We start from the raw sequence: 132,944 nt of genomic DNA on the forward strand, positions 1-132,944 counted from the left end.
GATTAAGAGAAGCCCAAGTTGTAAGCCCTTGAAGTTTCTGGTCATGCTGACCTCAGCATGTGCTGGTTGGATGCTTGGTCATGGTGAGCTAGGTATGAGCTATCATTTCTGGTTGGAAGCTTGGTCATGGTGACATGAAGATGAGCTAGGGCTGCTGGTGGGATTTAGTGGTGAAGTGCATCAACCAATTCAAGATTTTCTAATACAAGTGCATCACCCATTTCAGATTTTCTAATACAAGTGCATCAACCATTTCAGATTTTATAATTCAAGTGTTGTATGCATTAGTCTTATTGAATTCTGATTTTCACTTCCCCTAGGCCTATAAATAGGGAAGTTCTCTAAGCTTGTAAGAACACCCCAAGGGGGGGAGCTCTCAAGCACTTCTCTAGAGCTCCCTTCCCTTTTCTCCCTCAAATTCTCTTAGTTTCCCTTTGTAGTTCTCAATTGTTGTAATGAGATCATTCTACTAAATTTTCTTTCTTCTAAATTCTCAAACACTTCTCCCATCCTTCATCAAATTCTCTAAACTACTCAAACACTTTCTCCTCCCTTCTCCAAATTTCCCAAACACATTTCCCTTCTCTTCCAAACATCTCCATGTCTCAAACACTTCACAAACACCTTTCTTTCCGTTCCAAAGTTCTCAAACATTCTCCAATTTTCCAAACACTTTCTCTTCCAAAATCCACAAAGTTCCCAAACACCACTTTCCTTACTCTTCCAATATTCTCTTCTTCAAGTCTCCATGTTCTTCAAACACTTCTCCACATTCCTTCATCAAATTCTCCAAATTTCTCAAACACATCTCTCTTCTCTTCTTCTAATCCTCAAAGCTCTCAAACACTTTCTTCTCCCTTCTCTTCTTCTAAATTCTCCAAACACTTCTCTATTCTCCTTCAAAGTTCTCCATGCTCTCAAACATGTCCCAAACACTTTCTCTTCCAAATTCCCAATGTTCTCAAACCTTCTCTTCCAAAATCCTCCAAGTTTCCAAACACTTTCTTCATCAAATTCTCCAAACACTTTCTCAAACAATTCTCTACTTCTACTTTCTTCTCCAAAAAGCCTCCATGTCCTTAACCACTTTTCCCAAACACTTCTCCTTTCTTCCTCAAATGCTCTCTTTAATGTTCTCCAAGTTGTAATTTATTTTTCTTAATGTACATTCTTTCTTCTTGTTTTGTTTCTTTTGTTTTCATTTATGTTTTGTAGGAAAACTGAGTTGGATCATTCAATCACCAATCCCTGTGGAATCGACCTCGCACTTACATATGCTAAACTACCAACGGCTCGTGCACTTGCGAGTATCACAAGTTGAGGATGCAACTGAATCCACTTTGGTGCAGCTGTATCTACGCAACACCCACTACCACCCCAGCCAGATCCCATCCGCCCTCTTTCTCTCTCTCTAACCGGATACAACATTAGGCACAAAGAGAAAATTCCTGTGCTGGATTGAATTCATTCTCTGTTTTCAAATTATTATTATTTTTGTTTTTGAATTTGCAGACATAGAAGCAGATAATTTATTTTTTGAAATAGGCGGGTTCGAGTTGATGGGGTGTTGGGAAGGATGGGGCGAATTCAATTTTGTAGTTGTTGGGCTATCGGCGATGAAGCTGGTAGGATGGGGATGAAACAGGCCAGAACTGAAGAAAAAAAGAAAAGAAAAGGGGAGACCAAACCCTATCGCCCTCCATCTCTCTGCCTCTCTCTTAGGGTTTCAGATTCTTAGTTTCATTGACGCGGAGGAGGGTCGTCGGCGGAGGGAGGACAACATGGTGGAGATCAGGAAGAACCGCAGAGAAGAAAGCCTCCAGAAGAAACGTCGCGAGGGCCTTGAACCTCCGCAATTGTCCTCTAATCTTCACTCCTCCGGCCTAGAGAAGAAGGTAACCTAATGTTTGATTGAGGTTCCGATTGACTGGCCTTAGCTCCTATATCTCCATTTCCCATTCTAGGTGATTGGGGGTTCAGCCTAAGAGAGAGGCAGAGAGATGGAGGGCGATAGGGTTCGGCCTCTCCTTTTCTTTTCTTTTTTTCTTCAGTTTTGTAGTTTTAACAATTTAATTATTTTAAACTAAAAAAAAATTAAATTTTAATTGAACAGTGAGTCACGTGCCTAACATGTGACATTTAGACAGAAAATTGGATGAAATTGCATGAAAACTAACGGCGGGGGTGAAATTGGCGATTAAATTTAATATGAAGGCTAAATTGGCTGAAAAAAAAATTCAGGGTGGACATTTCGACAAGCCAAATAGTCCAGGGGGTTTTAGGCTTAGTTTGGGGTTGCTTAACTTTTAAAAGAAGCAGCTTATTTTTTAAGTTTTGAATGAAAAAGTGTTTGGTAAATCAAGATAAGGCTGCTTTTTTTCAAAATTGCTGTGACTCACAGCAGATTTCAGAAGCAGCTCAAGAGGTGCTTCTCAAAACTGCTGCGGATGGAAGCATGCATGAGCAATTAATGAAACATTCAAAATACCTATAATACCCCCATTCATTTTAGCAAATGACATATGTTATCCTCACTTTCTATTCTACGTTAAGGTACTGCAACTCGATTCTTCTTCTTTTCTTTGGCAACTCGACTTCTGTCTGCAACTCGATTCATCTTCTTCCCCTCCGACCAAAAAAAAAACCCAGCCCCTAGCTCTCCACTCCAGCCACAAAAATTCAAACCACATCTTAAAAAAAACTCAACCCCAGCCCCCCAGTCTGTGATATCCACTCCAACCACAAAAGATCCAAACCCCAAATATATCTTCAAACATCTGTATGCTAATTGTGGAGGACCAAAATCGATAGCAACACTAGCATCTACCCTCCTTCATCAATGATTTTCACAAAAAATAGATTCTTGAACCCATCAACAATTCGTTGACCTTCTCTTGGAAACCAAAATCAAGGGAAAGTTGAAACTCAAATCAAAACCACAGGAAAACAAAATTTTCATTTGGATTTGATTTCCTTCTTGTTGTTTTCTTTGATGACAACACAGTTTTTATTTGGGTTTGGGTTGAGTTTTTGGTTCTTAAAATTCTTGATCTGGGTTTTTTCTCTTGGTGTTTTGGGGCAATGGAGAGAGAGAGAGATACAGGTGGGTACCGTGGGATGGGGTTTTTTTAGGATTGGGGAATCAGTGGGGTAAAACCAATTATTGCATATTTGATTCCTTATCAACCAATGATAGGATTGCAGAGATCTGGAAGAAAAAAAAAGTGGGGGGGGGGGGCGGGCTGTGAAGGAAGAAGAAAGGAGAAAGGAGAGAAGAGGGAGAGGAAAAAAAAAATTGGGGCCCGTGAAGGAAGAAGAAAAGAGAAAGGAGAGAGGGAGAGAGAAAAAAAAAAAAAAAAGGAAATGGGGCCTGAGAAGGAAGAAGAAAGGAAGAAACAAAAAGGAGAAAAATTATACATTTTTTATTTCTTATGGTAATTTTAGGTTTTGAAAAAAATTTCATCATGCCCTTTATTGTCATTATACACTCTCACAGCACTTCTATAAAAAAGTTTACCAAACACTATGACACTGCTTTTTATACTCACAGCACTTTTAAAAATCTAGATTACCAAACACTTTGCTGCTTCACTTCACAGCTGTTTATTTTCACAGCACAGCAGAAGCAGTTTTTTTTAAAAGCACAGCAATACCAAACTAAGCCTTAGACCCTTTACCCTTTTGGAAATTACACAAATAAGCTCATTGTTTTTTAAGGAAATATCATAACCTCATTAACATCACTTTCGTACTACTTACCTTCCAGTTACATTTACTATTATCTATTTTCTACAGTGCTACCTGTGTGGCCAAAGCCGACGTTCAAATGGCCGCCATAGATGTAGCCAAAGGCAGAACTATGTAAAAGAATTATTAGGGTTTCCTATTTTTGATGATCCAAATCATTTATTTTTTAAGTCTACATTCATAGATTATTCTTACAAAAAATTAGACAAATCGAAAACCGTTTAAACATCCAATTGTGTCCTACAAAATTAATAAAGATAGTGCTTTAAAAAAGTACTAAAATTTCAATAATTCAATTGAGTGGTCAAATAATATTGGATCCAAGTGATTTTTTGTAGAGATGATCTTTGATTGAATATCTACAACAACAACAAAAAAAGACGGTTTGAATTAGTAAAATACAATATGGAGTGAGCTCTGCAAGAATGTCCCTTAAATAATATTTAAGGGATCCCTCAATATATATATATATATTCCTGGTTATGGCCAAATCCCACCTCGAGCACAATTTTTTTTTTATTTTTTAACAGTACAGATATTTGAGTACCTTCTTCGCTTTTACAGGTAGGGAAGCAATATTTTTCTAGTAATAGTCATGTTAATTGGAGTGTCTATTTCCAATATTAGTATTTTTACCATTTAAGTGGACCGAAAGGTCACACAATGAGATACAATATAGTATATAAATAGATTTATTTTAACAAATGATCATTGAGATTCACGAAATTATCACATTTGATTATTTATATATATTTTTTGTGACATAGTATAGGTTCTTAAGGTTCCTCCCGATTCATTAAATTAGTCCTTATCATAAAGTTCTGTTAATAATTTTGTTAAATTGTTGACATGTCACGTCACGTATATATATATATTATTATTTCAAAATTATTAAAAACTGAAAAATCATTAGAAAACAAAAAATAAATAAATAAAACAAATCTGGGTATGTAAAGCACGTGGCGGAGTAAGATGCTCTAATATTTTATATATATTCAATTTAAGATCACTTTGTAATAACGGGGATATAGAAGTACAAGTACACCTTTTGACCATAGGGTAAAGTGAAGTAGCAACTTTTGACCCTAGAACAAAAGGAAAATGCGTGCATGCTTTATTGTTATTATAATTATTTTTTTAAAATTTTGTATCATTGTTGCTCACAAACTCACAAGACAAGGCAATAAGAAAAGAAGATGAACAAAAAGAATACTTTGGATTCAAATCGTAGTGCTCACAAGCAATTTTATATCATTTTCTTAAGACTCACATTCCGAAGGAGAAAAAGAAAAGGTGTATACGACTCACATAATCTATCTTAAAGAAAGTTTAAGACCTGTGACTCAAAACATACTGAAGAGCCAAATGTGGATTGAATTAAACAAAACACAGACTCTCGTCTTTAAAGATATTCTCTATAAGAATACAATAGAGCAAAAAAGAAAAGAAAAGGAGCTTTTAATCAATGACTAGAGACTGGAAAAACGATGACATTATCCAGGACAGGTCCACACATATGACCAAAGTCATGAAGCTTTGTATGATAGTAGGCACTGTAAAATGTTATTCTTGTTCTGGGTGAAGTTGCTTGGAACTCGAAGCTTGCAGTTTTGAACCCACCTTTGCCTTGAGACATATAAGGAACTTTTAGGGTTTCCTTACCGGCAAAGGCTTCGACCATCATCGATCCGTGGCAAGCGTTCTTCGCGTCTCCAATGGTGAAGGTAAGGTTGTAGAATTTGTTTGGAATGGTTCTGATAATTTGGGCAATTGCACTTTCTCTCCCTGCAACCAGTTCAATGGCTGCAAGTCCCCCAGGAACTGAGAAGTGCTTCTTGTCAATGTATTTCACAGGCTTCAGGGATTCAATGATCCATCCAGGCAATGGTGAGATTTGGTCTTTTGCCTTGGGAGGGAGGAGGATTCCAGTTGAGAAGTTTTTGAACACATGAGGACCACTTTCAAACCCACCATTTTTCACTAGAGTGCCTGCATATTAGAGAGATTGATAGCATTAGAGGAATTATATTTTTTTGGATCAAGTAATGCTACATGTACTAAAATAGATCTCTAACTCATGTGACAACATTTCTTGGCTTAAATTTGAGAACCCCTTTTCCTTTTCTTTTTTTTGTTGTTGTTGTGATTCTAGTATTATAAATTTCGGATCACGACAAATTTTTGTATGCGACTGTAGCACCGTACTATATAGTATTATTAATTCATGTGTTAGAACATATTTAAGTGACAGTATATATATATATATGGATGTAATATTAATAATTATACTAGCCTCTCTGCATGCGCTTCCGCGACTGCTAGAGGCTTTTTGAAAAAAATAATAAATTTATTTTAGAATTAAAAAAGATAATGGGTAGTTGTTTTCCATAAAAATATAATCCATTATCCGATTTTTCTTTTAATTTTAATTTTTTTAAATATGAAAAAGTGTGAATTTACCATATTATCCTCATTTAATTAATAATTTCAATTTTTAATGTTTGCATTAACCAAGGTATTTTTTGGTATTTTGAATGTTTCACCATTCTCTGTCTTTTGCTTTATATATATAGATATAATAATATAAATAAATTGATAACACAACGTAACGGGTTAATTAACAAGTGACCATACCAATGCATATCAAGTAACATATCATGTGATTTCTTAACCGGATTGAAAATGTGGGGTATCTTTAATAGTTTTCTTTTGAGTTTTTTTGTTCCCGACACAACTGTTCATCATATTTAAACCCAGTGAAATGCAGACTAACAAGAGAAACAAAATATCACAAACCACCCAAATTAAGCAACATAAACTAAGAGCACCAAAGGTCATCATAAAGAAAAAAAATCATACCTCTTATATACTTGAGAGGAAGTATCTCTTTGATTGCAATAGCATCCAATAGGGGCCCACAAGTGGGGTCCTCCTGAACCCCACTGTTGTGGAATGTCACCTTAACAACCTTGGAAGTAGCCCTAAAAGCCCAAGCATAAGTGTCTCCTCCATCACTGCTATACAGGGTTTGAAGGGAGAGGTTAGCAGACTGGCCAGGTATTGAAATCCTAAGCACCTCATCTTGGGCACAAGTCCTTGTAGCACCAAAGGTTAGTGAGTAGACTGAACCTTGGGTAACAACCACATCCTGAGAAATGGAGGCCTCATTGCCAAGCCTAACTGCATGGACCCCACGTGGCACAGGGAAGAAGAAGCCACCTGGCTGAGGCCCACCTTTGATGTACTCCACCAAGCCGCTGATCTCCCATTTTGGGAGTGAGTACTTCCCAATGATCACTGTTTTCTTCAAGTTTGAAGGCTTGGGTGCTTCTTCAAAGTGCCCATTTGGGAGTTCCCCTGAAAACAGAGATGAAATTTATGAGATTTGAACTCACGACCTCCTCCGATAAAACGGAGACCGAAAATCACAAGACCAAAGGCTAGTTGGTAAACATATATCAGTTTAGAATCTGAAAACATTTTGCCAAGGCAACATTTCGCATAGCATTTCAAAGTTGAAACCCACATAATCTTAAATGCTAAGAACGCTTCCTATAATTAAAGATTGTAAAATAAAAAGACATAGGAAATGTGTGCAAAAATAAGCAAAACGAAACAAATGTTTACCATCAAGAGGTGCAGCAGCAGCCGCGGCAGCAGAAGCATAACCAGCGCACAGAGAGAAAAAGGTGAGGAAGCAAAGCAAGAGAGAAAAAGGCGCCATATTGTTCTGCAGTGGAAGGAGGAGCTAGAAAGACCCTTATATATAAAAACAAAGCGAGCAGCCCCAAGTGGGAAATTAAAAATGCAAGTCCCTGTAACTATACATATTATTTAATTTCGAGCCTTATTTAATTATGATTTAATTTAAAGTTGGAAAACATATGGAAAATAAGATAAGCAAACAGCCTATCCCATGTTAACAGGGGCACCAAATTAGCCGCGAGATGCGTCTTTTTGTCTATGATTTTTTCCATCTTACTTTGACACAACTAATTAGTCTGTTGGTATTTGTCTTTGTTCCGTTGAAGAAGTTTAATTTCGAAATTGATATATATTTATACTTAATTTGTTGTAATAAGTATAAATGTGTATTAGTCCGTTCTAGAAAGTCCTGTAAAAAAATCTTCTTTTTCAACAGGGTTCTCAATGTGCGTAGGTCTTTTCCTGTTGGAGGAGCCCACATGATATTTTATTGGTTGCCGTGATTTGCTCCTTTTGGAAAATGGAAAAATGAGTCAATTGGACCGTTTGGCAATTCCAAGATTATTGTTTATGCAATAGAGCCGGATGATCTGCCACATGTTGTTGTGACTGAAAAGGAAGGATCGCCTTAGATTTGAATTTAGATTTGATGAAGTTTAAGTCTTGTGCACGGAAGATGTACATGTTTTGTACTGAATTTGACTTTGATCTAAAGGCCATGTGCTAAGCTTTACTGTCCCCCTTGAACTTGAAGAAATTGGGATTGGATAAAATTGAGAGAGTAAAAAGCAAAGGATAAAAATAAAGTGGGGATTGGAGATCCATGATTTTTCATCAAAGTAAACTTAAAAAGGAATTGTCTTGTTACTTCTCACTTTCTTTTGGTTGGAATTAAGATAATTCCTTTTGGACTAATTTGTGGACTACTCAGTACACCCTAATCGTGGTTGTTGAGTTTTTAGATGAAATAGGGCATGTTTGTTTACTAGGAATGGGGAGAAGTCATGAATTGGGGCTATCAAGAAATGCTGTGAAAATTTTGCCTCTTGTGATTGGTAGTGGATCCCTCGCAAGGGCAATGGGGCTGCTAACGCCATTGCGGCTATCACTAGACGGAAGAATTGCAACAAGGTCTGGCTTAACAGACCCCCTTCTTCCCTTGTGTTTGTTCTACAATCTGATGGTCTACCTTGCCCTCCATGCTAGTTGCTCTTTATGGTTGGAGGCTGACATGTAAGACATCGATACGTCTTGACTCATTAAGTATGGTCTTATGATCGTACTAAGGTTTTAGAATTTGATATTGATCAAGAGTTTATAATCAATCTAATCTGCTACTCTTATAAGAATAAGTATTTAAAAGTAAATCACTAGAGTTAGAAGATGCATAAATGGCCAACTTTTGTCCCTATTGCATTGCTCTTGGTAGATGCTAGTAAAGTAATGCATGCTTGGACAATTGAGTGCAAACATACATCGTCTGTACCCCACTTGAAATGGGTTGGTAACATTACAATGTTCGAAATCTTCCTTGCTAACTTTAACCAAGTTAGGTATTCCTTCTTTATTGTTGAAATCTACAAAGAAAACAATCATTCTAAAGATTAATTAATTACAAAAACCCAAATGGGATTTTGAATGGTACAAACAGTGAATATGTAAAAAATGCTTCAAGTGGAGGTGGTAGGGTTCATGGTTTGCTTTAGGGTTCAAGTTATGTTGGGTTTGTGGTATTTGTTTGGACTTACAGTTAATTATGGTGATGTGGGCTAATAGTTTTAGTGCGGCTTTTGCCCGCTTTAGTTTTGTTTTTAACTTATTAGTTTGTTGCCCTTTTGGAGTTGATGCTTTAGATGTCATGTTGATGTCTTTGGTTATACTCTTGAAGTTTATCTAATGAAGTAAATTTCTCTTTGATAAAATATATATATTAATCAACCAAAAAAGGCATAAAGTATTCTAAACATTCTGTATATAATAAAGAAAATGAAAGATTAAGAAAGTATGATTTTTTTTTTTTTGGTCGAAAATTAAGAAAGTATGATGAATTGATTAGACGGATCAAACATTCCTTTCTTCAGTAATAACAAAGCTAATTTGTTTGCTTAGAGCTAGGGAAGTTCACCTAGTATATCCGAAACAAAAAATTTATGTTGTGAAGCCCAACGAGAATAAATGTCCCAAGAAAAGAAAGTGTCTGGAAGTACATTCCAACCGAAGTCACCTCCTACTGCATATACCGTAGGTTCTAGATAGGCAACATTACCACTAGTATAAAAAGTATCAACATTTCCGTAGGTTCTAGTATAGGCAACATTATGTTGAAAATTTACAATGCCAGATCTCAAACTCAGGACCAATTGAGTGGAGACAAAACTCCTTACCACTACACTAATAGGGCACCCGCATTTAAAATTCTGGTAATTAAGTGAGGTTTCCTAACGTGTTTGTAGGATACCACTTTAACAATTTAGTGGATGCATGAACTTCCATTTCACTTAGATTAGTATATTTCATGCAATTTTGGCTTTTAGGATGATTCAAGGTATATTTACTTTTGTTGTCCCTCGCCCCACCTAAAAAGATACAATTTTATAATAGTTTACAAGTCAATAGCCCAAGTTGCGATGTAATGTCTAGAAAACCCCAACATTCAAGAGTGGTCAAGCCCATGTTAGGAACGGCCCAATGACCAATGACTTTAGTCTTTAAAATTGTTTTTAATATAACTAATATTAAGGGAGAAGGAATCCAAACTAGGAACTGAAATGCAGGCGTAAATGCTCTTTTTTTTAAGGACCTTTCTTATCTAGAGGGTTGATAATATACTCAACTTATACACACTACACAGATGCTAGGATTCGAACCCAGAACCTTGCATAGGAGAGCAATTGTTCCAAATCAGTACATATGGGTCATTTACTAGGGGTAAATGCTCTTAACCAATAAAGAATATCATCAGTACATCATTAAAATCTTTATTGGATTATTTAGGGCATTATTCTTTCTTTTTGTCAAAGGATAAGAATTTTATTAAAGGCGAATAGAAACTTAAATAACCAACTAGGTGCAAGCAAATTCTATCTATGAAGACCTCAATGTCAGGTAATAACTGAGGCAACTGTGTGTGTCGCTCCATTTGGATGATCATAGAGGCTAGACATACTAAAAAAATTGACATGTAAAGGGGTAGCATTGTTTTGTTATTCCCAACCAATAACATAATGACACATGAAAAAATTATACTACGTATCATTACTGTAACAACTCATACCTTAATTAATATTTAATTAATAATTTAATAGAGGAAAAGACAATTATACCCTTAGAATATTTTATTAGGTTTTTTAAGTTGACTTTTTGACAAGGAAGGAATTTTGGAAATCCACTTGTACTGTTGCGTAGAGCACGACAAAACAAGTCCGTAGACACGTAGTGGACTCAAATCGGACTTGTAACGAAGAAATTACGAGCAAAATACGTAAAAAAGGCATAATTGAAATTTTGGAAAAAGTCAGATTTTTTTTTAAAACCAGACTTCTTCTCTCTCTCCTCACTCTCTCTCTCTCCCCCGACTGTGCTCCAGCCGACCACCACCACGCACGCCGGACAGGCCAAGAATGAACCGGCGCCACCTCCCCCAGCCGTCCGACGCCTTCCCCGACCGTCAGCAGCACGGGTCTCGCCGGAAAACCATGGTTTTCGGCCAGATTTTCTCCGAATTTCCAAACCCTCGTTCTCCTTCCTCCGGCCACCAAATCGGACGAATTAGGTATGGTTTTTCGACTGATTTTCATGTTCTAGCTGATGGTTGGGTAGGTTTTGAAAGATTTTGAGGTTTGATAGGTTAATTGTTGAGTTGAAATTCTGCCGACTTTGAGAGCTCAGTTCCAGCCGTTTCCGGCCACTTTTTGGCCATAGTCCAAGAACAAAAGTGGTTCCAAATAGGGTGTATTACCTAGGATAGGAGTTTGGGCCGACGATTTGGAGAAAATCCGGCCACCGGAAATTGTTAGGCACACCCCACGCGCGGCCGGCGCGTGGGCCAGTTTACAGGAGCCACTCTTGGTCCTAGAATGATGCTCGTGTCCTCACGAGCGCGTAGGATTTCGCGGATCTCAATTTGGATAACGTTTGAACCCCGAACGGATCTCGCATAGTGTGTGATTTCCGGGTTCAATACGTTCAGACCATTGGACTGTAGTCAAACTGGAGTATGTTGTTCTAGTTAATTTCAGGATCGTGTAAGATTTGACGGATCGTAAATCGGAATCCTGGATGCTCCGAAAAGGCCAACCCTAGGGTTAGTATTACGGGAAATCGTTCGTCCGTCTGATCGTGCGATCGTGAACAATCCGACCGTCCGATCGAGACCAAACTTTCAGGACATGTGTCCTAGGCTTGTCAGAACCTCTAGGAATGATCAGATCGAAATTCTAAGGTCGTGGACCCCACTGGGTCCCGAGTTGACTTTTGGGGACTTTATCGCTTTTGAGTCCCGAGTTATTTCTAAGTCGTGCCCTTTGAGAGGAAAGTTAATATGGGCATAGGAATGACCTTTAAAGTGATGCACACACTTTTAGGAGCCGGGGGTCAGAGTTTTTAATTTAATATTATATTACTGAGCAGAGTTTTTAATAAAATATTATGATGGTTATACAGGCACCTGGGCACCAGTTGACCCGCAGGAGGGACCTTCAAAAGGTCCAGCTAGCTCAGAGCACCTGTGAGTGGACTGTTTGTTTTATAAATGTTTTATGCATTTTAATTTCATTATTTGATCTTAAATAAGTTTTACTGAATACAGCTTTCCTAGCATGACTTGATAGATTTAAATCTTTCTGTTTATTTATTTGCTGCCTAATGGAACATTTAAAAAGGGATTTGGAAAGTCAGAACTGAGGTATTATCAGATTAAATGGCAGCAGGATTTAAGGAATAGTTTTATAAGTAGTTTTATAAACTTTGATCTTTTTCAGAATTATATATATATGTATATACATTTATTTTTAAGCCACCATAGGTACCCAAGGTTGCCTTTAGTAGAATAAATGTTGCCTCGGAAATAAAGTTGCCTTCGGTATTATTGATGTCGACGGACATCCAGTTGCCTTCGGGTAGGTCAGCATGCTTGACACAGCCCCACGAGTCTCGGGGACGCTCGAACCGTGTGGTGCTAGGATTGCAGATCAAGCCGACCAAGTGACCCTGAATTCTGCCAGGATTGCGGATCAGGCCGACCAAGTGTCCCCTGAATTCTGCTAGGATTGCGGCTCGGGTGACCTTGTGTTTCCCGAGGTCTGCTAGGACGTGTCACTCCGGTGGCACAAGGATGGAATTGACGGATTATAAGGAATTGACGAAAACTAAAGGAATTGACGGAATTATAAATGGGTACACCTAGGTGGTAGATTAAAAGTTGAGTTCAATGCTTTCAATGATTTAATGTTTGGTCAAGTATGTGATTGATTATATATATGAATGTAGTGATTCCAGTACGCGTATTTATATAAGAAATGAGTTAGTTTTATAACAGTTTTTACAGTGGGGTTAGTATGTTCTTATGCTATTTTTCTAAACTTTGTTTTTTGTCAACTCACCCTTTTAATGTTTTGCGCCCCCAGGCAGTAAGCGTGCATAGTAAGCCACCACCGGGCCGAGTCCATCATCCGCCACCTTCCTTGACAAAGTAGGACCTTGTTTAATTAATTTATACTTGTAACATAATCTGTGTAGAGCTCTGATATTGCCCTAGAACACTTGTCTAACTGTTAGTATGTAAATTTTTGTATGCTGGCAGTTGGTGTATATTCTTATACATGTTTGACAGGTGTAATCTTGGGATTGGTCTAATTGTAGGGGAGACTATGCTGAGTTTTTTTCGTCAAAAGTCAAACCTCAGTTTTAGTTGAAATTTGACTAGAAGGGCAATTAGGTCTTTTGTGCTCGGCACTTGCCAGGTGTCGGACATGCACAGGGTTCGGCTCGGATTCCAAAGTGGAATTTGGGTTGGGTCCTGTCAATTACGTTATTGGTCGGGATATTAAAAATTGCTATCCCTATTATATTAGAGTTATTCTCTCCTAAACATACAGTTAAAACCATCAAACAGATCTCGGAGGCCATTTAATATTTATAACAAAAAAAAAATTTGGTCGGAATATCTATAACAAATTTAAGCCCTGCGTAGAATTAGTTTTTTATTTTATTTTATATATTTATTTTAATATTCCAAGTTTTATTTTATATATTTATCCAGTTACTATCAGCATGCATGCCTAGCTGTATATGGTCTTGTATATCAAATAATTTGATTTTTTTTTTCAATAAAACTAATATCTGCACATCATGCAAAAACCCGCAAATCCTGGGGTTTTTTTTTATCTTCAAATTTATCTATGTCCGAAAAAAAACAAAAATATGAAATCCAAATCCTTGTCCAAAAGGAGATGCTATAGCTAGTATGGGTTAGGGTTTCCAAGAAACTCTCTCTTGATCAAAAGGAAATTATGAAGTAGCTAGCTGTCATATATATCCGATAGACATTACAAAGTTAAACACATGCACACTTAAATTAATTTCACAAATTAAACAGTGTTCAACACGAAGAAGGACTATGAAATCAGACTAATTACATGAATAATTTCCTAGACCGGAGGAGATTAGGAGTTGTCTCTTCTCCAATAGTACTATATATGTAGAGAGGCAGTGTCTTAATTCCAAATTAATTAATCATAATCAACAAACTTGAAAGCGACTTTAGGAGCCTGAGATATGGCTAGTACTAGTAACCCTGCTGCTAACAAAGGCAAGGCTCCAGCCTTGTATGGTGATGATGTTGATAATGATCGTCGTCATCGTGATATGGTGACGAAGATGATGATGATGAGGGAAGAGCGTGCTTCCATGGGGATTCCACCGGGGTGGAGGTTTTGTCCTACTGATGAAGAGTTGATTGTGTTTTACTTGACAAACAGAACTTGGAATAACAGTAGAATCATTCATCTTGATATCTATGACTTCACCCCAATGCAGCTTGCAGGTTTATTTCTCTCTCCCTCTCTCTCTCCCTCATCATTTTCTTTAATTAATTGTTAATTTTTCCACAAATTTTTTTTATAAAAAAATTTGAATGACATGTACATATCTTCATAAAAAAAGTGTCAATACAAACTCTATTTTGTGAACGCAAATACCCGTGTCCCTTGTTTTAGTAGTGTCGAAACTCCGAAAAGTATTTAAACGTATTTCCAATTTTTCATAATCTTATTTTTATAGTATAGTTATACTGATTTACGCATGTACTTTTTTTTTTTTTTTTTTTTTGGGTTGACATGCAGAATATTTTGAAATACCAGAAGACCCTGTGATGTTCTTCTACACCACAAGGAAACGGAAGTACAAAAATGGCAAACGTCCCAGCCGTACAGCTAATATTGGATATTGGAAAGCAACTGGTGCGGATACACCGATCACAGAAATTGATGGCTCAACTGGGTTTAAGAAATCATTGGTCTTTTATCTAGGACAACAAAAACAAGGAAAAAAGACCGATTGGATGATGCACGAATACACACTTAAAAAAGAAGAGGTATGTACAATAATTTATTTTCTTCTTATATATTCCTTTAATTATATTCGTCATTTACGTCTTCTTTAAATTTAGAATAATGCTACTCTTACCACAATCATATACCATTTTATGTGGCAGATGAGGTGGACAGCCACATCAATTAAATTTATTGAGTGCTGCTAAACGAACCCTAAAATTAACTGAGTACACCCTATGAGCTAAGTACACCCTAATGTTTAAATTAAAATGTAAAATTAACTAAGTACACCCTATTTAACTACCAAAAATACCCATGGTATACCCTCTTTAATTTTTAATCTTTTAAAGTATTTAAAATAAAAAATTACAGTAAAATAATAATAAAATAATATTTTGACAAAAAAACTCTCTCTCTCCTGCTTCTTCTTCTTCTTTTCTCTCTCTCATGTGCGACCACCACCACCTGGAATTGCAGTTCTCCACCACGACCACCATATGTTTTTTGGAAACATCTGAATTGGGATTGGGATTAGATTGTTGCATTTGAGAATTGGGTTTTAATGAGTTGCCATCGGAGTTGAAGTAGAAATGGTGACTAGGGTTGTTAAGGGGGGTGGCGTAGAGAATAGGATCTCAGGGGAGTTGAGATCTGCTGTCTCCTCATGTCCTTTATCTAAAATTTTGACACGTCTCTCCACCTTTAACAATACACAAACACTGTTAACTCGTATGGAAAATAATGTAAAATATCAATAGGCATTTTGAACGCTTCCTCTCCCTCAACCATGGCAGTCTCAGACTCTCCTAACCTCCAACCTTGCAGCGGAGAACTCTTTGGGTGTGGGTTTCCAATATTTCAGCATGAATTGGTTTGTGTTATTGATTGTTTAAGTTTTATGCATAAAAAAATCAACTTGGATCAATACACTTCTCATGGATTCCGTGTTGTTTGTTAAAAATTAAGTCAATTTGTTGGAAGGCATGGATTCAAAACAATAAATACCAATATTATTTTATCTTTTTGGTCATTTTATATTAGGGTAAATTAGTAATTCAATAAATAGTTTAGTAGTAAAGTGTACTCAGTTAATTTTAGGGTTCGTTTAGCAGCACTCAATTTATTTAACATTTTCTTCTCTTTTATGATTTATCAACACTTAAAAATCACCGATAATTAAAATTTCTTTATTAAAATACACTTCATTTGATTTCATTAATGTGGCATATGATATGAACATGCCACATCATGTGGTACATAAAAGTGGGATAAAAATGTGGTAAGTGTAGCATTAACTCATTTAATGAATCCGACACTACGCTATTAATTACAAGACTCGTGTGAGATTAACAAGGTATTATTTGCCTTTTACTTTTGTGCAGTTTGAGGCTTGCGTTCTATGCAAGGTATACGAAACCTCGAGGGGCAAGAACAGCAAGCAAAATACAAGAAATGAAGCGAAAATAGTTTCTAATGATGTTGGAGAACATGGGACAAATCCATCAACCACGAGATCACAAGCTGAAGAAGATCAAGCCCTCCGATTTCTTCCTCTACCGCCGCCACCTCCGAATATTTACGGTGGCAGCTCTTCTTCTTCTTCTTCTTCTTCCAACCTTGCTGGACAATACGACGTTCACATGACTAATCACAGTGATCATGCATTAAACAATGTATCATTCCCACAATGTACTTGGGCTAGCAATGGTTTGGGAGCTCATCCAGAGGTGACAACCTTAGCTCCAATGGCGCATGCACAACTAGAACCTTCAATTCCATTGCTTTACAGCATGAATATTTATGATCAAGATGGTTATCTAATCAATGAAAGTGCAGAATATTATCAGTCCACTGCTCCATATGGTTTTGAAGCTCAATCTCTGCCAATGTACAACAATGTGTCACAACCTAACAACAGTGGCTATGGCATGGCTCCAACGGACACAACGGAGGAGGAAGAGGAAGTGTACTTGCTTGACGAGCCTCTACCAGACTTCGGTTTCCCGATCGATGACAACGCTGAATGTGTTCCTTTCGGCATGCCAGTTGAATCTGCAAAGCCACTCAACTCTGTGTCTCCCACTGACCCCGTAACGCAGAGCACAAACCCTGGCGGGAATAGTACCACTACTCCAATAGATGGTCATTAGATTGCTTAACATTTTTTTCTTCTCTAATTAGTTTTTGTTGGTTTTGGAGACATCCATTTGAATTTGCGTCAAATATTTGATAAGCTAAGCTGTATATCTGAATTCACATTCCAATACGCTTCATGGTCAACAATTTTCTACAATTAATATGCTCATTTGGTCACACCAATTAACGTTTAACAATCAGAGACTTCCAACCACATCAAAGCGTACTTATAATCTTTTAGAGACGGTATGGATAAAATAATTTAGAGAAATAAAAGAAAAAGTTTATTCATTCCCATTGCGCACATAGCATTGATTTTACCCCCTTTTTTTTTTTTTTTTTTTGACAAAGCGAGTATCTAATGTATCGGAGGAGATCGAAATCGGGTGAAAGGGTCACACAATATCTTGGCCAATTGGTCTACTGTCTCCAGTTTTACCTTTTAATTAAACGTATGAAAATTGGTGTTTGTTTCAATTTTTTTTTTTTTTTTTTATCAATATGTTTTCGGTCCAATGTGGCTTTTGATTGATATATTAATTCATCCATTAATCCATCTCTAATTGATTTTTATCACAAACTAATCAATTAATTAATTAAAGGGACCGTTGTTGCTTTTGGTGGTGTTGTTGATAGGCTTGATTGAATCGTGGTCAAATTTATGGAGAGCTAGTGCTGCAGCGTTATGTAAGCCCCTCCTTAAAAACTTAAATCCCTCCTTTTTCTACGGAGGCCTCGCTCGCTCCCTCGCTCTCTTCGCCTTCCCACGCAAGCCAACCAACCAACCAACCAACGTGCTCTCCTCTCTCGGATCCCCTTTGCAGTTTAGACTCTTTCTCTTCTCTCTTTGGTCCCTCCTCTCTCTCTCTCTCTCTCTCTCTCTCTCTCTCTCTCTCTCTCTCTCTCTCAACTCTAAGATCTAATGAGTTTCCAACGTTTTTCATGGTGATATACTAAATATTGTTGTTCTGTCTGGCGTTGTTTTTTATCTACGCTGCTTCTATTCTGATTGATTAAGTATGGACGAGAGAACCGAAGACGATGACCGGGACGCATTGGCAGGGCTAAGCTCTGCCCCTCCGCCCCGAAAATCCCACTCATTGAGCCAGCAGCTGCGTGCATCCTCCGCGCAAAAGCGCCACCACCAAATGCGCAAGCACAGCCTCGACGACGTCCACGTTGTCCCTAAGAACATCCATAACAACAATGCAGACTACTACGACTCTTCCGACGACGATTTCTTCCCCTACTCGACCTCCTCCGCTAATACCACCACGAGTGTGAACATGAATGTTGGTGTTGGCCCTGATCAAGAGTTGTACGCCGCGGGCTCTCACTCGCAGAGACTTGACCAAAGCCTCTGCATGGAGGGTGAGGGTGGCCATGGTGATTTAGATCATCATGACGGCAGCAGGGAAAGCCAGCCGCTGTCAGAATTCATCGGCAGTGGAGGCGGCGCTGGAATCTTCAAGGTTCCAACTCGGGCCTCCGTGCATCCTGGCCGTCCGCCCTGCTTGGAGCTGAGACCGCACCCGTTGAGGGAGACCCAAGTGGGGAGGTTCCTCAGGACCATTGCCTGCACAGACACCCAGCTGTGGGCCGGGCAGGAGGGTGGGGTGAGGGTGTGGAATTTGAAGGACGTGTTTGAACCGGGGTGCGGCCTTGGCGGCAGAGTGCTGAGGGGTGATGAGGACGCTGCCCCTTACTATGAATCCTCCAACTCCTCTCCTACCCTCTGCCTCATGGTTGATTCCGGGACTCGGTTGATTTGGACTGGCCATAAGGATGGCAAGATCAGGTCTTGGAAGATGGATCAGCCTTTGGATTCTTCTACTCCTTTTAAGGAAGGTCTTTCATGGCAGGCCCACCGCGCTCCGGTTCTTGCCATGGTTTTCACTTCTTACGGTCAGTCAGCCACTCACTACTTACTCACTCTAGTACTGGTACTGTGCTTGTATGTTGTTTGGTGTTTTACTTTTTAATTAATAGGTTAAATATGAAAATTACTAATAGGGATTTTATTACAAAACGTTCCTGAGGTTAACGAACTAGTTTATTCAAGATAGAGAAGAATTCTTTCTTTGTGTAATAACACAACTTCTCACTCTTTCCAATGTGATAGTTAATTAACCTCTGATATCATGTATGTTTCTTTGATGCAGGTGATATGTGGTCAGGTTCTGAGGGTGGTGTTATTAAGATCTGGCCATGGGAATCCATTGAAAAATCTCTCTCTCTTAAACCAGAGGAAAGACATATGGCAGCTTTACTGGTGGAGAGGTCATGCATTGACCTCAGGAGCCAAGTTACCGTCAATGGTGTTTGTAGTATATCTTCTCAAGATGTAAAGTGTTTGGTATCGGATAATTTTAGAGCTAAAGTTTGGTGTGCTGGGTCTATGTCCTTCTCTTTGTGGTTAGTTTTCAATTCAAGACCTTGTCTTGGTAAAATATTTCTCTAAGTATAATTTGCATTTGAATTTTATTCTAAAATATGTTTTATTTGTCAGGGATGCTCGTACAAGAGAGCTTGTGAAAGTCTTTAATATAGATGGTCAGACTGAGAATCGAGTTGATATGTCATCAGTGCAGCAAGATCAAGCAGTAGAAGATGAGATGAAGGTAAAATTTGTTTCCACATCAAAAAAGGAAAAATCCGGGGGCTTTTTGCAACGGTCGCGTAATGCTATAATGGGAGCTGCAGATGCTGTTCGTCGAGTTGCAACCAGAGGGGCAGGGGCATTTGTAGAAGATGCCAAGAAGATAGAGGCACTCGTGCTAACCGCAGATGGCATGATATGGAGTGGATGCACAAATGGTTTACTGGTGCAGTGGGATGGAAATGGAAACCGTGTGCAAGATTTTAATCACCATCCTTGTAGCGTCCAATGCTTTTGCACTTTGGGGACACAAATATATGTAGGCTATGTGAGTGGCATGATGCAGGTATTGGATCTTGAGGGAAATCTAATTGCAGGATGGATTGCACACAGCAGTCCTGTGATCAAATTAGCAGCTGGAACTGGTTCTGTTTTTAGCTTGGCCACTCATGGTGGCATACGTGGGTGGAACATCAAATCTCCAGGACCTGCGGACAACTTGGTACGTTCAGAATTAGCTGCGAAAGAACATGTATATACCAGAACAGACAATGTTAGAATTTTAATTGGCACATGGAATGTTGGTCAAGGAAGAGCATCTCAGGATTCTTTAAAGTCATGGTTGGGTTCTGTTGTGCCAGATGTTGGCATTGTAGTTGTTGGGTTGCAAGAAGTAGAAATGGGTGCAGGCTTTCTTGCAATGTCTGCAGCAAAAGAAACTGTAAGATCATATGACTTCCTTTATTGATCATGCTGTGTACTGCTTGATTATGGGAGCTCTGTTGATGGTGTGGATTTATTTATTTATTGTTTTTTTCCCTTTGTAGGTAGGGCTTGAAGGGAGCTCTGTTGGGCACTGGTGGCTTGATAATATAGGAAAGGCCCTAGAAGAAGGAAGAACTTTTGAACGTATGGGTTCTAGGCAGTTGGCAGGCTTGCTCATATCTCTTTGGTAAGCGGTTATGATCAAAATACATTTTAGGAACAAGCCTGCAATTCATATTTCTTTCCTTTTATCAGTGAGGCATCTTAATTCTTTTTATTTTTGGCTTATGAGCTGAGCTGATAATTCTGATTTAGGGTAAGAAAGAATCTCAGGACACATGTTGGAGATATTGATGCTGGAGCAGTTCCATGCGGCTTTGGTCGTGCGATTGGGAATAAGGTTTGTATTTCTCCATTCACAGTTTTATGTTACAGAACAAAATGAAAATGCAGTCAGTTTGATGATCGTCTCTGCTCAATTTCTTAGTAGTACGGCGGGCTTCTTATTCTTTTAAAAAATGGTTCTGGTGTCTTATGCAGGGAGGTGTTGGTTTGAGAATCAGAGTGTATGATCGTATAATGTGCTTTGTGAACTGTCACTTGGCTGCACATTTAGAAGCTGTGAATCGCCGTAATGCTGATTTCGATCACATTTATCGAAATATGGTCTTCAACCGGTCATCTCTAATTAACAATGCAGCTGGTATGCTACCATACCTGTTTTTGTCTTGCTCTCTTGCCTTGTCTACCTATTTATTTTGGCTGCTTTATTCTTCTGGCTTGCCATGGGTCCTCTCTCTTGCAGCTGGTGTCGCAACTTCTGTTAACATGACTCGGCCAACAAATGTATGTACTACTTGTTCTATTTCGACACTTTACATAACATTAATTTAATTTCATCTTTATTAGCTCAGACTAAGAGTTAAAACAAAACGTTGGTGATTTATTTAGGCTTCAGGCAGCGGCGGCAGCAGCAGCAGCAGCAGCAGCAGCAGCAGCAGCAGCAGCTCTGAGGAAGCAGCAAGGCCTGAATTAGCTGAAGCAGATATGGTTGTTTTTCTGGGTGATTTCAACTATCGACTTTTTGGTATTTCTTATGATGAAGCAAGGGACTTTGTTTCGCAAAGATGCTTTGATTGGCTCAGAGAAAAAGATCAGCTTAGAGCAGAGATGAAAGCTGGGAAAGTTTTCCAAGGGATGCGTGAGGCACTCATTCGATTCCCGCCAACATACAAGTTTGAGAGGCACCAAGCAGGTTTAGGAGGTATTTATTTCATAAAACACACTTCAACTCAATTTCTGCATTAACATATCAGCTCTTGGCTTCTCTTATCTTACACGAGTAAAATAAATAAATATATCCTTGTCCCCAGGATATGATTCTGGTGAGAAGAAACGAATTCCTGCCTGGTGTGATCGAATAATATACCGCGACAATCGATCATCTCCAGTTTCAGAGTGTGGTTTAGAGTGTCCTATAGTCTCATCAATTTTACAGTATGTCTTCTTCTTCTCCGGGGATTGTATTTTATTTTCCTTGTTTCAATTGTACTTAAGTTTGGTCCAAATTTCAAATAGGTATGATGCATGCATGGATGTGACTGACAGTGATCACAAACCTGTCCGGTGTAAATTGTCTTTACAAATTGCCCATGTTGATAGATCAGTAAGGAGAAAAGAGTTTGGGGAAGTCATAAAATCCAATGAGAAAATCAGGTCTATGCTTGGAGAATTAAACTATGTTCCAGAAACTACTGTCAACACCAACACCATAATTCTTCAAAATCAGGACACATCCATTTTGCGTATCACCAATAAATGTGTGAAGGACATGGCCGTGTTTAGAATAATTTGTGAAGGGCAGTCCACCGTGAAGGAGGACGGCGATGAGCTTGACTATCGCGCAAGAGGAGCCAACGGACTTCCCCGATGGCTTGAGGTAGGTATCAAACAATTTCTGCCTAATTATTTAACTTTTTTTCTTGTTGTTGATGTTGTTGTTTTGAAAAAACAAAACCAAAAATAGGTTACACCAGCAGCTGGGATGATAAAACCTGAACAGAGTGTGGAGGTGTCAGTTCATCATGAAGAGTTTCATACCTTAGAAGAATTCGTTGATGGCATCCCTCAAAACTGGTGGTGTGAAGACACCCGAGACAAGGAAGTGATTTTAATAGTGAATGTGGAAGGGAGTTGCTCAGCCCAAACATTTAGTCATCGAGTCAGAGTGAGGCATTGCTTCTCCTCGGCCAAGACAATCCGCATTGTCTCAAAGTCCAACAGCTCCAGAAAAGGGCAAGCAAGTCCAGTTCACAGGCAATCTAACAATTCAAGCAGTGAAGCGAAACAAACTTGAAAAATCCTTGAAACGAACTAGTATCAGTTACTGATAGTAAGTATGAGGCAGGCAGTTATAGATGCGTGATCGGCTGGTAGGAGTGCAGAGGGAGGGATTTAGGAACAGGTTTTATATATTGAGCATCAGAAGCAGCAGCATCATGTCCATGTCCTCTCTCTAATATTAGGTTAAGTTTTACATCAAAGCTTGCTTTCTAATCAAACAAGTAGTTTCTGGGTGGGTAAAGGTAAGCTATGCTTGTTTGTTGGAGGCTGTAAGGAAGGAAACGTGACAAAGAATCTTTCTTGTGTTGTCTACTTTTATTTCTGATTAGTAGGTCATAAACTAGTAATGACTGATTATATTGTATTAGATTAATCAAAACCCTATCCTCACTGTATAGAAAATAAGTCTAAATGCTCTCTCTCTCTCTCTCTCTCTATCTCTGAACTACGTTCCCACCTCAAATCCAACCAAATGTCATGCAAGCAAAACAAAAGAGAGGAACAAAACCATGTGAAAAAGAGCAGTAGATTTCGTTCATTAATACTTGCACATAAACACATTAAACATTATCTATATCGTAGTCAAATACTTGAATAATAAAATTATTGATCCCGGCCCGACCCAAAGCCCATGTCCATATTCAAACAGGCCGGGCCAAGCTCGTGCCGTGCCCGTACTCGTGCTCGTGCCATACTCGGGCCCAAGAACCAACCGATTTAATTTGAATTTTTTTTACTTGATTTTTTTTCCACTAGATAATTCAAATTATAAACATTAAAAATATAATTAGAGGCAAGAAATTATGAACTATTTGAAAACATTAATCAATCAAACATCCAAACAATATGAAGGGGCGGAGGGCAAAAAGTGTCCAACTCCACAAACGGGACGGGCCGGCCCAGCACGGCACGAGTCCAGCCTGTTTAAATGAGACACGACACGGCACGAGCACGAATATTAATGGGCTGTGCTCGGCACGGCACGAAAACTTGGGCCGGGCTAGGATCAAAAAATAGGTTCAATGGACCGGGCCGGCCCATGACCCGACATGGGCCGGGCTTGGCCCGAGCCCGCTTCAAGCACGGCCCATTTAACATTTTTTTTTCTTCTCAAAAAGTCAAAATGCAAAAATTTGACATTTAATGTCATTGTTTATATGTTTTTTTTTTTAAAATCATAAACATATATTTGATGTCTTTCATTTTAGGGAAATTAATTGGGTCCTTAGTTAATTAAACATATCAACTACAAATTAATTAAACAACATTGGACTTGATATCTAATCAATACATATGACATATACACTTCTCTTATAATCAAAGCAAAACATTTCTTCACATATAAAATAATAAGTTGTGTAAAGATGAAAAGTTCAAGTGGACTTTGTGGAGTTGGACACTTTTTTGCCCTCTGCCCCTTCATATTGTTTGGATGTTTGATTGATTAATGTTTTCAAATAGTTCATAATTTCTTGCCTCTAATTATATTTTTAATGTTTATAATTTGAATTATCTAGTGGGAAAAAAATCAAGTGAAAAAAATTCAAATTAAATAGGTTGGTTCTTGGGCCCGAGTATGGCACGAGCACGAGCACGGGCACGGCACAAGCCCGGCCCGGCCCGTTTGAATACGGACATGGGCTTTGGGCCGGGCTGGGATCAATGATTTTATTAAATGGGCCGGCACGGCACGGCCCGATAAATTAAATGGGCCGGCCCGGCACGACACGAAAATATTAAAAGCACGAGTTTAAATGGGATGGGCCGGCCCGGCATGGCCCATTTGACACCTCTAGCCACCACTGTGGTATCTGCTTTCGACTTCTTCAGCCTTTCTCCCAAGCCCAGCCCGACTTCCCTTCCCTCCAAAAAAAACCCCAAAGTTTCTAATTCTCACCCCAAATTCCTCCTTAAACCCTAACTGCAACCACCACCTGCTGCCGCGTGATCCGTCAACGAATTGCTCTCAGCCTCGCTAGACTCACACAACGTCGACTGCTGGCTGCCAGTGCCGAGGTACTAGTCTTTTTTATCTCTCAAATTCTTTCTGTAAATTATAGTTATTTGAATCTGGTAGTAAGCTAGAGGCCTCCTGCTAATTAAAACACCAAAACGCAAAGAAAACCAAGAAAAAAGAATCACGAAGTCATACACAAAATCATGAAACTATAGAATACAGAACCAACTAAGGCATACAAAATATACCGAGTTTTTGTACTGTGTTGAACAACCATAGAACACCACAGGAAAAACAAAAACAAAAAACAAAAAAGAAGAGAGCAAAGTGGTAGTGTGATGAAAACCTCTGTTGCACCGATACGCCATAATTTTGGGGTATGCGCGTATCCGATACAGCCCTGATACATACCGTATCCGTATCGGTGCAACTTAGGTCATGAACTACCAAAAGAAAAAGGAAAAAGCTGATAAGCATCAAGCATGAAGTTTTAGTGGTGGGTCAATTTGACAAATATTTGCTGGATTATTAGAAAACTCAATTTGTGCGGTTTTCTTACTTGGGTTGGGTTTGGGTTTTGTTTCCATTGTATGTTTATTTCAGCAAGTTAAAGTCTACTACATTTGCAATCTACTGTAACAATTAATAGAAATAGAGAACATTCAACATACTGACACCCTGCAGGATGTAATGAGTGCCCATTTATTGGCCTTTTTCTTGCTCTTTTAGTTCATTAAGGACCTTCAATACTTTCCATTGAATTCAACTCATTAATAAAGCAATGCTTAGTTCTGACAGAGTTGTCCAGAAACTGGTTGTTGGGAAAAATCAATCATCTTAGCTCTGTACCGTTCATAGTTTTTAGTTGGGAATAAAATTTTAGAAATGTCACCTGACTCATACACCATTTTCAATTGGTCACTAAATAAGATTTCAGAAAAAAAGAAAAAAAAAGAAAAGAAAAGAAGAGATCCGACCACCAATCCACCGCCACAATGACATTTTTTTGCCGGAGTTAACGTCAGGTAACAGATTAAGGATTTTGGAAGATTAGGATGACATCTTCCATAAATTTTTCCAAAGATTTAACATCTGGTGTTTAAGTTCATGTCACACTTCTAAAATTTTCCTTTTTTAGTTTTGGGTATATATATTCAAACTTATATATTTGATTTTCAAGCATTATTTGGAGGATACTTATCGTGGACTGTCCAATTAGATTTTTTTTTTTCCTTTTAATTATCGATCCTTATTCTAGCTTTGAACATCAAAACTTTCTAATTCCCAATTGTTAGTGTAAATAATATTTTTTCTATAGAAATAATTGGTTTTTGTCCGTTTTCTTTTGGGGTGTCTTGCAGACTAAAGCATAGGTGGGAGGATATTTGTGCATTTCGAGTGTTTCCTTACAAGTGCCATACAACATTGCAACTATTTGAACTTGGTGATGATTACATTCAAGAACAGATAAGAAAACCTCCAGCTCAGACAATTTGCTCTGTGAGTTTCTCGAAATAAGCTGTGTTTACAATCCATTTGCGTATTCCATTAAATCTACTGGAAGCTAAAAACAAAGATCTGTTTGATCACTTAGTGTTCCTTTTTTTTCCCCTTTTGGCTTCAAATTCCATATTTCAAAGATGGCATGTATGAGTTTCTCATTACTGAATTGAGGAAGTTGAGTAAGAACAGTTGGTGATAGAAGAGTTAAGTATGTACTACATGCTTGAGTGTCTTAAGTACTGAAATGAGGATGTAGAGAATGACAGCTTGCGAGAGTAGAATTTAATAGGAATATGTATGTTAATGAAGTTAGTAGTAGACTCCACTTTTAGCAGTAATATTTGACAATTTCTATTTTTTTCAGTTTTTGCTAGCGTTGGTTTTTGTTGGTGACATTTAGCTTATATGTTTGCAGTCTGAGACAGGATGGTTTTCATATAACATGCTTGAAAACTTGAAAGATTGTGTTAAAGTGAGGTTCCTATCTGTATTCCCAGAACCTGGTGCGGAGCCCTTGCTAAAAGCTGCTACTGAAAGCTTCAAAAAGTCCAAGAAGTTGTGTAATAATGACAAATTAATGCGTGATGAAGTGGTACACCCACAGGCCAAAGCAGGTATAAAAATAAAACCACATTTGTCGACTCTCCAGTTCTTTTAATAGTTTTTTTCTCTTAATATATAATTAAAAGTGTGTTTTTTAGCTTTGTTTTCTAGTTTTGTTTAACATCATTCGACTCTAAGGAGTCTGATTTTTCTATCTGTATTTCGTAAGGAGGGTTGCTTATCCTTCTTTTTATCAATACAATGTTTCTAATTATAAAAAAAAGTGTGTTTCATATGAACTTTCAAAGCACTTATCCACTTCAAATAAGACACTTCTAGAGTGTTTCTTTTCTAGTAAGGTTGAGCTACAATGACTTCTCCTAAAATACCCCTAAATGCATGGAATTGTACTTAACAGAAAGCCACCCTCAAATCTGTTCATCCATGCTTCTTTTCTAGCATCCTGCACATTTTTCTTACCGTAGTTTTTTGGGTCAGGACTACTAATTTATCTTTTCTCTTGTCACACCAAAGATCTTGCTTGTTCAAAAGACTTGTTCTCTGATCTGTTTTTTGATTTTTCGTGGCATGTTCCAAATGATTTTAATGGTCTGACGTAGGATTTGATTACTTATTTGTGTACTCATATTTCATTGCTTTGATTGGCACAGCTATTTGCAACACTTATTTATTTTTTCACTGGAAACATTATAACATCTTTTTGCGATAATAAAAACAGGACATGCTTTTTTTGTCTGATTATTGGAAACGAACTTGAAGGTATTTATTAACTACGTTTATCTACAACTTATAGGATATGAAGATGTTGAGGAAGAGGAGAAAGATGAAATTGGAGTTAATAATGGTGAAGAGGCATTAGATACAGATGATGGACTTGATGTGGTACTTAATTAATTTCTCTTCAACCGGTTATCTATTGGACCACTGTTTTTCTCTATTTTTGGTTTCATGACATTTACTTTTACAGTAAATTATGAGACCTGCCTCCTTTTGTTGACTTATATCATGTTTACTTGTTCGTAGGCTGAGGATGGTGAAATTTCTCTGCAGTCACATGGTGAAATTTTTTTGGGACTTCTTTACCCATCTTTTGCGGCAATGCAGTGAATCAGCAATGGCTGTTAGTTGAATGTAGAATAATTAAGCATTCATGTGATTTTTTGTTTTTGTTTTTGGCAATGATATTCCCTTATTTTACTAAAAGTAAAGCAAAATAAACTTAGTCTTGTGAAGAGAGAATTTTGTGACCAATTAATGCTTTCAATTGAAGTGTTCTAAGCTCAGCAAATTCTTGTGGATTTCCTATATGTTTCTTAGATCTTGACATGGAGAATATCTCAAGAACCCATTTACAGGAGCTTTTTGGTAGTTTTCCATCTCCTGAAGCAGGGGGTGATAGAATACAAGCTGCATATACGAGTGATGAAGAATACCAGATTTATGAGCAAGATAGTGATGACAACTTCCCTGATGAAAATGATTGCTAACATGACATCTCTAAGGTTTGTTCTCTCCTTTTCTCATTCTGAGTTTTCACGCATTCTTTAATTTTTTTGCCATTGTGGAGATATCTTTCATGTGAATAATACATACTTGAAACTAGTCGGTATTGATATAAGTGCTCTCTCTCTCTCTAGACAGAATAAGTTTGCTACTACGGATTTCATGTCTTCCATCTTGATACTGCAGGTTGTGCAATATGAATATCATTTCACATGTACAACAAGTTTTATGCTTTGCGTTTCATGACAGTAAGTTGTTCATGCAAACTTGTCAAGAGGCCTTGCCTGCTATAACATGAAAGCTACACTAACTACCGATTATTGGTGTTTGACCATTAATATAACGCACAACTTCAGATTCATTTTCTAGCCTGGACAAGATGATAAGTCGAACTGATTCGTGCATCTTCAAAAGTGTGGTCCTCGACACAATATGGTTTTGGATCTCAATATCTGCCAATGTACAACAATGATAATGGAGAATCTGTACTTGCTTGATGAGCTTCTGCCAGTCTTCGATTTCTTGTTCGACGATATCGGTGAAGGTGTTTCTTTTGGCATGGCAGTTGGATATGCAAAACCACTCAACTCTGTTCCTCCCATTGGCCATTTAACGCAGAGCTGAAACCCTGGCGGGAAAAGCACTACTACTGCAACTGTTGGTCATTAGATTGTTTAAGATTTTCTTTTTATTCGCTTAAGATCATGTGGTAATGATCGCTTGTGCTTAGATTTGCTGGGACAAATTTATCTGTAGTACTGTTTTTCTAGTAAGTTAATTATGTTTATTCTCTTTCTATACTTTGAAGTTTCTTTAAAATTCCCCCTCCTCCTATGGCACCCAGGTTCGAAATGCCAAGGGGTTTCTTTCCTCCAATGTAACCCAAAAAAAAAAAAAACAAAGGTAAATCTACAAACTGTTTCTCATTCTTTTAAAACTGAAAACATGATTGGTAACAAATTTTATTTTGAAAAAAATTTGATAGTGCTTTCAGTTTTCATTTTCATATTTTTCGCGCTTCTTTATCATTCACTTTACATCACCACAGATGCATTACACTTCAGTTATCAAAACTTGATATTGGGGACTCTCGACTTAAATTCTGCTTGACTTGGACCCACACATTTGTACATGACAATTTTTTTTTTTGAAGGAAGAAAGATGACGTGGAAACACGAGAAACTGAAACATCTGTGTACCATACAACGCCTACAGTAGACGAAAAATAAAAAGAGACAAACCAAGTCGTCTTCATCGTTCAACTTTGATGAATAAGGCTGTGTATAAAGTTACTATTTTTATCATACATACTAATTTTGTAAGAAATAGCGCAAATTTTAAAGAAACTACAAAGTATAAAAAGAGAATAAACATAATTAACTTACCAGAAAAACAGTATTACAGATAAATTTGTCCCAGCAAATCTAAGCACAAGCGATCATTACCACAAGATCTAAAGGTATAAAAAGAAAATCTTAAACAATCTAATGACCAACAGTTGCAGTAGTAGTGCTTTTCCCCCCAGGATTTCAGCTCTGCGTTAAATGGTCAATGGGAGGCACAGAGTTGAGTGGTTTTGCATATCCAACTGCCATGCCAAAAGAAACACCTTCACCGATATCATCGAACAATAAATCAAAGACTGGCAGAAGCTCATCAAGCAAGTACAGATTCTCCATTATCATTGTTGTACATTGGCAGGTATTGAGATCCAAAACCACATTGAGTCGAGGACCACATTATGCACGAATCAGTTCGACTTATCATCTTGTCCAGGCTAGAAAATGAATCTGAAGTTGTGCTTTATATTGATGGTCGTCAAACACCAATAATTGGTAGTTAGTGTAGCTTTCATGTTATAGCAGGCAAGGCCTCTTGAGAAGTTTGCATGAGCAACTTACTGTCATGAAACGCAAAGCATAAAACTTGTTGCACATGTGAAATGATATTCATATTGCACAACCTGCAGTTTCAAGATGGAAGACATGAAATCCGTAGTAGCAAACTTATTCTGTCTAGAGAGAGAGAGAGAGCACTTATATCAAGACCGACTAGTTTCAAGTATGTATTATTCACATGAAAGATATCTCCACAATGGCAAAAAATTAAAGAATGCGCGAAAACTCAGAATGAGAAAAGGAGAGAACAAACCTTAGAGATGTCATGTTAGCAATCATTTTCATCAGGGAAGTTGTCATCACTATCTTGCTCATAAATCTGGTATTCTTCATCACTCGTATATGCAGCTTGTATTCTATCACCCCCTGCTTCAGGAGATGGAAAACTGCCAAACAGCTCCTGTAAATGGGTTCTTGAGATATTCTCCATGTTAAGATCTGAGAAACATATAGGAAATCCACAAGAATTTGCAGAGCTTAGAACACTTCAATTGAAAGCATTAATTGGTCACAAAATTCTCTCTTCACAAGACTAAGTTTATTTTGCTTTACTTTTAGTAAAATAAGGGAATATCATTGCCAAAAACAAAAACAAAAAATCACATGAATGCTTAATTATTCTACATTCAACTAACAGCCATTGCTGATTCACTGCATTGCCGCAAAGGATGGGTAAAGAAGTCCCAAAAAAAAATTCACTTTTTGATTCAAATCACGCACAAAGAATAAATATACACTGGATTGTTATGGTATAAGGATACATGAATGTGACTGCAGAGAAATTTCACCATCCTCAGCCTACGAACAAGTAAACATGATATAAGTCAACAAAAGGAGGCAGGTCTCATAATTTACTGTAAAAGTAAATGTCATGAAACCAAAAATAGAGAAAAACAGTGATCCAATAGATAACTGGTTGAAGAGAAATTAAGTACCACATCAAGTCCATCATCTGTATCTAATGCCTCTTCACCATTATTAACTCCAATTTCATCTTTCTCCTCTTCCTCAACATTGTTGGGTTCCTCAACATCTTCATATCCTATAAGTTGTAGATAAACGTAGTTAATAAATACCTCCAAGTTCGTTTCCAATAATCAGACAAAAAAAACATGTCCTGTTTTTATTATCGCAAAAAGATGTTATAATGTTTCCAGTGAAAAAAATAAATAAGTGTTGCAAATAGCTGTGCCAATCAAAGCAATGAAATATGAGTACACAAATAAGTAATCAAATCCTACGTCAGACCATTAAAATCATTTGGAACATACCACGAAAAATCAAAAAACAGATCAGAGAACAAGTCTTTTGAACAAGCAAGATCTTTTGTGTGACAAGAGAAAAGATAAATTAGTAGTCCTGACCCAAAAAACTACAGTAAGAAAAATGTGCAGGATGCTAGAAAAGAAGCATGGCTGAACAGATTTGAAGGTGGCTTTCTGTTAAGTACAATTCCATGCATTTAGGGGTATTTTAGGAGAAGTCATTGTAGCTCAACCTTACTAGAAAAGAAACACTCTAGAAGTGTCTTGTTTGAAGTGGATAAGTGCTTTGAAAGTTCATAAGAAACACACTTTTTTTTATAATTAGAAACATTGTATTGATAAAAAGAAGGATAAGCAACCCTCCTTACGAAATACAGACAGAAAAAATCACTCCTTAGAGTCGAATGATGTTAAACAAAACTAGAAAACAAAACTAAAAAACACACTTTTAATTATATATTAAGAGAAAAAAACTATTAAAAGAACTGGAGAGTCGACAAATGTGGTTTTATTTTTATACCTGCTTTGGCCTGTGGGTGTACCACTTCATCACGCATTAATTTGTCATTACTACACAACTTCTTGGACTTTTTGAAGCTTTCAGTAGCAGCTTTTAGCAAGGGCTCCGCACCAGGTTCTGGGAATACAGATAGGAACCTCACTTTAACACAATCTTTCAAGTTTTCAAGCATGTTATATGAAAACCATCCTGTCTCAGACTGCAAACATATAAGCTAAATGTCACCAACCAAAACCAACGCTAGCAAAAACTGAAAAAAATAGAAATTGTCAAATATTAGTACCGCTAAAAGTACAGTCTACTACTAACTTCATTAACATACATATTCCTATTAAATTCTACTCTTGCAATCTATCATTCTCTACATCCTCATTTCAGTACTTAAGACACTCAAGCATGTAGTACATACTTAACTTTTCTATCACCAACTGTTCTTACTCAACTTCCTCAATTCAGTAATGAGAAATTCATACATGCCATCTTTGACATATGGAATTTGAAGCCAAAAGGGAAAAAAAAAGGAACACTAAGTGTTTTTAGCTTCCAGTAGATTTAATGGAATACGCAAACGGATTGTAAACACAGCTTATTTCGAGAAACTCACAGAGCAAATTGTCTGAGCTGGAGGTTTTCTTATCTGTTCTTGAATGTAATCATCACCAAGTTCAAATAGTTGCAATGTTGTATGGCACTTGTAAGGAAACACTCGAAATGCACAAATATCCTCCCACCTATGCTTTAGTCTGCAAGACACCCCAAAAGAAAACGGACAAAAACCAATTATTTCTATAGAAAAAATATTATTTACATTAACAATTGGGAATTAGAAAGTTTTGATGTTCAAAGCTAGAATAAGGATTGATAATTAAAAGGAAAAAAAAAAAATCTAATTGCACAGTCCACGATAAGTATCCTCCAAATAATGCTTGAAAATCAAATACATAAGTTTGAATATATATACCCAAAACTTAAAAAGGAAAATTTTAGAAGTGTGACATGAACTTAAACACCAGATGTTAAATCTTTGGAAAAATTTACGGAATATGTCATCCTAATCTTCCAAAATCCTTAATCTGTTACCTGACGTTAACTCCGGCAAAAAAATCTCATCGTGGGGGTGGATTGGTGGTCGGATCTCTTCTTTTCTTTTCTTTTTGTTTCTTTTTTTCTGAAATCTTATTTAGTGACCAATTGAAAATGGTGTATAAGTCAGGTGGCATTTCTAAAATTTTATTCCTAACTAAAAGCTATGAACGGTACAGAGCTAAGATGATTGATTTTTCCCAACAACCAGTTTCTGGACAACTCTGTCAGAACTAAGCATTGCTTTATTAATGAGTTGAATTCTATGGAAAGTATTGAAGGTCCTTAATGAACTAAAAGAGCAAGAAAAAGGCCAATAAATGAGCACTCATTACATCCTGCAGGGTGTCAGTATGTTGAATGTTCTCTATTTCTATTAATTGTTACAGTAGATTGCAAATCTGAAGCAAAAATAAAAAATCCAAAAGGAAGACTTTGAAGAGAAACTTACTGATTGGCTGAATTAGCATCACAGTAACTCTGTAATGGTGGTCTGACTCGAAAATCAATTTTCTGAAATCTGCTAAAGCAGACATTAATGTAAGCAAAAATGAAGATATGACATCCATAAACATGTTAGTTTAAAATGTACACTTATGTGTGAGCTTGGACATATAAACTAACTCATAGTTGTTAAAAGACATGAAATGAAAGGCAAGAAATTATTTCCCGTGACAAAATGGAAAATTTTAAAATAGTTTTATGCACACGGAAAACAAAAAATTATATGCAAAAGAGAAACAAAAGTGGACAGATACTAAGTACTATATATGTGCAAGATCTTGTTCTAAAATACTCACATTCGAGAATCAGGATCCTTGCGAGGATCATATCCTTTTTTTATCCAGAACCTGAGAAACGGTCCACGTGAAAAGTAGTATGCGACTCTAGAAAGAAGCCTGCAAGAACAGATTGACTTCAACCAACGGAACAGAGACTGAGAATAGAATGTAAAGGCTTATAAGGAGACAACCTTCTGAGTAGATGATCTGAAAAGTTGAAGCCCTTATCAACCAAGCGTTCAGTTAGTGAATCCTTTGGCCATACAGGCCGCTCATCAAACAGCTGAGACACGGCCATCTGTGACTCCCACTGATCTGAGCCTTGGGGTATATATTCCTCCCAATTCGTTCTCTTAGGAATCTGTAAGAATGTTAAGAACTACAGATACAAAACTTTGCAAAAACTTTGTTAAGATTCGAGTTTTTATAATATTCATTCATTTGATTGTTGGATTCTGATCTAAGTACTCACTTAGGGACCTTATTTAGTCACATTCCCACTTATTTCCTATCATAAGTAAAACAATCAAATCTCAAATTAAACCATAATTAGGTCTAAAAAGAATATCACAAAGCTAACATGAGGCAGTGAGTTACTCAATTAATGTACACATTTATTTTTATGCTATGCTAGATTAGTGCCATTCCTGCCCAATTAGTGCTCGGAATACATTTAAACATTGGCATTGCAATCCAAGCAGCTAGAATAATCACAATGGAGCTGCACTGAATATTTATTCTCCCTAGATTCCACCCCCCACAATTTTTGAATGAAATAAATATGAAGAAAAGATAACATGGAAAACTTAGAAAAACCCTCAGCAATGGGTAATAACTAGATTACTAAAATAAACAAAGGATATCACTGATTCCAAAGTCAATTGCAAGAACTGGCTCCATATCCATCTAGACAAATAAAAATATCAAATGTCAGTTTGAACACCATGCACCTAGTTAACATCTCAAAGAATAAGCTGAAACATAATAAAAGGTACTTATCCAAGAGAACACTAAGTTCTCAATTCAAAATTATACCTATTGAAGCATTGATATACATTTCACAAATAAGAAACAATCATCAAAATGAAAGAACTGATAAAATTAACACTGATAACTAAGACACAAAAAATGAAAATCAATAAGTATAAGGGGAAAAATTAGAACCTTTCACTTTTGATGCCATAGTTAAAACCCTAAAGTCAAAAATGACATCTCAAAAATAAAATATCTATAACACCTATCTCCCTATCAAACTTTTGAGGCTAACATATCAATGTGGTTGTTTTCATGACCTTCAGCTTCCATTGGTTCAACAACTTTGTAATACACATCTTCTATCAATAAAAGCCAGATAAGTACAAATATCATAGCTATAGCATGCATATTTAAAAACAACATATAGTTACTTGCGTCAGAAAAATTACAACGTAATTTAATCAATAATAAGATTCACCTCCCATTGGTGTTGCACAGGTTCTTCTTGATTCTTTTTTGCACTCAATGTCACTGATGGTTTCAACCTAACAGATAATAATACTGATTAATATTAGCACGAGAAACAAAAAATGGATCATTCACCTGAAACCATCCAATAACTTTTAAGTCTTTTAATAGAAAGCAAAGGTTTTTTTTTATACAAGGAAGTGGAATACAAAGAAGATGGGCTGAACCCTATCTAATCAAGGCCTAGAAGGCCTAACAACACACAATCAACACATAGCTCCCATCCAATCAAGATGAAATCCACTAAAGGGAATATCACCAGATATGTTTAGACAAAGATGCCCAAATATATATAACTTTGAGTAGTAATGAAGATAGAAACAGAACTAAAATGACAGTTAATATCTTAAGGAAAATTCCAGTAACAGGATTGTTTAAAAATAAATATAATTAGATCCAGTATAACAATATAAAAGCCGCTTGAGCGTCTTACACTAAATTATCGGGCACATCCTTAGGTGCAAAGAGTTGGGGTAGCAGAATCATCGCATCCTCCTGATCAATATCCATAAGACCACCCTTATCTACAAATAGATAGATAAATAATATAAAATAAATCAACTAATTTGGTAAAGTAAAGAAAAAAAAAAGTTCTGAATATATCGAAGCTATAAAAACAAAGACAGTGAAACATAGTTACTTTACCAGAGTGTGGATCCTTAATTTCAATCCAATTTCTCTTTTTCTTCCGTGCAACATCAGCATGAACAGGAACAACATGCTGGTAGTCAACCATTCCTTTAAAATGTCAAAAGAGGAACAGAAAAACCAGGTGAAGATCAGTTTTGAAATTGTAAGGAAAGTTCATGAGATGTAACAGGTGTCGGTGCAAGCAGGGCCACTCTAACCATCAAAGTGATAAGCCTCTGGGACACGAGCAACAATATCAAAATGTACTCGATCATTTTCAGGCATCTGCACTTCATCTTGTTTGCTGGCAAGTAATTCACTTTGGGGTTGAGTTTGTCCAGCATTAGACTTGGTTTTGGATATTTTAAGCAACAAGTTGTTGCAAGGACGAAGGTCTCCAAAGGCAGGATGTGAATATGGTTCATGGTGCCGGAAATGAAGCTCCATCCTGTTTGACTGTGAACTATGAGCCTGCAAATGATAGTACCAAGCCACGACTGAGCAGATCATTGATTGAACATCTCTCTTCAATATGGTGAGAATGAGATTTGGTTAAACATATAAGAGTCAATCTAAATCAGGCTCATCTTAATCAGGCTTGTGAGGTTCCTTTAAATTCCATTGTAATATTATTTAAAGTGAAAAATCCATTAATGCTACAATATCATTAATTCAATTCAACATTGAGAAACTAGACACAATTGATATTTAAGATAGCAACTTGACACACCTTACGAATTCCTTGGGTCCCACCAAGTGTCTCAATGGCACGGGACATGGATGAAGGATAACCAGGATAGTGGATGGCAAAAACTTCACTGCTAGGGAGAAACCCGGTGGTGGTGCTGCCATCTTTTACGACTCCCATTGCAAAATGGTAGTATTGCTATTGTAGTTGCAAACCAAGCCAATGTAGTAGACTTTAACTCGCTGAAATAAACATAAAATGGAAACAAAACCCAAACCCAATCCCAGTAAGAAAACCGCACAAATTGAGTTTTCTAATAATCCAGCAAATATTTGTCAAATTGACCCACCACTAAAACTTCATGCTTGATGCTTATCAGCTTTTTTCTTTTTCTTTTGGTAGTTCATCACCTAAGTTGCACCGATACGGATACGGTATGGCGATACGATACGATGTATCGGGGCCGTATCGGATACGCGCATACCCCAAAATTATGGCGTATCGGTGCAACAGAGGTTTTCATCACACTACCACTTTGCTCTCTTCTTTTTTGTTTTTTTTTCCTGTGGTGTTCTATGGTTGTTCAACACAGTACAAAAACTCGGTATATTTTATATGCCTTAGTTGGTTCTGTATTCTATGGTTTCATGATTTTGTGTATGACTTCGTGATTCTTTTTTGTTGGTTTTCTTTGCGTTTTGGTGTTTTAATTAGCAGGAGGCCTCTAGCTTACTACCCAGATTCAAATAACTATAATTTACAGAAAGAATTTGAGAGATAAAAAAGACTAGTACCTCGTCACTGGCAGCCAGCAGTCGACGTTGTGTGAGTCTAGCGAGGCTGAGAGAAATTCGTTGACGGATCACGCGGCAGCAGGTGGTGGTTGCGGTTAGGGTAAGGAGGAATTGGGGGCGAGAATTAGAAATTTTGGGGTTTTTTTTGGAGGGAAGGGAAGGGAAGTCGGGCTGGGCTTGGGAGAAAGGCTGAAGAAAAGTTCTTTATTTAATTTTTTTTTTAAAGCGTTTTTTCAAAACAAGGTTGCAGATTGGTTGGGGCATTCTGTCGAGCACCTGGTGTGCACACCAGGTTTCCCCTCTGGGGCTCTCAAGGATTACCAGCTGTAGTATCTATTACTTAACAAAGTATACTTCATTACTAAAATTCATTGGGTATTTTCAGAATGATATTTCAGGGCTCAATTCAAGAAAGTGAATGCTTCAAAGTTCATAAGATTGACCCTTTTTTAAAATCTAAAACTCAGTAAAATCCAAGAAAAAAAATCCTGTAAACTTTTGTATATATAACAAAAATTCATATGTCCATGTTTTACCCTTTTTTTAATTTATAAAAATGGCGATAGTATTTTATTAAATTAATAAGAAAACATAGTACAAATGACATTGTAAAGAGAGTCGTCCTAATAGCAATATGGCAGACATGGGTAAAACTTCCTCAATGACCTGAGTTAGCCGAAAGGCTAAAAAATCTAAAAAGAATCACTTTCGAAAATAACATTTATTATCCTTAATAAAATGAAAGAAAAACAAACATAATAAAGGGTAAAAATACAATTTTCTCACCACTCTATCTTTCTTTGAAATAACAACTATCACCATTCTTTTAGAGTGCTGCTATTTCCACCCCCAGTCTTATTTCCCCACCCACCTTATCTTCCCACCCACCATGTAAATTTGAAAAAACACAATCCTATTTTTACACCCACCATTATTCCTAAAATACACTTTAATTATTAATTCAACAAAATTCTCCTTACTTTCATTCAAAGCATGCTTCAAATCTTCAACCTCTATCAATCAAAATGTGTGGGATCCTCTGTAAAGTATTATTAAAAATAAAGAAAATAGCTCTCAATGTTAAGCGTCTCTCCACTGAACGAAAACAATAACAGAGAGAAATGCCAGAATTAGAAAGAAGACGAAGAGCAAACTGAGCGAATGGAACGGAAAGCTTGTGCCCTTGGGTTCAGAAACTGAGGAGAAATATGATGGAATTGGATTGGACCTAGTTGGAAATTTTGAAGCTTTATTGGAATTTTGATTTGGGTTTGGTCAGGATGAGGGACAGAAGGGAGGGGTTGGGGTTTGACAAGGATGAAGGAGAATAGGTGTTTTTTTTTTAATCTAAGTCCTTAAAAGTCATTTTACAAATGGATAAATTTGTTTCTAAATCTTGAAGATAAAAGTGGTGGGAAAATAGGACAGGTGAGTGGAAATAGCAGCACTCTTCTTTTGTCCCTCTTTCTCCTCCCACAATAACTACATTTCTTATATGCATAACATTTGTGGGCATTTCTTTTATAATAACTGAATATCATCTATAATAACATTTGTGGGCATTTTATAAATAAAAAAATAAAAATATATGGTTTGATCCTATCCTCTCTCTCACTTGAAGTCTTATACATTGTATACACTAATTTTTCTATCATTTGAAAAGCATATGGAAAATGAAGTCTATTTTATTTTATAGAAAAACATAAACTATTTTTTCTATAAGGAAAGAAAAACGTGAAAATAAAATAGAAACTAAGAGCAAACAGCTATTCAAAATCAAAGCAACCAATCACTCCAAATATCTTATTGATTCTAAGGAAACAAATACGTGCAAGGATAAGCCACAAGTAAACCTAGGATTCCTTCCATGTGGGTTATATATGTTTTCACATGATGTGCACAGCCTAACATGGACATTTTCAGTGTTATGGGAATTTTTGACAGTACCATACCAGTAGTCAGTACTCAATTTTTTCACGTAGTTTAGTTGTCTCTAGAAACTTGCAAGATTATCTAAACAAGTAGAAATCATGGGATATTCAAAGGGACCCTACACTAATAAAATGGTCGTAATGGACATAATAGGAGGATTATAGTATAAATGTTAGCATTCAATTCAAAACTAATTGATATGTCTGCAAATACCAAAGACATATCTGAAAATGTTAGACATTTGACATTTTTGGAAGCTGGCCAAAATGTTTCAACAACCTTGCAAAAGTTGAACAAAGTGCGGACTATAATAGCAGAGGAAACAAAGATTGATGAATCCTTCCTTCACACTTGCTTTTCAAGATTCAAGTATTTGCGAGTGGTTGAGTTACCTAGATGTTCATTACAAGTGTTGCCAAGTTCCATTGGTTCCCTGAAACATTTGAGATATCTGAACTTGGGTTTTAATGAAGCAATAACGAAACTCCCCTATGCAATTTGCAGACTGCAGAGCTTGCAAACTCTATATCTTGGTTCTTGTGAGAATCTTGAAGAGTTTCCCAGAGATATAAGCAAATTGATCAGCCTCACAACATTTGAATTAATCACAAAACAAACAAGTTTTCCAAAGAATGGGGTGGAATGCTTGAAATCACTTCGATTTCTTAGTATTTCCGGGTGTAGTAATTTAACCTCTTTGCCGCGTGAAACGAGCTATCTTGCTTCCTTACGGACTCTGGTGCTATACAGCTGTGAACAACTGAATTTGGGGAACGTAAACTATCAAGGAACTCCACTGAGACTCCAAAAATTGTATATTATAAATTTACCACGGATGGTGGCATTGCCTGAATGGTTTCAAGGAGCGGCTAACACCCTTCAACTCTAACCGCAATATTTGGGGATAAATTATAATATTTGTACCCACACACGCCATCCTCAAGTTGTCTTTATAATATTTGTACTCACCCACCCTCAATTATCTGTAGGAGATGTCTTTATAAAAATACATGTATCCTTCAATAGTCTTTTTAATACCCTTGAGTAGTTTTCCCCAAGTTGTCTTTAATTATAATATTTGTACTCAACCAACCACCCTCGAGTTGTCTTTAGGAGCTGTCTTTGCAATATCTGTAGACTGTACCCTTCAGTCGTCTTTCTAAATACCCATCCTTGAGTAGTTTTCCTCAATTTATCTTTATAAAATTTGTATCAACCAGTGTGCAACAAGAGTGTGTCACTATTATTAACTGTGTAAAACCGTAACTCGAAGAAAGAGAACACCTAACTTTAATTGTGAAATTTGAACCAACTCCTAGATGCCAAAGGCGTCCTTGGGGTGATCTCGCAGTTCCTACGACAAGTGCTTCCCTCTAGGCGGCATGCTCCCCTATTGATGCATTTTTACATTCCACATCTTCAACATATTGCTTGTTACATATGTGTGGTGTCAAGTAATTTCTTGGTCCTCCACCGGGGCTTGTGGATTCATGGGTATAACTAACCAAGCAATTATGCATTGAATGAGAAACTGGTTCAATATGGGTTCTTTTCTATGTCTCAAGACAAATTAGGACTTTATTATTTCTCTAATACAAAGCTAAGGAAATAAATGGACATAAAGGAAACAAACAGTGCGTCAGATCTAAGATCTAGTTAGAACTAGAACACTACCACCTTCATTTGCTTTTGAACCACTGAAATAGCCTTCGGGGGTCTATGAGATCTGGTAGCAGTTAAATAGAGGATCAAAACCTTTACTATAGATATGCACAACACCTTCCATTGAGATGTTTCAATCGAACCCCATGTGTGTATGAGAAATCCCCCTCTTTTGTATTAAAACAAAAAACAAAAAACAAAACAAAACAAAACACTTCTTCTTACCAAATAAAATCTGACCATTAACTTCGAAATTCAAAAATCCATTTTATTGTCTCGTTTCATGCCATACTGAATTTGAATCCCTTTTATTTTAAATTCCCTCCCGACTAGAATTTAGAATCTTTAGGGTTTTTTTTTCTTTATCATTGGCTTTAATTTGTTTTTAAATCAGGTATAATATCCAGATGTGCTTAAATTTTGGGACCCTAAATAGAACCATTCATCTAGACAAAAGGTTACATTTTTTTTAACCCTGCAATCTTAGAATTTGTTTCTTTGGGACCCTAAATAGAACAGTTTTAGTTCACTGTCTTTGTCAACTAGACTAATTCACACCTCCAATAATATTAATATTAATAAAAGTAAAAGAAAATATCAAACCGAATACTTAATTTTCCATTAGATTGATCCTTACCATTCACTAATATGTTACTCATTAACACATCTCTTTGTCCTGTAGTGCAATTTGTTTAAATTGTGAAAAGAAATTCTTAGAAAAATTGACACGTTTCTTTAATGATAAAGAATGACTTTGACCTTTGGGTTGTGGTTGCAATCCCACATCGACTGCGAATAGAAACCTCAACTGCTTTCTCCTTTATAAAATTGTTTATCTCAATAGAAAAAAGTTTATTGCAGACTTAAAGAACGTGAAAATAAGTTTTTTCTTTTATTTTCTTTTAAAATTGTTAAAAATGCATTGATAATTAGCCGCAAAAGGAAAATGAACAAGAGAAATTGGAATAAGAATAGACAAATCAATGTGGAATAATTTGTCTTTGGCGCACCCACCCTCAAGTTGTCTTTATGATATTTGTGTTCACACCCACCCGCGAGCTGTCTTTATAATATTCGTACCTACTGAGAGTTGTTGACTAAGTCAATGCGAATGCAAGCTGTCTTTATCCTACTGAGCGTGGTTGACTAAGTCAATGTGCATGCAAGCTGTCTTTATAATATTCGAACCTACTTGACTAAGTCAAGTAAGTATAGAAAGGCCGCGTAAGCAATTTAACAGAAGATGACGGTAAGAACCACTCGATGTACAAAGAGTAATATTAAGGACAATTATTGTCACTAAAAAGTCTTTTTTTCTTTTAAACGACATCTGAAACCACAGTGCATTCATACCTTGGGAAACCACAGTGCACATGCGCGCTACACAAAAAGACAAAATATCGGGGACTTAAACTTGGGACAGTGCATTCATACCTTGGGAAACCACAACAGTCATCTTCATCCTCTGAATTCTCTTGTATTGTACTTTGTATACACCCTCTCAACAAAACCATGGCTGAACTTGCCTTTCCTTTGGCAACCAGACTCATTGAAAAGCTCGGCTCCATTGTTTCTGAGGAAATTTCCTTGGCATGGGGCGTTAAAGCTGATCTGCAAAAGCTTGGGAACACAATGTCCATCATCAAAGATGTTCTCTTGGATGCTGAACAGAAGCAAGCTCATAACCAGCAGCTACGCAGTTGGCTACGACAGCTTAAACATGTGTTTCTTGATGCCGAGGATTTGTTGGATGAGTTCGAGTGCGAAGCTTTGCGGAGGCAAGTGGTGGAAACATTTCATCCCACAACCGGAAAGGTACGCGGTTTCTTCTCTCGTTCTAATCCAATTGCATTCCGTTCGAGAGTAGGTCATGAAATCAAGGAGATTAGAGAGAGGTTAGATGAGCTCAAGTCCAATAAGGCTATATTTGATTCTCTCACTAGTATTGATCATCATGGAGGTGGTGGTGATCATCATGAAAGACCCTTCGTTCCTGCTTCAAAGGTTATTGGTAGAGAGTCTGAGAAGGAAGAAATTGTAAATCTGTTGATGCAACAAGATGATCAAAGTGGGAATTCTAATAATAAAGTCTCTGTCATTCCGATAGTGGGGATTGGTGGTTTAGGGAAGACCACACTTGCCAAGTGGGTGTACGATGATAAAAGGGTCGTTGGGCATTTCGAATTGAGGATGTGGGCATCTGCTCCGGTGGACTTTGAACTTACTAGATTGACAAGACTGATTCTTGGTTCTGCATCAAATACAGAGATCAGCGATAAATTGACTCCGGATCTGTTGCAAGGAAAGCTACGTGAAGCTTTAAAGGATAAGAAATTTCTGCTTGTCTTGGATGATGTTTGGAATGATGATGCTTTGAAGTGGAGTCAGTTGAGAGATCTATTGACAGAGGGAGCCAAGTCAGGAAGTAAGATTTTAGTGACGACAAGAAGTACCGCAGTTGCTGAGATCATGGGTACCATTCCAGCAAACATTAATTTAGAATTTCTTTCTTTCGAGGATTGTTTGTCTTTGTTTGTAGAATGTGCTTTTAAAGAGGGACGTGATAAAGACTATCCTAACCTCTTTGAAATGGGAAAGGATATTGTCGGAAAGTGTGGAGGGGTTCCATTGGCAGTGAAAACTTTAGGGAGTCAACTATACTCGAAGATTGATGAGCGGGAATGGAAATTGGTGAGAGATTCTGAGATATGGGAATTGAAACAAGAAGATGATGGTCACATTTTACCTGCTTTGAGATTGAGTTATACCCGATTGCCTCCTCATTTGAGACAATGTCTTGCTTACTGCTCCCATCTTCGAAAGGATATGATTGAATTTAATAGTTATGATTTGATCAGATATTGGATGGCACATGGAATCCTTGATCAGTATTGTGTTCATGGGAATATGGAGTTGGAAGACATCGGAGAGCTGTATTTTAAAGATTTATGGGCGAGATCCTTCTTTCAAAACGTTATTGATCTTGATATGTTATACAAATTTGATATGCATGATCTTACCCATGATCTTGTACAATCAGTTGCACAAGGTGAGTGTCTTACAGTGAAGTCTGCAAACACCAAAGACATATCTGAAAATGTTAGACATTTGACATTGTTGGAAGCTGGCCAAAATGTTTCAACGACCCTGCAAAAGTTGAACAAAGTGCGGACTATAACAGCAGAGGAAACAAAGATTGATGAATCCTTCATGTGCACTTGTTTTTCAAGATTCAAGTATTTGCGAGTGGTTGAGTTAATTAAATGTTCATTACAAGTGTTGCCAAGTTCCATTGGTTCCCTGAAACGTTTGAGATATCTGAACTTGGATTCAAATGAAGCAATAACGAAACTCCCTAATGCAATTTGCAGACTACAGAGCTTGCAAACTCTATGTCTTGGTGATTGTGAGAATCTTGAAGAGTTGCCCAGAGATATAAGCAAATTGATCAGCCTCACATCACTTAAATTAACCACAAAACAAACAAGTTTTCCAGAGAATGGGGTGGGATGCTTGAAATCACTTCGATCTCTTTGTATTATCGGTTGTAGTAATTTAACCTCTTTGCCGCGTGAAACGAGCTATCGTGCTTCCTTACAGACTCTGTTGATATCAGGATGCGAACAACTGGATCTGGGGAATGTAAACTATCAAGGAACTCCACTGAGGCTCCAAAAATTGTTTATTCACAATGTACCCCGGATGGTGGCATTGCCTGGATGGTTTCAAGGAGCGGCTAACACCCTTCAAGTCTTGCATATTGGTAAGTGTAAGAATTTGGAGGCACTACCTGAGTGGTTGGCAAGTTTCACATCACTCACAAAGTTGGTTCTATATTCATGTCAGAAATTGTCGTCTCTGCCAGAGGGGATGCGTTCTCTTATCTCCTTAAGAGAACTTGTAATTGATGATTGTCCTGAATTGGAGAGGAGATGCCAGCGCGACATTGGAGAAGATTGGCCCAACATTTCTCATGTGCCACATGTTTCCTTTCACTTGGTCTAATGATTTCTTGATATATAATATATGCGAACAAGGGGGGTCTTCTCTCGTGTTTGTTATATACTAATATTATTCCTAGTTTCTTTCCTCAGTTGTCTCAGTCTTTCTTTCTTTTCCTTTGTTCGTTTGTTTTCTTGTGTCTGGGTACTTATTGGGTTGTGTTTTATTTAGTTTGGATTGTTTCATGCTTAGATCAGTTTGATTTTATTTTTTTCGAGTTGTGGAGTGGACGACCAAAAATAAAACAATCGTCTTTGTAAATAATAGTTGTGGATATGCGTGGCGTGTTGTGCACAACGACTTTGTTTACTTTCTTTGCATCACTTGCTAATTCCAGTGTTGTATATATGCAATGTGATGAATGATTTCATCCTTAACATCTTCTCAGACTACCTTAATATTATGATAATCTTTATTTATTTATTTATTTATTTATTATTATGAGGTGTCTCCTGCACTTATTGTTGAGGAATGCAAGCCACGCATGTTGAGAGCCAGATCCTCATACTAAAATTTTCATTTTTCATTTTTCGTTTTCATCTTTTCTTATCATTCTTTTTCATTGACCAATTACATCACCCCACATACATTGCACTTCAATCCCAAAATTTGCATCTAGGACCTCTTGACTTGGAACTAGCAGGTCAAATCTTGCGTTCCGCCACTGACCTAGTCCGAGCCTCGGTACATCCAACCAGTTGTGGATCCAAGAATTTTTCGTGTTGGGAGCAGAATGTGGAAGTGCAAAGCATTTAGTTTTAAGATAAAGATAATAAATTTCTAGAACGCACGCCAAAAGAATTGTACCCAAGATAGACATATGGAATGAAACAAAATTTATATAATTAGAGATATATTTGCCAATAGCTTTGTCCCTTTTAGATCCATCACTTATTTTTGTCAACAGATTGCCCCCTTCCTAATTTCTCTCAGGACTTTTCTCAAGGACTTTGCCCCCTTCAAGCAGAACTTTCAAAGGACATTAGAGCATTTCCAGCAGTCAAATCCTTGCCATGGCAAGGGGGGGACTAGGGCTGACACTATTCACGTGAATAGTGGCTGCCCTTGCCATATTAAGCTATGTGTGTTTCCAGCAGTCAAACCCTTGCCATGGGAACTACTATTCATTTTTTTGTTTTTTTCACAACTTTTTTTACTTAAACAATTATTTTGGATAATATTTTCGGGTAAGATTTTTGGGTTCCTACGTGACAATACTATTCATATCGGATAAGATTTTCGATTTCAAATTTAAGATAAATTTCAAAAATCAAATTTCAGATAAATTTCAAATTTCAAATTTAAGATACATTTCAAAATTTGAATAATAGTATAAAGAAGAATAAAATGTACGAGGATTTGGTGTTAAAAGTGAAGAGTATTGGTTGGTATTTATAGAGAAAAAAAATTCAATATTTTTTTAGTATTTTTTTTTTAAAATTTTAATTTTTTTTCATTTTTTTATTGCAAAAAAATTGGCTGCCGTTGGATTTGAGGAAAAATTCTGATCAGACAGCCAGAACGCGACACATGGCAGAGTAATACTGTAGCGATGCATTGTAGCGCTGCACTGTAGCGGTACTGTAGCGCTGACGTCATCGTAACGTCAGCTCGCCCTCGTTTTGAACCTGGGGCTGGACTTGCCCTCGGGCTAGCTCAGTTCGCTGGGTCCCACCTCCTGCCCAGGCTGCATTTTGCTGCTGGAAACATGTTTTTGGCCTAACCCCCCCCCCCCCAGCCTGACCTGCTGGAACTGCTCTTATGGGAGACTTCAAGGGTAGCAATAAAAGGTGAGTAGGGGGCTATAGCCTTCACTCGTCCCTTGTTAGATCTACCACTGCATCCAATTCACCAAAAATTCATCCTAACTTCAAAAGACCCACCGAAAAATTCTACAAGTTCTTTGTAACATGCATGTTCATTTTTATGACCTCAAATCCATAATTTGACCCCGAAAATAAATTCATTTCCACATTCCTTATATTACTAAACAATTTTCAGTTTTTTCTTTTATTTGAAAACAGAAAATAGTTATATAGTTTTTTTTATGTTTCCAGTAAAAGAAAACTAAAATGGTTATCAAAGAAGACTTACATTAATTGGGTATTAATTTACCTATCATATTTTGCCTCAAGAACTTAATTACTTAGTTTGAGAATACTAGTCCAAGGCTAAACTCACCCAATAAAAAGAAATAATCCAAAGGGAAGAAGAATGAGGACCAGTTGACCCATAGCCCAAAACCTTCATAACAAAATTCCACGTAGCCATGAATTGTTCAAGCCCTAAGTTTTGGGCCATACTAAAGTTGACCAGACGGTATGGGCTACCCAAAAGTCATGATGTGTATAAATGTCATGTTAACTGTTTTTAAATTTGAGTAGGAGAAGTAGACCTCAATTAAGCTAGTTGGCTATTGCAATGAGCTCGTCTCTTTGCGCTACAATTTGAATTCCCCTTCTTGTCAAAAATATATATATATTAATACGGATCATGAGCCTTTGTATTTAGTTCTTGTACATTTACTCGCATTTAATAATATTTAAGCCATTCAAATAATCTAACCGTTTAAGACATGACACATGACATGTTAGTAAACTTTTAAAATTAATATAAAAAAATTAAGATTCAATTTAAAATTAAAAGAATATAAAATCACAAAATTTAGATTGAAAACCAACTCCCCCTACCCACCACTACCCACGCCAACGCTGCCCAAGCCAGCATACAAGCTGCCATTTCACTGTCTCTTTTTCTGGCCAAGCCTAACCCTGAGAAGCCACAAATCTATCCCCCCCCTCCCTCCAAAATCATGATATAAGCAGGGTGTCAACACAAATCAAAATACTGTATGTGGGAACATGGAATTTTATTTGTACAAACACTTTCGGTTATAATTATTTTTTTGTTCAATTGAGTACACTGAGAAGAGCGATGAGTGGAGAGGTTGATTGTTGGAATAATATACCAATCTATTTTGATCTTTCATATAATACTTTAGGTTATAAGTGGATGGATTAGTTTTGATTTATATGTGTTTTTACCAACCCCTTTTCCCCACCCTCCCCTACCTCACTCCAGATTTCCCTTCACCTCCCCAATTCCTCCCAGTCCCCTCCCCCCTCAAAGAAGGGTGTGTGGTTTTTTAGTTTATGTTTCATTTTTTTAAATTTTAACAATAAAACATTTGTTAATTTTAAACAATTTTTCTAATATAATATATTTTTTAAACACTTACATTGTTGATGTGTCATGTCTTAAACAGTTAGATTATTTAAATGGTCTAGATATTGTGAAATGCAGGTAAAATGCACGAAAGCTAAATATAAAAGCTCGGAATCCATATTAATACAAGCGATAGTTGGCAAAAAATAAAAAATAAAAGAGATTTGAGTAAATTAATTTTTTAAACTATTGTTTGTATTATTAAAAAAATAAAATAAAAGAGATTTATGGATGAGAAATAGGCTTCATGAATATGAGTGATAGAGTGGGACTGGAAAATACATGAGAGAGAGAGAGAGAGAGAGAGAGAGAGAGAGAGAGAGAGAGAGAGAGAGGACATTTGTGCCCTAAAGAGGTGAGACAATCCATGATACAAGGGTCATGATGCATGTCTAGTAAAGGGAGAGCCCAATCTCAATCAATAGAGATTCCACAGTGAAAAACCATTAGCTTTTCCAGTCCTTTTTTATTTTCTTTCTTTGTGGTCATACTCATATGGATGACAATCCCCTAAAGTGGTTTCCCCACACCATCACTCATGCACATGCCATTGGTAGAGTAGAAGGTGGGGGGGTGGAGTCATGTCCTTCGAAAGTGAAAAAAGGGTGATTGATTAGGGGGGAAGGGAAGGTGGTGGTGGTGGGATGGCCTCTACCCAACATCCATAGTACAACAAACAGGATTTTGTTGATGCAATGCAACCACAAATTTCCTTTTGACTGTTCTCTCTCTCTCTCTCTCTCTGAGAGGACCCATTCAAATCAAAGAAATTATGATCAATATTAATACAGGAAAGGCCTATTTTTCCCCCTATAATAAAATGGCGCATAAACAAATGATGAGCACTATGAATTCCACATAAACAGTTTCTAAAATCCATTCAAGAGGTTTATAATTTTGTTCGTTAGTTTCAGAATTGCAAACTAGGTTTAGTGTGACATCATCCTTTTGTGTAATTGAATCTTTCTAAACCATCTTTTACATGCTTGTCTGCCAGTGATAAACTTAGAAATGTTGACATGAATCAACTAACTCCCGATCGAGTGGTATTTCACTTCCTGATGTTAAAAACAATGATAATAAATGACAGCCAAACAAAGTATGTTTACATGCACACAAAAATGACCATTGTTAATACAATGCAATTTGGCAGGTAATCCAAGCTTCATGCTTATAAAATTATAGCCAGGAGGAGTAATAAGGCATTAGGAAAAAGGCATTTCCATGACCATATCCTAATGCAGTTTTTTATTTTATTTTGTACTCCACACCCTAAAATCAACCATGCCATGAAATCCCATATATATTTTATTTTTAAACGTCACATTCTAATCAACCTCACCACTATGGCATCCTCTAAGGGATGCCAAAATGTGGTACACTTTGAAATTTTCAATCTACGAAAGTTCATAAAATACGTCATTTATTTACAGTAATTGAACATTTATGAATTTTTAAAAAGAATTTGGAAAGTGATGAGCATATTGCCTTAACATAATTCTTCTTTTATGAATAAATAAATATTTATAGTTATTGTATTATAGTTGAATAAAAAGCGACGAAGTATGAACACAACCAGAGTATTCTAAATCTTCGTATGTAATCCTTGATCCCTGCAGAATTCCCGGCTTGATTTAGGTTGGTTGTTGTTTTCTTCTTTATTTGTTAATCGAGTGGTTTGTTATTGTTTATGCATATAAATAACAACTCATTATAGTTCTATAATGACTAATATGAATGAAATAATAATTATTAATAATAACATATAATTGCTTTCATTTTACTTTAGACTTTTTCGGTCTTGTTTTTTACAGGGAAGTTGTTTGATCTTTAAACTCCATGATCGTGTACCAATAAGCTTTTATAATTTTAATAGTATTTCTCTTCTCAATATTGTCAGATGTTCCAAATGCAATTTTTCTCTCCCGTTAATTAAAAAAACAATTCACCTCATGACAACATATTTTTATGCACAAAATCTAGGATGAGATTGATCTTATATTTTTTCCTAAATTTCTGCTAGGACTCTATAATGTCTTTAATCTTGTCCACAAAAGAAAATGTTACAAGAAGAAAGATTTTCCTAGAGCAAGGTATGTGACTTTTCTGGCGTTTCCATGTACGCTTTAGCCTTTATATTATATAAGGAAAATGATTTTCCCACTTCCCTTTTATCCACTTACACTCTTTTTTGTTTAGAAAAATAAACTGTAAGTGGATAAAAAGGGAGTGGGAAAATCATTACCCTCATATAATATATTAATAGTGTGAGTAGATAAAAGGGGAGTGGGAAAATCAGTACTCTTATATAATATGTTTTTGTTTATAAGATCATACAATATGTTAGCTCAGCCTAGTCCTACACAGACATGATATGTCCCTTCTTGTCTTGGAGAGATGCCACACTCTTGACCCATTACTGGGGGGTCCCATACACCACATCAAATTATTCATGTTGGCCCCTCCTTTGTTTTTGTTTATGGAGGAGATTTGAATTTGGACATGAGGAGGATGGAATTTGATGGCCAGGAGGCTGAAAAAGTTTACAAATTCAATAATTTGCAGTGTTTCAAATTCCAGAGCTGCAAAAAGTGATGCTGCGGATATATTAGGTTTGCTAATTTTGAAAGCATTCTAACAAGATACATCTAAGCCTTTATAACTATCAATCTTTTTTTCTTTTATACAAAAAATATTGAGGGAAGAAGATTCAAACACATGACCTCGGGTACATGGATAATTACTCTTAATCACTTGAACTACAAGCTTCTTTCATAATTCGGATTGAGAGCATCAGAACCTTTGCGTGGAGGAGGGAAATATGTATTAGGGGGCTGATTACCATATTAGTTAGAAAGTGTTTAACATTTGGTTTACATGATGCTTTTAGATTTGGACATTAAAAATATGCTATTCAACCATCTGTAATGTATATTATTACTCTTTGGGTCACTTTTTTTTTGGATTGGAAATTATGGTTTTCTTCCAAATTAAATTAATAAAATATGAGAGATGCTGTGAGAGAGGAATGATAACACTAACACAGAAGCAAAGGAACAATTAAAAGACAAAGTGGGCTTTCCAAAGTGGGGTTTGAAAATTATGACAAATTAAGACATAAAATAATGGAGCATTTCTAGGTTAATTAACAACACTTTTGTGTGTGTAAGATCTAGAGCACCAACTGCAGCAAGCTGCAAGACCTAGGAGAATCTGCCACTGTGCCACTTTGTTGTAGCCCTTACATGTACATGTTGTCCCATCCTCTTTTGGACAGCATTGTCACATTGACACGTTACTTGATTTATCATCCCTTAAATAAAAAAAACCATCTGATTACCCTCCCACTCCCACTCTCTGCTTCCAAGAGATTGTCTTTCCCAACAAGTGCTTATTGCCCAATTCCATATGGTAAGGGTATTCTAAGCACTTAGGTGTATTGGATATGTATATATCCATGTTTTAAACAAAATGATCACACGTGCTCCTACGTTATTGAAGTAATATTTATTGTTTAGTTGTTTCACTTAAGTGACGCTACACATAAAAGGGCATATCGAGAGTATACAGAGATGAAAGTCTTGTGTTAATAGTGTCTACTTAAGTGACGCTCCCATGATTTCTGCTTGTTTAGATAATCTTGCAGGTTTCTAGAGACAACTAAACTACATGAAAAAATTGAGTACTGACCACTGGTATTGTCAAAAATTCCCATAACACTGAAAATGTCTATGTTAGGCTGTGCACATCATGTGAAACATATATAACCCACATGGAAGGAATCCTAGGTTTACTTGTGGCTTATGTCTGCACGTATTTGTTTCCTTCAAATCAATAAGATATTTGGAGTGGTTGGTTGCTTTGATTTTGAATAGCTGTTGGCTCTTAGTTTCTATTTTATTTTCACGTTATTCTTTCCTTATAAAAAAAATAGTTTATGTTTTTCTATAAAATAAAATAAACTTTATTTTCCATATGCTTTTCAAATGATAGAAAAAATTATGTATACAATGCATAAAGCTTCAAGTGGGAGAGAGGATAGGAACAAATTGCCAAGACATATGACCTTCATACTTCAACTCATATATAGATGATATTCAGTTATTATAAAAGAAATGCCCACAAATGTTATGTATATAAGAAATGCAGTTATTGTGGGTGAAGAAAGAATGGTGATAGTTATTTCAAAGAAGGATAGAGTGGTGAGAAAATTGTATTTTTACCCTTTATTATGTTTGTTTTTCTTTCATTTATTAAGGATAAGAAAAGTTATTTTCGAAAGTGATTCTTTTTAGATCGTTTTAGTCTTTTGGTTGGCTCAGGTCACTGAGAAAGTTTTACCCATGTTTGCCATATTGCTATTGGGATGACTCCTTTTACAATTTGTGTGATTTCTACTATGTTTTATTTATTTATTAATTTAATAAAATTCTATTGCATTTTTTATAAAACAAATGGGCAAACCTAGACATATGAATTTTTTTCTTATATAAAATTGAGTATAAACAATGTGAACATATAAATTACTACATTTTCATATATATATTTCCCTTCTGTTGAGGGATCCCTCAAATATTTTATTTGAGGGATACCATTTAGGGTACCATATGAATTTTTCTTCAACGATCCAAACCATCTATTTTTTAAGTCTATATTCATAAATCATCCTTGCAAAAAATTAGACAAATTGGAAACCTTTTCGACATCCAATTGTGTCCTACAAATCAATGAACACTATACTTTAAGAAAGTATTAAAATTTCAAGAACTCAATTGAGTAGTCAAATGATATCGGATTCAAGTGATTTTTTTATAGAGATGATCTTTGAATGATTATCTAAAAATTAGACGGTTTGAATTAATGAAATACAATGTGAAGTAGAGCTATATATATATATATATATATATATATAACTATAGATGTTATTATTGTCTTTCTCTTTTCCACAATTGAAAGCCGCTTTAAGCTGCATCCACTTGAAATATATAGCCAAAAGGGAAGTGCACAAGAGTCAAGGCAATGAGTGATGCCAAGTAACCAAGTTCAAAAGTTTAATGGGCTCTTAAAAGCACAAGTGCCAAGCCAACCCCCTTTTATGCATTGGTTAACAAAGAATATGCTCGGCGGACCTACATGTTTTATGTACTAAAAATAACCATTTAAAATTCACATGGTACTTGCTTCCTAAAATTAAAAATTATATAGTACAATAAATTTACAAAACAAAATGATTCATCTTTTCCTTTTCCCTTTCTCAATTGTTGTAAAATTTGCCAACATGACTACTATTTATTCATAATTTTTTGCACCTTAAATTAATAATGGCAGCTATACATAGGGATTATGCAAAATATTTAGGGTTGTACAGGATCCAAATCAATTCGCCAAAATCGATCAATTCAATCCAATTCAATTCAATTTTATTGGTTCTGATAATATTGACAGATTGGATTGGATCCAAAAAATGAAAAATTGATTGGATTGGTTTGGTTAGCAGATCTAGAGTTTGAAATCCAATTCAAACTGAACCGATCCAACTTTTTAAAAAAATATGCAAATATTTACCTTTTCTAGTGTTAGAACTTAAACCACCTTTCACATTCCACTTACACACCAACGCACCAACACAACTTTGTTCATATTCTTTCGATAAAAATATATTAATATAGCATAAAAATTCTAGATTTCTAACTTATTGTGTTGACTTTAGTGTTTCTTTTTCAAGGAATTGATGTAACTTGAACTCTAAAATTTATTTATGACTATAACATGGTATTTTCTAAAATTTATTTATGTCTAGATTTCTAACTTTTGGTGTCGAACTTCGTGTTGTAGTGCTGTTTTCTATCAGATTGAATTCTATACGATTATCTTTGCGATTATCATATTTTCATACAAACCAATCATCCAATCCAATCCAATTCAATGTACATTGGATTGGATTAGATCGGATTGTAAAATCTCAAATTCAATAAAATATTGGATGAAATTGGATTAATAAAAATTCATTGGTTTCGAACCAATATACACCACTAAAAATTTTGAATATAAAATTTTTATTTTATTTTATATATATATAATGAATTAGAAGGCAAGAGTCAAATTTTGACCAAATAGTCATCTTCAACTTCATCACCCTTTCTTTTAGAGATTTTCTATTTAAACCCCACACTTCTCTTAGTTCACCCCATGTTCTAAGTTTACCCCATATTTTAATTTAAATTTTCACAATTTCTAAGAAAACCCTACTATCTTCCCAAACTACCCTTAAATATACCCCAAACTAAAAAAAATAAGAAATAAAAGAGATTTTCTATTTAAACCCCACAATTTTCTTTGTTCCCAACAAAAAAAAACACAAACTAATAGAACCCTAAACCCTAAATTTAATACTTTCTAGAGAAAGAGAACAACTTTACCTCTCTCCAAGAACTGTAATTGGAATTCCAACACTTGGGTATTGTTGAGTTGATAATCAACAAGCCTTTCCATCAACTCCCAAGTATATTTACAGAGATGTGCTCGTCAATTTTCTATGTCTTTAAAAGAGAAGAGTAATCTAGCAATAGGATGTAGAGGAGTTTGTATTTTTCTAAAACTTGATATGAAGAGTGGTGGGGTGTGGGGTGTGTGTATAGATGTACTAGGGTTAATTATTAAGTTGGATGACCTTTTTGTCTTTTTACACAATAAAGATAAGTGCGGGGTTTAAATAGAAAATCTCTTCTTTTATTGTCTTTATACAAGAAATATTAGAAAAGTGGAATTGAATACAAGATATTAAATAATGTGGCTATTCTTAACTACTAGAGCTACAAGCCCATTTATCTCGTTAATACTTTGTATAGGTAGACGTATTAATATGGTAAAGGCAGTACGGGTTAGGTAGGCCCTATGCAGCAGCAGCCTTGATAGTTCATTCACTCATCACTGCCCATTCCTCGTGAAAGCCTACGTGACAAACAATTTCATCTCACTTCCCTACTCCACTACTCCTCAAATCTCTCTCTCTCTCTCTCTCAGAGACAAAGAGAAACACCTGGTCCGTGAAACCCTGTAACAAAACATTGTACTCTGTCCTCTTTGCTCATCACTTACTCTTCTTCCTTTCATTTCACAAAAGCCTTGCCTCTGGAGTCATTTTCTTGTTTGGCCTTGCAATCATGGCTGTTTTATAACTAAGGACATGGGCATTTTCCATGTATAATTACAACCCATGTTCCATAATGCAATCATGTTTGTAGCTCTTTTGTTTGCTTCCTCTTGTTTTGGTCTGTAGCTCTTACTTTCATTTGGGTCTTGAGTTCCAATCCTGAAAAGAAAAGCCTTTGATTGGTGTGCTTTGTTTTCTCTTGTTCCCCTCAAGATGAAGGTATCGGTTTGCTCTGTATGCAATGCCAATGCCTTTCTTTGAAGGAATCTGAAATGGGTATTTTTGGAAAAGGTGACGACTGATTTGGGGTCATGGGTTTTCATGGCATTTTCATGGTGAATTCCTTGAATGGTTTTTTGGGTTTGATTCTCTGATCAAGAAAAGGAAAACTGATCTTTGGTTCCAAGTTCAGAAGCCAAAAAGGAAATCATTGAAGAAAATAAAGGTGGGTTTTGGAAGGTGAAGGGGTTCTATGCCCTTGTCACTGTTTGGGAGTTTGGAGAAGAAAGTTGAGTTCTTTTGCACAGAGGAAGTGTTCCTACTTTAAAAGAAGACAACCCAACAATGGCAGTTTTGTGCTTGTTATGCCTTCTTCTAGTTGGGTGCTTGTCTGAGTCTCAGCTTGTGGGTGCTCAGCTTCATGATCTAACTACATTGTCAGCCATTAACGAAGAACTTGGTGTACCTGGTTGGGGTGCCAACTTTTCAGATTATTGTTCTTGGCCTGGCATTAGCTGCGGTTTGAACCATTCTATGGTGGAAAAGCTTGATCTTTCTCGTCATAACCTCCGAGGTAATTTGACTCTTATTTCTGAGCTTAGAGCTTTGAAGAGGCTTGACCTCTCTTATAATGATTTCCAGGGATCAATTCCTTCAGCTTTTGGAAACTTATCTCAGCTTGAATTTCTTGATTTGTCTTTGAATAAGTTTGGAGGTTCCCTTCCACCAGAGCTGGGTAATCTCAGAAACCTTAGATCATTGAACCTGTCCAATAACTTGCTTGTGGGAGAAATACCAGATGAAATTCAGGCCCTAGAGAAGTTACAGGATTTTCAAATTTCTAGTAATAGGTTGAATGGCACTATCCCAAAGTGGGTGGGCAATTTGACCAATTTGAGGGTTTTTACTGCCTATGAGAATAAATTGGAGGGTAAAATTCCAGATAATCTAGGCTCAATTTCTGAGCTTGAATCGTTGAATCTGCATTCTAACCAGCTAGAAGGTCCAATTCCCAAAAGTATTTTTGCTTCTGGGAAGCTGGAGTTTTTGGTTCTGACCCAGAACAGACTGAGTGGAGACATTCCTGAAGAAATGGGAAACTGCAGTAGCCTATCTAGTATCCGAATCGGGAACAATGATCTTATAGGTAGCATTCCTCATTCAATTGGGAATATTAGTGGCCTCACCTACTTTGAAGCAGACAACAACAATCTTTCTGGTGAGATTGTTCCAGAATTCTCCAAGTGCACTAATCTCACCCTCCTAAATTTAGCCTCAAATGGATTTACTGGGAAGATTCCTCCTGAGCTTGGACAGCTTATGAATCTGCAGGAGTTAATTCTCTCTGGTAACAGTCTGTTTGGAGAGATTCCCAAATCAATTCTTGGGTGCAAGAATCTTAATAAGCTCGACCTAAGCAATAACAGAATCAATGGTAGCATACCAAATGATATCTGCAACATGTCGAGATTGCAGTACTTGCAGTTGGGTCAGAATTCCATAAGGGGGGAGATACCTCATGAGATTGGAAACTGTGTTAAACTGCTTGAGTTGCAAATGGGAAGAAACTATTTGACTGGCAGTATCCCTCCTGAAATTGGTCGAATAAAAAACTTACAGATAGCCTTAAATTTAAGCTTCAATCATCTCAGGGGACCTCTTCCCCCTGATTTAGGTAAACTTGACAAGTTGGTTTCTCTTGATGTCTCCAATAATCAGCTCTCTGATATCATTCCAACTGCATTTAAGGGGATGTTAAGTTTAATAGAGGTCAATTTCTCCAACAATCTGTTCACTGGCCCAGTACCCACATTTGTACCATTTCAGAAGAGTCCGAATTCCAGTTTTCTTGGCAATAAAGGGCTTTGTGGAGAGCCACTGAGCTCCTCATGTGGAAATTCTAACAGTGGTGGCCATGCAAATGACCATCACAGGGTTTCTTACAGGATCGTACTGGCCGTTATTGGTTCTGGTTTGGCAGTTTTTGTATCTGTAACCGTAGTGGTTCTGCTGTTCATGATCAGAGAGAGACAGGAGAAGGCAGAAAAATCTGCAGGGACTGAAGATGAGGAAGCCAATAATGTACCCGCGATAGTGGCAGGGAATGTCTTTGTTGAGAATCTCAAACAAGCAATAGATCTTGATTATGCTGTTAAAGCAACTCTGAAGGATTCAAACAAGCTCAGTACTGGGACTTTTAGCACAGTTTACAAGGCTGTTATGCCATCTGGGCTGATTCTATCAGTGAAGAGACTGAAATCCATGGACAGGACAATCATTCATCACCAGAACAAGATGATTAGAGAGCTTGAAAGGCTGAGCAAACTCTGTCATGATAACCTAGTGCGTCCTATCGGATTTGTTATTTACGAAGATGTTGCTCTTTTGCTGCATCATTACTTGCCCTATGGGACATTGTGTCAGCTTCTTCATGAATCTACCAAGCTACCTGAATATGAACCTGACTGGCCAACAAGACTTTCTATTGCCATCGGAGTTGCAGAAGGGTTGGCCTTTCTTCATCACGTGGCAATTATCCACCTTGATATTTCTTCTGGTAATGTTCTTCTTGATGCTAACTTCAAGCCATTGGTCGGAGAGATTGAGATATCAAAGCTCTTGGATCCATCCAGAGGCACAGCCAGTATAAGTGCAGTTGCAGGCTCCTTTGGATACATTCCTCCAGGTATATTAATAGTTTGATACAGTTCAATTTTCAATCCTTTCATTTGGTAGCTTTGTTAGTGTTCTATCTTATATGCAGCCATGAATTTTCAATTCCAACTTTCCCCTTCTTTCTTTCTCTCGCCCTTATTACTAATCATGTTTTCTGTTTTCTCTCTCTTCTATCATCAGAATATGCATATACAATGCAAGTTACAGCACCCGGGAACGTCTACAGCTATGGTGTTGTTTTGCTTGAGATCCTTACAACCAAATTACCAGTAGATGAGGCCTTCGACGAGGGGGTGGATTTGGTGAAGTGGGTGCATAATGCTCCATCAAGAGGTGAAACCCCAGAGCAGATTCTCGATGCAAGGCTTAGCACAGTTTCCTTTGGTTGGCGGAAAGAAATGCTCGCAGCACTGAAGATTGCACTACTCTGCACTGACAGCATACCGGCCAAACGACCCAAAATGAAGAAGGTTGTGGAAATGCTTCAAGAAATAAAACAGAACTGATGGATACTCGGCCATTTGATCTTTTATGTCATGAACCCATCAGATCAAGGCTCTTTTGTTGATGTGAAGTTGAAACCCCAGGGGAAGTGGTCGTGTTTAAATTTTACTCAGGCTGGGTTGGTTTCAGATCATCCATCTCCTTGCTATGTGTTCAAGTGAAATGGCGCTTGTGTTGATGCAGGAATTGGTGGTGGATGAATATGCAAGGAGAGTCCTCCCATAGGAAAGGGTTATTCTTGAGTTTCTTTTACATATTAGGTCCCAAGTATAATGTTGTAGTTCCTGGTTTTGAAATTTTTTATGTGAAGGTGCATATCAACAATCATTTACAGTTTCTCGCTTTAATCATGTTCAATCCTTAATTACCTGATTATCCAAAGGAAAAATTGTCAAGATCTGAGTTCAAATCACTCAGATCATCATTTGAGTTGTGGTTGGTGGGAAATCTTCATCCACATGGGAAGTGTTTTTTCACATAATTTGTTGAGGCCATTCATTCTATGTTCTCAGGTAATTCATCTGTTTATTGTGAAGGGGATTAAGTGAAATGGCTGATTGTATTATATTTACTCATGAGTTGTTACTTACTTATTTTATTTTGTTTTATTTATTTTAAACGAGTTTTTGTTGCTTATTTCGCCCTGCGATTACAATACCGAATTTTCTGGTCTTCAAATTTTGTGGAATCTAAAAATCTGGGAAAACAAATGGCCACATCAACCTCGCTCATTTCTATCCACTGAAATATTCCATATCAACTAGGGACTAAAATCTGGGAGAGCTTGTGGTGACTTTAATATTATTGGTGAAACAAATGAGAAGATAAACAAATGGTAATTCAAAAATGGGTTTTTGGACCTGAGATTCAAGATGGCTCACTGAAATTTATTCATATCGCAGAAAGGTTGACAACGTTATCCAAACAACCCAATACCAAAGAACAAAGGAGGAAAGTATATCAAAGCCATTATGTTATGAAATGATGGCTAACCCTTTAGGTATCAAGTCCAGCCTAACATTGTTTAGAACTGGTTACATAAACAGAGTGATGATCATGAAAATCTTCAATCAACACGAGACTTGACAATGAAATTCTGACGACTGATGGGGTTCATGACCACTGGTGGACCGGCAGTACGAGGCCATGCCTGGAACTTCTTGTCAGTTTCTTCCCACCATTCTTTGTTTGCAACAGTTGTTGGAGTAGTTCCTAAGTTAATAAAAATTCACAATAACATCAGACTATTGCACCAAGTATTATGCAACAAGCTTCAAAAAACAGAAACACCAACTTGCCTCCAAATATTTTCTTGTCAGCCATAAGATAGTCGCATGTCCATGCCACAGCAAATGATCCGAATAGAGCAGAAACGATGTATTTTGCAGACATTTTCAAACTGCCACTCAAACATAACCGAGTTGTATGAGAGAAAAAGGCAATGACAATAAAAAAAAGGAAGGCATTCAAACAAACTAAAACCCTATGAACTACTTTAAAATGACTAATTAGTTCCCTAGGCCAATGAGAAACATAACCCAGTTCACTATTAAGTGCTGGGACTAGACAGGGCAAGACCAATTTAAATGGACTAAATGTTCTGTCTTATGTTTGATAAACTTAACAATGGTCGGATTAGATTCGTTAAATTGGACAACTCTTCCGCATATTAGCGACAACAAGTCCCCCTTAGCAAGGAAAAATGCTTCCCTGACCTGGTTTCACTATTTCCCTCTTCCTATCACTCTCCTCATGTCACCTATAGAGAGACGGGAATAGGGGATAGTGAAACCGGGGCATGGAAATTTCTCTCCTCAGCAAGGGTTTGACTCTGACGATGAACTTAACAATGGTGGGATTGGACTCATTAAATTGGACAACTGTTCCATATATCAGAGAATTGCGAGGAAAAATACTTCCCTACCCTAGTTTCACTATCCCCTCTTCCTATCTCTGTCCTCAGGTGGCATGAGTAGAGAGATAGGAAGAAGACGATAGTGAAACCGAGGCAGGGAAGTTCCTCTCCTTCGCAAGGGTGGGAGACTCTACGGGATATGACTGGACACAATCCCAATCCTGTCCAGTCTCAGCCACCAAACGAATGTCCCAAATTAAGGCTCCAATTCAGGTCCACAAAACAAAAGCAAACAATTAACAATGGGTTTGCCGGTTCCTCAGTTAAGAACTGCATCCATGGAAGAACAACGCAGAGAACCTAACACATCCAATAAAACCATTCATTTCCCAAGTGATTCACGAAGATCTGCCCCCCAATATCATTTTCATACAAAAGAATTCATTTTTATAACAAAAAAATTAATTAATCAATATAATCCGGACAGGATTTGGATTTGATTATAACGAATGAACTAATACATCAACGAACGAAGTGAAGATTTATAAAAATAAATAAATAAAAAAAAAAAAAAAAAAACCTGGTGGAGTGTAGCAGATGGAGCAGCAGAAATTTCAGTGGGGACGAAGAGGTGACTTCAAAATTTCTTTCTTCTTCCTTCGTCTTCCTTCTGGATCTGGTTCCTCGAGTTTGCTGGTGCAGCCGTTTCTTTTCAAATAGAAAAACCTAGATTTCCTCTCTGTCCGGAAGAAGAAAGGTTCAGGTGTTATGTGGCCAATTTTTAAAAACTACATTTTGACCCCATATTCGTTATAATGTTCTAAATGACTACATAATTTTCTAAACAATTACATAATAACCCCTAAAAGTATCTTGACCGTAACCTGTGTGTTTTTGACGACGTATCCCGTGGTCAACAAAATGTAAAAGTTAACGATACTTCATTTTCCGTATTGCCAAAATCTGCTGTGACTTTTTTTTTGGGAGATTCACTATTATACCAAATATAAGAGCTTAAATTATAAAAAATAATCCTATATGAAATGGATTTTAGAAACACACCTAAAGCCCATTTACAACTTGCTAAGGACTTGGGGTTGCAACATATATACTTAGAGTCAGATGCACAAGCAGCAATACAGATGGCTTTCCAATGTGATGCAGATTTGGGCTACGAAGGAGTTTTAGTAAATGAAATTCAGGTTTTGGCTAATTCATTTCATAGTTGTGTTGGTCAGTTTCGACCTCGTACTTGTCATCGTGCGGCTCATAGCCTCGCACGTTTTGCACTTTCTATTTCGGACCTTATAGTTTGGATGGAAGATGGACCTGAATGGTTGTCTCCCGTTCTCACTAATGATGTTATGCTTATCTCTTAATGCAATGTTATGATCTGTTTCTCAAAAAAAAAAAAAAACCCATTTACAACATATCAAAAAAGCTTTTAACTTCTTTTAAATTACAAAATTGCCATTGATTTCTTAAAACAAACCCAATCCCAAAACCTCATAAAAAAAAGCACAAAACACTCAATAGGGCATCAAAGTAATTTAATAATCAAAATTAAATTCAATAGGGCTAGCTTTCATTTTTTGGGTGTTTTTTTCAGTTTGTTTATAGAAATTAAATAGTGTATGGTTTATTTATAGTTTTAGTGCTAAGAATGGGTATATGACTAAATATCTTTTTTTTTTTGTCTAAAATCTGCTGTGACTGAATCACTCACAATTTTGCACATAACCAGGTTAATTTCTTAATTTAATAATTCTCATAATGTTCACAGCATAAACCACCCTTATTATTGGATTACAATTCTAAATTCTCTAACATTGTAATTGACTTATATATTATTCGATTTATATATAATAAGTTTGAATATGTAATGCTAGTTGGGGTGCAAGTTGTATTGGAAAATCCGGTTTTGGCCGATTCTGATTCGAAAATTTCTAATTTTGACAAGTTCAAATCAATTTTGACATCTAAAAGTTCCGAAATCCGAAAAAAAAAATTCCTGAAAAAATTGTAATGGAATTGGAATGTATCTCAAGATTCTGAAAATTCCGAAATATATTGCGGTTTCAAATTAGACTACACATAATGATTTATTTCATGTTGAACTAAATATGAGTTAATGACCAAATAGACATAGACGCGTTATTTCATAAAAGATAACAATATCTAAATACTACCATATAATAGTTTTTCTAGCTTTTTTGGCTGTTAGACATGTTTAAAATTTTGAACTGCTTTATGAAATATTTCAAAATTTTAAAAAATTATGAGTTTCCGAATTGGAATGAATGTTGAATTTTTGAATTTTTTTGAAACAATATTGGAAGATAATTTTCATTCCAAAACTTGTTGGATTGGAATTTGAATCTCATGATTCTGTTCTATTTGTAAATTAGAGTTCTCAGGTTCGAACCCCAATAACATCTTAGTTGTGTATGTGAGAGACCCCTTACCCTGTAATTTAGACTATCACTTATACTAAAAAATTATATATATATTAGTTATTGGCCGAATAACATTTTTAATCCCGTAATTTGACTTATTTTCCACTATGGTCCTCATTATTTCCATTTTAGCTTACTCATGTAGTTTTGTTTAGGTAACAATCAAAACTGTAAAATGATTAAATGATATAGACAAATCGATACTATTTTGCGTCGAATATAATAATTCCATGCGGTAATTATATGGCCACATTGAATTTCATTTGTTAATATGATAGAGTATATGATTTGGACTTTGTTTTTTGTTAGGATAAGTTTCATTAAAAAGAAACAGATCATTACATAAAAGCTCTAGTCCAATATATTACAACATAATAAAATAAAACCAAAAGCCCAATATTACCACAAACCCTAGCAACCCTACCAAAGAAGGTTAAAAAAACACCAGCCGTCGTCGTTGCTGCCAAGTTCATCACCACCGCAACCACAAGAACATGGGTTCCATGAAGACACCCGAAAGAACCGACCGGCGAGAATGGGGGCGAAATCGCATCATACTCATATGGTCAGACAATAGATCCATAAGGATTGTAAACTCCCAAAACCCAACAGCCACATCAACCATGGTATGATTTGGACTTGTTTGAAACCAAATTACATGACAAATTTTTAAAATCGAAATAACATGGACCAATGTGAAAAATACGTCAAACTACTGTGACAAAAAATGTAATTCATGTTAGTTATTTTTGGCACCTAATCTAAAATACTAAAGCTGTTAGTATTGAAAATCCTTTTTGTTTTTTCATGAATAAATCAGTTTGGTATTTGGTAAATTTTTTGTTAAAAAGCGATGATGATACAATAATTAGTTTACAAGTATTTGATAAATTTTTGTGTAAAAGTGCCGTGAACTATTTATAATGACTAAAAGGGCCAAAAAATGTTGTTTAAATTGCAATAACTAAATATTATGAAACCATTTAACTCAATGCGTTATGTGGCATCATTGTTCTTCCATTCACTTTGAAACCCACCATAGTTCTTCCATTCACTTTGAAACCCACCATAGTTCTTCCATTCACTTTGAACCCCCCTCCAGATGCGTTATGTGGCATCATTGTTCTTTTGTTTTTTTATTTTTTATTTAATTACTAGCATTTCATTGAAGCCCAGAAAAAGAGTGGAGGCCAGAGCATTTCAGTCAACCAGAAACAACGAAGAAAAGATTGTATCTGAGGCAGGAGCAGAATGCACGAGCAAGTGCAGTAGAGTGATATTGAGTAAAACCTTGTTTGAGAATACAACCTAGAAATTAAAGAGAAGGAGTGAAAAAGATAAGAAAAAAAAATCTTAGATCTAGGTGCAAGCCCCAGTACCACTGAACCTTTTCAGTTTTGTGCAAGCCCCACATGGACCAAAATGTTCTACAATTAACCACCCAAACTTCATGTTATGTTCCCATTTTGTATCAAAGTTCACTTTCATCAAACTTTCCGTCAAATAATTGCAAGTGACAAATAGCACTTGTATACATTGCAAGTAAAGATATGGCAAGAAATATAGCTCCATGTACATAGTGAGCTATAGAAGAAACCCAAGTGAGAACTATAGACATGTCTTGTGACTGGGTAGCAGTGAAGTTTGCAAATCGCATACAGCTCCACAGTGACAATTGAAAGTAACAAATAAATGAAATTTTATATATCAAAACCGATCGAATCAGTAACGAGAAAGTCTACAAGGCTACGAGAACTTCATAAGACCAATGGTACAGTCAACTACTAAATGTTGGGAAAATGAAAAGAATGAAAGAATTGGAAACGAAAAGGGTTAAAAACTTGGTGGATCTTTGGTGACAACAATCTCTTCCTTAAGTAACAAAGCCTAAAAAAGGAAGGAAAAGCTATAATTTTTTTTTACCTAAAGCCGGTAATCCTTGAGCATTTTAAATTCACTGGATTACCAAAAATTTCCTTTCATCAGCAACCTGCAGCTTTTAGGAAGTTATCATATGGACTTGATGCCGGTAGTCTGAAGGAGTGGGGATGTTGCTGGTACTCAGTTGCACACATCATTGGGACACAGCCTCGGGTTTGGGGTGGTATGTATGAAGTGGCAGTCTGATCAGCAAAGGGATTACCGCTCTGCATTTCATTCAAGTTCATGATATTAGATTTTCACAGAGAGAGAAATGGTGTGAATTAGTTTGCATGCAGATCAAAATTCCCGCCAGAGCACGTGCTTGGTATGCATAGATATATACATTGATATAGCACAAGTACCCATAGTTTAAGTTAAAGCCAGGAAGTACCTTATGGGAACCGGCATCAGCTTGGAAATCGGACGTCATCCATTTCACATCATCGTTACGATTTTGTAAAGATAGGTTCATCAAATATTCCTGGTTCTGTTGGAAATTCATCAAACTGGACATCTTCTGCTGCTTTCCTATCAGGAGTGCCTCACAGTGGCCGGCCATTTCCTTGTAAGGCACATCAGGTGCATTTGAGATTGACATCCTTCCAACTTCTTGTGCTGTCTCCAGGACCTGAGTGCATAAAGCATGCTTTCAAAATATTGTCATCATGTACCTCCCTCTCTCTGAATTTTGCTTGATTAACAAACCAACAAAAGGCTACATTTCTTTCAAATCAATAAAAGCTAAATAAAAAACATGTAGTGGCTAACATACTGATTCCATAAGTTGATTGACACTCAAAAGATCAGGAAGATTCACAGAGTTGTTCTTTTGGCTATCAAATGAACCTGGAAAAGAATCATCATCCAAAGAAAATATTGGAGCATCCTGCATGACAAGAATAAACTTATGAGTCCCAAGTATTAAGAAAACTTTTTAGATAAATAAGTTGATTGACTCCCATCTTAAGCTCAACGCTTATGTAATAGTTACCACCCTCACACACAAGACATAGGATCTTCCCTACCAACAAAGAAAAGAGGAAAAAAAAGAAAAGAATGAAGAGAATTGAAAGCTATGCAGGGAAATTACCTCCTTAATAGCTTCACTATTGCTCAAATCAACCTGATATAACTTTTGCGGCGCATCCATGAACAACTGGGCTCCCAGTGGACACACATCATCAGGTAAGAATTCACTGACCAGCTGCTCCCTTATAGTAGACAGTTCAGACTGCATAATAGCTCCCTATTCATTATCGATGTTATAGTACAAATGACTTTTGTTTTCTTTTATTATCAAAAGGCAGTCGAAGTCGCTTAAATCAATTGGTATAAAAGCTTACATCTGACAATTTGTCCAAGCTCTTCACAATTTGAGAAGCAAAGAATTCCCTTGTTTGCTCTTCAGTGATCGCTATTTCTGATAGAGATTTTAAGGCCAAATTATCATCTTCTTTAGATCCATAAGCAATTGTGGGATGGTCAGATCCAGTCTTAACAGCCTGCAACTTGCGATCTTCAACCAAATGTAGGAATGGATCAACCTGAATAAGAATATAATGGTTTCAAATCTATTTCCTGAGCTAGGAAGATGTTTAATTACGGAAATCTCACATAAAAAGAAACCATAAGTACTGGCTCACTTTCTTTGTGTCTTCCATGTGCTTGGAATTGATTAATTTACGCAATAAATCACAAGCATATGCAAGAAAATGGTTCTTAAACAGAATTTAGATCTTATGGGACCTCAGAAAATCACATACAAGGCAACCTATGTGAAAAAACTATAAGCTTTATTTACAATATACCACATACCGTTTTATCCATAAGTGATGCCTTGGCTCTATGAACAAGAGAAAGAATATTGTATGCTTTTGATAGAAAGAGAATCATTGATGTTGCCAGGGTAAAGAGGGACCTGCGACGCGATGGTGGCAATGGCCCTGAAATGAAAGAGGGAAAGTTGCTTGATCTGACATCCCAATCATGCAAAGTCAAGCTTGTTCAAAATTTCAGGAATTCAATATGGCAATGGGCGCAAGAAGAAATAGTAATTATTTTGCACATAGGTGGAAGAGTAGAAATTAATTATATTTTTTTATTAGTAGAATTGGAGTCTCGGCTATATGTATAATACTTTGGCTATTAATAATAGTAATAATTATGATTACAACCTAATAATATTACCAAAAATTATTGTTATTGTTTCGTTGTTAGTTATGTTAATAGAGGCATTCTTAAAGGTTAGGGAGAGTTTGGCATATTGATACAAGAAATACTGTGAGCATGCTTGACCTCAATTTCTATGCTACATCAATTTGGTATAACAGCAGTCATTGCCCTACAGCTGTTCAGTATCGGAGCAATCATTGTCCTCCATTATAAAGTATAGATTAGGGAAAGGGGTCAGCCTAAATTTATCCTAAACCGATTGACATACAACTAGAAAAAGAATCAGCAGAACTTGTTCAAATGCTAATACTGAGTTCAAAGTTGTCAGAACTTGATTCTGAAAAATTTTAGAAACAAAAGTTCCCTGGTGTAATCATGTCATCTGGGCTATAACTAATGTTCTACTTACTTTTATATACATCTATCTTTAGTTTGAGGGTTTCTCATGTTTTCTTCTCTAGCTAATTAATATTAGTAAATGGAAACAACAAATAATGGTATCTTGTCATTAATGGAAACACATGCATAGAAAGCATGCATTTAGTTTGGGCAGACTGTGGGGCTCACCTCCTTCAGTAAGAGATATGTCCCGCAAGGAAAATGCTAACTGGAAACTTTGAACAAGAACCTCGACACTGGAATGCTGCAAAAAAAGATGAACAATAAGAGGAACGAAAAAAAGGGAAAACAAGGCAACAGATACGAAGGGAAAAAAAGAAAAAGTCCCAGCATCTCTTTATAGAATTGGCAAAAGTTCTCCAGTCATCCATGAATTCATAATAGCAGTGAAACTCTGAAAAATGAAATTATAGTCACATGGTTCTATTTCTACCAAATACTTTAGAATCAGAGTTTTCCCCTGATGACAATACCCTCTTAACCACATAGCACAATGACCTATGGGGTGGTAGGTGAGCTGTGAAGCTTATAAAGCAGTTAGCAGCAGTTTTGAAAAAAAAAAATCATGAGCTTCAAGTGAGCAAGGAACTAAGACGGGTTTTGTGGTAATCAAAGAAGTTATGTTATCATTTTCCATCTATATCATATCAAAAGGCATTAACTCTTCAGAATGTTTTTGAATATTCAAACAAAATGACAAGGTTTTCTTTTCTTCTTTTACTTTCCCCGTTTAATCTATGAAAATAGAATGTCATCTCTCATTCTATTGCAATTGCATGATAACCAAAGCTACCCCAACTGTTGCGAGGTGCCATGGCATATGACTGGAAGTCTATGGAAGAATCCTTTACTAGTCCCTAAGTCCGAAAAAATGCGACTAAGACGATACAGAATCAATTAAAGACATTCTGAAGAAAAAGAACAAAAAACAAAAGAAGGCACTTAATATTTCAGACAGACTGAAATGAACAAAATGCCTGTAACATTTTAATGCAGTTCCAGTTAAAAAGAGGCTTCAGAAAAAGGAAAAAGGGATGATTAGCCGTCCTCATGTTCCCTGCTTGAAAGAAATTAATTTTCTAGATGTATTAAGCAGTAACAAGACATAATGCAAACATGCAAAATATATGGAGTTCCAACTAAGTGAAATCACCATAAAAAGAAAAGAACATAGAAAAGGCATCGCCAACATATATAATAGAAAATACTAATCAAGTAACATTGTTCTAGAAATTACCTTGGCCCGTGAGAAAAGTGATACGAGGCTATGCGTATGAGCAATTGCTTCATAGTTTTCGGGCATGTTCCCAGGAGAGAGGGATTGTGCCCAAATTGATAAAAGCAAGAGAGTTATCTGGTGGCTGCTCAACCTGAGGGAATTGGCTTCCTGAGGTTTAACAAATGCAAAGACACAAAATCATTAGGAAATGCCAACAATGTATATCAAGCTAGCACCCTTTCCCTCATGTGCAACCCCATTCGGCACATGGAGAGACAGAAAGATTGGAGGTTTCAATATAATTCTGATTTTTAATTAAAAATACCCAACCTTCTTCAATAAACAAAGTAATTTCACTGTAAGCCCCATGCAAACTAGATAAGTACATTGAAGATGGTTAAGAATTTCATAAGTTTTACGGAAAAGAAAAAGTAAAGAAACTAAAATTGTTAAAACTCACATGTTCCTTGATCGAATTGCTCATAGAAATTTCATTTGGTGTTGAAGGTGCAGGCGAAATTTTCAAGCTATATGTCCGACTATAAGATGATTTCAATCTGCTCAGAATCCCATTATTGGTGTCTCTTTGTTCCCCTTCATTAACAACATTTTCATCACTGTCTTCACAAATACTTTCCCGCGAAGAAATTTTTTCTCTTCTTAGCTTCTCAAAAAGGGCAGCTGAAGAAGAAAATACAGATACAGTTCTTGAGAGTGTCCTCGGAAAATCCAAGGCCTTTTTTGATTCAGTATTGGATGATGATAGACTAGGGCAAACTGAAGATGGCACAAGAACAACAGAGAAGACACGATGCGCTCCAACACGTGTTTCATGGTCTGGATGGACCATAGCTGGGAGTAATTGATGAAACAATGCCTCAGGAAAAGCCTAAAGAACAATTATAAATAAATAAATTAAAAATTATTTATAAGATTGAAAGTATCTCAGAAAGACAATTAAGTAAAAGACAATACATTATACTACTTGCCTTGTTTTGATAGGACAAGTTGGGTATGGAAGCTACAATTTGAGCAGTACGATAAACAGCAGAAATTGTAGTTCTGGCTATAACTGTAATAGTCGAGATATTTTCCAACATAACAGCCATAGCATCAAGAATTGGCCCTGGTTCGCCAACCTGTTTGACAATGACAGCTTTGTTATTGTACAGTTGATAAATTCAGTAACAATCTCAGTGAAATTTGAGCATATGGAAACTTATAAAGACTATTAAACTATTTGAAATGATAAGACCACTAACAATGAAAGCAATTCTAAATCAAAACTTTACATGATGACGGATTTGTGGGTACGAGGTTAATTCAGTAACTGTAGCAGATTAGTATTACCTTACCTTATATGATAACTGTACAAGGCACTTATCCACCTCTTCTCTAAAGCTTCTGTTCCATTTTATTACATCTGTTCCCAGATTAGCATCATCAAGCGAGCAGTGTATGCTCTTCCTCAAATGCCTCATGGCATCACTTACTGCACCAATTATTGCCACAGAGGGCTCAATTTTGGCAAGTTGAGAAAGGGAGGTGGTAACCTCCACTATGTCGAGCTGCATGTTTGGTTGTTTAAGGACATTTTTGTGATCAAGATGCTTGATTAAAATGGAGAGCAAAACATGAGTATTTTGCCCTGCAACAACCAGAGATTAAAAAGGCTGGATAAGTTATCAATGGAAGACTAGAGGAACAGCATTTATGGTTGAAAGAGCTGATAGGACCTGAAAATAATGCATAAAAAATTAAAATTAAATACCAGAAGTATCCATCAAAAGTTGTATATCCTTTAGGACTGGAAAGGCAAGACCATGTTCAGGAGACCATAAATTTCCATTATCGAAGTAACGGAACACAGATTCCAGGACACGCCTTATTGTTGTAGCCTCCTTGGCCAGCTTTGCCATGTTCTGCAGGCAAACCCTTGACCAAAAGCAGGGGTTCTTGGCATCTTCTCTATAGGATAAGAAAAGAAACATAAATAACTGATATGCATATTGAAAAAACAATAAAAAGGTATCGGAAAAAATCTTGTGCCAATAGAGATATACACTTTCACATTTAGTTCGCCTTTTTCATCCACAATGGAGCTCCAAGAAGGAACATTGATTTTGACATCTGGTGAAGGAGAAACATGACCCTCATTCTTTCGCACCTCCTGCACCCACCGGCTCTTGGAACTTTCAAGGTTCTCTGAAGGATATTTAGGACCTCCATAATTTTCCAAGATTACTGCAACAATCTGATTTAATATAAGGGAAAAAAACAATGTCAAGAGGACTATACCAAGATTACTTGCAAGTTGAAACAAGATTTAAGAAACTTCCAATGCACTTACATTATCGAACTCAACTGATATATGAGAGTGCTCACCCATAAACCAAACCTACAAAGAAAAGGTAGACAATTTAATTTCGCATTAGATATATAGGGTCCATCGTTTTGAAAAATGTTGCGAAAGGCATAAATTGCCAACAGAGTATCATTATATTATTTTACTTTTAACAGCTTGAACAGGTAAATAATATACAGGAATTCATTGTTCATGGTAAAGGGGATAAAATTGCTAAATATAAGGACTACTGATAGCATTTTGCATTCTGAACCTCACATGCATTCAACATGTCATAAACTTATTGATAAGGTATAATGTTAAGCTTACAACATACGTAATATTAAAGAAATACCATTGAAGAAAGGGCTTGCAGCGCAGCCGAACATAGATTGTTTGCTCTTTCATCTTCCCCTGGCTCTTGAGCTATCTGACAGAGTTTTGGAATAAAGCCTTCTAAATTAAACATGTAAGTTCCATCCTTCTGCAAAATTCAGTGAGACAAATTGAGTTTGGAATTTTATGTAGGCAACATGGTAATAAATTACATGTGAAGCTTAGTATCCAGTGATTTATGACTAAATAGAAAAGTATATTTACAAACCCACAAACCTGATTATTTACAAAGTTAAAAAGGGTCTGACATCCTATAATTTGCATTTCATCTTGTCGTGTTTGATCCAGCAGAGTATGCATAATGCTGAGTAAGCTACTCGCAAAGAGACGCCTATGAAAAGTCATTGAATAAAATCAATACACAAAAATATATGCACATATATACATACGTATAAATAGAGAGAGAGAGAGAGAGAGAGAGAGTGATATCTTTCCAGATAGTTGGCATTTTATCCTGCTAGAATGTGGATTAGAACCGCACATTCAGACATATGATTCCTCCTCAATGGCCCAGATTCACACAAAAATATAATTAAGAATGGGAGAGAACTCACATTTGCTCCTTACAAGAAATCAGCAATTTATTGTAGATGCACATGACAATTTTTGTGGAGCGAAAATTCTCATTCCGCAATTCTTTGTAACACCTTTGCTCAAGAAAATTTGTGATCTGCTCACACAATTTACAACTTTAGTCAAAAGAGAAAGAATGCTTGAAGTATTTATCAGCAGACGGGGCTTAATCATAAAGTGATCTTAAGAGAAATCTGTAAGATGTGGCTCCTGGGAAATACTATAATTACAAAAGATATTTCACTCTATGCAGAAAGCAAGGCTAAATTGTTATTCAAAATTTATCGCAAGGTGAAATATATCACGTATTTGGTGCAAGAAAAAGCTTTGAATCCATAGGCCAACACCAGAGAGAGAAAAAGAAAGAAAGAAAAGAAGGTAAAATAATATAAAAGGTTTAACCCTTGCTCAAATTCAATAGCAGTAACTGATCTGAAATCCACATCTTTGTTGTATGATAGCTTTTATCTTTGCAATTCCTAAGTGTCCGTTTTCACTATGGATAAGTCTTCCGTTAACGAATACATTTCAGACATGTTGCCATAGCCCTCAGGAAACACACACAGAGAGTATATACACTTATGAAGAGAAGGAGAGAGAGAGAGAGAGTATATTGTGAGTTAATAGTAACTACATGCGTTCAATGCATACACCATATTTTTCCTCACACACACACAGTCTTTTTTGACTTACTAATAACTACATGCATACATGCCAAGTTGCAACACGTACACCTTAGTTTCTCTTTTCCCTCAACTCTTTTGGTTAATTCTTTCCTGATGTTTTCTCTGTCTCTCTGTCTCTCTCTTCTTTTGAAACTTATTATCAATTAAATTACTACAGTAATCATTTTGTAGAGTTATTATGAGTTAACTAAGTTATATGCTAGGAGCACTCAAAGTAATATATATATTTTAGTGAAACGTTTGATTGAGAAAAAAGGCCTAGCTTAAGACATATTAGAGTAACGATTTACATGATATCATTTATACCTTCGGAATTCGCAAAGGATTTTTGGCTGCATATTCACATAATTTTCCAATCTTCCGATCATTTGGTCCTTCTTCCTGTCAAGTGTGAAGAACAAGTCCTGAATCTTGATATAAATATAAAAAATTTGGGGCAGAATAATAAATGGAGAAGGGACACAGATCACTAGGATAGTGAAAAAAACATCGATTTCAAAAATGCATAATCAAACAAATTGAATCATACTTGTAAAACATCTGTCATGAAGAATTTAGATGGATCACGCTCAATGAAACAACATTTTTTAAGAAAAGCCAGAAGACCAGGATGCTCAATCACTAAATTCAGTGCAATGGCACAAAACCAGGAAGACAATCTCGGAATATTCATATTTGTAAAGGATCCAAAGAAATAAAGTTGATGGCTTCTAACCATAGAATTTGTCAATCAAGGAAGTATGGGTTCTGACCAAAACAAAAAGAAGAAGTGTGTGCTCCCCTAAATGGAGTAACAAAAAAAAAACATATGTTATTGCATAATGATCTCAGAGAATTTTTGCTAAGGTAAGTTGAATAAGAACGAAAAGAACGAAAAGAAAAAAAGATTTAATAAACAAGTATTTATCAAGAAGAGAAAAAAAAGTAAATTATTCTTTATTGAGTCTGAAAGGCATGGATTTGAAATTTCTATAAACAAATTTTTTTTTAAAAAAACTCATGTACAATGCAACCAACAAGTTTTCTTTTTGTATACCACGTGACAGTGCCTTTCACCTTTTTAAAAAAATTCTAAACTACACCTTAGTGTATAAGAATTATATTCATGAGAAACATATCATAATGTGAAAAGGAAGATAAAAATCAAAACTTTGAAAACACAAAAACAGAACACCATCAACACATCATGCATAAGGTCTACACTTAATAACGAGATGGCACAAAGGGATTATGAAACTCTATTTTCAATTGCCAGAGCCATAAACATTTAACATCATATGCAGGACTGTGTTATGAAGTCAAAGAATATTTTAATAAAAGAAGTTTTTTTCTAAGTCTCAGCTCACCTTGTATGGCATAAAACAATAGCAGAGACTGGGTTTTCAATCAGTTATCAGAGTCATAATCAGTTTCAGCATTTATTTAATCACTATCATCTGAAGTTATGCAATACGAGTCTTTACTAGACAACGATGCATACTGCATAAATTCTCAATTCAGCTGCACATGGCACACAACACTAGCTGATACACCGTTTTCAATCAGTTATCAGATATCTGTCTACATGATTGTGTTCTGACGTTACACAATATGCATTTTACTCAAAATGAGGTTCTTGCTCATCAATTAATTCAGGAATTGAGATGACTAGACCCTGTTTCCAATTTCCAACATGGTATTAAATAGATATATAGGCTAACACATACAAAATGAATGGGCAGACAATCATTCAGTTAACTCAAGTACCACTTACACATTACGATGTTATAATTTTAGTTTAAATTATGTAATGGTTGGAAGCAAGTTATAAAGAACCTTCCTCTCAGTTTCAGTTCACTGAGGGAAAAACATTACTTGGATTTTAATGTCAAATGGTTGCATTTGCACAGCATAAGTCCAACATCTATCAAAGGACTAAATATGTACTACAACATCAACACTTTTCCAAACCCACAAAAATGCACATAGGCATGACATACATTATCATCTGGAAGAGTCTCTCTTCACAAAAAGTAGGCAACAATAACAAGAACGAACTTAGAAACAAGTAGCAATGACCCTTTTAAGATAGAATGCAACAGTAACCCATTATGATAAAAAAAGGAGAAAAACGAACCTGGTTACGAGGGAAAATGTCAGCTATGAGCTTCTTGTACCTCTTGACGGGCTGTCTAGACCTGGGCCGCAATGCCGGGCAGAAGAAACAAAGGCCACCACAAGCAGGCAAAACTTGGCGCGAAAGTACCCCCGAAACGGCACTCATTTTTGAATTCAAGATACATACAATTCACTTCACACAGATATGAAAATGGGCACCCCACAAATTGGCCTTTCTTTCCCTTCCAAATCTATGAGGAAAGCTCTGGGTGCAGAGAAGGGAAAGAAAGGCTCAAAAACTGAGATGGGTATCTCTCAAATTGTACAAAAACCAGCCTGAGATTAACAAAATCCCCAAGTCACAAACCTCAAAAACCAATCAAAACCTCAAGAACAATGCAATGCCAAAGTGGGTTCAAAATTCAACCAAAAGGGTCCCTAGAGAAAACCCAAAACTCATCACAAACTTGATCAATTTGTACAGAATTTAATTGTTGAGAAAAAATTACCTCGTTTGAATGCCTGCAAGAGCAGACCTGAGGCTGGAAAATCCACCTTATGCCATGCAGAAAATCCACCGGAATTCCAGCATATTCCACCGCGATTTCTTATATGTCTTCCCTTTTTTGTTTTAAATTTGAATTTGTACTCAAAATAATATCCGTCCAGCCTGCCAATAATGATACTGAAAAAAAAACGTCTACACGTTTTAACGGTTGAACTTGTGGGCCCTAGGGGTTGGTAGCTAGATTACTAGTACTGTTCGATTTGTGGGGCCCGTGCCTACGTGGCTGCATTATATAATAACGTTTTCTGATGACAGACGTGCTATGCATTGCTTGCTCTCTTTCGACAATTAATTTTCTTCTTGTTTTTTTTTTTTTTTCAACGACTTTTGACAGTTAATTTACCTGAATGGGAAAAATGAGAAAGAAAAAAAAAAGAAAAAGACTGGGACTATATATTTTCTTCTTGGCAATATTGATATATTTCTAAAATTTCTCCATTGCAATTGATTTTTGTATCAATTTATTAATTTTACTAATTTACCTTTATCGTATTATATTTTTTCTACAGTGGTTTCAAATATTTTTTCTTAAACGATGTCAATTTGATTTCTTTAAAAATTTGGCCATAAGAACCTCTTTGCATCCGATTGTGTTCAAATCCTCGCTCTATTAACGTTCTAGAACTCTTAAGCTTTTTACAAAGGAACCCGAATCAAACTTAAATCGAATCAATTTTGACTGAGAATCAAGCCCCCTTTTTCCACTTAGTAAACCCTAAATTCCCTTTTCTAACCCTCTAAGTTAATCGAGCTTTTACAGGTTCTGATAACTGGGCTGGGGCGAAGTAAGATGACGAAATTGAGAAAAATAAGATGATGAAATTGGGAAAAATGAAATCACGGTGACCAAATTTGTTTTCGAGCCTAACCTAAATGATGAAAAATGTTTTTTGCTCTTATTTTTTGTTTGGACAATGAATGTATACTTGGAAGTTAAATATAATAACAGTTGAAAAATGAAAGAAATATAGATCCTTGGCCTTTTTCACAACTGATTTAGTGATTTAACAAACAGAAATACAAAGGGAAAATAGAAATAGAAATGACAACAACAAAGATGACAAATAGATGAGGTTGAAAGAAGATCAAGGAAGATAAAGGAAAATTATTAGGTTGCTAATTGTTTTCTATTCTTTAAAGCAAGGTAGAGATATAATAATTCAAATTGAGCTTTGAAGCATAATTCAAAATGAAGTGGTAGACAAATGGAAGCACTCAAGTGTCTCCTGTCACATAATTAAGCCGCCCGGCATGATTATGACACGCACTAAACACTAATCATGGTCATGCTTTTTTTAATTAAGATGAATTAATTTAAAATAAAAGTATTGAAGAAAATTAACTTCATTAACCATGGTGGAAGAATAGCTAGCCAGTAGAGAAAAAAATGAAAAGATTTATAAGGATGGTCCAGATCTCATTTGACTTTCGACAAGTGATGTTAAAGGATTCACAAAAGAGTAACTTTGTATTCAATTTTACAGCTAAAACATAAATAATTTAACTGAATGCTCAAATGATACATGCATTTATCAGCGTGAACAATGAATTTATACCCAATGGATAATACAAACATTTTCTCCAAAAATTACCTATGCTCTTGATGTACCACCATGATCTCTCTCAACGTGCTCTACAAGAGCTATTGGATCACGAAACCCTTTTACTACATTTAGAGCAAGCATCGATTGTCACCTTCTTCACCACAGTTCAGTTGCCACCCTTCTCATGGACTTTCTCTACATGGTCTACAAGTGTGGTGACTGAGGAAAACTTAACACCACACTGCAAACACTTGCCAGTTTCTACTCCCACTGCTGCTGCTCTGCTCTGCTCAATCCTTTGCAATCTGCCACTTTTGGCCAAGTTCTCTACTCAATTTTGCCACACTTGCTTCAGCTGAAGCTCGAGCAGATGAAGCTGCTGCACTAGGAAAGCTATTACCCCAGTTTGAGGACGATGCAGCAGGAGCATGGCTGGGCTTTGACACTTCTTTCCTACTCCTACTTAAAATCCCCAAAAAAGGAAACCCTGCTTCTGGTTTCTTGAGTCCCGAACACATGTGATCAGGTCCAAATCGATGCTTCAAACAGTGGTCTACCGTGCAGTCCCTGCAGTTCATTGTGTTGGAGAATGTTAAGATCTCCTTGCAGCCAGGGACAGGACATTTTTTCTTCTTTGTGGCTTTCTCATAATTAGAACCGTCACAGTCAGTGTTAACATGTCTCTCCCAAGTAATGTTTGGATCTTGATCAGGAATTAGATGAACTCCTTTGGCACAGAGGGGACAGATGACAACAGTGACATTTTGTCAGTCAGCTTTTGGACAATTACGCTTAATATAGCTTCAATGCTCCAAACAAAATACCTGCAAAATGTCAGGCTTATGTCAGTATAAAAAACAGAATGATCCCAATAAGCAGAAATAATGCAGGAGAATGATAATCTACAATGTAGGACGATGGATGATGCCAGAAAGATTGAAGACTACACGGTTGTATTAACCCATGTAAATAAGAACAAAGAAATCAAATGGAATGCATCCCAACCCCCAACTCTGTTTGGTTGGCATACATCTAGGGTATATCAAAATTTGGTGCAAGATATACGTGATGCATCACACTACTTTATAGATATTTATTTAAGAAAAAAAAAAAAACTAATGTTCTAAAAGGTTGCAAACATTCCACAAAAAGGCAAATACATTTTCACTTCCCTTTTACCATCAGTTTGTCGATTTTGAAAATTTTCCCCCAGTTATTTTCTCCAGCACATACTGTTTTATAGAGTAATCTAAATACATGAAGGGACAACATCAATTTAAAAGGCAAGTAATACCAAAATTTTTTTAAAAAATTATATAAGAAAATGGCAGCATATATTATTCCCAATACACAACTTTAGCACCTTGATATTTAACATCATATTTCTTTTATGCGAATATTTAACATCATATTGTCACCAAGAAAGTAAAACATTTTTAATACTTTATTTGCAATTCGTATAATATTTGCAAACATTCAATACATATCAAACATGAATCCAAAATAAACATTAATGTACCATAAGAAAAAGAAAAAAAAAAGAGTTCAGAAATGAAATATCACCCGAGAAAGTTATTTAAAAGAAAAAAAATTAACTTGAGCACACCCCAAGATCAGAAATTTCCTAGAAACTTCTTGTAAATTACTAGACAATGTTGTTATGCACAGTTCAAAAATGGACAAAATTTTGAACTTTGATAAGATAAATTCATTTCGGCATCTTCCTCTCTTTCTTTTTTCAAGAAATAATAATTCGCACCTCAATCCAGTGTAAATCAACAAACACCCATTTTTCGATTTCACCATGCAATCATTGCCTCCAAGAATCACCAAAATATGAAATGCAATTCTACATTTCTTCCACAACCAAACATAACATAATCTCAATCCCAATAACCAAAATTAAAATTTCAAAAATATATTTTCTCACGATGTTTACATAAATATGGAGTATATAATTCACAAACAAAGAGAAAGAGAGAGGACCTGACAGCAGCTATCGCAGGTGAAGGGCAAGAAATCAATCTGCTGGCAATCGGCGATGTAGCAATGCCGTCCCAGATAGCATGGATGGATCCATGCCATCACAATGTTAAATTTTATAATCACATACTGGATGATATACAAACTACCATATATCTCCACAAGTGCAACTACCATTAACGAATCTATGGTATCTGTTTACATCCCTCACAATAATCTCCCTCTCCAACACTCTACACATATACTTGAATGCCTCGTGGCAATCCCTGCAGATCCTCAAATTCTTCACAATCCTTATTGCCTTTCCTGGTGGTGCCGCGCCACTCACCACCGCAAATGCTACTGCCAACTTCTCACTGTGATACCAAAGGGCTTCCTTTCTCTCCCATTCCCCAACTTCATGCAACATCTCATCCCAAACTGGCACATATCCTAATTTTTCTATCAGCTCCATCAACTCTACCAATTTAGCATATATCTCATCCCTTCTTTCATGTCTTCTGTCCCGGGCGAAAAAGACATGAACTTTCCCCCGTACCTCGATCCAACTCCTTCCACCTTCCTTCTGTACCCTCCTATCTTTCATCATCTTCCTCACTTCTGCAACTTCATCCCACCTTCCAGCGTTTGATAACACATTTGCAGCAATTACATAAGCAGAGTCATCATGTGGGTCAATTTCCAATAAGCGTTTAGCCATGGACCTAGCGAAATCAGGTGCTTTATGATACGCTGAACTTGATAGCAATGATCGCCACACTGCAGCGTCAGGCACCAGCGGCATTGTCAGTGCAGCCCTTTCAGCCTCTTCCAAATGACCAGCTCTTCCCATTGCACCAACCAAACACGTATAATGCTCAAGCGCTGGTTCCAACCCATAATCTACCTTCATCCGGGTCAGCCACCAATCAGTCTCAGAAACCAAACCTGCATTGCAGAATGACGTTAAAATCGCCAAAAAGCTATATTCATCCGGCACAAGCCCCTGAGCTTCCATTGCATTGAAAATCTCAAGCATCGGGTTCGTATCCCCCTGTTGTGCATATCCCGCCAGCATCACATTCCACCCCACAACGTTCATGCTTGACAAGTTCTCATCAAAAACCTGTCTAGCATCACACACAAGCCCAGATTTCCCATACGCATCAACCAAAGCTGTCCCCACAATAACATTTCCATCAAGTCCCGTAAGAAGAGCATGGGCATGTATGATCCTACATTGTTCCAACACAGCAAGCTCCCCTGCAGCACGAAGTGCACCGGAAACACTATACATAGTAGACCGAACATCAGAGCATTTCATATCAGCAAAAGTGGACAAGGCCTCAACGGGTCTCGAGTTCTGCGCCAACCCAACAATCACCGCCGCATAACAAACCTCGTCTTTGTGGGGAATTTCATCGAGCACCTTGCGGGCTTCAACGGGAAAGCAACATTTGGAGTAGAAATGAATGAGGGCAGAACCGGAAAAGGGCTGGGCCGAGACGCCGAGCTTGAGAGAGAGGGAGTGGAGGGCAAGGCCGAAGGAGAGAGAAGGGAGAGAAGCGCAGGTTTTGAAGAGGGAAGCGAAGGTGCGCTGGTTGGGGAAAGTGGGGTGGCGGAGCATGGAAACGAAGTGTTGGAGGGCGAAGAGGGTGTTGGAGTGGGCCGAGATCACGGCCGTCCATGAGACGACATTGGGAGAAGAGATTTGGTGAAAGAGGCGTAGAGTGTAGGAGAGGAGATTGGACTTGGAGTAGAGAGTGATGAGGTTGTTGCGGAGAGAACGGTCGATGTTGGCGGCGGTGATGGCTCGGGCGTGGAGAATGCGAGGGTCGGCGTTGGGTGGTGGAGGGGGAAGTTGTATTGAGATTTGGCTCATTTTGGAGAGGAGTTTGGTGAACACTGAAGACTTGCAGTTCACCCTTTTATATGCTTATAGTTATAGATGCTCCAAACATTCAATACATATCAAAGAGAAAGAGAGAGGACCTGACGGCAGCTATCGCAGGCGAAGGGAAAGAAATCGATCTGCTGGCAGTCGGCGACGTTGCAAGGACGACCCTGATGTTTCCATTCAAATTCTTGTACAGAAGCTCCTCGCCAATCAACGAAAATAAATTAACACACAGCATGCAGCAACGGGACAAGAGCAAGATGGGTTATCTATTTCCGCAACCAAATTCGACGGGAATTACTAGTCCGGGATTTGCTGCTGGGCGCCGGATTGGATTGTCTGAAGCTTTTCAGTCTTGCCTTCCGCGGATACAGAGGGGCACCGAATCCGCTGAATCCAAAGTCCACGCCCAAGTTTTCTCCCCGGTCGTTTCAAGTCCCCTGAGTTTTCTTTAAAAGCCAAAAAGAAACTTGAGCAGTGAACCTGAAATCGACTCCATTAATTTTCTATTTTCTTGACGAAAAGGTTGCCCAGAATCAGAATGTCAAGCTAGAGTGGGGAGCGATTGGGATAATAAGATGGTTGGATTTGGCGCGAACTGAGAGAGGGATATTAGGAACAGGAGGGAAGGAGGGGGGAGTATTAGGTAACAGGATTCACCTGATTTTTTTAACAGAGATTTGGATGGAATTGGCTAAAAATTAACGGTGGGGTTAAATTGACAATAAGAGGGGCTACTAGTTCGAGCCAATCACTTATTGCTATGTGTTCTAACTTTCCAGCACATCCCCTCTACATGTAAGTTCTTCCTGAGATATGGGAGACCAGGGGCTTCTAAAACTAGGATTTGCATTTACTTGTGTGGACTGGAGTTTATGTGGAGGTGAAAATCTATACGTAATGATGCGAAGATGTTTATTGCTTATTTTATAGGGATTTTACATTGATTTTTATCTAAAAGTATACGCAAATGGGTTTATCCTAGAGAAAAAGGATCTTGACTTTCAACCTAGTGATCTCAAGTTTGAACCCCTATAGCATCATGGTAGCGCGTGTATGAGAAACCCCCCTCTCATGTAGTTTAAACTATAGCATCGCTTGTACTAAAGAAAGAAAAAAATTATATAATCACCAGCCAAAGAAATTGTGGTTTAAGTGATTAAGAATACTAATCCATTTTAGTGCCACAAATGACAGTGAAAGTAAATAAGCAAAATTAGGAGCACTTTTCCTGTTCCTAAACAAAATTTTGCTATTAGAGAATAATTCATTGTATCCCTATGACCTCAAGACAAAGCAGGAAAACATGAAAGAAATAAAACATTACCCCCACAATTCTAATTTCATTACCTATAATTCCAAGCTTCCTTTAAATTCTATTTGCAGGCACTAAAGCCTAAAGAAAGGAATAACACAAATCTCATTTGGCTTTCAACAAGTGATATTTAAAGTATTCACAAAAGAATAACTTTGTATTCAATTTTAAAACACAAATAATTTGACTGAATGCTCAAAAGATACATGCATTTGTCAGTGTAACAATGAATTTATACCCAATAGATAATACATACACTTTCTCCAAAAATGATACCTATGTCCTTGATGTACCCCCATGATCTCTCTCAACGTGCTCTACAAGAGCTACTGGATCACGAAACCCTTTACTACATTTAGGGCAGGCATCGATTGTCGCTTTCTTCACCCCAGCTCTGTTGCCACCCTTCTCATGGACTTTTTCTACGTGGTCTACAAGAGTGGTGACTGAGGAAAACTTAGCACCACACTGTGGACACTCCTCCAGTTGCCCGTTTCTACTCCCACTGCTGCTGCTCTGCCCTGCTCCATCCTTTGCTATCTGCCACTTCTGGCTAAGTTCACTACTCAATTTTGCCACACTCGCCTCAGCTGAGGCTCGAAAAGATGAAGCTGCAGTAAGAAAGCTATTACTCCACTTCGAGGAAGATGCGGCAGGAGCATGGTTGGGCTTTGACACTTCTTTCCTACTCCTACTTAAAAGGCCCGAAAAAGGAAAGCCTGCTGTCGGTTTCTTGGGTCCCGGACACTTGTGATCAGGTCCAAATCGATGCTTCAAACAGTGGTCGGCCATGCAGTCCCTGCACTTGATTGTGTTGGAGAATGTTAAGATCTCCTTGCAGCCATGGACAGGACACTTTTTCTTCTTTGTGGCTTTCTCATAATTAGAAGGGTCGCATTCAGTGTTAACATGTCTCTCCCAAGTAATGTTTGCATCTTCATCTGGAATTAGATGAACTCCTTTGGCACAGAGGGGACAGATGACAACAGTGACATTTTGTCTGTCAGCTTTTGGACAATTATGCTTAATATAGCTTCGATGCTCCAAACAAAATACCTGCAAAATGTTAGGCTTATGTCAATAAAAAAAATAGAATGATCCCAATAAGCAGAAACAATGTAAGAGAATAAAATCTACAATTTAGGAGTATGGATGATCGCAGAAAGATTGAAGACTACATCGTTGTATTAACCTACATAAATAAGAACTACGGAATCAAATGGAATGCATCCCAACCCCCAACTCTGATTGGTTAGCATACATCTAGGGCATATAAAAATTTGGTGAAATTCACAAGATATACGTGTGGCATCACACTACTTTATAGAAAAGTAAATAAGAAGAAAAACTAATGATCTAAAAGGTTTTGAGAACATTCCACAACTAGGCAATACAATTCACTTCCCTTTTACCATGAGTTTGTCAATTTTGAAAAGGGAGCATTTTTGCTCACCACTTTAACCCAAGGTCTACCCTCACCACCATTCTCTCCACTTAACACATGTCTATGGACATAACCATAGTTCCATAAATCCAAAGCAAAGAGTTAACTATGGTTATGGGACACGTGTCAAGTGGTGAGAAGGGTGATGAGGGTACGCCTTGGGTTAAAGTGGCGAGCAAAAATATTTCTAGTTCGAAAATGTTTCCCAGTTATTTTCTCTAAAACTTTCAATGCAATTCGAGAAATACTAGTAAACAGTCAATAAATATAAAAACTTTGAGCATACACGGCAATGCAACATGATGTACCATTATTTAAAACAGTTCACAAATGCAATATCACCCGATAAAGTCAATAATAGTAACTCGAGCACACCGCAAGACCAGAAATTTCCTGGAAACTTCTTGTAAATTCCCAGAGAATGTTGTTATGCACAGTTCCAAATGGACAAAATTTCGAATTTTGATCAGATAAATTTATTTCGGGATCTTCCTTTGTTTCTTTTTTCAAGAAATAATAATTCTTACCCCAATCCAATGCAAATTCTCCAAGCTAACCAAACATAACATAATCTCAATCCCAATAACCAAAATGAAAATTTCAAAACGCACATATTTCTTAACATTTGATGTTCACATAAACATGGAGGTATATAATTCACAGAGAACGAGAAAGAGAAAGAGAGAGGACCTGATGGCAGCTATCGCAGGTGAAGGGCAAGAAATCGATCTGCTGGCAATCGGCGACGTAGCAATGCCGACCCAGATCTGGAAACTCCGGAGTTCCCATTAAAAGTCGTATACAGAAGCTCCTCGCCAATCAACGAACCAAGAAATTAACACACAGCATGCAGCAACAGGACAAGAACAAGATGGGATTTCTATTTCCGCAACCAAACAATCCAGTATAAGATTCTACGAGATTTTGTAGTCCCGGGATTTGTTCAGGGATTGGATTGTCCGAAGCTTTTTCGATCTTGCCTTCCGCGGATACAGAAGGACACCGAATCCACGGAATCCCAAGTCCACGCCAAAGTTTTCTCCCCAAGAGACAGGGTCGTTTCAAGTCGCCCCCGAGTTTTATTTAGAAACAAAAACAAAAAAGAAAAGGAAAAAGGAAACTTTGAGGAGTGAGCCTGAGATATTGGAGGAAGGTCACTTTTGGTCCCGTAGTTTATCACTTTTACCATTTGGTCCCTGTTATTTCAATTTGGTCAATTTTGTCCCTGTAATTTTAATTTGAAGCAATTTAAGGACAATTCTCAATTTCTGTCAATTTTTTTTAACTTCCGTTAGTTGTAGAGGGGTAATTCCGTCCACAAATTATTAAAATAAGAAAAATAATTTTAAAATAAAAATAAAACATCTTTCTCCATTCCTCCTCCCAACCCCGATGCCCACCAACAGTCCCCACCCCAGCCAACCCCAGCCAACCACCACCTCCCTGTAACCAACCACCAACCTAGCCACCCAAGCCTGCCCCAACCCTTAACGATACATAAACAGGCCTCGATATAGCAAAATTGTACAACCACGATTTTGCGCCTTTTCACAAGAACCACCAACACAGCAACCTCTCTATTTACCAAAACTCTAAGCCTCTGTTAACATTCGCTGTTTCAAAATTCAAAAAAGCTTCAAATTTTCAAATATAAAAAAATAAAAAAATCACAAAGAACAAATGTCCCAAACCCAAACCCCTAATTAATCAAATTCACAGAGATGAGGTTTTGATGTGGCGATCGGTGTACAAACATGAACGTTGGGGACGATGACGACGCCGTCAACAAACCCCAAAGACCACGACATCAACGCCACCCGATCACCCAAAAACCGTCGTCACCATCAAAGCCATGTGCCCACCGCCATCATCTTCGTCGTCGCGTTGTTGATCTCCACTGTGACTTGGCTCTCTCTCGTTTTCTCCGGTGCTCCTTAGCCCTTCCCTGCCCCTCAAACCCTCACTCAATCCCGCAATCGCAGCCTCTCACTCTCTTAACAACAATAGCAACGTCGTCTGGTTGGAAGAGAAGCTCCCCGAAAACAAAGTCGATCTTCCCTTGCCACCGATCATGATTTTCCGAGGACATATCACGATTTCGTTTGAGGTTGGGGCAGGCTTGGTTGGCTTGGGTGGTGGTTGGGTTACAAGAGGTGGTTGCTGGGGACTTTTGGTGGGTGTTGGTGTTGAGGATAAGGGAAAATAGAGGTTTTATTTTTATTTTAAAATTATTTTTCTTAATTTATATTTATGGACCGAATTGCCCCTTTAAAAGTAATGGAAGTTAAAAAAATTTGACAGAAATTGAGAATTGTCCTTGAATTGCTTCAAATTGAAATTACAGGGACAAAATTGACCAAATTGAAACGACAGGGACCAAAGTGGTAAAAGTGACAAACTACAGGGACTAAAAGTGACTTTTTGCCTTATATTTACCAGGGCTAATATGTGGACTGGAGTATTTGTCGAGTGAAAATCTATTTTTACGTTAATATTTATCAAAAAGTATATAACACGATAAGGGAATCGTAGCTCAAGTGGTTAAGAGCAGTTACCTACCCTCTGCAATCGAGTTGTTTTGTGTTGAGTATAACCCAGATGGGCTGATAGATACGAGATAGTAGGGCATTTACAATTGACGACTCTAAATTAGGCATTTATCCATCAAGTTTAAAGACCAACTTTATATGTGGGGTAGCCTAGTTGGTCAAGGTAGTATGTCCGTCCCTTGCACAAAATGCAACCCCCTTCCCTGTATGTTAGATTAGTTTAATGTCACATTGTAAATAAATAAATAAATAAAAATTAATTGAAGCACAATTTTAATGTTTATCTCCTTGTGATGGTGACATGCCCTCATTTGTGATGTTCTCATTGCATATTTTTGGAGACTTGTGGAAAGGGGTTATACAATGCCTGAAGAATTCTTGGGACAGTAACATTGTAAGAAATCCACAAACAGAAGATAATAGCATTCGACTTTTCCACATCGCAAACAAGAGGTTGCCAAAGTAACTCTGCAAACAAAGTAAATGCAAGCAAAGCAAACATTATATTCAAAACCATCAAGTTCTTTACTGCAATGAACCAACAAGACAAGAGAGCCCACCTTGTTTGCAATATTGTTCGAGAGCCAAGCAAGACCCTCATAAAGCCCTTCCCCAGAGGTACCTGAAACACATGCATCCGATCTGATCAAACACTTCATTGCTTTTATTACTATGTGTGTGTGAGAGGAAGAAAAATAAATCGTAGAAAGGAGGATGAGAGTATCAATCAAAATACCAGTGACGTTGACATAGAGAGTGGAGACCAAGTTTGTAACTGATCTCAGCAGCATTCATTGCATTTGGAAGATCTTGTTTGTTAGCAGCACAGCATCCCTCAATCCATCCAACATATTTAAGAACTGACATAATCATATACATAAAATTAAACATTTTTAAAAGTCACATTCATGAATTTCATAAAACCTTGATGAAGATCTTGTATTTTTTTCATGTATATAGCATGGCTTTACCTTAACATCAATTCCTAAACTCTTTCTACAGAACTCCTTTCTCAAACCCTCTTACCACACTTACCATACAGATAATAAGTGTCCCTAATTATTAGATTCAAAATTCACTGAAGGGCAAAAGAATAGCAAAGTCTTCTAAAGCTCTAGTACCTTATCCAACATCCTGTACAGCTCACCCTAGCCTCAACAACACGGTCACGATCATTGCTATCGATCACCAAAAAAAACCTCGTGTGTTCTGGAAGTACTGTCCCCACAAGGTTCGAATCTGGATGGCCCCACAAACACATAATGCACATGTAAGATTCCACAATATTCAAGAGTAGGTCAAAAGCACAATTGAATAACTAACAAGTGCAAGAAAGCAGGTTTAAGGTATAGAAATTGTCTGCCAATTAATGCATGGAAAGCATTTCCTATATATAACACGGAGAAACTGAACAGGTTTGCATAAGTGATGTAGCTTATGACTATGATACGTGCTGATGGAGAACAACTAATCAACACAAGACCGTCAGTAAGCATGTGCAAGAAGAAGATCTAACATATGCTTAGAGTATAGAAGATGTCAGCAACAACAAGGATAGCACTCCTTATATATCTAACAAACCAAGCATTATATGCTTGGATCCATGCCATCACAATGTTAAACTTTTACAATCAAATACTTGATGATATACTGATATGCCATCTTGTCTTTCTCGCAAATAATTGTCAATTTGTAACAGAGATATCATTATATAAAAGCATTCCATGTATAGTTCCAAAAATGGAAGCATGTATATGTTGCATTCCTAAGAGGACACAAATTAATGTGCAAACAACCAATTAAAAATACCCGCAAGTGCACGGATCTATCGAAGTATAGATTATGTAAGTACGGGGTCGATCCCACGAAGAACTTGTCGGCTTCCTATAAGTTCTAATTTGAGTACGTAAAGAACACTTAATTGACACACCACAAATGCAAAATGGAAACTAAAAATGAGTAAAGAAGTGTAAAAGAAATGAAACAATACAAGAAAACTAGAGAAAAACACAAACAGCACTTTCTATCACCCTTTTATCACCATTTGGACAGATTCGTTTTTCTATTTTTCCAGTTTCGACCTCTGTCCAGTGTTTTGCCTATAACTTTCCAACCGTTTATCCAAATTTCACGTTCTTTATACGGTTGGAATCAGCACAGAAAATGGAAGAACACAACGCGGACCAAAAGTCCAAATCAGTTACGAAAATAAACAGAATTCAGTAAACAAGACACACAACGTATCAAACACACAACTCACACACACATTAGGGGGGAGGGGTTTTGGTTTGGTTCAAGTGACCTATTTCTATTGCATGAAAGTAAATGGACTTTGAATTTAAATGAGAATAGCAGAGATGAATTATCAAATTGTGAAATTAAAATGTAACAAACACTAGGGTTTCGGAATCCACCCTAAACAATTCTACCAAAGTTCATGAATACTCAAGTGATGAACTCTAAATGTGTTGATGAAGATGTTCGCAATCAAGATCATGGGTCGTGGCTCAAGACGCATTGATTCTCTCTAATATACGTAAAGTGCATGGTTCGTGCTACAATACTTGTGCCCTCCCCATAACCGAACCTAGGTATGGTTCGTACTTCGATTCAATTACAAGGAGAACCCATTAAGTTCAAAGAGAATATGAACATCACAAGAATCCTAATAGCATGGTGTTTACATTAGGTATTCAAGAAACCAATTCACATGGATGATTCTTACTTCATCCATTTATTGCTTAGGATAACATGAAGATACACATAATCCCAACAATCTCAAGAAGCATGCTTTCAAAGATGGCCAACCAAGGAAAAACACACATCAAGGATAGATTAATTTGGTGAATTGGAATTCATCAACAATATCTAGAAATTCATACACTCAAGCATCAAAACAATAAGGTAATCATGTTTAGGGCTTCAACCTAAGCCCTAGCTATGGAGTTTAGTTGCTCATACTTATTCCAAATACAAATTCAAAATAAAATTAGAAAGAGTTTACAGATTTTGAGAAAATGATGAAAGCTTCAAGGTCATCAATGGTGGAAGCTTTCTTCTCCACTTTGCTTGGCTGCACCTTGGCTTTCTCCTAGCTCCAAACTCTCCAAAATCTGCTCTCAATGTGTAGAATGATAGAATGAATTGGCTACCCACGTTCAAAACCTCTCCCAAAATCTGATTGCACTTTCCTTTCCATTGCCCATCAATTTCCAGCTCACAAATATAATATAAAACTCATACTTTCCTTAAAGCCTTTGCCCTTGTCCCCTTGCCATGATGAAGCTTTGTCCTCACAAAGATGCCAAAAGCTTCAGAAAATATCTCATTTACAAAGGTAATTCCTTGTTACCAAGAGTTATGGTAACAAGAAATTAAGATGACACAAAGGAGGTAAAAGCTGGCCAAATCCGGATTTCCAGAGCTGTGGTAACATGCTGGATTGGTTGGATAGGCAATACTTGTCCAATGGAGCTCAAATTTGGATATGTTGTAGTTAACATCCATTGGAACAAGTCTCATGAAGATCATGACCTCATCCGAGCACCAGAGCATGTTGATCCCAGGCCAAGAAGTTGACCTACGAAAATGAACAAAAACAGAATTTATAACTAATAATGCACTTTTAGCTCATTTTCATCACAACCAAGGTAAAATCTAAGAAAACACAAAAAGGAAGTAAAAAGCTATAAAATGTCAAGAACTAACTCAAAATAGTGGGTGAATAACATGAAAAATCATGTGTAAAAATGAACCGAACAGTATAATCTGTATCCCTTATGAATTTAAGAACATCAGAAACAGAACTTACAGTAGGGAAGCTCCTTGACTAATATTCCTTCATCTCTGTTGTCCTCTGCATCCAAGCCAAGTGATAAAGTTTCATATGCTCCATATGAGATGAAGTTCAGGAATCCTACACGCTGCAAATCTTGAAGGAAGAAGATGGATGCTGTGCTTGTATACTTATATTAGATCCCAAATCAGATGGAGGTACTTCTTTCCTTGCAAGTTTGGTGTATTTCAACCTTTAATAGATTTAATTTTGCATAAATTTCAGCACTATTTGGATGGCCCATATCACTTGCGACAAAATAATGAAACTTATTATCTACTTCGATCCAGCTGCAACCTGCTTCTTTGTTTACTTTCAAGTCATTCATAATAGTTCTAAACTTTGCAGCATCATCAAACATTCCTCCTCTAGCGTACATATTTGAAACAAGTATATAAGACCCGGCCTCTCCAGGTTCCAATTCAAGCAAACATTTCGCGGCTAACTTGCCAAATGTCAAATTCCCCAATAACATGCACACATTGACTAAAGTTCTCCAAAGCATAGGTGAGTCTGGAAATGGACTTCTGTTGATGAAATCGATGGCTTCTGAAAAATTCTCAGATCGACCCAAAAGATCAACCATGCATGCAAAGTGCTCAATTCCTGACTTAGCCCCATATTTTGACTCCATTTCATTGAATAAGCGCAACCCAGTTTCCCATAATCCAGTGTAACTGCAAGCTTGAAGAATGGCCAATAACGTTATCTCATCAGGGGCAAATCCTTCTTCCTTCATTTCTTCAAAAAGAGAAAGTGCTCTGTTGCCTTCTCCATGGAGGGCATATGCAGATATTATGGCATTCCAGGATACACAATCACGAGTGTTCATACCATTGAACATTTGATTAGCATCTTCAATGCTACCACATTTGGCATACATTGTAATTACAGCATTACCTACAGTGGAATTGGCTTCAAATCCGGCTTTAATAGTGTAAGCATGGAGACCCTTCCCCCTATATAAGCAAGCTTCATCAGCAGCTAAACTAAGGAGCCGTGAATAAGTTATGAAATCTGGATTTATGCCAGCCAATCTCAGTTGACTAAATAAAACCATGGGATCAGCTTCAAGATCTCTTTGTGATTCCATGAATCCAACAAGAACTGCATTGAATGAGGCAGTGCTTTTGGCTGGAAGACTGTCGAAAACCCGTCTAGCAGATTGAAGGTTCCCGCATTTAGCATATATGTCTATCAAAGCAGTCCCAACATTGACACCAGAGCAAAAACCAAGTTTTATAACAGATGCATGGATTTGATGTCCCAATTCCAGATTTCTGCACTCTGAACAGGAATCAAGCACGGTGGATAAACAACTAGAATCAAAGCCAATACCTAGATAAAGTATTTCTAAGAAAACCTTCAGTGCCATATCAGCATGGCCATTTTTAACGTACATTGACAAAAGTGCAGTCCAAGATATCAAGTTCCTCTCATCCAGTACATAAAACATTGTCTCAGCCTCTTCAACCATCCCATGCTTACCATACATGGTTAGTGCTGCATTTCCAATCGATGTTTCGCCCATAATACCATACTTGATAGCAAGCCCATGTAATTGCAAGCCTTGATGTGCACCCACATCTCCACTGCAAGCACTAATTAAATTAGTAAATGTGTAATCATTTGGCTCCAAACCAGAATTCAGAAGATCAATGAAGACCCCCATTGCTTTCTCTCCACAGCCTGCCTTCCCATATTCTAAAATCATATAATTTAGACACCGAACATCTTTGTAATCCATGTTACTGAACACTTTCTCCGCGTCACCCAAGCAGCCACTTCTAGAGTACATAGAAACCAAAGAAGTGGCCACAAAAACATTCTCCTGGAGCCCACTTTTTACAACAAAACAGTGAACCTCTTCCCCAAATCTCCAGTCTTCCAGTGAACTACACACCTCTAAAAGCACTGAGCAAGTATGCTCATTAAACTTCTCCTCACTGCAAAACATATCATGCGCAATTTGAAAAACAGATTCAAAGTCACCAATGTCAGCATACCCCTTCATGAGAGAAGTCCAAGTGATTGTGCTTCTAACAAGCATTTCATCGAAAACGTGCTGTGCATCATCCAATCTTTTGAATTTGGAGTACAAGTTGACAAGATTATTGCCCTGAAATGTATCATTTTGGCAGTCACATTTGATCAAGAATGCATGAATTGCCTGACCCAGCATGAGATTTTTGGACCCAATTGAGAGTTGGAGGAGATGAGGCCAGTCACTGAAGAAAACGGTGTGTTGTTCTTGAGACGCTGAAAGAGTCGAGTTGGTAGAAAAATGGAGTGCCGTGGGTTTTGGATTTCGAGTGTATGTGAGGCTGTTAGAAGAGGAGTTGCTGCAGCTGTAATTCAATGGAGGGAAGGACCGTTGAGTTACGTAAAGAGCGGGAAGCAAGGTTGTGGAGAGAAGGGTATCCATGGAATTTTATCTGTTCGTGCTTTTTTTGAAAAATGAAGAATCAGTTTGGTTTTATAAAAGGATAAGAGCATTTCCATGGTTCCACTCATTTGCCAAGGGGAGACAAGTGACAAGTGCTGTTATTATTTACGTGAATGGTATGCAATTTTTTTGTTGTGTTTTTATCCATTTTCATGACAAATGGCAATTACTATTCACTTTAATTTAATTTTTTATACTTAATCGATTAATTTGGATAACATTTTCAGTTGCCACATGTCAATATTTATTATAAAATTCACTTATCATATTTCAGATAAGATTTTCGATTGACACGTGTCCATATTTATTATAAAATTCACATATCAGATTTTAGATAAGATTTTTAGTTGTCACGTGTCCATATTTATTATAAAATTCACATATTAGATTTCGAATAAGATTTTCAGTTGTTACAATTGCGCCACGTGTCATCTCTATCTTCTAAATCCCTTTATAATACCACAGCTTCAACTCACACCAATCATCCATATCTTTTCTATCCTTTCATTTCTTAGATTTTACAAAACACATTCTACTTTCAATGTCTTAAACGAGGAGGTTGTTGGAGATGGTTGAGCAAGAAAATGAAGAAAGAATGCGCAAACGTGCTGAAGAAGAAAGGTAGTGGGAAGCAGATGATGATCAAGTTGTCATGGCAGTGGGTATGCTCGATCAATCAAGCCAACACCACCGTGGTTCACAGCTTGGCCGTGGCCCGAATGTGGACAGACGTAGGCATTCTCGAGGTAAGAATATCTTGGAAGATTACTTTATCCCAAATTCGTTGTACTCTAGTTTTGATTTTCGAGGACAATATAGAATGCAGCCCAATTTGTGCAATGTTTGCAATTACGACGCATACTTCATTCAGAAGTACAATGCTACTAGGGTTTTGGGTATTCTTTCGGAGCAAAAACTTGCAGCTTCTTTACGGATGCTAGCTTTTGGCGCATCTGCAGACTAGGTGGATGAGATTGCTAGAATGGGGAAATTCGCTATCCTAAAGAGCTTGGTCAGATTCTGTGATGCAATCGAAATTATCTACATGAGGGATTACCTCCGCAAACCGACTCTTAAGGACCTCCAAAGTCTTCTACAAAAAGCTGAGGCTCAAGGTTTCCTATGTATGATTGGAAGCATCGACTGCATGCACTAACAATGTAAGAATTGCCCAACTACCTGAAAAGGAAATTATAGGAATAAGAATGACCAAAAAAGTATCATTCTGGAAGCCGTTGCATCATTCGATACCTAAGTTTGTCATGCCTTTTTCAGAGTTGCAGGATCTCAAAATGACCTTGACGTGCTCTGTCAATCCCTAGTGTTCAACGATACTTTGGGAATATACGCTCCACATCATGAGTATTCCCTGAATGCTTCTTTTGTTTTCAAGGTTTTTGTGAGTTTTAGATTTAAGGGTATTTAAGTCTATTCATGTGACTTTTCTGCTATATTTGAAAGTTTTTATAAAAATTTGACATTTATGAAAGTATTTTGGCTATTTTTGATAAAAACTCAATTGCCACCCCCTCATCCCAAATTGTTACTGCAAAAGTCAAAATCTCACAGATCAAATATCATCAAGGTGAAAGCGTGGTATCTGAAGAAACAGCAACAACCAAGATCTGCATATCTACTCTGCCTGAGGAGCCCTACCTATGAAGTAAAACACCGCCGGGCTCTGTTTCCTCTCTCCGCTTCGTATTTTGAAATAATTGTATACATTTTAGGTAAGTTTTGTTAACTGGAACGGAGGAGGCGGTTGTGGATCGACGCAGACGGAATAAGATCAGAGTGTGATAGAGAATGACAAGTGCAACATCAGTAGTGAGGAGGCGGATTCTAGATGAGCTGATAGCGATGCAAGACATACCCCCCTTAGATTTCAAGTGCGCCCCGCTCCCGTGGGACCCATATGAATGGCAATTTGGAATCAGAGGCGCTAGGGGAACTGAATTCGAGGATGGGATATATCATGGGCGGGTCATGTTTCCGGAGGAATACCCATGTCAGGCTCCTTCATTCATGTTTTTGACAGAAAATGGTCGCTTCAAAACTCGAACCAAGATCAGATCGAAGTGGCAGTCATCATGGAGGGCGCGAGATGCTTTACTTGCACTTATTGATGAAATGGGCACCTACCCAGATGGTGAATCGGGTTCTATAAAATGCAGTAAGGAAAAAAGGCGTGCCCTGGCCATGAAATCTCGTGAAGCAGCCCCAAAATATGGCACTTCTGAACGTCAGAAGTTAATGGATGAGATCCATCAATATTTGCTAGGGGAGGAAACCTTTCCTGTTCCTCAACTCCAACAGACGAGAAACACTTCCCTGGCACGGAGATGTCAGGTCAGCAATCCTCCTGTCGATTATTTTATCTTCTCTTTCGTTCTCTCTTGCTGCAACTCTCTTCTTTTATTATTATTATTTATTTGTCCTCCCTCTTTAATCTTTCTTTAGTCTATCTTCCAAACAGAGCTGATAAAGTGTTTTTCCAATTTCAATGGTTAGTGAATTATCTAGATAAATGAGCGAGCCACGAAAATAAAACCAAGCCGAACAATGAATTAATACCCATAAAAAATGAACAAAACAGAAAAAGAGTTTAAAAATCTGAGTAAGAGAACTGCGGTTTTGGGGAAGGGGCTACATGGGTTTGACAGAGAAGGTATATATGGATATATATATTTATGTGTTTATTTTTAAAGCTTAGAGTGCTTTTTAGGGGTAAAAAAAAGCTTGGATTTTTACCATCCAAGTTTGTCTTCCATAACAATTTGTAAGATTTCTGAGAGAATGGTTGAAGGAGGAGGGTGACAGAGGTGTTACTGAGGATGGAGAGAGAGAGAGAGAGAGAGCTTGATTTGGATGGAGGAGAGAGACTTAACTGAGAGGGGAGAGGAAGGATTTAAGGTTAAGACCAGATAAATAAAAACAAAGTCTGGCTGCAGAGAACAGAAGAGAAGAGGTAAAGACAAGTTAAAATAATTGACGGATGGCTAAAGTTGATTAGGTTGGGATAATGAGCTGGATTGCTGTGTCGTCAACGTTGAATGCATTTAATGCTACCAATTCCGACGGGATAGGAATTTTCAGTTCTATGAATGTGTACCTTTACAAAGCAAAACTCTGTATGACTAGCCCTACCTCCGGCTATCTTTCCTCATCTCTTCGCTTCGTATTTTGAGAATAATTGTACTTTTTAAAAAAAATTTAACAGGAAGAGGTGGTTGTGGATCGAGTCGGATCAACGCAGACGGAATCGGATCGGAGTGTGATAGCGGAGGAAAAGTGCAACCTGGAGAATTCAGGGGAGAAGCGGATTCTAGAGGAGTATAATGAGATTGAATCCAATCCCACCTATGATTTCGAGTGCCGCATATTCAGTTGGAACTCATATGAATGGCAATTTGCAATCAGAGGGCCTAGAGGAACTGAATTCGAGGGTGGGATTTATCATGGGGTGATCCAGTTTTCGGAGGGATACCCATCAAAGCCTCCTTCATTCATGTTTTTGACGGAAAATGGTCGCTTCAAAATCCAAACCAACATCAGCTTAAGGATATTATCAAACTGGCAGTCATCAAGCAGCGTGCGAAATGCTTTACTTGCACTTATTGAGGAAATGCCCACCTACCCAGATGGTGAATTGTGTTCAGTAAAATACAGTAGGGAAGAAAGGCATGATCTGGCCATCAAATCTCGTGAAGCATCCCCAAAATATGGCACTTCTGAACGTCAGAAGGTAATTGATGAGATTCATGAAGATTTGCTAAGCAAGGCACCGCCTGTACATGTTCGTGTTCCTCAACTGAGCCCTGTGCCCTCAAAGGCCTCCAACGGCACAGGTGGCGGCTCTGTTTTTGGGAATATATTTTATGTTATCAATTCCAGCCGGGTAGGAGTTTTCGATTCTATGAATGAGGCCCCCAACCCCATGATAACAAAACTTCTTTGGGGTTTCTGGTTTTTGGTCTATGCTTCTAGTTTTGTTATGTTTTTCGTCAATATTTATTGTTTCGTTGGTAATACCAAGAGGGATCAACTGAGGTGATCAAGTCTGTAGCGTTAGCGTAGGCCTCTTTTGTTTTTTTTTTTGGTAGCTTCTCCTAATTTAGGAAATTAGTAGTGATGTCATTAATTGAAAATGAGCATTCAAATTTACCACCGTGATTTCATAAACCTTGTGCTCCTAAGATGAGAGCAATTAATGTTCTTTACTCTTCTTGCCTACATTACTAGTGGAGTTACTAGTTGTTAGCATCTTTTGTTTCTTGTGTTTGCTATATTTTGTTGAATGTGAAAGAGTGGACAACAGCAAGAAGTTTGTATGCGTTTATGAATTCAAGTTGGATTGAATTGGATCAATCACACTTCTGCCAGTTTCTCATAAACCAACCTAAATATGAAATAAAACTTAATAAGCGTGACAAGGAATTTTTTTAATTATGAATTATAATGTTATCGTTTTATTTTTATGAGTTTATTTTATATGTATTTTTCTTTTGGACATTTTACATGTTGACCTCAGGAAGGAAATTCTTAGATCCGCAAAACCATTTTTATGCATCCAATTTAATGGGATTGATAATGGTTGCAAAACCACACTGACTTTATTTTATTTTCATTAAATAAGTTAAAATAAGTTAAACCAAACAAAGACAGTAAATTGCATCAAATAAGTTAAAATTTGTGTGATTCGAAATGTTTCCACCGAACTTATTAACTTACTGTAAAAGTGATAACAACATGAGATATATAATCATATACCCATTCTTAATCTTAATGATATAGATAAATCCTACACCATTTAATTTTTATAAACAAACCAAAAAAATGGCAGCTGCCCCTATTGAATTTCATTTTAATTATTAAATTACTTTGATATCTATTGAGTGTTTTGGGTTTTTTTTTATGAGGTTTTGGGATTGGGAATATTTTAAAAAATCGATGGCAGTTTTGTAATTTATAAGAAGTTAAAAGCCTTGTTATGTTGTAAATAGGTTTGGGTGTGTTTCTAAAGTCTCCATTTCTTATAAAAAATTTAAAAAAAAATAATTTGAGCCCCTATATTGGGTATAATAGTAATCCTTAGAAAACATCACGAATATATACAAGAGTTGTCCTACTATCAAGCAATATCCCTATGACTTTGCTAACCCAATCTCTAAACTACAAGGATTCAGTTGACTTCTCAACATGTTTGGAAATAGGAAACCTCCTCTCCTTCCATCAAGCATTAGGCCTCCTTTAAACCAAAGGAAGAAAAAAGAAAACAAAAAGTGACCATTGTGATCATCAGGAAGGATCTAATTAGTAATGCTTGAGAATTCTTGGATCAGTAGGAAAATTCATGAATCAGCCACTGCAGCCTGTCGATATGTCCAAGTTTGGGATCATGATCTCTCAGGACTTTTCTAAATTTGTTTTAAATAAAACAGATCTTTTTTGGGGTTTTTTTGAGGGGGGGGGGGGAAGGAATTTTGAGTAGCATTGGCCTATTTTGTTCAGCCTTTGAAAGAAGAGTGAGAGAATTAATGCAGCAATAGCATGATGAAGATCAGCTTTTGAAAAGCAACGGTCAGATAGTGTGAAATTATAATCATACACTACATACCTTTTGCTTGTGTAAAATATTTGAAGAGTTCTATATGTTTCGACCGTTTTAATTACGTTCTGCAGCATTTTGTTACTGTAAAGGTGGTAAAAAGATCCATGCCTACGACTAAGGCACCCAACATGATATCAAGTATAGTGCTGAAAGCAATGATGGTCTTATTAAGTAGGCCTATTGGGGAAGAAAAAGCTCAACTGCAATTAGACCATAAAATGAAACAAAATTAACAATGAAGCCAACGGGTCTAGCATAGTGGAAAAGATCTTGACTTGCAAACCAGTAGTCTCATGTTCGAACCTCCATGACACTTTGTCAGTGTGTGTGAGAAAACTCCCCTCCCCCAATATCACTTGTATTAAAAAAAACAAAAAAAAACAATGAAAGACCACAACTGAAACAATGGTGTGGAACTAGAAATTTACAGGCCATAACACAACAGAAAGATAAAAAAACCAGTTCAATTGAAAATCCCCTATTCTTGTCATTAGGGAACACACAATAATAATAATAATAATAATAATAATAATAATAACACAGTTTGCACTGCAACTCCAACAATTTCTTACACTAGTAAAATTATGTCACCCTCCCCCTAAGCACATGTGGTAATTAATGGTAATAAGCCCACCTATGTTCTATGATTAACAACTAATTATAAATCAGATAGGACAATTAATACCTCAACTGCAGGCTCATATAATTACATATATAATTTATGATGTCCATTTTTCACTTCTTTGCTTCTTCTGTTGCTGCAGGCTTGGCTTGTTGTGGAGGGGAGGGTTCTGGTGGAACTCCACCATCAATGCAACTCCTACACTTGCTCTCAACCCATCCTTCTATGTCATGCTCACCACTGCCACCAAGATGCCTTCCACCACATAGCCGAGCTACAATCCCTGCAATGACACCTACTAGTGTGATCACTGCCAAAACCACCACCAGTGTCTCAATGGATCGATGCGTGTACCGTGAACTAGTCTTTGAGTCCACCACTACCACCGGCGGCGCTCCAACTTGTGACTGTGGAAGAGTCCCCATGAACATATATATGTGCTACCTGGTGAAGATATACGGTCTCTCTTCTAACTTGGTCCTTTGGGATGTTATATGTAGAATAAAGATTCAATGAAAACTACGAGGAGGATGAAATTACTTGAGAAAGAAAAAGGGCAGGTTGTAGTTCGTTAGAACATTAGTTTATTTTCAAGCAAAAAATACCACGAAAGAGGTGATAAAAGCTAGACTGAGAAAATGATACTTATACAAAAGAAGGAATGATATGGTAAAGAGACCAAGATGAGAATGAAAAAACCAAGTGATGTTAAGGAGTCAAAATAATGGAGAGAGAGAGAGAGAGAGAGAGAGAGAGAACTTAATTAATGGTTTTCTGAAATTGAATTGTTGTGTCATTCTTACTTTTGGTACTTTGGATCTTCTTTCTGTGATTATTTCACTTCTCTATCTTTTGTATACTTTTTGCTTTTGATTTCTTTTCTGGTTGGTGTAATTTTGAGCTGCAGAACATGGATGAGGACCAAACGGTCTTGAAGTTTGAAACATCATTATTTTATATAAACATTTGAGGATATTTACAACATGTCAGTGGTGTCTTGATTTTCTCTGTGACCTCCTCAAGTGGAGATAACTTTGATTTCTCTTCCCAATTTGTCCTTAGTGGTATCACATGTTAATGTCCCATATGTGACCCCAACAACCAAGAATAATTGCTGTAATTTTTTTTCCCTTTCTTTCTGCCAAAGCATATTTCTCTTCTCTTAAATATGCATAGCATTCTCTCTCCAACAACATAGAAATAAAATGACTAGTTGGCTTAAATGTGTCAACATCTTATAGAAGTTGATAAGCATATATACAATTCACACACATAGTGGCGGAGTTAGAAATTTAAGTAAGAGGGTACCTTTAAAAATTTAAACTCTTTCTTTTATGACAAATCAACCTAGTTTTTAAAAAATTCCTAATTTTATCACTTTTCTCTTCTTTTTTTCCTTTACTTTTTGTATGAATAACCTATCACTCTTTTATGATAACAAAATACATGCAATTCAAAAGAATTTAGACATGAAAATGAAAGAGAAACAAAGAAAATAGTGGCCATTTAAGAATTTGTGAGGAATTTTATAATATTTGTACAATATGCTAACATAAAATTGTATGTGCAACAATATTTGAGAGGGGGCAGTGCCCACCTTGGGCATGCACTGGCTCCGCCAGTGCAATCACATGGTTAGTCTGGAGAGTAAACCTTTATTTCTCTATATCTCTCTCGTCACGTGAGGATGCATATTTTCTCTATGTTCCTAAAACCGTGAATGAGAGAAGAACTTATATGTAACCGTTACAAGACGACATGATATATCTGATGACACAGGCCACTGACATCTTGCCTTGTGTCGATTTGCCAGCATGAAATCCATTTCATTCAAAATCTGGGAACTTTTTGTTCCAGCGTTTCATAAAGTAAGTCTTGCCTGTGCCCTAACATGCCATGCCATGACCACTGTTTGCAACACTCAAGCAAACAGCAAGCTTATACGGTGAATGAGTACTACAAACTGCCATACCATCATATTGATTCTTTTGCAGAAAATAGTATATTCTGGAAAGAAGGTTAAACAGTGGCTGTACTGTACTTGGCACCATATGCTGTCACACACATCACTAGAAGCACTCATCTCTTTTTTCTCATATGCATATATATATTTCCACTCTCTATTTTCTGGTTGCCTTTTTTTTTTTTTTGGTAGTTTTGAAATTTTGATCAAGTGTTCAACCGAAAAACAATTGAGATTGAAGCATGCCTCAGTTTTAACTTAATAAACCGCTATTAGTTAGTTCGTCGTCCTATAATATTTTATAGGTTTTTTTTAATCACGAATAGTCCATATATTATGTCAACCCGAATAGTTCATACATTGTTCAAATTCGATCAATGTCGTCCCACTCCCACTGCTCTAACTAACTAGATTAATTCGCATCTGCTATGTTGCCCTTCTTAATTAAGAAGAATTGAACCATGATACAATATCAATCACTGAGTCAAAGAAAGAAACAAATAAAAGATTATTCCGCAATGGAAAGGAAAACATCTGCAAGTTATTTTCCCTTCAATGTAAGAGAAATGGAAAATATTGCCAAGAACACATACAAGATTTCTACAAATAGAATTCTTCGGTGGATCTTCCCCAATGGTACGTTAGCATCTCCTCTCCAATTTAGGACAATTTTCAATTGTAAGTTCTAGAGGATGCACCTCCTCTGGCAAATACAACAATTTCCGGCATGATTCAAGGACCAGCTTTCTAAGTGACCTGAAATTTGTCAACCACCCTGGTAATGCCTCCAAATTGTCACAGTGTATAATATAGCAGTCTTGTAGGGTTTCAGCAGCTCCTTGCAACCATTCGGGCAATGCCAACATCTTTGGTACACCATCTATAACCAATTTTTGGAGCCTCAGTGCAATTACTTGATAGTTTCCATTCACCAATTCAAGCCTTTTACATTTATATATTACAAGGGTACGCAATGCAGCAAGGTAAGTCATATCACTTGGCAAAGACGTTAGATTTCCACAATTCCAAATACAAAGAAACCGAAGTGATTTCAAGCATCCGACTCCGTTCTCCGAAAAACTTGTTTGCTTTGTGGTTAAGAAAAGGAGTCTGAGGCAAGTCAAGTTGCTTGTATCTCTAGGCAAGTTTTCAAGATTCTCACATCCAAGAAGGCCTAGGCTTTGCAAGCTCTGTAACTTGCAAATTGTGTTGGGGAGTTTCTTGATTTCATCATTACCAGCTAAGTCCAGATATCTCAAATGCTTTAGGGTACCAATGGAACTTGGCAACCCTTTTAATGATAAATCAAACAAGCCGAGCATACGCAGATATTTGAATCTTGAAAAGCATGTAAGAAGGAAGGATTCATCAATAATTATACCCCGAGCCGTTACAGTTCGCACTTTGTTCAGCTTTCTTAGCATTGTTGAACCATTTTGGCCAAGTTCCAGAATTGGCAAATGTCTAACATTTTCAGAGATGTTTTTGGTGCTAGAGTTTACTATAGAGAACTCACCTTCTGCAAGTGATTGTACAAGGTCGTGGATAAGATCATGCATGGAAAATCTATAGCTGAGATTATAGTGATAGTCCACAAGTTCAACATGTTCAAAGAAAGATCTCGCCCATAACTCTTTGAAATATAGCTCGCCAACATCTTCTAGCTCTAGATTTTCATGATCCCTTGGTTGAAGGATTCCGTGTGCCATCCAACAATAGATCAAGTCCAAGCTATAATATCCAAATGTACCCTTTGGAAGAAGTAAACAGTAAGCAAGACAATTTTTCAAATGAGAAGGCAGTTTTGTATAACTCAATCTTAAAGCAGGTAAAATGTGACCAGCACCTTCTCGTTCTAATTCCCATATCTCAGAGTCTCTTATCAATTTCCATTTGAGTTCTTCAGTCTCCGAGTACAATTGACACCCTAAGGTTCCCACCGCCAACGGAACCCCTCCACACTTTCTCACAATATCTTTTCCTATTTCAAAGAGGTTTGGATGTTTCTTCTCATCTTCTTCTACAAATGCACATTTTACAAATAAAGACAAGCAATCCTCATTAGAGAGGCGTTTTAAATTAACGTATGTTCGAACTGTGCTCGTGACTGAAGCAACTGAGATATTACGCGTCGTCACTAAAATTTTACTTCCTAATTTGGCTCCATCTATCAATACATCTCTGAACTCACTCCATTTTATACGATCGTCAATCCACACATCATCCAAGACAAGCAAAAATTTCTTATCCTTCAAAGTGTCGCGTAGCTTTCCTTGCAATTGATCTATAGACAACTTATCACTGATCTCTGTATCTAATGCAGAACTAAGAATCTCTTTTGTTAGTCTAATAATATCAAAGTCTACTGAAACATACACCCACATCCTCAATTCAAAGTTCCCAACAACCCTTTCATCATTGTACAGCAATTTGGCTAGTGTGGTCTTCCCCAAACCTCCAATTCCCACTATTGGAATGACAGAAACATTCTTATTGTTGCCATTTTGGTTATCACCTTGTTGCAGCAGAAGATCAACAATTTCTTTTTTCTCAGAGTCTCTACCAATAACCTCCGAAGGACGAACAAAGGAGTGGGTCATGTTCTCTCTCATCATCATGTTCTTTACACTACTATGATGATCATCATGATTTCTTCCATGATGGTCAATAGAGAGAAGATCAAATATAGCCTTATTAGCTTTAAGCTCATCTAACCTCTCCCTAATCCCCTTGATCTCATGACCTGCTTTCAAACGGAACGCGATTGGATTAGAAGGCGAAAAGAAACGGCGTACCTTTCTAGTGGTGCCATGATATGTTTGCTTTCGCAGAGCTTGGCACTCAAACTCATCCAACAAATCCTCGGCATCAAGAAACACATCTTTAAGTTGTCGTAGCCAACTGCGTAGCTCCTTGTTATGTGCTTGCTTCTCTTCAGCGTCCAAGAGCACAGCTTTGATGGCTGACATGGTGCGCCCCAGCTTCTGCAGGTCTGCTTTGACGCCCCATACCAAGCAAATCTCATCGTAGGCAATGGAGCTTAGCTTTTCAATGAGTTTGCTTGCCAACTCAAAGGCAACATCAGCCATGGTTTCTTCGATGAGGTGAATACAGAGGGTATGAATCAATTGACTAATGTGCCTTCAAATACAAACCAATACTTTTGCTTGCCCTTCACATACAGTAGTCAACGGTGGGAACAATTTTGTACACAGCTGATATTTCATTCAGTATTTTATTTATTATTTTTAAAGCTTAAGTTGTTCCTTTAAGTAATTTCATACGAGATAAATTTGCAATTAAGATTAATTATAAGCATTGAATGGGGAAATAATTAGGGGAGTGAAATTGGCAACACTCATTTTGTGTTTTCATCAATAAAGAAAGACTACTTAACAGTGGATGTGTACAATAATTATGCCAACTTTTTTTTAAAAATAAATAAATACTACTCGCCAACGAGGTCTAACCGAGTGGAAAAGGGTCTTGACTTGCAGACCAATGATCTCAGGTTCGAATTCCTCATGGCACCTTGATAGTGTGCGTGTGAGAAAACCCCTCCTCCCTTTATAGTTTAGACTATTGCTTGTATTATATAAAATAATTTTAAAAAAATGAAATAGACTACGTAAGTGTGGGTGGTTAAATAATTAGGAATGACTTTTTCTTTTGCTTGACAACAAATAAATACGACCATATTAAGGGTAGGGGCGGCCACAACAATTTTGAATTGAAGATGTCATATCATATGACTCACTTTAATAAACAATTAGGAAGAGTTTTGGTATCTAGGCTTTTATAGGCTTCCACAGTAGCTCAAAAGAGAGCTGATGACTGTGGGCAAGACATGAGTCATCCTATACAACAACAAAAAATAATGAAGAAAGATGTTCATATATATATTGGCAAGTCTTGTATATATTGCCCTTGTTTTAACTAAGGGCAAAGTGGAGAAACATCTCCTATGCTATTCACATTGACATGGTTGCATAATGCTTTAGCCGCTTTCCCTTCCTCGCGCTGGAGATTAATACCTTGCAACACAATCCCCTTACAAGGGAAGCTCTTGCTGCAATCGAATTTTATCGCAACATCCGAAGCACTTGTTCCACTAATGTTCTTGTACACCACATTTTCCACTTGAACTGCTGATCTCTGTGATCATTGAATCAATAGATAATTATTAATCAAGAACCTAATCAAGTGATGAAGTTGGTGTAATTAATCTTCTGGTAGTTTGATTAATTACCTGTTCTTTGCAAGGTTTTCTGTCGCAGTAGTTTTGGTCGATAATTATCGGGTTGGAAACATTGTGCATTTCAATGTTCTCAAATGTGATGTTGCTTGCACTTCCGGATCCTCCCTGAATATAACATTGTTGGTTGTTCCATGTTTTTTGGTACTCAAAACTCATTCAGTACTTCTAATTAAGTTAATTTGAAACTCTATATACCTGCCATGTCTTAATCCTAACCCCATTTGTGGTTCCAGAAAGTATAGCTCCATTTACTGTAATTTCTGAAACATAAGCTTTTGAATGTCCAGATCCCAAGCTTCCAATACTGAAGTGATCACCATGAAAATTTTGGACAATACTCAGGCTGTCATGGTACGTCTCTAGACTGCCGATCTGAATTCAACCCGAAAATTTACTCGGAAAGTAGGGGTTCAAAATTATACCTGATTCCATGACCTGGTCCACAGGTAATGTTCGTGGCTTGCACCTTTCCGCATCCATTTACAATTGAAAGACAATCATCACCTTAGTTAACAATATGGTATATATCTATATGTTAGGATGATTGAAGGGTTGCAGTAATTAGAAAAATTTATTTTTGTTTGGTTTAATGTGAAGTGCACCTGTGGCTATAACAGAGTTTGTGATGAGTATGTTTTGCGTATCTGTGACATGAATTCCATCAGTATTAGGGCTTTTCTCTGGTGCAATTATTGAGAGATTGGAAGCTTGAACTTTCATGCACTTCTGGAAAGACACATGAATTTGTTGCGCATCTTGTATGTTCAGATTATTCACCCTCAAATTCTTGCACTTCTGAAAGATGAGTGCCTGCAGCCAAAATAACAGTTTGTATGTATATACATGCATGGGGCTATCTCAGTAAGGAAATGAACATACATACCGTTGGTGCGTCCTTGCAGGGCTGCAAATGATCAATATTGGATTGGAACACATTAAGTCAGCATATATTTTATTAAACCAAGTACAAGTATCTGAAAACAGCATTTAAATTATACTAATATACCTTAGATTTATTGATTTTGCATGAGTTTTGCCACCATTGTTCCCCATTGCCATTGATGACTCCACCACCTTCAACCAATAAATTTCGGACGGTGTCAAAGACAAGCCAGTGTCTACCATCTTGGCTGAAGTCAGATAGATTTTCGGAAGCTTTTAAGGTTCCAAGAATCTGAAAATTTTCCCAGAATCTTTATTTTTGTTCACACAAGAATAGTTTAGAGTATATTAATTCAAGCATAGTTAGCTAGCTATAGCCTTCCTTTCTTAGCTCACCTGAACCGTGACTTCAGATTTGCAAGGGCCTGAAAATTGAATTGGTTTGAGGCGATAGATCTTCTCAGGCACCACCAGAACAGCTTCATCATTAGATGAACAAGCGACCTTCCAAGCCTTCTCAAACGCCTGAAAGAACTATATAATTAAGCATACAACACCAATATATATAAAAGAAATAAAGTGTAAAATACAAGTTGTCTCTTCAATAATGTAAAGATTTCAAGGGGACAGACTAGCGGCCCACTATTATCAAACTATCAATAACTGGACCACATATACAATCCAGTGTGGAGTTTTATACGGAAAGTATCGATGTAGTGGAACCACTCATTATATGTTGTATTTATTTTGCCAAGTTTTACATCTGAAACTTGACATTAATTCTTGAACAAATAATAATACTACACATCAGAAAGCAAAATACAAGATATAGTAACCTCATGGAAGCCACAAAATAACCACCATTTAGGTTTAAGAGGAATATCACCTCTGTGTCATCAGTTTCTCCATCACCCTCAGCTCCAAAATCATTGACATTTACCGAAGCCGAAGTGCCACCCACTTTATCGAAGCTCTTCAAACTTAGGACGTCTGAACTTTGCTTGATCAAGTCTTTGGAGAAGTTACCGCCATCATCGATCATGTCGAAGTATGAAGGATAAGCTTGGGAACCGAATTGAGATGCTTCCTCAACATACTTGTTGAGTGGGATGTCTTGTAAACTGCAGGAAACAAAAGAGAGGATGATGAAGAAGAATGGGATTAAATCAATTTCTTGAGGAGCCATCGTTTTCTTCTATTATATAAGAAGCATGCAAAATGGATGTTCATGGGATATTTGAGCTAAAATTTATGGATTGGTGAGAAGAATGGGATGGTGAGATTCGATATTTATAGAGACAGACTGAGAAGCCCTCATTACTTGTTGGTGCCCCATCAACTTCTTGATGCGTCACATGAAAATGTGATTTAATCTCTTCGTCATCATTACATGTCATTCTTTTCTATATATACCCACACAATTAGTATTATCATTTAAAAAGACTGTATGCAAAGACATTGTATATGATTATGTTATGTTCTTTTCCCAATTATCTCGCATAGTGCGTTGTTGGATTGTCAATCTGAGTACACATTTCAACAAGAATTCACCTACTCAATGATCCGAGTAGTTTGGCAACAAACTTCGTAACTCTAGAGGAAGAACATGTTGTTCTAATAATAATTTTTTTTATGTATACACAAAGTACGTAGCGTTCTCTAAACTCCCGTTTTATCGTTTGATTCTATATAGCTACCATTATTGATAAGATTATATCACTTGAGTGGTAATCGGAAAGCACACTATGTTTGTCTGTTTATGGCCCACAAATAAGTTGCTATGTTTGCTAATGTTTTGCATTGAAAATCCTTCAAATATAGTGAGATTATATACTTCAATGTGGACTTAAAGTTATGCCTGTTAATTCGCGGCTACATATAGAAATATTCTTTTGACATACAATCTGACATGTTATGTTATTAAATTGTCAACGGGAGAATTTTGTAGGCAAAAATTAAACAATAGATGGGAGAAATTTGTAGTACTGGAGAAAAGGGGTGGAGACGATGGGTTGTGTCACCATTTTCATTTTTAGGATTAAAGGATGCAACACATTAACAAATGGAAGCGCTTTGATTCAGTTCAGAAGTGCTTCTAGGTTGTGGGAGTGATGTTTGAAGAAGCACATGCTATGTGCTTATTCAGGAAGCACCCCCAAGTGCTTTTCCAGAAAGCACTTTGATTTCTTATAAAAATTCAACATATTTATAATAAAAGCGCTTTTGTGAGAAGCACTTACGATCAGAAGTTCTGACTAAAAAAGCAGTCTCAAAAGAGCCCTTATATTGTTTGGAAATATCACAATGTCATGATTTTTTAATTTTTTGAGTGAGAAATTATGAGGAAACTCCGTGATGCAATGCGAAGAATTCCATAGCGTGCAAACATCTCTCTCTAGTTGTTTGTAATGATTAATAATTTGACTAGCATATATAATAAATGGCGTGTTCCAATCATACTAAAACATCGGAAGTATTCATCCATATCATGTGTGGACTACGCCATATAGTTTTTTTTTTCTCTCTCCTCTCTTTAGATTTCTAATAGATGTGTTATATTTGAAATCAAAGATTGCCTAGAGATACAAATAATTTCGATAATCTAACATGGTAGCTGATTTTCTGACAAAGTAGGGGCATCTTTCTTCGACTACTTGTAATTGGTTTAGTAATTTTTCCTTTGAATTTTACATAAAATTAATTTTAATATGTATGGTTTAACGATCTGTCCCCAATATTATTTCTAATCTCTTTATCTGTTTTTTTTTTTAAAATTCCTACACATTCCTATGTATCATTTAAATGCTCGATAATTAGTTTTTGATACGACTCGTAACGTAACATCAGGATGTAAAATTTGAAGGAAACTATGCATCAGAAGGAAAACATTGAAAGCAAAGTGGTGTTAGAGAGTCGTATACATTATCTGGTTGTCATATTATTAATTTTATTTCTTAGTTAGTCATGATGGAGTGGAACAAAGAATCTTCTAAACCTGCATCATGTTGTCGACTTAAATAAGGTAATTAAGCAAAGTATAAGATGACAATGATTGAATGAGGTAATGATTACATGGTTGCATATGGTATGATATGATTTATCATCTACATTTCTTTGTGGGTTCTCATGTGATGTGAGAGACAAGAAAATCTTCAGTGACTGTTCCTGTCTTGACAGTTTTTATCTCATAAAATACATGTCTAATTTTAACTGGACTGTACTCGCTCACGAAGTGACATAAATAAGCCCTACTGAAATTTTCTCAAGAAGTAGACTCATGATTGTATAAAACTGATTAGAACTAAGAATCTTTCCTAAGGTTGAGTTGATTTAAGGTTTTCTTTTCCTGCTTGCACGTTTGCACAGGACATTAAAAAAATGGAAGAGGATGATGCTGAGTAACAAAGATAGATTAGATACTTTTATTACAGAGAAATCAGAACACTACAACATTGGTTAACTCTAGTTCTTAGCAACATCACTAAAGGAACAGGATGCTGAGTAGAACTTTTATTACAGAGAAACCAGAACACTACAACATTAGCTACTCTATTACTTATTTCCCAAGTAGGGCCTCTCCCTCCAGCATGCAAAACAGCCACATCATGTCTTCAAATGCATGAATTCCAAAACCCCCAACCAGAGTGACAATGTTAACTAAATTCTTAGTATTGGACTGCTTAAACTTGGATCTCTACTGACCATCTGTACATCTCTTCGTCTGGAACTGGGATGGTAATGGTCATTAATCCAGTTGCAGAGTCATATTCGAAGTCAGTCTCAGCATTGTCGACAGTGCACTTCAGTGGATGCTGGGAAAGGTACGCTCCAAATCTTCCACATCCTCTGGTTTTGAGACCAATTGTCGCAGTTGGAGATCCATTCTCGGAGAGAGAAGTGGTATCTTCCCCATTGGAAAGCTCTGGTTTCTTGTCAGAAGCCAAATGGATTTCAAACTGCTCCACAGCAGCACTGGCATTGAACATGTCAAGTAGGCCTATTGGCGCAAATGAGATGTTGGATGTGATCTCCTGCAACAGACAAAACCATATCATTTAGTAAACCCTTAGCAACAATCGGAATTTCAGCATCTAATAAACAATAGCAGCTATAGATACCAACCTTGAGAGGACAGAAATGGAAAAGCTCATACTCCAGAACATTAAGACTCACAGGGACCGAACCACCTTTTGGCAACCGAATTACCTCTCCTGACAGTCAATAATGGTTCATAATGTTAGAAAGCTGAAGACCAGGAAGTAGTGGTAATAATGTTACAATTTATAATAAAGGTAGGTAGATTTGTTTTTATGAGTTTTGCAATTATATCATTTTGTTCCTATTGACAGTCAATAACGGTTCATAATGATAGAAAGCTGAAGACCAGGAAGTAGTGGCAATAATGTTACAATTTATAATAAAGGTAGGTAGATTTGTTCCCATGAGTTTTGCTATTATATCATATTGACAAGCTACTTGAGAATTGTTTCCTGACTGTTGGTACCTGACTTATGAGCATAAACTACTGTTTCTCCATTCCAATCAGCACCAGCAACTTGAGCAATGACATCAACATCGGTGGCACGGACAGAAGCAGTGAGGGTACTAGGAGACTCATCATGAATGCGAGTCTTCTTTATAATCTTGCACCAACCTGCACCTTGACAGTTAAACACACCAACCACACCAGAGCATTTGTTGACATTCCAAATTTTGAGCAAGCTGCAAAGAAAATTATTTACATAAGCTTTACTTATAGAGATCTAAATTTTAAAAACCATATAACTTGGAAAGCATAGAGAGGAAACAGAACAAACCTGGTCCCATCTCTTGCTGGATCAGCAAAGAGACAATCACGGGTAGGCCTGCCAGGTAATTGGGCACGGAGGACAGATCCATCAGGGAGGACCAGCTTCCTCAAAAGATCAAAGTTGTGGTTGCCTGGCTTATCACTGTTAAGAGAAATACCCAAAATTATACATTAGAACTCATACTTCCATGAAGTGCCTATAGAATAAATTTGTTTGGTGCATAGCATTACCTGACATAGATTGCACATCCACCAACAGCACGAGCTGCACCGTGATAATCTGCAGCTGAATGTAAACTCTGCAAAAGAAAAGATTCTTTCATCAATAAAACATGTTATGCCAAATGATAATAGCAACAAGTTTATCTGCCTTTCTTCCAAATAAATGACATTGAGTCTCAACATCACAGAACATTGCAAATAACCAAATAAATTGCAATTGTAAATCTTGAACAAACATGAATATTGATGTTTCAAGCCTCCACCAACTAACGTAGACTAGTAAGCAATAGTAAACTACTTTTTACAATTACACATGAATGTAAATTTAATAAGCATGTACTTCAAGGAAATGGCTGCTTACTAGCCTCCCACACATCAACATCCAGAAAAATCAAACAGTGCCAAAGCATATTGAGATAACAAAATGAGACATAAAATACCTCATTATTTACTTACATGAAACATATCCCAATCAGGTTGCATGAATTCTCCAAGGAAAAGGGTGTTATAAGCAACAGAAGATATATGAATTGTGTGAGAAGCAGGATCCCGGGGGTAGAAGTCATCAGAAGCTCTCACCACAGCAGTCTGCTTGGAACTGTAGAGCCCATCAGTGTTATGACACATGCAAGAGATACATCCATTGTCAGGAAAGTTTCGAGCAACCGAAGCCTCAAGTGCCTGGTGGTAGCTGCGGGTCAATGAAACTCTACCACCATGACCAGACCCAAGAGTCTCAATGATGTTTTGAACATCAACCTTAACTCCATCCACACCACAAGAAGCCAAGTAGGCATGAAGCTCATTGTAGAAATTGAAAACTTTCTTTGGATGTACCAGACCAAGGCCGTGAACAGATAAGCTGTCCATAACTATGTCTGGTTGGTTTCCCGTTACACCAGGGGACGACACTGGGTATGCCAAAGCAGTTTCATAGTGTTCCATGCCAGTAGCAGCTGGTTTCACTCCACCCCAGTAACCAGCTAGAGCATGCCATACATACACAAATCTGCGCAGCAATTCACAAATTCAGCTAATGAGTAACAATACTTCCTACATAAATCTTTTTTTTTCAATAAATAAATAAAATCTTACAATGGATGACCATCAGCAAATGTCAAGCAGAATACAAAATCTAGCATCCCACAATATTCAATTTTTTTTCCTTGTTTGCTACTGATAGTGAGATTTTATTCAAACTAAACCCATCAATTTATTAACTAGAAGAAAAAGCCCTTTGTCCCCATTCAACATTTATTCTGATCATAAACTCTTCGACATCACACATATCTGTAATTAATTTCCCAATAAGTACCCATTTTCATGTTATAATTCTGAATATCGTAATAAATATTTCTCCAGGGGATCTCTACTCTGACCTACCATTTTTAAGGATACGAAATCATGGATTTTTAAATCCCAGCAATATCTTGCTATGCGTCCGAAGTAGATAAACAAATTCTATGTAAAACCATTATAAAAGAACAGCAGGGAGTTCCGTGCAACTTACTTCACATTTTGATGTTGCTTGGCTTCATCCACAACGTGTTTCAGACCGGAGACTTGCTCACTGTTGTGGCCATTCTTTTGGAATTTTTCATTCTCTTTTATTCCAGTCAGCCTACTTGCAAACCTGCAATTAGCGTATCGCATTAACTAACCAACTACTTTAAGTCGATAGACCCAACAGCAATGTCCGGAGAAAAAATGCATGATTGCATGTAAGAAGACGACAAAAGAAGATCTTTCTAACTTATCCTATTCCAATCATGCACATGAAAAGAGAACATTATCAAAACTGATAAAAGAGTAATCATTTAAAATTGAAAAAGAAGACAGAAGCATTACTGTGCTCCTTCTTGTACAACAGCATCTGTATCCTTGTCTTTATTTTCAATCTGTTGCCAGCCATCATCAACGATAAGGAATCGCGGAGGCGTCCCACCCTTGGATAAGCTGCAATGATTCCACAACACAACACAGTAATTAAATAAAGATGCTTACAAATTCAAGTTAGAGTAAATGGCAAGTTAATTATGATATCGTTTCTTATTACCTTTTAAGGCCTTGCTCCACACCCTCGGCTGTGACATCAGTGTAAAAGGCATCCCATGTACACCAGCCAAACCAGTCAAGAAAAGAAGGCAACTGCATGCAACCAAGAGAACAGATATTAGATTCATTCAAGAAAAGGTTGTGATGCGCCATTCAAATTGTAGAACACCAATTACAGAAGAAGACAAAAAGTGTTGTGGTCTTACCTTTTTCTTCTCACGGTGAACAAAAGTTTTCATGTGTTTTTCCACAGCCCTGTTTAATGAAAATGAAAACAGAGGAGTCATTTACCAAAATAAATGCAAAGACATCATCCATCATCCTAATCAAAACCAAATTATTTACCTTCTCTAGCAATAACATAATCATATTAGCAAAACAAAATTAAAGATTTAATTGCAGATCTACAATGATGACGATAAATTATTAGAATGAAAATTCAGGACTTACTTTACAGCCTGTGTGATAACCTCAAATGGATTGGTTCCAGCATGGATGTAAACAAGGCACTGGCCCTGATTGGTCTGAACAGCAGAATCTCCTGCAAAACCAATCACACACCACAAGAAACACGTTGTTTTTGGTTCCTTCGAACTCGAATTTTGTATGTTTTTTCTTTTCCCAAATCCTTTAAACTCCAATTATTTGATTCATTTGAATGATATTCACTGTGGGTGGTTTCTCCAGCCCGACTGTGTTCGCATTAATGACAGCTCCACCCCACATTTTCAGATTGTTCATCTCCTTCATTATTGGCCGGCGGGATGGGACTGATTAACGGGAAGACATGGCCTTATATAATGGAATGACAGGCAGGGAAGGTGTATATAGCCTACACCAGATACTTGTTTTATTGCCATAACCTACTCACCACTCTCGAGGCAAACCTCGACTTCATTCCTCTCGTTGCCTTGCAGAACAGAACGGAAGAGGCCCTCAAGCAGAGGCAGGAAGACGGTGTAGATGGTAGGGGAAGAAGAATCATCTTCATCACCTCCTTCGCCATCACCTTCGCTTTCAACAAGCATGAATTGGGTCTCCAATGGAACATCTTTCCCACATGTCCCCATCCTCTGAGTCATCCACCATAACTTGAACCGGAAACAGCACATGAAACGGAGACCCCTATGCATCATAATAACGACAGTAATTACTACCATATTTGAAAAATTGAAATTCAAAGCATAGCAATCATTGCACCATTACTCAATCACCATCTACGGCTAAAGCTAAAAGATTTAAACTTTGACATATTGATTTTGACAACCAAAAACACAAGAGATACTGAAACTGCTTACTCTAAAACACCAATGGGGAAGATGTGAAGGCTTTTGCTTTGAGCGGCAGTGGCACCAATGAAAGCACCAGCAACGAGCCCAACACCAGTCCCTGGTGTAAGCACGATGTTGTCTGGAACTCCAGTCAAAATGGTCTTTCCCTGAACCACCAAGTTCCCATCGTTGATTGAAATCTGTGGGATGACCGTCATGGTTGATGACTGCGAAACTACTGTCTCACAACATAAAACATAAATTCATCAAAATTCACCTTGGATCAGATAGAGAATTCTGGAGCATTTTTACAATTATCAACTACATCAATTTCATATTTATCCATGGGTTTTATAATAAATAAATAAAAAGCCATAATTTTTTACAGCAAAAATATACCATCAATGGAAAAATTTAAGAACCCAGGTGAAATGCATGTTGGCGCACAGGGTTTATTTGGTAATTTCGAAAATTTGAGGCTGCTTGAGGAAAACTGCTACAGAAATTAAAAAAAAACCCAAAAGGCAAAAAGGAAAATAACTTGAGGGTTTTGAATCACCATCAAGTTTGGTCCACATGGTGTGGGCCTTTGCCCTTTCCCAGCCTTTAACTTTTGCTGAAAGCTTGAAACTTTTTGGTCTGAAAACCCCAAAAATTCAGAACAATCATATGAAACTGACTAACAGAATAAAACAGGAGCTTCAGGATTTTAATCGAAGTTCAAGTATCACAGAGCCTAAGCTCAATTCATGGTTAATTTATCATTAGAAGCCATTGAAGGCAAAAACCCAGCTGGAGCTTCATGAAGAAGTAAACAAAGAGCTAAAAAACAGCTCACACCACCGACTTCACAATCAAAGCTCAAACAATTCCAGAAAACCCCAAGCACTCACCAGAAAAGGTAAAGAGGTCTCTGGCTGCCCAAGGAATTCAAGCACAGAGCTTTGTTAAGCCTCTAGAAATGGACAGAGAGATGAAATGAAAGTGAGGGTTTGGAAAACCAAAACCCAGAGAGAAGAACAAGTGCACCCAGCAACGGAATGCGCTTGAATGCAATTAAAGCAATGCTTTAGGTGATGGTCTGTGTTTTGAATGCTTTTACACACAGAACGTGAGTTTCCAAAGAAGAGGTTGGTGGAATTATATACGACTTGGGCTGCGTTAAACTTCGAGCAAGTTCTATCCTCGATGCTTCCAGATGCTGCCACGTCGGATACCATCATTGGATTTTTTTTGTGCACTAGTTATGTTCTTTCTTTTGGTCAATCAATAGTGATGTTCTCATGTTACGAATTTTGATTGTGATTTCCTATAGTTTATTTGAAGAAGGACGTCATCTCTATAAATGTGTACCACAAATTCAGGTTTTGACAACGTAAAATTGTTATATTGCTAGACAGTTTGCTAAGAAACATTTTCTTTATATTTGTTTTTTTTCGAATGAGGGATGAGTGACTAGAACTTTGTATACTAAAAACTATGTTTTAATTGTCAAGAATTGATAATTTGGTAATCTAAAATGATACAAAATACAGAGCAAATTGCAAGTTCGAGTGTTTTAGATTCAGATATTTAGTTCAAAATATTTAACTTTTCTTGTTTATACATTTGAGTAGTTGATTGATCGACAACGTAACAACATAATATGTGTCGTTATCTTTTAAAAACAATATAGATATTTTTGTGTTATAGATATTTTTGTGTTATGGGAAAGTCCCAATTGAGAAAAAATAGTTTAATATGGCTCTTGACTCATTCTTTGCACCGCCACAGTGCATTTTTTATCTGCATTAGATGTTACAAAATGGAGAAATACTAGTGTGAAATGGGAATAATATTATTTTGCTATATCCGATCAATCACGACATGTCACGCGTGATAACTTTTCCACATGACAATTTGTAATTAATTGAGGATAACAAAACAATATTATCCTTGTTTCATACAAATTTTTATGTACAAAATGGTTTGTGATTTTTGTTTTAATGTTCTGTATTCCAAATGATTTGATGCCATTTATAATGGTGCCAACTTTTCTGCCATTATGATTTAGCAAAAGTTAGGGCAAGGCCACCTCATTTTCTAGATTTAATATGGAGATAAACCAGTACTTTTGGAACAAGAAACGCATAATACAACATGGTGTTTCTTTCAATCAACTTCATTATTGGACTAATTTGAAAGTTATTACCAACTTAATTACGGGCTTTAGAATTTGTGGTCACATTTTTCTTCCGTTTTTCACCACCCAACTGCAACCGCAAGTGTAAAAAAATTCAAGTTGTCAATTTTTGTCTGAAAATATCAAAACTGCTTTTGGCGTAACTGTTGGCATTTTGAGAAGGCAAAAGTCACGAGACAATATTCATGTCATAAGATATGTTTCATGAGTCATCACCTACCTTTGTCCACCCTTTTGGATTGGACAAAAAAAATGATTCATAAACTTTTCTAGTAACATGTGAAGTATAATTTCTCTATGATAGATTTCTATTTGTACTCATCAAAAAATTTTATAGACAAATTGTGTTACGATTTTATCCTGAAAGCAAAATCACTTTTCTAAAAAGCCAACAGTGGTAGAACTAGCTTTCGTTTCTTATGGGCACAATAATATAGATTTATTACTTTAGGGGAAAAACATAGGTAAGAGCATTTGCCTCTCGATTAGTAGTCTCAAATTTGAACTCGAATGGCATCTTTCGTCCCAATAATTTAATATGACCACGTCATAGTAGGTCAAAGTGTGGCTCCACCCGTGTCATAAAATTACTAGTCTATAGCTACCATATAGGTAATTCTATTTTCACCCCTTATACACTCGACCCTAAAAAGATTCTTTGTACATGTTCTCATTATATAACCTCACATGTTTTTTTTTTAATTTTTTTGGATCAAAAGATGCTTCATTGAAACCTCACATGTTGGGAGGGGAAAAGGAGATGTGCGATGTATATGAGTTTCTTTTAAAGTTTGTAATTAGTGCAGAGATTAAAGAAAATAAAACGTGAGTACGTAATTAAATGGAATGGATAGAATATTTTCTGCATCCCTTAAAAAGAAAACAAAGAAATTCTTTTTTTTATCAGAACCAGCCATTTGGCTCATTCGTTCTCATCTGATATGTTCCTTTTTCCATAATTTTGTTAGTCAATCCATTGTGTTTGTATATATATATATATATATAGTTAAGTAATGAATAAGGAAGTCACTATGATCTTCAAACGACGGACTACTACAAATATGATAATATTCTCATTATTAATACAAAAGAATATGTGCTTGCTTATTGTGCTGCTTAGATTCTCAATCCACTCACAAATCTCACACGAATTAATAAAAAGCCAATTCCAAATTGTTGCCAATACGGCATCCACTTAATTAAGTATATTGGGAGATAACCCTAGTCCTTTGTGTGGACGTTGGACTCAACACGTGGATCACTGGTGAAACCAGCAATAAGGCGATTGTGGGCTCTAGCCCATGTAGCCTTTTGATATGATCCACTCCATAAAAACTTAATAGTCCATCCAAATGTAACCTAGTAACCATTGACGGAGCCAATTACGGCCCACAAGAGTCACTTGACCCTTCTCAACATTTTGAAAATATTATATTTATCTATGTTATACAAGTTGTTTTATGGCTATTTACTATATTGACTCTTCTCACAAATGTAAATTGTCTACAATGAGCATGAATATGATCTATATTTGTTTTCATGTCTTCATATGTCATTTATATGTGGGTGTCATGGATTTTATTTGATTTTCTCATTCTATCTAAAATCAACTTTTAATACTCTTTCATTATTTTTAGGTTGCTAGAATTTGGGTTATACTTACTAAGATATTAAATTTGTGATATTGAAATTTAATCATTACAATGAATTCTTATATATATTTTCCTATAAAAATTAAGTTCATTGTAATTATAAACCTATTTAAAGTTGACTCTCCTTGATAAAATTTCTGGCTCCGCCACTGTCTATAATCATCTTATATTTCCTTAATAAACACTCATAATTTTAATTGTCTACTTTTTACTATTTTCTCCCAATGTTTCCTCTTGTCGTCAATATTCATGTTAGTGGTCATCATATCACCCTTTACAATTAACTAGCGCGATTAATATGATTTAATGTATACTTTTATTACTAAAAATACTATAGAAACTGTAAGTAAAAAAAAATCATTAGATTTTAAGATAATAAATTTAGCTAGCCCATCCGTTGAAACATTCTTGATTTCGCCATTGACATGGATAATACGTACGACTCTGAAGTTAAAGTTTCCACCCAAAATCAGTTCGCAATAGAAGAACATAAGTTTTTTTTAAGATTTATTAACTTCATAAAATGGGACATTTCTTTACGTTAAATCTAAACTCAAAATATATTCAGTATTCAGACAAAAAAACTCAAAATATATTAATACAAAATATGATATCTGAGTCAGCATCTATCCCCTTGCCCACCCAACTTGCGCGCCACCAGAAGAGTGTATGGCTAATAAGCTTGCACTCATGAGCAGTTTCGACAAAAAAATAAGCTGCCGCACTCCGCAGCAGGCAGGCTGGACCCAAACCCGAATGTTTGTCCGAATCATGTGGGGCCCAAACCACGTCGGATCTGACGGAGTTTGTGATCCAATCCACTACCCACCAACCAGCATTAATGTAAGCAGACTTCTTGTCATTTTGACATAAAATTTCTGCTTTCCACTTTACGTAGAAAAGTTGGACCAAAGAGAAAAATAAAATAAATTAAATTAAGCTTAGATAGAAAAGTAGACCAAAGATTGAACCCTAATTAGTGGAAGAGTGTCAGATCTAAATGTGTTTGTCTTTACAATAATTATGCATTAAAATTTAAACAATATTTTTTCAAGGCTTTTTATCACAAAACGTCCATGTTTACGAAATTATCAGATTACATCCTTAAAGTTTTTGAATCACTCATGGTCCCTAACGTTAATATGAGTGCTCTTAAATAGTCCATTTATCAAAAAAATTGTTAAATCCAGGAATATAATCTTCAAATCAATCCATTTTCACCTCTTCAATGCCTCAGATCTATTTGCCACCAATTTGGAACCAATTCCCTCCATTTCTTGTTGGAATTGGCGGGAAACTAAAGGTAAGCACTAAAAATGGAAGGGAATAACATAAACAAATTGAACTATAAACAACACACGTTGAACAATAGTGTGCAGTAGGACGATTTGAAGCTCAAAAAAGGACCTAAAACCCAAAAAATCCAGCTACTGTTTTGCCCAGAAATTTGAAGATTTTTCGTCACCAAAAGTTTTTAGCGACGGATGTTCATCGGATTTTTCGTGGCTAAACATTTTCTGCGACAGTGTTCTTCAGATTTTTCGTCACTAAAAGTTAAATTTCCAAATCAACTTCAGACTTATATATGCCTTGGGCTCTGGCCAATTGCGACAGATGTTCCAAATTTCCTGATTTTTTGTATTTCCCCAATCCTGGTTATGCCTTGGGCTCTGGCCAATTGCTTAATAAAATGTACAAGTTGGTTTATGGTTACATGTTTCTAGACTTATATATTATAATTTTGTGTCATGATATCTCAATTTGTCTAGGTTTTTTTCTCTAAAATGTAATTTTTGTTGATACAGAGACATAGAACACTGATTAAGCTCATTGAAGAGGTGAAAATGGATTGATTTGATGATTATATCCCTGGATTTAACAGGTTTTTTGACAGATGAACTATTTAAGAGCGCCTATATTAACGTTAGAGACCATGAGTGATACAAAAAAAACTTTAAGGATGCAATCTGATAGTTTCGCAAACGTCAGGGACGTTTTGTGATAAAAAAGCCTTTTTTCCATATACCAAGGGAAGTAGGAAATGCAAAGAAGTCTGCAGATGAAATGAAAATTTGTTATTTTGATAATACTCCTGTGTGGGTTAATGATGTTCTGGTAGATGATCTCTTAGGGGTCTCTCGTTCTCGTCAGATTTCCCTTTCTAATTTGTAGTTGTTTGTTGGCATTTATCCCCCCATTTCATCAAAAATGAAAAATTGTCAAAATTATGACCATAAGCTGAAACAAGGGCACAGTAATTGGGGTAAACCTTAACCCTAGCCGGTAGGGGTGAATAGCTTTTACCAAGCTGAAGAGAGAAGTATCAAATTAAGAGTATTCCTAGCATTTTTATTTGGCTTTTGATCACAAATTGTCCTTGAGGTTTGCGAAATTATCACCTTTCGTCCCTAATCTTTTTTTGTGACACTAATGGTCCTTGAGGTTAGCCTCCACACATCAAAATGGTTCCTGCTTTCGTCAAAATTTCTATTAAATTGATGACCTGACACAAGTATTGAGCCCACACATCCAATGGTATAGAGCCATGTGACTTTAAATATAATATTGCATTCGACAAATTATACTACGTACTCAGTTTCATACAATAACTTCTTATAACGAGTAATTATGGACATGTCACTTTGAATACTAATTCTAACTAAAGATTGTGACAAAGAAAAAAAAGGATTGCATCTTCACATTCAAGCTATAAATTTATTATTGTTAATTCTTCAAATAGCTATTCAGTTCTACAAAAGAGTTCTTCTGCAAGTTTGACATGCAGAAGCCAAGAGAAAGTTTCAGAGAGAGACGGCTGCACAGTCGGTGATTGGCGCTTGACACAATAATTTGGGTGGCTCAAAGACGAACGTGAATGAATTCACAATTCACTTGCATTTAAAATTAAATTAATTTTTCGTTTTTGGAAATTAGGGTTTTAAAAAAAATATTATTATTGCTTTGTCTTTGTTGATAATTGTTGCTGCGAAAAAGACTGGTCCAACGGTAGGGGCTGGGTGGGCGGTTTTGGTACTGTCTGAGATAGGTTTGAATGGCATTTTGGATGGTAGTTTAGCTTAGCCACTAGCTCATCGTCATTTTGAGTCAAACAACTTTGATTGATTGCTGCTATTACATCAAATCAATAATTTGTCAACTAGTTTATTCTTTTTACATGTATACGTGTACGCTAACAAATTCCATTTTGGATGTGCAATCCCAAAATATTCATGCTTATCAACTAGTTTTTAGTCTAGTATTTTGTTTTCGGTGTTAAAATATGATATAAATTTGAATAAAATAGAGTAAGAAAAAATTTAGTTTCTTTTTTCATGGGGAGATAGACTTCATTATTAAGACTAGCCTCTTTGCATATGCTTCCACACCTGTGAAAGGCTTTTTAAAAAAAAATTAAAATTTATTTTAAAATTAAAAAAATAATGGGTAGTTGTGTTCCATAAAAATAGGATCCATTATCTTATTTTTCTTTTAATTTTATTTTTTTTAAATATAAAAAAGTGTGAATTTACCATATTATCCTCATTTAATTAATAATTTTAATTCTTAATGTTTGGATTAATTAAGGGCATTTTCTGGTATTTTTGAATGTTTAACCATTCTTTCCCTTATTTTTTGTATTGATTTTAATGTTTCCTTAAATTTATTATCCAAATTTGTTACAACTTTCTTATCACCTTGTTAAAAATTAAATAAGAAAAAACATTAGTTTTTTGTTTTCTTTTTTGAAAAACTCCAACAAAAAAGACTTACCTAATTAATGGTTTAGAAAGAAAAAAAAATCAATAATCAGACTTACCGAATTAATGGTTTAAAAATGCAATCAATGAACTTCCTTTTAAAACAGACTTCCTTAAAAGGACGTATTTTGTCTGTATAAAAAAAAAAGATATATATCTTTGTGGATTTTTTAAAGGTCATTATTGGGTTTTTTTTTTAACCAAAAGAAAAACGTTTTTCCTCTAAAAAAAATAGACATTTTCTTTTAAAAAAACAGAATTTTTAATTTTTTACATATGGTAAGAGAGTTGTAAAAAAAATGGATAAATTGAAGGACAATACATTTAATAAGGGTAAACTTGGAAAACAAAAGGTGGTTTGTTTGATGTATTAATGTCATTATTTTAAGTGTATGTCATGAGGAAAAGGGAGAAGGTTGTTAGCATTCCCCATCATTCAATGAAACAAACGCTAACAGTTAGTTCTTTCTCATGTGGAAATTTTTACATTTCTCACTTCTTCACATGCACATTGCCTTTCCTTAACTGGTCTGTTAATTTTCTATTATGCTTGAACTTATTGATGTGTATGAGTTCCTATCGTGTATGGAATTTCTGCTCTTTCTTTATGTAATTTTCATATTAAACGACGAAGAAAATTCTAGAGGAAGAGAGATTAGTCAATGAAATAATGTATGGAATTTCCGCCATTTCTTTATGTAATTTTCATATTAAACAACGAAGAAAATTTTAGAGGAAGAGAGATTAGTCAATGAAATAATGTATGGAATTTCCGCCCTTTCTTTATGTAATTTTCATATTAAACAACGAAGAAAATTCTAGAGGAAGATAGATTAGTCAATGAAATAATGTATGGAATTTTCACTCTTTCTTTATGTAATTTTCATATTAAATGACTCAGAAAATTCTAGAGGATGACAGATTAGTATGAAAATTACATAAAGAAAGAGCGGAAATTCCATACAGTATTTCATTGACTAATCTGTCTTCCTTTTTGTTTGTTCCCCCAATACACGATAGGAACTCATACATATTAATAAGTTCAGACATAATAGAAAATTGACAGACCAGTTAAGGAAAGGTAGTGTGCATGTGAAGGAGTGAGAAATGTAAAAATTTCCACATGAGAAAGAACTAACTGTTAGTGTTTGTTTCATTGAATGATGGGGAATGCTAGCAACCTTCTTTTTTGGACCTTCTTCCTTTTCCTCATGACATACACTTAAAATAATGACATTAATACATCAAACAAACCACCTTTTGTTTTCCAAGTTTACCCTTATTAAATGTATTGTCCTTCAATTTATCCTTTTTTTTTTACAACTCTCTTACCATATGTAAAAAATTAAAAAAAAAATCTGTTTTTTAAAAAGAAAATGTCTATTTTTTTAGAGGGAAAACGTTTTTTTTTTTTGTTAAAAAAAACCCAATAATGACCTTTAAAAAATCCACAAAAGATAAATTCTTTTTTTATACAGACAAAATACATCATTCTAAGGAAGTCTGTTTTAAAAGGAAGTTCATTGATTGCATTTTCAAACCATTAATTCGGTAAGTCTGATTATTGATTTTTTTTTTCTAAACCATTAATTAGGTAAGTCTTATTTGTTGGAGTTTTTCAAAAAAGAAAACAAAAAACTAATGTTTTTTCTTATTTTATTTTTTAACAAGGTGATAAGAAAGTTGTAACAAATTTGGATAATAAATTTAGGGTAATGATTTCCCCACTCCAATTTTATCCACTTACACTTTTTTTAAAATTATAAAATGGAGTGTAAGTTGATAAAATTGGAGTGGGGAAATCACCACTCTAAATTTAAGGAAACATGAAAATCAATACAAAAAATAAGGGTAAATCTATATATATAAAGCAAAAGGCAGAGAATTGTGAAACATTCAAAATACCATAAAATGCCATTGGTTAACGCAAACATTAAGAATTAAAATGATTAATTAAATGAGGATAATATGGTAAATTCACACTTTTCATATTTAAAAATTTTAAATTAAAAGAAAAATCAGATAATGGATCCTATTTTTATAGAGCACAACTACCCATTATCTTTTTTAATCCTAAAATAAATTTAAATTTTTTTAAAAAAAGCCTCTCGCAGGCGCGGAAGCGCATGCGGAGAGGCTAGTTAACTATATTGTTTTTAGTGTAAGAAAAGGTCCAAAAGAGAAGGTTGGAGAGAAGGTTGCTAGCATTCCCTAAGGAATAAAACTTCTATGTAGCTAATCTATTCTTTTTAGCTTCATGGCAAAAAAAAAAAAAAATCCATTCTTTTTATTAATCATTTTTTACCCCTCTTGTACTTCGAAATAAATATTGTACAATATATTTTCTTTTACAAATTTAAAATATGTTCCTTGTACTTCAAAATAAATATATTAATTGTACAATATATTTTTATTTTCATTTTGTTAGAGAGATTTCAAGTAGAATCGGTTAGGCAGTATAAAATCATTTTTAAAGAAAAACCTTGAAAACGATAGAATTCCTAGCACTCCGGATCTGGCTGCTTAGTCAATATCATTCCAATCGGCATTCGATACAGCGATCATATGGGATCATGACACGTGTTCTGTTTTGTTGTTGCAGTGGGCTGCGTCTGATCTTTTTCTTTTATCTTCCTGTTTTTGGACCGGACACGTAGGCTGTTGTCCTCTAACACGTGCGTGGTCCATCGCATGCGTGCAGGACGGTGGTTCGTTTTGTTTCATTATGGTCAAAGCCTTAGCCATCCCTAGCTAGGACTAAAGCTTAGACACGTTGAAATTGGAACCACAATATGAAAGTGAACTTTCATGAAAGCTCTGCCTTAAGAAAAATGTGATTGAAAACAAAAATTAAAAGTCGAAAGAAAGCGAAATGGTCATCAAACGGGCTCTCAATTTCTTCTAAAACAGAAAACCATATACTAGCTTTTTTCTCTACATCAATGGATGTCTCTTTCAATTTCATGCTTCCTCTATCAGAATTTTGTCTTGTGTTGCAGATGGCACCCTTGGAATTTTCAAATGGATTGATCAAGAAGCATATGCAAGATATAGGCTAACACAATCACATATAGTCACAATCAAACCAATTACACCAACTTTTGTGGTGGGATTTTTATGAGGAGGACCTCTTAACCACCTGCTTACATTGCCACAGGTGCTCTCATGAATCACACATATGTACAATAATTTTTTATATTTGGGTATGTTTATATGAACAATAATGTATCTATCTATGGAATTAGACAATGAGACAAAGGGCATGATCTTGTCTGGCTTAAATTAGGAACTTGATGCGATCACTTGCGTTGCGTGAAAGCCTTAATTAGCACAAGAAAATCCAAGGAAATTGATAGCAATCTATGTGTGTGTGAATAAATGTCACATAATTATTAGTATTTGAGAATATAAAAATCTCTCATCATAAATTTAAAACTAGCCAGGTCATCTATGCTAGACCGGAATCATCTATGATGAGAGATTTTTATATTCTCAAATACTAATAATTATGTGACAATTGTTCACACACACATTTTCTACAATCATTTATGCTCATTTGAAAAAATCAAATGCAACCATTCTCTACCTTTTGCTTTAGCTTTATATATGTATAGATTAAATATTTTGAAAAGATATGCTTAAATTTTATTTAGGGTTAATTACACTTTAGTACTATGTGGTTACATCTGCAAGACATGTTACTCCTAACCTTATCAATTTTTACAATAATATACCCTGGTCTTTTAAATTTGTTACAATGTGGTTTCACCATTAGGGTTTCCATCAAATCTCTCCGTTAATTGCCTACGTGGCATTATGGCTCTCAAATTTTCTTTTTTTAAATTGATTAAAATATGAATAAAATATTTATAAAAATTTTAAAAATAAAACTATCTCTCTCTCTCTCTCTCTCTCTCTCTCTCTCTCGCCAATTTCTTCTCCCCCCATGACCACCACCCACCAACCCCCAAACCCATCCCACAACCACCCTCCACCCCAGCTCGCAACCACAGCCCCCACGAACCTAGAACCCCAGCCCGCAACCACAGCCCCCACGACCTAGAACCCTAGCCCGAAACCACCAAGCGCCCCCTCCCTCTCCGATTTTCTTTACCCCCCATGACCACCACCCTTTAACCCCCAACGAACACAAACCCCCCCTTCCCCCCGCAATTTCCCTTTGTTATTGAGAGACCACTACAGCAGAACCCCTAGCTCATAGACCCCGACCCCTCCTCCCCCATTATGTTTTTCACCCACAAACCCTCCACCCTAAACCTTCCACCTGTTGGAAAAAATTCAGTAAATGACTAATAATATTGATCACTATATTAATACACGAAGTAATAAGTGTGGACATAAACAAAAATACAAACTTGTATAAATGTGTAAGGAGAAATTAAGTGCAGTACACGGACTTTTATTGAAGATAAAGGCTTGTGGATTTGCAATGTCCTAAAGACAGAATTTCGCCACTCCTTAGTGCTTGAAGTTCAATAGGCATCTATCTCACAAGATTCAATTATGTATGACTCAACGATCTAGCACCGGGTCCTTGAACTTTGGCGAACGTTGGTGTGCTTCTCTCTCCAATACAGAATGTAATTTTATAAAATAGTGTAAATAGTTCGGAAAAATATGTATATATTTTATGGCTTAGGACTTGTGGTTTTAAAACATAATTGCACCTCTTCAAAATAGCAGTTAGTATCAGTTATACCTGTTCCAAAGTCAAACTAAAGGACTTCGCCGTTATAGCAACTTCTTGGCTTGTCTCTCTCGATCAGCAACCACCAACGTCTGGGCATGCCTCCTTCGATAAACAACCGATGTCTAAGCTTGCTCTTCGATACCAATTGAAACAGGGGTGAAAAACGCTTTTAATTTTTCGACCCTTGTCCGACACTTAGACTTCTCCTAAGTCAGCCTTCTCTGCACCTCCAACTCGTGAGGCTTCAGAATTCACGCAGTGGAACAAGTGACACCAACACTCCCACAAGCAAGACTTGCCTCACACCGAAAACTGTCACAGACACATATACGGGAAAGTTCCCAACTTTCTATTCACAAATAGCAAAGGATTACAAGCTCTTACTTTCGGTTGGATTACCACATCACTTGGTATCTCCACTCCACATTCACAAGGTATTTATAGGCCTACACTATGTAGATGACACCCCCATCTACTTAGGAAACCTTGGCAACCGTTAGATTTGCCACCTAGACATTTTCCTCTACTAAAAAACCTATCTAGCCCACTCAAGTCGCCACCTTGCAGCCCATTTTGTCATGGGATAGATTTTTCCTCCTTAAAAATCTCCCCCACACATTGGAACACACAACCACTCTTTAGTAACTGCCCACTCTTGCTCCAACTATCAGTCACAACCCGAGTTTTAAGCATACAACACTTCTAGCCACGTCCAACCACCTTTGGACTACTTAAAAACCATTTTGCCACATCAAAGACCCACTCCAGCACGTTTTCAGCCCATTGCCATGTCCACCCCACGATTTGTCTATGTGCGTTGCACATCCTGCGAGCATGTTGGGCGCGGTGCGCACCAGCCCCGCGCTGCGTGTAATAGCCATGTGCCCAGTTCTGTCGACATCTATTGACAGCTCTCAGCACATGTCGATAGAATCTGTTGGCATCCATTGCGCAGCCTGCACGGACGCTGCTCGCGCTGTCGATCGACAGCTTCTGTTTGCATTTGTCGACAGCTTCTGTCGACAGCTCCAATGCCATGTCGCCAAGTCTGCTGGACTGCTGCCATGTTTTTGTTGCCTACTCCCAACCCAAAACACATGTCTTCCGATGTTGTCTTGCTTCACGTGTGCACCTCCCATGCACCTTTGGCCTGCCTTGGCATGGTGCAAAACATCAAAACCATGCCATGGCCTATGCCAACTTGTAAGGGTCTTACAAACCACCCCCACTACAAGAGTTCGACATCCTCGTCGACTTAACTCCTTGGTGGTCTTCATTGCTCTGAACATCACTTGGGTCTGCTTGAACCACTTCACCATTGATCTCCTCCATGGACTCGTCATCACTTGACTCAACTAGGATCACCTCTATCTCAGACTCTTCCATAAGCTCCTCTTCGTCGTCACTTGAGATCACAATTATACAGGCCATGAACTCCACCCAAGGCTCAACTTCCCCCATTAGCTCCTCCTTAGCCTCAGGGTTTTTATCCCTTTTTCCAAACATAGCATCCCTCAAAATGCTATAAATAGCTGAGCTCTCCCATGGCTCATCTTCTGACTCACTTTCTGTAGGGTCTGAAGCAGAAGAATCAGATTGGGTCGTATCTGCCATCAACTCATGTGACTGCTACACGAAGTCTCTGTGTCTTGTGGTCATATAGGCTAATTCGAAATCAAACTCATCCAGCACATCCAAATAAATGCTAAACTCGTCTCGAATGTTACCTGTACAGTACATGTGACTGTGCAACACACAAGTCCTCACCACAAACTTCCTATCTAGCAGGTAGATCCTCCAAGTATCTAGACAATGTGCCAACACCGCAAGCTGCATGTCTTCTAGCCCACAATTCAAATCCCAATTCGGAACCATAATTTTAATAGCCTCTATTAGCATACCCCTATGCACCAGAGAAGCATCAATGAAAACTTCTGAGGGCTCCATGGCAAACACATCCACGAACACCTCAATAACCTCCAACACTAGTTGCGTAATCGCATCCTCTCCCAAAGGATCTTCTGGTAGGATAACTCTTAGTGAATTAAACAAAACCATTGGACTCACTTGGAGACTAATGCCCTCTTCAGCACCTCCATCTCTCTTCCCAACGATTGCATTCAAGTTCTGCTTTCTTGGGCAGTCTTTCACACAATGAGGCCCTTGGCAAAGAAAACAACCCGAGAACGTCTTCTTGTCCTTGTGTTCTTCACCCTTGGTGCCATCTTGAACAACCTTGGTCTCCTTCCCTTTGTCAACCGACTTGTTGTCCAAATGTCTCTTCCCATCTTGCTCTTTCTTCCCAGCAATGACAGAGTTTAGGCTCTTGACATCCTGTCTCCTCAATTCTGACTGTGCCCAAGGCTGTAAATTCATGAGGAAGTTGAAAAACTTGTACTCCTCAGACATATTAGACATATCGAGCATCAAAGAACAAAAAGTCTTCACGTAGTCCTTTACTGAACCTACTTGCTTCAAGTTCTTCAAAGTTTCCCTTGCAAGCCATGCAGCATTGCATGGAAGGAACTAGGCTCTCAATTCCTTCTTCAGCATAGCCCACTTCGCAATATCAGGTCTGTCACCACTTGACACTTCTTGTGCACGAGTCCTCCACCATAACTTAGCATCACCCGCCAAGTACATGCTCGTGATAGACACCCTCTCAACATTTGGAATCTTAGCAGCTTGGAAATACTGCTCTATATCCCACAAGAAATTCTCCAACTCTTTGGAGCTTTGTTTGCTAACATAAGCCTTTGGCTTAGGCACCTTTATCTTGGTCGTCATTGAACCCTCATGACTTGAAGTCCTGCCACTCACAGCAAGCTTCATCACGCTTAATTCTGTCTCCACCTCCTTGAGCTTTCCACCAATGGCCTCCGCTAAGCCATCCATATCACCTAAAACATCGGTGATTTTCTTCTCCATCAAGGCTTTCAACTCTCCGAAGACTTTTGCGATCTCTGCTGTCTTGGCACTAAGATCTTCCATCTGGGTGACCACACTCTCGATCTCTTCCCTAGACACAGTACCAAGAAAATTCTCTATCCTTGTTACTCTCTCCTTCAAGGAATCATTACCTCCAGCCATTCCTTCCTCGCTTTGCAACTCCAAGACTGCCACACTACGGATCCCAGGGCACAATCTGCAATTCGAACTCCACTCGAATTCACCAGAAATGTGACTAAAGCACGCTCTGATACCAATTGTAATAGGGGTGAAAAACGCCTTTAATTTTTCGACTCTTGTCCGACACTTAGACTCCTCCTAAGTCAGCCTTCTTTGCACCTCCAATTCGTGAGGCTTCAAAATTCACACAGCGGAGCAAGTGACACTAACACTCCCATAAGAAAGACTTGCCTCACGCCTGAAACTGTCACACACACATATACGGGAAAGTTCCCAACCTTCTATTCACAAATAGCAAAGGATTACAAGCTCTTACTTCCGGTTGGATTACCACATCACTTGGTATCTTAACTCCACCTTCACAAGGTATTTATAGGCCTACACTATGTAGATGACACCCCCATTTACTTAGGAAACCTTGGCAATCGTTATATTTGCCACCTAGACATTTTTCTTTACTTAAAAACCTTTCTAGCCCACTCAAGCCGCCACCTTGCAGCCCATTTCTGTCATGGGACAGATTTTTCCTCCTTAAAATTCTTCCCCACACCTTGGAACATGCAGCCACTCTCTAGTAATCGCCCACTCTTGCTCCAAGTATCAGCCACGGCCCGAGTTTTAAGCATACATCACTTCTAACCACGTCCAACCACCTTCGAACTGCTTAAAAACTGTTTTGCCACGTCAAAGACCCACTCCAGCATGTTTTCAGCCAATTGCCACATCCAACCCACGATTTGTCTACATGTGTTGCGCATCTTGTGCGTAACTGCCTTGCGCGCTACAGCCTTGTGCCTAGTTCTGTCGACGTCTGTTGCACATCCTGCACGCAGCTCCTGTCGGCATTTCCCCTCGGCATCTGGCGACAGCTCTTGGCATCTGTCGATAGTGGCACTTGTGGATAGAATTTGTCGGCATTCGTTGCGCAGCTTGTCGCCAGCTCCAATGCCATGTCGCCAAGTCTGCTGTGCTGCTGCCACGTTTTTGCTGCCCATTCCCAACCTAAAACACATGTCTTCCGATGTTGTCTTGTTTCATGTGTGCACCTCCCATGCACCTTTGGCTTGCCTTGGCATGGTGCAAAACATCAAAACCATGCCATGGCCTATGCCAACTTTTAAGGGTCTTACAAATAGTGGTGACATGGGAAGTTAGGCAAAGACTTTCATGGGGCTCACGAAGATCTGAATTGTACACTGATCTGGTTTAGAGTACAATTACGTTAAAGTTGGCTCATGGTGGCGGATGAGATTGGATATAGTCTTGTTCGCAAGTGCAAGTCTTATTGAGGAAAAACTTGTTTCTTGCACTTAAAAATGGAAGCAAATCAAGCTGGGAAGAGTTTGATGATGCTGAGTAGCATTCTCAGAAGAGTTCCTTAGTGTTGTACAACGTTATACGCTGGTGCAAACAGGACAAGATTGGCACCATGTTCTGGAGGAGGTGCACACGACTAAAGTTGGAGAAGGGCAGAAGAATGGTTGTCCTGAAAAAGAACATAACCTAGAGATGAAGGTTGTTGTTGTGAGAAGTTGATGCCAAGGTGAGCATCGCAACAAGAAAAAAGGTGATGTCCCTGTGGTCACTTCAAAGATGGAGTAGTCGATGTCAAGGTGGATATCGCAGAAGAAGTGCTGTCCCAGTGGGCACTTCGAAAATGGAGAAGCCGATGTGGTGAACATCGCAACAAAAAGTGCGATACTAGTAAGTACTTCCGAAGACAAGAAGTCGATGTTATTCAGTAGACATCGCAAGAGAGAAACCATAGAGATGGTTAAACCTATGAACTCTCGAAGGCCAATGTGAAGAGTAACTTCTCATTGGAGGAGTGCAGGTTCGTGTTAAAGAAGCAATGGTACAAGGTAGTGCAAGTCATGGGTGTGGCATGGATAGGCGTTGGGCTAGACAGTGAGGAGATTGGCTAAGTGTTGGAAAGGGCAGCATGCAAGTCACAAGACAGAAGACTGAAGGTGTTGAAGCATGAGGACTACACAAGATCCACACATAGACCAACTAGTGGCTACAACTAAGTGTTATCAAGTACTTATGACGAATTATGGGTGGTTCATGAGTTCTTTGTGTCATGGAACTTCCTAGGAAGGGAAGTGAAAAATGAAAGGCTTGGTGGAGTCAAGCATGGAAGAAGTGTGCAAGTGCCGGTCATTGCATAACTTTCAAAAGTTTTCAAAGGAAGCAGCGAGGTTGACCTAGAAGGAAGGTGCAAACGTCGAAGCTGAGTGCTTATAAGCCTTAGGTTCGACAAGGACGTCGAACTCTTTTAGTGGGGGTGGTTTGTAAGACCCTTGACACTTTACATAGGCGGCACCATGGTTTGATGTCTTGGACCATGCCAAGGGAAGGTGTCATGAGTGTGCACATGGACAAGACAAGCGTGGCAAGACGAATGTCAAAGGGTATCAGTGGAAGCTTGCGAGAAGCGTTGGCAGATTGGCTTGGAAGCCTCGACGACGCTTGTGGGACAAGTGCACAGTGCACACATGCAGCACAAGCATAGCACGCAGGCAGCGCACGCAGGCAGCAAGCTGGCAGATCGTGTGGGCAGTTTTCTAGCAGGTTGTTTGCGGGGTGCTGGCAGATCGTGTAGGTAGGTTGCTGGCAGATTGTGTGGGCAGTTACATGGGCAGTTGTGGGGAGATATTCTAGCATATGTGCGGCGAGATTAAAGGGCATGTCTGGGCGGTTACGCATGGTAGTGGCGGAGTGGCATGCATGGGATGCATCATGTGGCGAAGGCAATGTCAATGGAAGGAGTGGGCGGTTACCTTGCACCTTTGTAGGCATACAACATGGCATGATGGCATGATGGCATGTCATGGCCTTGACATTGATACATGGCGCCATAAGCAAAAAGGAAGCCTTGAAAATTGGAGTTCATGGGTTCCTTAGTGGGATAGTGGCATGGCAGTTTTTAGGAGGAAAACTACTTATGCCATGGTGGCTGCATGCATGGCAAACACATCACCTAAGCAGTTAGGGTTGTCAACTGTGATAGTCTATAAATAGGCCTTAGTGTAGGCATTGTAGATAAGTAGAGACTCTTGGGGAGAGATCTCAAAAGAGGACGAGACCGGGTTGGTCACGGTCAAGTCAAGACTAGTGGAGATCATTAGAGACTAGTCGATGGGAGACTAGTTTGGGCGACAAAATGGGGGAGTGTGTCTAGAATAGGCACATAGAGGGGTAAGGCAGCAAGTGTGTGTGCTAGCAAC

General features: G+C 37.1%; 16 protein-coding genes and 2 pseudogenes across 25 annotated transcripts; 6 read left to right on the forward strand and 12 right to left on the reverse strand.

Moving 5' to 3' along the window:
- Nucleotides 1-4,735: 4,735 nt before the first annotated feature.
- Nucleotides 4,736-7,475, reverse strand: LOC110746667 (protein TEEBE-like). Its single transcript, XM_021946909.2, has 3 exons — nucleotides 7,375-7,475; nucleotides 6,607-7,104; nucleotides 4,736-5,736 (listed from the first exon to the last, which is right to left on the reverse strand). The coding sequence occupies exons 1-3, from the start codon at nucleotides 7,469-7,471 to the stop codon at nucleotides 5,210-5,212; spliced, it is 1,122 nt and encodes a 373-aa protein (XP_021802601.2). The 5' UTR covers nucleotides 7,472-7,475; the 3' UTR covers nucleotides 4,736-5,209.
- Nucleotides 7,476-10,959: 3,484 nt separating this feature from the next.
- LOC110744287 (uncharacterized) lies at nucleotides 10,960-17,309 on the forward strand. The gene is made up of 5 exons (XM_088244741.1): nucleotides 10,960-11,224; nucleotides 12,115-12,178; nucleotides 13,077-14,494; nucleotides 14,793-15,043; nucleotides 16,385-17,309. The coding sequence occupies exons 3-5, from the start codon at nucleotides 14,227-14,229 to the stop codon at nucleotides 17,150-17,152; spliced, it is 1,287 nt and encodes a 428-aa protein (XP_088100867.1). The 5' UTR covers nucleotides 10,960-11,224; nucleotides 12,115-12,178; nucleotides 13,077-14,226; the 3' UTR covers nucleotides 17,153-17,309.
- Nucleotides 17,310-18,140: 831 nt separating this feature from the next.
- On the forward strand, nucleotides 18,141-22,932 carry LOC110748758 (type I inositol polyphosphate 5-phosphatase 12-like). Its single transcript, XM_088244742.1, is given in 11 exon segments — nucleotides 18,141-19,043; nucleotides 19,301-19,553; nucleotides 19,648-20,458; nucleotides 20,565-20,689; nucleotides 20,818-20,902; nucleotides 21,043-21,205; nucleotides 21,461-21,766; nucleotides 21,876-21,999; nucleotides 22,081-22,441; nucleotides 22,529-22,837; nucleotides 22,840-22,932. Coding segments are annotated over 11 exon segments (3,453 nt in total). The 5' UTR covers nucleotides 18,141-18,157; the 3' UTR covers nucleotides 22,870-22,932.
- On the forward strand, nucleotides 22,920-29,162 carry LOC110746895 (uncharacterized). The gene is made up of 7 exons (XM_088244627.1): nucleotides 22,920-22,966; nucleotides 26,164-26,302; nucleotides 26,721-26,919; nucleotides 27,663-27,751; nucleotides 27,893-27,973; nucleotides 28,138-28,371; nucleotides 28,559-29,162. The coding sequence occupies exons 1-6, from the start codon at nucleotides 22,920-22,922 to the stop codon at nucleotides 28,354-28,356; spliced, it is 774 nt and encodes a 257-aa protein (XP_088100753.1). The 3' UTR covers nucleotides 28,357-28,371; nucleotides 28,559-29,162.
- Nucleotides 29,163-29,732: 570 nt separating this feature from the next.
- On the reverse strand, nucleotides 29,733-37,935 carry LOC110744288 (uncharacterized). 4 transcript variants are annotated; one of them, XM_088244310.1, is made up of 16 exons: nucleotides 37,536-37,935; nucleotides 36,784-36,983; nucleotides 36,272-36,524; nucleotides 36,069-36,161; nucleotides 35,857-35,947; nucleotides 35,374-35,440; nucleotides 34,783-34,826; nucleotides 34,112-34,282; nucleotides 33,939-34,037; nucleotides 33,590-33,661; nucleotides 32,660-32,798; nucleotides 32,056-32,254; nucleotides 31,206-31,312; nucleotides 31,032-31,068; nucleotides 30,524-30,708; nucleotides 29,733-30,272 (listed from the first exon to the last, which is right to left on the reverse strand). In XM_088244310.1, the coding sequence occupies exons 2-15, from the start codon at nucleotides 36,919-36,921 to the stop codon at nucleotides 30,539-30,541; spliced, it is 1,680 nt and encodes a 559-aa protein (XP_088100436.1). In that variant the 5' UTR covers nucleotides 36,922-36,983; nucleotides 37,536-37,935; the 3' UTR covers nucleotides 29,733-30,272; nucleotides 30,524-30,538. The 4 variants fall into 4 exon arrangements, with proteins under 4 accessions (XP_088100436.1, XP_088100435.1, XP_088100434.1 ...); XM_088244309.1 differs by having other exon boundaries at nucleotides 29,733-30,387; XM_088244308.1 differs by having other exon boundaries at nucleotides 29,733-30,335; nucleotides 37,536-37,933.
- A 4,536-nt stretch (nucleotides 37,936-42,471) lies between these two features.
- Nucleotides 42,472-45,428, forward strand: LOC110772732 (putative disease resistance protein RGA4). The gene has a single exon (XM_088244844.1). It carries the CDS (start codon nucleotides 42,642-42,644, stop codon nucleotides 45,132-45,134), a length of 2,493 nt encoding a protein of 830 aa, XP_088100970.1. The 5' UTR covers nucleotides 42,472-42,641; the 3' UTR covers nucleotides 45,135-45,428.
- Nucleotides 45,429-55,260: 9,832 nt separating this feature from the next.
- LOC110744467 (Leucine-rich repeat protein kinase family protein) lies at nucleotides 55,261-59,479 on the forward strand. Its single transcript, XM_021944442.2, has 2 exons — nucleotides 55,261-58,414; nucleotides 58,585-59,479. The coding sequence occupies exons 1-2, from the start codon at nucleotides 56,074-56,076 to the stop codon at nucleotides 58,908-58,910; spliced, it is 2,667 nt and encodes an 888-aa protein (XP_021800134.2). The 5' UTR covers nucleotides 55,261-56,073; the 3' UTR covers nucleotides 58,911-59,479.
- A 290-nt stretch (nucleotides 59,480-59,769) lies between these two features.
- LOC110744469 (uncharacterized) lies at nucleotides 59,770-61,479 on the reverse strand. The gene is made up of 3 exons (XM_088255892.1): nucleotides 61,344-61,479; nucleotides 60,207-60,307; nucleotides 59,770-60,120 (listed from the first exon to the last, which is right to left on the reverse strand). The coding sequence occupies exons 2-3, from the start codon at nucleotides 60,298-60,300 to the stop codon at nucleotides 59,975-59,977; spliced, it is 240 nt and encodes a 79-aa protein (XP_088112018.1). The 5' UTR covers nucleotides 60,301-60,307; nucleotides 61,344-61,479; the 3' UTR covers nucleotides 59,770-59,974.
- A 3,422-nt stretch (nucleotides 61,480-64,901) lies between these two features.
- Nucleotides 64,902-75,696, reverse strand: LOC110744473 (protein SEMI-ROLLED LEAF 2). Of its 3 annotated transcripts, none has more exons than XM_021944446.2 (20): nucleotides 75,538-75,696; nucleotides 75,048-75,364; nucleotides 73,238-73,312; nucleotides 72,227-72,342; nucleotides 71,889-72,003; nucleotides 71,632-71,760; nucleotides 71,283-71,330; nucleotides 70,996-71,186; nucleotides 70,704-70,900; nucleotides 70,288-70,580; nucleotides 69,922-70,071; nucleotides 69,393-69,821; nucleotides 68,951-69,100; nucleotides 67,882-67,957; nucleotides 66,958-67,085; nucleotides 66,486-66,686; nucleotides 66,233-66,373; nucleotides 65,915-66,028; nucleotides 65,534-65,770; nucleotides 64,902-65,366 (listed from the first exon to the last, which is right to left on the reverse strand). In XM_021944446.2, exons 2-20 carry the CDS (start codon nucleotides 75,192-75,194, stop codon nucleotides 65,202-65,204), a joined length of 3,102 nt encoding a protein of 1,033 aa, XP_021800138.2. In that variant the 5' UTR covers nucleotides 75,195-75,364; nucleotides 75,538-75,696; the 3' UTR covers nucleotides 64,902-65,201. The 3 variants fall into 3 exon arrangements, with proteins under 3 accessions (XP_021800138.2, XP_088100481.1, XP_088100482.1); XM_088244355.1 differs by having other exon boundaries at nucleotides 66,233-66,388; XM_088244356.1 differs by having other exon boundaries at nucleotides 66,233-66,388; nucleotides 75,048-75,466.
- A 1,341-nt stretch (nucleotides 75,697-77,037) lies between these two features.
- LOC110744472 (zinc finger AN1 and C2H2 domain-containing stress-associated protein 13-like) lies at nucleotides 77,038-79,300 on the reverse strand (annotated as a pseudogene). Its single transcript, XR_015825620.1, has 2 exons — nucleotides 79,127-79,300; nucleotides 77,038-77,964 (listed from the first exon to the last, which is right to left on the reverse strand). The product of XR_015825620.1 is annotated as a zinc finger AN1 and C2H2 domain-containing stress-associated protein 13-like (transcript).
- On the reverse strand, nucleotides 79,269-81,859 carry LOC148293216 (pentatricopeptide repeat-containing protein At4g33170 pseudogene; annotated as a pseudogene).
- A 591-nt stretch (nucleotides 81,860-82,450) lies between these two features.
- Nucleotides 82,451-85,960, reverse strand: LOC110744468 (zinc finger AN1 and C2H2 domain-containing stress-associated protein 13). The gene is made up of 2 exons (XM_021944443.2): nucleotides 84,449-85,960; nucleotides 82,451-83,370 (listed from the first exon to the last, which is right to left on the reverse strand). The coding sequence occupies exons 1-2, from the start codon at nucleotides 84,545-84,547 to the stop codon at nucleotides 82,591-82,593; spliced, it is 879 nt and encodes a 292-aa protein (XP_021800135.1). The 5' UTR covers nucleotides 84,548-85,960; the 3' UTR covers nucleotides 82,451-82,590.
- Nucleotides 85,961-89,074: 3,114 nt separating this feature from the next.
- On the reverse strand, nucleotides 89,075-92,653 carry LOC110744458 (pentatricopeptide repeat-containing protein At2g33680-like). The gene is made up of 2 exons (XM_021944433.2): nucleotides 90,119-92,653; nucleotides 89,075-89,887 (listed from the first exon to the last, which is right to left on the reverse strand). Exon 1 carries the CDS (start codon nucleotides 92,565-92,567, stop codon nucleotides 90,291-90,293), a length of 2,277 nt encoding a protein of 758 aa, XP_021800125.2. The 5' UTR covers nucleotides 92,568-92,653; the 3' UTR covers nucleotides 89,075-89,887; nucleotides 90,119-90,290.
- A 1,418-nt stretch (nucleotides 92,654-94,071) lies between these two features.
- On the forward strand, nucleotides 94,072-96,821 carry LOC110744462 (uncharacterized). The gene is made up of 2 exons (XM_021944436.2): nucleotides 94,072-94,937; nucleotides 95,809-96,821. Exons 1-2 carry the CDS (start codon nucleotides 94,395-94,397, stop codon nucleotides 96,640-96,642), a joined length of 1,377 nt encoding a protein of 458 aa, XP_021800128.1. The 5' UTR covers nucleotides 94,072-94,394; the 3' UTR covers nucleotides 96,643-96,821.
- Nucleotides 96,822-98,460: 1,639 nt separating this feature from the next.
- Nucleotides 98,461-99,697, reverse strand: LOC110744466 (uncharacterized). Its single transcript, XM_088244763.1, has one exon. It carries the CDS (start codon nucleotides 99,250-99,252, stop codon nucleotides 98,935-98,937), a length of 318 nt encoding a protein of 105 aa, XP_088100889.1. The 5' UTR covers nucleotides 99,253-99,697; the 3' UTR covers nucleotides 98,461-98,934.
- A 1,708-nt stretch (nucleotides 99,698-101,405) lies between these two features.
- LOC110744464 (disease resistance protein RGA2-like) lies at nucleotides 101,406-103,979 on the reverse strand. Its single transcript, XM_021944439.2, has one exon. The coding sequence runs from the start codon at nucleotides 103,871-103,873 to the stop codon at nucleotides 101,426-101,428; it is 2,448 nt and encodes an 815-aa protein (XP_021800131.2). The 5' UTR covers nucleotides 103,874-103,979; the 3' UTR covers nucleotides 101,406-101,425.
- Nucleotides 103,980-104,473: 494 nt separating this feature from the next.
- On the reverse strand, nucleotides 104,474-107,172 carry LOC110744463 (polygalacturonase-like). 2 transcript variants are annotated; one of them, XM_088255983.1, is made up of 9 exons: nucleotides 106,811-107,172; nucleotides 106,321-106,449; nucleotides 106,049-106,216; nucleotides 105,926-105,946; nucleotides 105,645-105,852; nucleotides 105,465-105,546; nucleotides 105,238-105,385; nucleotides 105,034-105,147; nucleotides 104,474-104,939 (listed from the first exon to the last, which is right to left on the reverse strand). In XM_088255983.1, the coding sequence occupies exons 1-9, from the start codon at nucleotides 107,108-107,110 to the stop codon at nucleotides 104,721-104,723; spliced, it is 1,389 nt and encodes a 462-aa protein (XP_088112109.1). In that variant the 5' UTR covers nucleotides 107,111-107,172; the 3' UTR covers nucleotides 104,474-104,720. The 2 variants fall into 2 exon arrangements, with proteins under 2 accessions (XP_088112109.1, XP_021800130.1); XM_021944438.2 differs by having other exon boundaries at nucleotides 104,476-104,939; nucleotides 105,238-105,346.
- A 2,144-nt stretch (nucleotides 107,173-109,316) lies between these two features.
- Nucleotides 109,317-115,400, reverse strand: SIP2 (seed imbibition 2). Of its 3 annotated transcripts, none has more exons than XM_021944431.2 (14): nucleotides 115,176-115,400; nucleotides 114,310-114,517; nucleotides 113,883-114,136; nucleotides 113,462-113,552; nucleotides 113,218-113,266; nucleotides 113,013-113,104; nucleotides 112,805-112,912; nucleotides 112,467-112,589; nucleotides 111,413-111,965; nucleotides 110,966-111,033; nucleotides 110,742-110,876; nucleotides 110,429-110,646; nucleotides 110,047-110,135; nucleotides 109,317-109,955 (listed from the first exon to the last, which is right to left on the reverse strand). In XM_021944431.2, the coding sequence occupies exons 2-14, from the start codon at nucleotides 114,498-114,500 to the stop codon at nucleotides 109,605-109,607; spliced, it is 2,322 nt and encodes a 773-aa protein (XP_021800123.1). In that variant the 5' UTR covers nucleotides 114,501-114,517; nucleotides 115,176-115,400; the 3' UTR covers nucleotides 109,317-109,604. The 3 variants fall into 3 exon arrangements, with proteins under 3 accessions (XP_021800123.1, XP_021800122.1, XP_021800124.1); XM_021944430.2 differs by having other exon boundaries at nucleotides 114,310-114,520; XM_021944432.2 differs by having other exon boundaries at nucleotides 114,310-114,524.
- Between the last annotated feature and the right edge of the window lie 17,544 nt (nucleotides 115,401-132,944).

The sequence above is a fragment of the Prunus avium genome, chromosome 7 (assembly GCF_965620075.1).
Source record: "Prunus avium chromosome 7, drPruAviu1.hap1.1, whole genome shotgun sequence".
Taxonomy (NCBI): Eukaryota; Viridiplantae; Streptophyta; class Magnoliopsida; order Rosales; family Rosaceae; genus Prunus; species Prunus avium.

Coding starts and splice junctions, on each gene's coding strand:
- LOC110744467 (XM_021944442.2), top strand. CDS start 56,074: ATGGCAGTTTTGTGCTTGTTATGCCTTCTTCTAGTTGGGTGCTTGTCT. Junction 58,415..58,584: donor CTTTGGATACATTCCTCCAG/GTATATTAATAG, acceptor TTCTATCATCAG/AATATGCATATACAATGCAA.
- LOC110744288 (XM_088244310.1), bottom strand. CDS start 36,921: ATGGGAGTCGTAAAAGATGGCAGCACCACCACCGGGTTTCTCCCTAGC. Junction 32,255..32,659: donor CAGCTCAGACAATTTGCTCT/GTGAGTTTCTCG, acceptor ATATGTTTGCAG/TCTGAGACAGGATGGTTTTC. Junction 30,709..31,031: donor TTCTCTGCAGTCACATTCAT/GTATCCTTATAC, acceptor TATGTTTCTCAG/ATCTTAACATGGAGAATATC.
- SIP2 (XM_021944431.2), bottom strand. CDS start 114,500: ATGACGGTCATCCCACAGATTTCAATCAACGATGGGAACTTGGTGGTT. Junction 114,137..114,309: donor TTCCCCATTGGTGTTTTAGA/GTAAGCAGTTTC, acceptor TATGATGCATAG/GGGTCTCCGTTTCATGTGCT. Junction 110,136..110,428: donor AGTTTATGCTCATAAGTCAG/GTACCAACAGTC, acceptor ATTGACTGTCAG/GAGAGGTAATTCGGTTGCCA.
- LOC110744287 (XM_088244741.1), top strand. CDS start 14,227: ATGGCTAGTACTAGTAACCCTGCTGCTAACAAAGGCAAGGCTCCAGCC. Junction 14,495..14,792: donor CACCCCAATGCAGCTTGCAG/GTTTATTTCTCT, acceptor GTTGACATGCAG/AATATTTTGAAATACCAGAA. Junction 15,044..16,384: donor ACACACTTAAAAAAGAAGAG/GTATGTACAATA, acceptor ACTTTTGTGCAG/TTTGAGGCTTGCGTTCTATG.
- LOC110744462 (XM_021944436.2), top strand. CDS start 94,395: ATGACAAGTGCAACATCAGTAGTGAGGAGGCGGATTCTAGATGAGCTG. Junction 94,938..95,808: donor CCCTGGCACGGAGATGTCAG/GTCAGCAATCCT, acceptor AAAATTTAACAG/GAAGAGGTGGTTGTGGATCG.
- LOC110746895 (XM_088244627.1), top strand. CDS start 22,920: ATGCGTGATCGGCTGGTAGGAGTGCAGAGGGAGGGATTTAGGAACAG. Junction 22,967..26,163: donor AGGGAGGGATTTAGGAACAG/GTTTTATATATT, acceptor GGTGTCTTGCAG/ACTAAAGCATAGGTGGGAGG. Junction 26,303..26,720: donor CAGCTCAGACAATTTGCTCT/GTGAGTTTCTCG, acceptor ATATGTTTGCAG/TCTGAGACAGGATGGTTTTC.
- LOC110744458 (XM_021944433.2), bottom strand. CDS start 92,567: ATGGATACCCTTCTCTCCACAACCTTGCTTCCCGCTCTTTACGTAACT.
- LOC110746667 (XM_021946909.2), bottom strand. CDS start 7,471: ATGGCGCCTTTTTCTCTCTTGCTTTGCTTCCTCACCTTTTTCTCTCTG. Junction 7,105..7,374: donor TGCTGCTGCACCTCTTGATG/GTAAACATTTGT, acceptor CTCTGTTTTCAG/GGGAACTCCCAAATGGGCAC. Junction 5,737..6,606: donor TCCTCTCAAGTATATAAGAG/GTATGATTTTTT, acceptor TCTAATATGCAG/GCACTCTAGTGAAAAATGGT.
- LOC110744468 (XM_021944443.2), bottom strand. CDS start 84,547: ATGGGAACTCCGGAGTTTCCAGATCTGGGTCGGCATTGCTACGTCGCC. Junction 83,371..84,448: donor CCTGCGATAGCTGCCATCAG/GTCCTCTCTCTT, acceptor AACATTTTGCAG/GTATTTTGTTTGGAGCATCG.
- LOC110744469 (XM_088255892.1), bottom strand. CDS start 60,300: ATGTCTGCAAAATACATCGTTTCTGCTCTATTCGGATCATTTGCTGTG. Junction 60,121..60,206: donor TGACAAGAAAATATTTGGAG/GCAAGTTGGTGT, acceptor TTATTAACTTAG/GAACTACTCCAACAACTGTT.
- LOC110744463 (XM_088255983.1), bottom strand. CDS start 107,110: ATGGCTCCTCAAGAAATTGATTTAATCCCATTCTTCTTCATCATCCTC. Junction 106,217..106,320: donor AATCTGAAGTCACGGTTCAG/GTGAGCTAAGAA, acceptor GAAAATTTTCAG/ATTCTTGGAACCTTAAAAGC. Junction 105,853..105,925: donor CCTGCAAGGACGCACCAACG/GTATGTATGTTC, acceptor TTTTGGCTGCAG/GCACTCATCTTTCAGAAGTG.
- LOC110744464 (XM_021944439.2), bottom strand. CDS start 103,873: ATGGCTGATGTTGCCTTTGAGTTGGCAAGCAAACTCATTGAAAAGCTA.
- LOC110744466 (XM_088244763.1), bottom strand. CDS start 99,252: ATGTTCATGGGGACTCTTCCACAGTCACAAGTTGGAGCGCCGCCGGTG.
- LOC110772732 (XM_088244844.1), top strand. CDS start 42,642: ATGGCTGAACTTGCCTTTCCTTTGGCAACCAGACTCATTGAAAAGCTC.
- LOC110744473 (XM_088244355.1), bottom strand. CDS start 75,194: ATGAGTGCCGTTTCGGGGGTACTTTCGCGCCAAGTTTTGCCTGCTTGT. Junction 72,343..73,237: donor ATCCTTTGCGAATTCCGAAG/GTATAAATGATA, acceptor TTGTGTGAGCAG/ATCACAAATTTTCTTGAGCA. Junction 66,389..66,485: donor GCTTGGACAAATTGTCAGAT/GTAAGCTTTTAT, acceptor GATAATGAATAG/GGAGCTATTATGCAGTCTGA.